This window comes from Triticum aestivum, chromosome 5B, assembly GCF_018294505.1.
Source record: "Triticum aestivum cultivar Chinese Spring chromosome 5B, IWGSC CS RefSeq v2.1, whole genome shotgun sequence".
NCBI lineage: Eukaryota > Viridiplantae > Streptophyta > Magnoliopsida > Poales > Poaceae > Triticum > Triticum aestivum.
Window position 1 is genome coordinate 658,452,825 of NC_057807.1, and position 144,179 is coordinate 658,597,003.

The 144,179-nt window shown below is 46.0% G+C and overlaps 1 protein-coding gene and 1 pseudogene across 1 annotated transcript; one reads left to right on the forward strand and one right to left on the reverse strand.

The window, feature by feature from the left end:
• Positions 1 to 11,178: 11,178 nt before the first annotated feature.
• Positions 11,179 to 86,346, forward strand: LOC123115197 (dihydroflavonol 4-reductase-like; annotated as a pseudogene).
• Positions 86,347 to 89,417: 3,071 nt separating this feature from the next.
• Positions 89,418 to 93,540, reverse strand: LOC123113963 (PHD finger protein ALFIN-LIKE 3). Its single transcript, XM_044535302.1, has 5 exons — positions 93,349 to 93,540; positions 93,163 to 93,195; positions 92,825 to 93,047; positions 90,099 to 90,222; positions 89,418 to 89,988 (listed from the first exon to the last, which is right to left on the reverse strand). Exons 1-5 carry the CDS (start codon positions 93,461 to 93,463, stop codon positions 89,728 to 89,730), a joined length of 756 nt encoding a protein of 251 aa, XP_044391237.1. The 5' UTR covers positions 93,464 to 93,540; the 3' UTR covers positions 89,418 to 89,727.
• Positions 93,541 to 144,179: the final 50,639 nt, after the last annotated feature.

A 144,179-nucleotide genomic window follows, 5' to 3' on the forward strand; every position in this document is an offset into this window, starting at 1 on the left:
AGCGAGCGGTGAATTCTGCTGAACCGGCCTTACCACATTACTTGCGCTGGTCGGAACAGCCTATCGTGTGGAGCAGAGAGGATCACCCACCCCGGGTTGATAATCCGTGCCAGCTAGCATTAGTGGTAGACCCTCAGGTGGGGGGTTATAAATTCACCAAGGTACTCATGGATGGAGGAAGCAGTATTAACATACTATACTATGAGACATTCCGTCGCATGGGTTTAACAAACAAAGATCTCAGACCGTCTAATACGGTGTTCCATGGTGTGGTGCCTGGCAAATCTGCATATCCTGTTGGTAAGATAGCCCTGGACGTGGCTTTTGGGGACGAGCACGACTCCCGGTCGGAAAAACTAACATTTGAGGTGGTGAAGATCCAGAGCCCATATCATGCCTTGTTTGGCCGGCCGGCTTACGCCAAGTTCATGGCGCGGCCTTGTTATATCTACTTGCAGCTCAAGATGCCGGGTTACAAGGGGACAATAACGGTTCATGGGAGCCGTAGGGTCGCTTTGGAATGTGAGGAAGGTGATGCGGCTTATGCAGAGTCGGTCTGTGCCACGGAGGAGTTGAAGTACTATAAGGACAATGTTGATCCAGCGGATATGACTCCTTTGAAGAAGCCAACTACAGAGCATGATTCGGATCTGAAGTTCAAATCGGCAGCTGAGACCAAGCTTGTTGACTTCGTGCCCGGCGATTCGTCCAAGCAGTTCACTGTCAGTGCCAATTTGGATCCCAAATAGGAAAGCGCGCTCATCGAGTTCATCCGTGAGAATCGGGACATCTTCGCATGGAAACCATCCGACATGCCAGGTGTACCGAGGGAACTCGCTGAGCACACTCTTAATGTGGATCCTAGGTATAAACCGGTGAAGCAATTCCTCCGCCGGTTTAACGAAGAAAGGCGAAAGGCCATTGGAGAGGAAGTGGCCAGGCTTTTGGCAGCTGGCTTTATCATTGAGGTGTTCCATCCAGAGTGGCTTGCTAATCCGGTGCTGGTTCTTAAGAAAAATGGCACTTGGCGTATGTGTGTGGATTACACAGATCTTAACAGGGCCTGTCCAGCGGATCCTTTTGCCCTCCCCCGCATTGACCAGATCATTGATGCCACGGCGGGTTGTGAGCGTTTGAGTTTTTTGGATGCATACTCTGGATATCATCAGATCAAAATGGCGGTTAAGGACCAGGAGAAAACAACGTTTATTACTCCCTTTGGAGCCTTCTGCTATGTATCTATGCCCTTCGGACTCAAGAGTGCCCAAGCCACCTATCAACGGTGTGTACAGAATTGCCTGCATAAACAGATCGGCCGCAATGTGCACGCCTATGTGGATGATATTGTAGTAAAATCAAGGCAGAAGGAGACGCTGGTGGATGACTTGAAGGAAACCTTTGACAACTTGCGGGTTTACAAGATGATGCTTAATCCGGCCAAGTGTGTCTTTGGTGTTCCGGCAGGCAAGTTACTAGGTTTCCTGGTGTCTAATAGAGGAATTGAGGCTAATCCGGAGAAGATTACAGCTATCACCTCCCTGGCTAAACCGAAGTGCATCAATGATGTTCAGCGCTTGGCGGGCCGAATCGCCGCACTAAGCCGGTTTATCAGCCGCCTCGGAGAAAAGGCCATTCCTTTGTACCAAATGCTGAGGAAGACAGACCATTTCATTTGGAGTCCGACTGCTGATGAAGCATTTGAGGACTTGAAGCGGCAGTTAGCCAATCCGCCTGTCCTTGCAGCTCCGGTCGACAAGGAGCCACTATTATTATACGTAGCAGCCAATGCTCGGGCAGTTAGCGTGGCTATTGTGGTGGAACGCAAGGAGGCAGGCAAGGAGTATCCGGTTCAGCGGCCGGTTTATTATATCAGCGAAGTGCTTATTGAATCCAAGCAAAGGTATCCGCATTGGCAAAAGCTGGTCTATGGTGTTTTCATGGCCAGTCGGAAGTTGAAGCAGTATTTTCAAGGGCACCCCATCACAGTGGTCAGTTCAGCTCCCTTGGGTGACATCATACAGAACCGGGAGGCGACTGGCCGGATTGCCAAGTGGGCTATAGAGCTTGGGCCACACGGACTGAAGTATGTACCTCGGACGGCGGTGAAGTCTCAAGCACTTGTCGATTTCATCAATGATTGGACGGAGTTACAAGCACCAGAGGAGAAGCCGGATCACACATATTGGACTATTCATTTTGATGGATCCAGGCAACTGGAAGGCTCGGGGGCTGGAGTCGTATTAACTTCCCCACGAGGTGATAAGTTTTGTTATGTTCTCCGCTTAATGTTCCCTTGTACTAATAATGCAGCTGAGTACGAAGCCTTGCTCCATGGTCTCCGGATGGCTAAAGAGATGAACTTAAGCCGGGTTAAGTGCTTCGGTGACTCGGACCTCGTGGCTCAACAGGTGTCTGGCACTTGGGATTCTAAGGACCCGCTCATGGCTGCATATCGTCGGGAGGTGGATAATGTTGCGGGTTGTTTCAAGGGTTATCAAGTGGATCATGTGGACCGTCGGAAGAATGAAGCGGCGGACGCTTTAAGCCGGTTGGGTTCTCAGCGCAAACCGGTCCCGCCTAATGTCTTTCTGGACGTGTTGCACAACCCGTCAGTCCAGCTCCCAGGTGAAGCGGATTTGGCTATTCCTGATCCAGAGGCTCAATTGGTGGCAGCACTGCATGCTATTCCGGATTGGACGGTTCCTTATCTTACGTACATGAACCGGGGGGAGTTACCAGAGGATGAGATTCTAGCCAGGCAGATAGTCCGGCGATCCAAGTCTATGACGATTGTTAATGGTGAATTGCATCATTGCAGTGTATCAGGGGCGTTTCAACGTTGTGTTTCTCCTGAGGAAGGCTGTGAAATATTAAGAGAAATCCATGAAGGGGATTGTGGACATCACGCCGGTTCAAAGTCTCTGGTAGCAAAGGCGTTTCGTCACGGGTTCTACTGGTTGACAGCGCATGCTGACGCGGAGGACTTGGTTAAACGGTGTGATGGATGTCAGAAATTTTCAAGGCGTGCTCATGTGCCGGCTCAAGAATTGAGGATGATCCCAATAACGTGGCCGTTTGCAACTTGGGGGCTGGATATGGTCGGACCTTTTAAAAGATCCAAGGATAAGAAAACCCACCTTTTGGTGGCAGTTGACAAATTTACCAAGTGGGTTGAAGCGGAGCCTGTCAGCAAGTGTGATGCAGCAACAGCGGTGCAGTTCATCAAAAAGGTGATTTTCCGGTTTGGTTTTCCACACAGTATCATTACTGACAATGGTACCAATTTATCCAAGGGCGCTATGAAGGAGTTCTGTGAACGTGAGCACATCCGACTTGACGTGTCGTCAGTGGCACACCCCCAGTCCAATGGACAGGCAGAACGAGCTAATCAGGAAATCTTGCGAGGCATCAAACCCCGGCTTATGGTCCCATTGCAAAGAACACCAGGATGTTGGGTTGAAGAGCTACCATCTGTGTTATGGAGTATCAATACTACGCCAAACCGGTCCACAGGATACACACCATTTTTCATGGTCTATGGAGCAGAGGCAGTTCTCCCTAGTGATATCCGGCACGATTCGCCTCGTGTGGCAGCTTATGTTGAAGCGGACAATGAGACAGCACGGCAAGACGCTTTGGACCTATTGGACGAGGAGCGTGATATAGCGGCTGCCCGTTCGGCGATTTACCAGCAAGATCTTCGTCGCTATCACAGTCGCCGGGTTAGAACCAGAACTTTTCAAGAAGGAGATTTGGTGCTTCGACTCATCCAAGATCAGACGGATATGCACAAGTTATCCCCACCTTGGGAGGGACCTTTCGTGGTCAGCAAGAATTTGCACAACGGGTCGTACTATCTGATTGATATTCGAGAGCATAAAGACTCACGTACATCAGAGGAGGAGACCAACAGGCCGTGGAATATAGCTCATCTTCGGCCTTACTACACTTGAGCCATCGGCTCTATCTATGTACATATCATGACAGTGTATATATTATCTTTGATATAATAAAACCGGAGCCTCAGCTAAAGCGGGGTCTCTGTCTTTCTTATCATGCGTGGTTACCTGGAGTGGTTCTGTTTTTAAAGCGGCCTCCGGTTTTCCCCTTGACATTTGCTTTTTATATATCACTTGGGGCCTTGGTCGTGTCCGAACCAACGCGACACCTTTTGATAGGCGACAGCCACCAGATCACTTGGGGACATGGTCACGTCTGAACCAGTCACGCCTCTTGATCGGCCTAAGGCCACAAAATCACTTGGGGGCTTGGTCGAACCCGAACCATTGCCACGCCTCTTGATCTGGCATATATGCCACGAATCATTTGGGGACCTGGCTGACTTGAATCATTGTCACTCCTATTGGGGGCTTGGTCCTGTCCGACCATGGTAACACCATCTGATCAGCTCGGTATAGCATATTTTTTTTTTGCAAATGGTTTTTATCATTGCCTTTGCTTCCATGTTATTTTCATGGTTTGTTTGTTCTTTGTTTTTGTTGGATTTCTTTTATGTCAGCAAACACCCTTTTTCCGGTTCAGCCGATGGATTTGATTCCCCTTTAATCCGGAGAAGTATGCCCGGTTTACCTTTTCTTTTACGGGAGCTGTTTTCTCCCCCCTTATTGACGGTAATGGTTTATAAAACCTCCGCTTCAAGCTTGGCTAAGCCAGCTTCATGCCCAGACATGGCAGGAAATATGAATTGAAGTTTTTCGAACAAAAGCTTCAGTACTTATGCGCGAAGGCATATTCAAGGCAGAAGTATTAACTATTCTATTACAAGGCAGCACGGTGCCCAAATAAGATCGTTGTTCTTTTGGAAAGATGCCAAAGACAGCTATCCCAAACCGGCTTCCGGTTCAAGCCTGCTCCTCATCATCCGCCACTTCAGCTTCCTCGTCTCTACCCATTGGCTGGAAATCAACAGTGGTCCAGTCGATTCCCATTAAAGCTTGGAAAACAGCCTCTTCATGGATTAGGGAAGACGGTTCAATATCAGGAGCGTAAGTGTGCTTACGGATTGGAGGGATCAGATTCTCCGCTTCAAGAGTTGGGGCAGGCACTCGCTTGTTCTGGTCATTGTATTGTGCTTGATAATGCGTCAAGTCTGCCTCTTCAGCTAGCTGACAAGCCAGAGGGCGCACTGCACGGTTTATTGCCCTTAAATCCTCTTCATTAAATTCAGAGCCATCTTCCTTCAGGCTGGGATAGCCTTGAGATGCTTCCACAGGGTCGAAATCTGGCACCCATGCCTTTGCCCGGATCAAAGCGTTAATAGCTCCGGTTCGAGCAGCAGATTTCTTCAGCTCCTCCATCCGGGCCGGAAGCATCGACAACCTGTTAAGAGTGTCCTGGATTAAAGAAGGTGCCGGGTTGTTATGAGAGGCTGTGGTGATGATCCGCTGGGCTCCGGTATATAATTGTTCCACTAAGGTGTAGGCAGCCTTCAGTTTCTTCCGCACATCATTTCCTAAGTGCCCAATGCGTGTGCCTACAACAATACAGGGACGGTCTCACACCGGATTTACATTACAGCAGGTTCAAATTATCACAGAAGTTAAAAGGAGCTTACCAAAGATTGCAGCGGTCATGGAGTGTATTTGCTGCTTTACGGCCGTAAGTTCATCCACCACCGGTTTAAGGGCAGCTTCAGCATTTTCCGCTCTTTTGGTTAAAGCGGCCTTCTCAGTGGCCCAATCAGCCCGCTCTTTCTTGAAGCCCTTCTTCAGCTGTTCAGCGGTGCTCAAGGCGCTGGTTAGTTCTTCCTTTGCCTTGTCTGTTTCAGCCTGTTGGGTTTTCAAGGCCTCCTGCAAATCGGCAATCCGGTCCTCCTTGATTCTCACCTCAGCCTGCATACAGACAGCATTTAGCTTTCAACAAACGGTCCAAAGAAATTGAAGTATCAACCACATAAACAAAGTTATACGCCTGATACTTGGGGGCTAATGCACCTTCAATTTTCATCAAGTTATTAGATTGCGAAGTCCCAAGCTCAATACAGGTATTCAACTTGGCACTTGGGGGCTAATGGCTATTTGATCAAATTATGTTCTAAGGATAGTTTTTCTGTCCGAGCCCCGGTCTAATTCTGCTAAGTTAAACCGGCCCTTGGGGGCTATATTAATGGATTTCAAAAGTGTTGAGGATCATATTCAAGTCCCGGTTTGACGAAAGCTACAAACCGACCCTTGGGGGCTAGGAGGATTGGTGCAAAGGCAGGCAGTAAAGAAGTAAGTTACCTCAAATTTATCCCTCATCATTTTTACCAGACCAGCTTCACAGTCACGGCTAGTATAAAGCCGGTTTAGATAGCCGGAATGAAGATCTTGGGCGCTCAGAGCAGCATATGTCTCCAGTTCAACATCCCATTTTTCTTTATTCAGAGCGGAAAAATCCTCTTTTATGGTATGCTTGGTTAAGGTGACAGGATTCCCGGGTTCAAAGCGGCCTACACCGGTAATCACAACATCATCATCTTTGGACTCGCCGGTTTGTGTTAGTGTGATCGGTTTGTCAACAGGACTGTGGGATTTCTCAATCCGGACGGAGCTGACAGGCGGGTCAGCAGAGACTGAAGTATTAATAGGCCTCTCTTCGGGAATAGCATCGTCTTGTAAAGGAGGATCATTGGGAATATCCTCAGGAGCAAATGCCTCAAGATCTGGCGTTTTGTCATGTTCTTGGGCTACATCCTCTTCGGCCGCTTTATCCAGGCGGGCTTTCTTGCTCGGTTTAGGTTTGGCCCTGAAAGAAAACCAAAGAGTCAAGGAAAAGCATAAGCCATTACACAGTGTACTGGAAGCATATGTTCAGCTTAGCTTACCCAAGAACCGTTTTTAACGGTGGCAGCTGAGTGGCCGACGATTCACCAGAAGATGAATGAGAAGTAACCTGATAATTGGAGTCGGATGGGTTAAGAGGTTGACGGAAGAAACCCGCTTTAGGATGTAAATCAACAAAAAGGTCAGAGACCTCGGAGCGGCGTTTTCGAACCGGACTGTTTGGTAAACCGGTGGAGGTAACTACCTGGCCACTGTGCCGGGTTGTGCGGCGAACTTCATGTTGCTGAATCTTCATATGAAATTTAGGATCCAAATAAGCAAGAGGATGAGAAAATTTAACTTTCCGGTTTGCCTGTCGAAGTTTTGGCAAAGGCAAGATTTCTGAATCGGAAGAGAGAATAGTTACCTCAACGAATTCCGCATTGCTGGCTTCAGCGTCATCCTGACAAGCATCATCATCAATAAGGCGTGTAAAAAATAAGCCAAGCGAGTCAAGTTCTACCTCAAGGTCCGGGTTACCCACATCATCATCAATAGCTGGATCAGATGAAGCGGTGGTTTTTCTCTTATGAGCTGGCTTCTTAATAACCTTGGTCTTGGGACGGATTGGCCGCCCTGCTTTCTCCGTTTTGTCTTGAGGAAGTTTCTTGCTCCAAAACGGATTATCGCCCTGGATCAGCAGTAATTAAATGTCAAACATATAAAGCAGTAACCGGTTCAACAATAGAGCAATTAAAATATTACCGCTGGCGGTTTGTTGGTGGTGCAGTAAGGAGGCAGACCGGTTTGAGCACAGAGGTGCTCCGGTTCATTCAGCATCTTTTTCACAGATTCTGTGACTTCGTCATCGGGGAGTTGGATTTTAGTGTGTCGGAGTGGGTCATCGACACTATCAGTATACTTGCACATCAAATTGGAGCGCCGGCTCAGAGGCAGTATGCTCCATGATATCCAACAGCGTGCAAGATCTATTCCCGTTAAGCCGTTGGCCATAAAAGCTCGGAGCTTGGACAGTTGCGGAGCGTATTTAATTCTTTCCTTGGCGCTTAGTCTTTGTGGAAAAGGGTGCGTGTTGCTGAGCCGTTCCGGACGGAAACCAGGCAAGGGATTTTCATTGTCAGGGGAGGTATCCTTGCAATAAAACCAAGTTGCATTCCACTCCTTGGGGTGAGTATGGAGTTTGACGTGGGGATAAGTGATTTCCTTCCTCTTCTGAATGGCCATACCGCCCAATTCAGTGTTGGGGCCATCGGTGAATTCAGTGCGACGGTTTAAATGAAAGAGGTCTCTAAACAATTCGACTGAAGGCTCCTCTTGAAAGTATACCTCAGAGAGCACTTGAAAGTGGCATAGATTGGTAACAGAGTTGGGGCCAATATCCTGTGGACGGAGCTGAAAATTGGCTAACACATCCCGGTAAAATTTAGAGCCGGGCGGTTTGAAGCCCCGGGCCAAGTGATCTGCGAAGACCACAACCTCTCCTTCCTGGGGGGTAGGTGGACATTCATTTCCAGGAACCCTCCAGTGGATCGTATCTTTACTGTCTAAAGCGCCGATCAAGACTAGATCGTCCAACTGTGATTCCGTGATGCGAGAAGGAACCCAATTGCACTCATACACTTGTTTGGCCATGGCGAGATCTACAAGAAATAGATGATCCGGTTAAAGAACACGCTGGGTAAAAGAAGGTGTTGATCTAAACTACGATAAACCGGTCTTCCACAATGCGGCATCATGTGGATTCTGGCGGTTCAACCAGGGGACTAATGGTATACACCGGTTTAGTAACTTTTTTCTATGATAAGTTAAACCGCCTGACCTAAGCATCGGAAGAAATTGAAGCTATGGACAACTAGGTATACAAAAACAGGTTTCACAAGATCTTATTACAGCCACGGATCTACAGCGAGCTCACAAAAACAGAAAATATTCCGAAGATTAAGGCGGAACGGAAGTGAACCATTGAGCGGGTATGTGCGTGAGATCTATGGGCTTAGATAAGAAATAACAGGCGGATGCTTAAAGATTACTACTGAACACAGTGGGAGTTTACAGATTCATCCAAGAGTCGGAATACAAGTATGAGCAAGTGACGAACACAGCACGAACATGGAACCCTAAGAACAGATCTAGGTCAAGAAGAGGAGAAAGTTTACTGGGAACGAAGAAGATGCGGAACGATACCGCAGTGCTCTGGTGTGCTCAGGTTGATGCAGCGGCCCAAGACGAAGCAGAGGTCGACGGTGGCGGCGGAGCTCCAAGGCTGGCGACGCGAGGAAGACGAAGAAGAAGAGATGAGGGGAAAAGAAAGGAGATAACCATTCGGTCTTATTTATAAGGCAACAGAGTTAGGTCAAGCGCGCGGATCCAGGAGCTGCCGTTAAAAGAGGGCGTTATAAATGACAAATTTCATGATGACGTCATGCCGGTTTACAACAACCAGAAATGATGACAACATGGCGGTTTACCAATTACCAAAAGATGTCCAAGACACAAGATTTTGTGAAGGATTGACATGAACCAGTTCAAATCAATCTGGGGCCTAATGTTGGGGATATTACCACTAGGCGTAAACCGGCCTACTTGGGCCGGGTTAACTTCATTAGTGGTATAAGCAGATGAAGGCCCAAGGCCTATAGTCGGTTTAGAATCTGTAGCCGTAAACCGACCTGATGTATAACTTGTATTGTAAGTTAGGAATAGAGAGATACCAACCGGGATACGAGTATGAACCGGTTGGGACTCTATGGACCGACGGGCGTCACCCGTGTATATAAGGGGGCGACCCGGCGGCGGTTCAAGAGAGACAACGACAACTCGAGCCTGGGCGAAGCTTGTTTGCTCCCTAGCCATCGAGACCATATCAATTCCATCACAACTAGATGTAGGCTTTACCTTCATCGAAGGGGCCGAACTAGTATAAAACCCTTGTGTCTTTGTGTCCGCTTTAACCCCTTCAAGTAAACCCGTGGCGATGGCTCCTCGACTAAGTCCTTTCACTAGGACATCTGCCGTGACAAATCCACGACAAAAAGTGATAAAGAAAAATTGTCGGTGTACAAAAGTAGGGGCCTAGCTTTTGACCCCTTTACTTGTGCACGGGCAGTCAGAGCCACCTGCCACGACCACGCATGAGCAAGGCAAGAGAGGGAAGCCGGAGAAAAGCCAAAGCCAGAGGGACAAGCAAAGAAAACGACAAAGGATCAAGACCACAAAGGTCGCACGGGCAATGCAGGTTGCCCCGTCAAGGACCCTTGCCGAGGGCGGCCTCAGCAACCCCGGCAAGATCCTTGCCGGGGCAGCTTGTCCCCACCCGCCGAGCGAGCCACCTTCGATCCCACCAATGTTGAGCAGTCACGTTGGGACAGGGTTCGGGAGGCACCTCCGTGGTGGCATGTAGATCTTTGTGAAGACAAAGAGCAATCAAGATAAAAAGAGGATAAGAAGGCAACCATCCTCACCGAAGGAACCCACAGGCCCCCCCGACAAGAATCTTGCTGGGGGAGCCAGCGCGCCGCGGCAAGACCCTTGCCGGGCCACCCGGCAAGACCATCGCCAAGCACCCCGGCAAGGCCACTGCCAGGCCCGCACCAGCCAGGTTCCTACCGCCGTCCGTGCGCAGCCGCCGACCCAACCAGCTGGGCAGGCACCTACGTGGCAGCATGCAGACCTTCGTGGAGGCTCCACCACCGCGCCACCTCAGCTGCCTGCCTGCCTACATGGCGCTGCATGCGTTGCTGGCCGGGGCGCGTGTCAAAGCCAGGAGGGGCGGCGACGGACGGGACGGGCCTCACCCCCATTCCCCAGTAAAGTGAAGGACACCTAAGCCCCACATTTAATGCGTCTTGTCCTGTAATACTAGCGATAACCTCGCAATGTTGTAGCACTTTCCACCTCCTGTGTGCCACTGTGGCAGCCCCTTTCGCCTATAAAAGGAGGCCCATGGCATTCTGAGGAGGGATTCGGCTCTTTTGAACCTCGCAGCACCCAGAGCTAGTTCGAGAGCTCAAGAACCCTAATACAACTACCAATGCAGGATCGTAGGGTTTTACGCATCTTTGCGGCCTGAACCTAGGTAAATCCCCTTTGTGCCATCCACTAGTCCCGCTCTTCTCACGATTCCGCGCCCCGCAACCGTAGAAGGGATTCTAGTGATCCCATAGGTGTCGTTTTCCACCGACATCTTTGGCGCGCCAGGTAGGGGGCGCAATTTGTGAGAATCTGGCCTAGGGGTAGGCCTAGCAGTTCATCATCGCCATGGATCCTAAGAAGAAGACGACCACGACGATTGGCTCGTCCGGAACCAGACTGCCATCACCGGTGCGGGCCAGTCATGGAGAGAACCCGCGGCACGGCCCGCGAACACCTACGTCACCCTGGCAGTCCGGGCCCGATGGGCGGCGCCGCCTTTGCGACGGGTGACGATCCGCGCGGCGCCGGCCCCAGAAACGACGTCGGACCCCCTGCGGGCGGCGCGGGGCCCTCCAGGGCGTCGTCGTGCCGCCTACCGATGGCTCGGCGACCTCCAAGACACCCACGCCAGCACCAATGGCGTGGTCCTCTCAAATCATACATGATGAGCAGCGCCGCCCCGCTGATGACCCAGGGCGCCGCCCTGGGAAAATCCCCATGCATCCTTCGCAGGGTGAGGGAGGCCAACGTGCAGGCCAAGGCGCTAATGAAGGTGGTGGGCGGTTGCGGAGCCGTGATGAGGCTCGTTCTAACGTGGTTAGGAGTCGAAGCGCATCGCAGTCCACCCAACTCTCACCGCCACCCACGCCAGCGGAAGCCCTGGCGCGCGCGCAGCTCCTCCTTTACTTTCCCCCCACGGCGGAAAAGCTTGATGAATGGAGGGCCACCGTCCGGAGCCTCGTCGGCATCGCCAACGACGACGAGCTGCGACCGGCGAAACCCGTGGTCGGTCGCTCCGTCGTGCCACCCCCTCCTCAGCACCGGCCGCCGCGGGCGATGACCCGTCGTGACGATGCTCGTGATGATGTCTCCATCGCGTCATCCGACCCGCGAATCAACCGTGATCAGCGCCAAGTCCTTCAGGAGCGGGCTCATGAGGACGCTCGAACTACCATCGAGCACCGACGTGACGCGCGCCACCAGTCGGACAGGCGGGCAGGGCCCACTACGGACCACCCTGCGCCGGGGGGCTACAGTGGCCTACCCTACAAGGTGGGCTGTCCGGCTTTCACCCGTGAGATGCGGTGGTTCTAGTGGCCCTCCCACCGCACTTTCAAGCCTGACGTTGGCGAGAAGTACAACGGCAAGACTCACCCATCGGAATTCCTCAGCATCTACACCATCGCGATGCAAGCTGCTAGGGCCCGCGACGATAAGGTGCTTGCCAATTACTTCCCGTTGGCACTCAAGCCTAATGTCATGTCATGGTTGATGCACTTGCCGATGGATTCCATCTCTTCTTGGGCGGATCTGTGCCATGAGTTTGTTGGCGCCTTTACCAGAGGTCACCTAGCTCATGGCCAGGCGAGTGATTTACACATCATCCCCCAGAAGGAAGGAGAAAACCTGCGCAAGTACATCCAGAGGTTCAGACGGGTACAGTACAAGATCCCCTATGTTCATCCTGCCGCCATGATCAGCGTGTTCCACCAAAACGTGCGCAATCGCAAGATGCGTGAAGAGCTGGCAATGAACAAGGTTAAGGATGTGGCCGAGCTCTATGTTCTGGCCGATCGATGCGCTCGCGCTGAAGAGGGAAGGAAATACCCCAGCGAAGATGCCGGCGCGGAAACCGATTCCACTGGCGATACCGCCACCCCAGCAAAGAAGGGTCGGCGCCGTAACAGGAAGCGCAAGGGCAAGGCCGTGCTGGCCATCGAGGGATCCGACGACACCGGCGCCACCAAGAAGACCAAGGCGAGCGACCCCGGCAAGGAGGTTGCCGGGTGTGTCGCCTGCCGGGCCTTGGCGGCCGCCGACAAGCCAGGAGGCTCCGACAAGCAGTATTGCAAGATCCACTGCACCAAGGGCCATGACCTCCAGCACTGCCGGCAAGTAGAGCTGCTTACTGAGAAGCAGAAGGCCGAGTATGAGCGGCGGGACAAGGAGAAGGGCCAAGATGGTGCCGAGCGGTCCGGCAAGAAACGGGGCGGCCAAGGAGGCCGCCGCGGCAAAGACAGTCAGCAGGAGAGGCCCGCCAGGGGCCGCGACAAGAAACAAGAAGATGATGATCATGACGGGGACGATGAGTCCGGCGATCATGGGTTCTAGAAGGCCACACAGGCCATGTGCGTCGATGGTGGCGCCTCGCTGCATACATCCCACCGCCAGCTCAAGCAGTGGGCGCGTGAGATCACAGCAGTGGAGCCATCGTTCGACGCGCGAAAGCCACTGAAATGGTCCAGCACGCCCGTCATCTTTGACACCGAGGACCCCCCCGACCGCACTACCGTGGTCGGGTGCTTGCCATTGTTGGTTTCCCCAACGATCCGCAACCTCAAGGTGACAAGGATGTTGGTTGACGGCGGGGCCGGGTTGAATTTGATCTCGCATGCCGTGGTCAAAAAGCTGTAGATCCCGATGGAGACCTCGAGGAAACAGGCACGTTCCAAGGGGTTAACCCGGGGAGGAGCCAGCCAAAGGGAAAGGTCATGCTGCCTGTGACCTTCAGAGGCGAGCTGAATCACAGGACGGAGAGGATTGTTTTCGGTGTAGCCGAAATCCCCTTGCCATACAATGGGATCCTCGGTCGCCCGACACTAGCCAAGTTCATGGCGGCTTCACATTACGCCTATAACATGTTGAAGATGCCCGGGCCGATGAACATCATCACCATCCCCTCCGACAAGAAAGATGCGTTGATTTGCACCGACCAACTCTACCGGGAAGCGGTTGCAGCAGCTGCCGCCAAGGCACCTGCTCCCGCCGACAGAGCCCCAGGAAGGAACAAGATCGGTGAGACCCCTCGCACCCACTCCGGCAAGCGCACCTCTTCAGGGTACTGCGGTGCCGTCGAGGACGTGCTAGAGAGCTCCGCCGACAGGTGCAAGAAGCCCAGAGCTGCACTGCCAAAGACCAAGAAGGTTCCCATCAAGGAGGACGACACGGGTGGGGCTTTCGTCATAAGCTCCACCCTCGACAGCAAATAGGAAAGCGAGCTCATCACTTTCTTGCGGGCGAATGTCGATGTGTTTGCATGGCAAGCCTCCTACATCCCCGACGTTCCCAGGTAAGTGATTGAGAACCACCTTGCTATCTGTCCTCATGCACGGCCCGTCAAGCAGAAGGTCAGGAAGCAAGCTCTGGAGAGGCAAGAGTTCATCACGGAAGAAATTAGGAAGCTAGAGGCGGCAGGCTTGGTAAGAGGAGTGCTCCATCCGACGTGGTTGGCCAATCTGGTAGTAGTGCGCAAGGCAAACGGGAAGTGGAGGCTGTGTATTGATTACACAGACATCAATAAAGCTTGTCCAAAGGATCCCTTCCCGTTACCGCGCATCGACCAGATTGTTGACTCCACGACAGGGTGTGACCTTTTATCATTCCTCGACGCCTACTCGGGATACCACCAGATCTTCATGACAAAAGAAGACGAAGAAAAGACAGCGTTCGTCACCCCATGTCATACGTACTGCTTTTTATGGATGCCTTTCGGGTTGAAGAGCGCTGGCTCAACGTTTGCAAGAGCGGTCCAGATTGGTTTTGAACGCCAGCTACATAGAAATATGGAAGCTTATATGATGACATAGTGGTCAAAACCAAGGACAAAGCAACGCTCGTACAAGACCTGGAGGAGACCTTTAGAAACCTGCGCAAGATTAACCTCAAATTGAACCCTGAGAAGTGTGTCTTCGGTGTCCCATCCGGCAAGCTTCTTGGGTTCTTTGTGTCACAGCACGGGATTGAGGCAACAACGGACAAGATTAAGGCTATCGAGCAGATTGAGGCACCCAAGTGGATCAAGGACGTGCGTCGGCTCACTGGCTGTGTTGCCACCATGAGCAGATTCATCTCCAAGTCCGCAGAGCGTGCCCTCCCCCTTTTCAAGATCCTAAAGAAGACGGGCCCAGTGGAATGGACCCCGGAGGCCGAGGCGGCGTTGCAAGATTTGAAGAAGTACCTTTCCTCTACCCCGGTGCTGGTTGCGCCTAAACCACAAGAGCGGTTGCTGCTATACCGAGCGGCAACAAATCAAGTGGTTAGCGTCGCATTGGTGGCACAGATAGAGGTTGACGGGAAGACGGCAGCGGCGGCAGAGGCAACGGCTGGCGGACCGGAACCCTCCCCAGCAGGGATCGGTCCCGGCAGGACTGAGTCCCCGACAGGGCCCGATCCCGGCAAGCCTGACGCCGGTGCGACAAGACCCGCATGGACAGGTGAAGTGGTGCAAAGAATGAAGATGGTGCAACACCCAGTTTACTTCGTCAGCTCCCTGTTACAGGGGGCTAGGTCAAGGCAATCGGGTGTACAAAAGTTGCTCTTCGTCCTCCTTATGGCCTCGAGGAAGCTGCGCCACTACTTCGAGGCGCACGAGATCACCGTGGTTACCCGCCTTCCATTACAACAGATACTGCATAAACCAGATGCGACAGGAAGTATCATGGAATGAGCCCTAGAGCTGTCGAGTTTCGGCTTGAAGTTCGAAAGCACCTCGATGATCCAGAGTAGAGTCTTGGCGGAGTTTGTTGCAGAATGGACCTCAACACCCGACGAAGAGGTACAAGAGACCACTCTCCCCGGCGAGGAAACAAGTGGCGACTGGATCATGTACTTTGATGGGGCTTTCTTGCTAGAAGGCGCCGGTGCTGGTGTGCTGCTTGTCGCACCCACCGGGGAGCACCTCAAGTACGTCATCCAAATGCACTTCCCCCGGGAGATGTCAACCAACAACACCGCCGAATACGAGGGTTTGCTCGCCGGTCTCAGGATCGCGGCGGACCTCGGAGTCAAAAAGCTCATTGTCAGGGGTGACCCGCAACTCCTCGTCAGGCAGGTCAACAAAGATTATCAAAGCCCTTTGATGTAAGCCTACGTGGATGAAGTGAGGAAACTGGAGGAGCGTTTTGACGGTATACAAGCGAAGCACGTCCCTCGAGCGGAGAACGACATCGCTGACTACCTGTCAAAGCGCGCTGCCCTCAAGCTACCTGTGGAACCAGGTACTTTTGTGCTTCAGTTAACCCAACCATCCGTTCAGCCGTCGACTGGGCAAAACAAGCGAAGGAAGCTAGGCCCCGGCAAGTACTTCCCCACCAAGCTCCCCGGAGCCACCGGCGGAGATGTTGCCGTGGATGCCAACCCTGCCGCAGGGCAACCAACTCCGGCAGGACCTCAGGTCATGGCCACGGAGGCGGCTGCCCCCACGGCAGAAGAGATGCCTTTGGTCTTTGCCGTCGAGCCACAAGCTCCAGCATGGGCACAACACATAGTTCGATTCCTTCAAAAAGGAGAGCTTCCTGAGGAGCAGGAAGAGGCATAACAAGTAGCCCGCCGGTCTACTCTGTACCAGTTCATTGATAACGTGCTATACAGAAGAAGACCGAATGGGGTGAAATTGATGTGCATCTCCCGGGAGGAAGGACTAAAGCTGTTGGCAGAGATACATGGTGGCATATGTGGCTCCCACATAGGGTCGAGGGACCTTGCCGTCAAGGTTTTCCGGCAGGGTTTCTTCTGGCCCACCGCCCTCCAGGATGCAACGACACTACTAACCAAGTGTGAAGCGTGCCAGTTTCATTCAAAAAAGCTTCATCAACCAGCCCAAGCCCTTCAAACCATCCCTCTCTCCTAGCCCTTCTCGGTCTAGGGGCTCAACATTTTGGGCCCCTTCCCCCGCGTCGTCGGGAGCTTTGAGTACTTGTACGTTGCCATCGACAAGTTCACAAAGTGGCCAGAGGTGGAGGCAGTGAGGACGGTGACGGAGCAGTCAGCCATCAAGTTCTTCAAGGGACTAGTTTGCCGTTTCGGGGTGCCCAACAGGATCATCACCGACAAAGACACGTAGTTCACAAGCCATGCCTTCATGAAGTACATTGAGGATCTCGACAGCAGGGTCTGTTTTGCCTCCGTGGTGCATCCATGGAGCAACGGCCAAGCGGACAGAGCAAACGCCGAAGTCCTGCGAGGCTTCAGGACGAAAACTTTTGATAGACTACGCAAGAGCGGGAGGCGCTGGGTTGAAGAATTGTCGGCGGTTCTTTGGTCGATCAGAACGACGCCAAATCAAGCCACCGGCCAGACACCCTTTGCCCTGGTTTACAGGGCAGAAGCAGTTCTTCCCACGAAACTCATACACGGTTCACCTCGAGTGCTCGCTTATGACGAGCTTGAGCAAGAGCAACTGTGGCAAGATGACGCAACGCTCCTCGAGGAAGATTATCTCCGGGCAGCTGTGAGAGCAACACACTACCAGCAAGCTTTGCGCTGCAAGCATAGCCGCAAGGTTCATGCCCGGAGCTTTGAGGAAGGCGACCTTGTTCTTAGGCACGTTTAGTCGGCCAAGAATTCCAACAAGTTGACGCCAAAGTGGGAAGGCCCTTATCGGGTGACATGAGTCACCAGGCCCGGCGCAGTCCGCCTGGAGACCGAAGATGCCATCCCAGTGAGCTATTCCTGGAACATCGAGCATCTTCGCAAGTTTTACCCGAAGTGCTGTCGCACTAAGTTATAGCATGCATGCTAGGTCGAGTCTCTTCCTTGGTTAGGGTTGATAGTGCTTGGCGGCAACTAACCCCTAGCTCAGAGGTCGAGTGTGTGTTTCTGTCCTTCCCTGTCTTCTTTGGTTCGCAAGGCACGTAAATATTCTTGCCGAGCTATTCTGGAAGGAAGGGAACGGACCGGCGCCCGGGCCATGGCAAGCCAGAATTGCCAGGAGTTGCAAGAACAAGGATCTCTCCACGGCAAGCCAAGGTCGCCGGGGGCCGCAGATCCAGATAAGTCTTTTATCCCCTGTCATGCGTTTCGTTGTGGATTGGGATGCATGAACCCCCGTTCCATCTCTGAGCTACCGTGCTCCCTCTTTTCGGCCCCCAAGGGTTATTTCCTGGGTCTAGATCTGGTCGTAGTCGCGGCAGCAGAGGAGGGGAGCGAGGGGCCTAAGCCCACCTCATCCTTGCCTCCGCCAAGAGCGTGGGAAAGGTCAAGCGAGGTGGGGAGACGGCAAGGCCTGTTGCCAGGGAAAAAATGTTTGTCTTGAAAGATGACAAGGATTCACCCCTTGCCGTGGGTTTTCTCCCACGAACGTAATCCCGGCGAACATCCCTTTTTAATTAAAAAACATCCCGTATAGGTACAGTTCATACGAAATGAAAAACATGAGCGAGGGGAATACAAGTTATAAAGCTAACGAAGGCCCGAAGGCTTACAGAACTAAAAAGATATAAGGTGCACGTAATCCCTTTCTTGTCCCTCTCCTCAGGAAATGGAACAAGAAGGCAGAAGGGCAAAAGGGGCACCTAGGCGAGCTACGAGTGGCAGAAGACACCAAGAGGATATCTCGGTGGCCGTCCGAGGGCTAGATGGTGATGCCGGCGCCGGAAGCAGAGCTCGAAGACGAGGCGGCAGGACGCCAACACGCGACGAAGGCGTCGGTGTCCGCGTACTCCGACTTGACGGCCTTGCCGCTCGTACTCTTCCTCTTCCGCAGCCTCCCTACGCCAGCCGCCCAAGGAGGCAACCCCGAGAAGTTCAAGGAGCCGGCGACACGGATGATGGGGCCGCCAGTGCCGCTCGGAGCGACGCCCGACGCCTAGTGGGACCCGTCATCCTACCGACTGATACGTCCATTTTGCATCATGCTTTTATGTCAATATTTATTGCATTATGGGCTGTTATTTCATGTTATGTCACAATACTTATGGCTATTCTCTCTTATTTTACAAGGTTTACATGAAGAGGGAGAATGCCGGTAGCTGGAATTCTGGGCTGGAAAAGGAGCAAATATTGAAGGACTATTCTGCGCAACTCCAAAAGTCCTGAAACTCCACGGCATACCTTAGAATAAATAAAGAAAAATCGTCACCAAAGATGAAGGCCAGGGGGCCCACACCCTGCTCACAAGGGTGGGGGCCCCCCTAGGCGTGCCCCCTACCTTGTGGGCCCCCTGGTGGCTCTCCGACGTCCATCTTCTCCCATATGAAGTCTTTCGATGAGAAAAAAATAGAAGAGAACCTTTCGGGACGAGACTCCGCCGCCACGAGGCGGAACCTTGGCGGAACCAATCTAGGGCTCCGGCAGAGCTGTTCTGCCGGGGACACTTCCCTCTGGGAGGGGGAAATCATCATCATCGTCATCACCAACGCTCCTCTCATCGGGAGAGGGCAATCTCCATCAACATCTACACCAGCACCATCTCATCTCCAAACCCTAGTTCATCTCTTGTATCCAATTCTTGTCTCCAAGTCAGGGATTGGTGCTAGTAGGTTGCTAGTAGTGTTGATTACTCCTTGTAGTTGATGCTAGTTGGTTTATTTGGTGGAAGATCATATGTTCAGATCCTTTATGCACAATATTACCCCTCTGATTATGAACATGAATATGCTTTGTGAATAGTTACGTGTGTTCTTGAGGACAAGGGAGAAGTCTTGCTATTAGTAGTCATGTGAATTTGGTATTCGTTCGATATTTTGATAAGATGTATGTTGTCTAACCTCTAGTGGTGTTATGTGAACGTCGACTACATAACACTTCACCATTATTTGGGCCTAGAGGAAGGCATTGGGAAGTAATAAGTAGATGATGGGTTGCTAGAGTGACAGAAGCTTAAACCCTAGTTTATGCGTTGCTTCGTAAGGGGCTGATTTGGATCCATATGTTTCATGCTATGGTTAGGTTTACCTTAATACTTTTGTTGTAGTTGCGGATGCTTTCAATAGAGGTTAATCATAAGTGGGATGCTTGTCCAAGTAAGGGCAGTATCCAAGCACCGGTCCACCCACATATCAAATTATCAAAGTACCGAACGCGAATCATATGAGCGTGATGAAAACTAGCTTGACGATATTCCCATGTGTCCTCGGGAGCGATTTTCCTATTATAAGAGTTTGTCCAGGCTTGTCCTTTGCTACAAAAAGGATTGGGCCACCTTGCTGCACTTCATTTACTTTTGTTACTTGTTGCTCGTTACAATTTATCCTATCACAAAACTATCGGTTACCACTTATTTCAGTACTTGCAGAGAATATCTTGCTGAAAATCGCTTATCATTTCCTTCTGCTCCTCGTTGGGTTCGACACTCTTACTTATCAAAAGGACTACGATAGATACCCTATACTTGTGGGTCATCAAGACTCTTTTCTGGCACCGTTGCCGGGGAGTGAAGCACCTTTGGTAGGTGGAATTTGGTAAGAAAAAATTTATTTAGTGTGCTGAAATTTTCTGTCACTTGTTACCATGGAAAGTAATTGCCTGAGGGGCTTGTTCGGGGTATCTTCACCCCGTCCAGTTGAGCCAAGAGTTGCTCCTCAACCTACTGAACCTACTGAATCTATTGAAAATGAAACTGCTTTTCAGATTCCTTCGGGTATGATGGAAAAACTTCTAGCTAACACTTTCGCAGGAGATGGAACAAAGCATCCTGACGAACATCTATGCTTTGTGGATGATATTTGTGGACTATTTAAGCTTGCAGGTATACCCGATGATGTCGTTAAGAGGAAGTCTTTCCCTTTATCTTTGGAGGGAGACACATTGACATGGTATAGGCTATGTGATGATACGAGATCATGGAACTATACAAGAGTGAAATTGGAATATCATCAAAAGTATTACCCTATGCATCTTGTTCATCATGATCGCAATTATATATATAATTTTTGGCCTCGCGAAGGATAAAGCATCGCTCAAGCTTGGGGGAGGCTTAAATCAATGTTATATTCATGCCCCAATCATGAGCTCTCAAAATTGACAATTCTCCAGAATTTTTATGCTCGGCTTTCGGATAATAATCGCACCATGCTCGATACTTCTTGTGCTGGCTCTTTTATGATGAAGTCTATTGAATTTGGATGGAATTTATTGGATAGAATTAAACGCAACTCTGAAGATTGGGACCTCGACGAAGGTAAGGAGTTAGGTATGACACCTAAGTTTGATTGTGTTAAATCTTTTATGGATACCGATGTTTTCCGTAAGTTTAGCACTAAATATGGACTTGACTCTGAGATAGTAGCTTCTTTCTGTGAATCTTTTGCTACTTATGTTGATCTCCCCAAGGAGAAGTGGTTTAAATATCATCCTCCCATAGAAGTAAAAGCAGCTTAACCTATTAAAGTTGAAGAAAAGATTGTCACTTATAATGATCCTATCGTTCCTACTTCTTATGTTGAGAAACCTCCTTTCCCTGTTAGAATGAAGGATCGTGCTAAAGCTTCAACCGTTGTTCGTAAAAGCAATACTAGGATTTATACACCCCCTGAGCAATTCAAAGTAGAACCCAATATTGCTATTGTTAAAGATCTCTTGTCCGATAATATTTATGGGCATGTTATTCAATTCACTTGTGAAACTGCTAGAATTGCTAAACCCTGTGATAGAGATAAACATAGACCTGTGGTAGGTGTGCCTGTTATTTCTGTTAAAATAGGAGATCATTGTTATCATGGCTTATGTGATATGGGTGCTAGTGCTAGTGTTATACCCATTGACTTATACAAAGAAATTATGCATGAGATTGCACCTGCTGTGTTAGAAGAAATTGATGTTACAATTAAACTTGCAAATAGAGATACTATATCTCCAATGGGAATTGTTAGAGATGTTGAAGTCTTGTTTGGGAAAACCAAATATCCCGCTGATTTTCTTGTTCTTAGTTCCCCACAAGATAGCTTTTGTCCCATTATATTTGGTAGACCCTTCTTGCGTACTGTTAATGCTACGATAGATTGCAAAAAGAATGTTGTTACTGTTGGCTTGGATGATATGGTTCATGAGTTTAATTTCTCTAAATTTAGTAAACAACATCGTGAGGAAGAATTGCCTAGTAAGGATGAAATTATTGGTGTTTCTTCTATTGCTGTACCTCCCAGTGATCCTTTAGAACACTATTTGCTAGACCATGAAAATGATATGTTCATGAATGAAAGAAGGGAAATAGATGAAGTATTCTTTAAACAGGAACCTATTCTGCAACACAATTTGCCTGTTGAAATCCTAGGGGATCCCCCTCCACCCAAGGGCGATCCCGTATTTGAGCTTAAACCGTTGCCTGATAATCTTAAATATGCTTATCTTGATGAAAAGAAAATGTATCCTGTTATTATTAGTGCTAACCTTTCAGAGCATGAAGAAGAAAGATTATTGAAAACTCTGAAGAAGCATCGTGCCGCTATTGGATATACTCTGGATGATCTTAAGGGCATCAGTCCCACTCTATGTCAACATAAAATAAATTTGGATGCTGATGCCAAACCAGTTTTTGATCCTCAACGACGTTTGAATCCTAAAATGAAAGAAGTGGTAAGAAAAGAAATACTCAAGCTTCTGGAGGCAGGTATAATTTATCCTGTTGCTGATAGTTAGTGGGCAAGTCATGTCCATTGTGTCCCTAAGAAGGGAGGTATTACTGTTGTCCCTAATGATAAAGATGAATTGATTCCGCAAAGAATTATCACATGTTATAGGATGGTAATTGATTTCCGCAAATTAATTAAGGATACTAAGAAAGATCATTACCCCTTACCTTTTATTGATCAAATGCTAGAAAGACTATGCAAACATACACATTATTGCTTTCTAGATGGTTACTCTGGTTTTTCTCAAATACCTGTGTCGGCTAAAGATCAATCAAATACTAGTTTTACATGCCCTTTTGGTACTTTTGCTTATAGACGTATGCCTTTTGGTTTATGTAATGCACCTGCTACCTTTCAAAGATGCATGGTGGCTATATTCTCTGACTTTTGTGAGAAAATTTGTGAGGTTTTCATGGATGACTTTTCCGTCTATGGTTCCTCTTTTGATGATTGCTTAAGCAATCTTGATCGAGTTTTGCAGAGATGTGAAGAAACTAATCTTGTCTTGAATTGGGAAAAGTGCCACTTTATGGTTAATGAAGGTATTGTCTTGGGGCACAAAGTTTCTGAAAGAGGTATTGAAGTTGATAAAGCCAAGGTTGATGCTATTGAAAAGATGCCATGTCCCAAGGACATCAAAGGTATAAAAAGTTTCCTTGGTCACGCCGAATTTTATAGGATGTTCATTAAGGATTTCTCAAAAATTTCTCGGCCTCTGACTAATTTATTACAAAAAGATGTACCATTTGTCTTTGATGATGATTGTGTAGAAGCATTTGAAATACTTAAGAAAGCATTAGTCTCTGCACCTGTTGTCCAGCCACCTGATTGGAATTTACACTTTGAAATTATGTGTGATGCTAGTGATTATGATGTAGGTGCTGTTCTAGGGCAAAGAGTTGATAAGAAATTGAATGTTATCCATTATGCTAGTAAGACTCTAGACAATGCTCAAAGAAATTATGCTACTACCGAAAAGGAACTTTTAGCAGTTGTATTTGCGTGTGATAAATATAGACCCTATATTGTTGATTCTAGAGTAACTATTCATACAGACCATGTTGCTATTAAATATGTTATGGAAAAGAAAGATGCAAAACCTAGACTCATTAGATGGGTTCTCTTGCTTCAAGAATTTGATTTACATATTGTTGATAGAAAGGGAGCTGAGAACCCCGTTGCAGACAACTTGTCTAGGCTAGAGAATGTTCTTGATGACCCACTACTGTTGATGGTAGCTTTCCTGATGAGCAATTAAATGTCATAAGTACTTCTCGTAGCACTCCATGGTATGCTGATTATGCTAATTATATTGTTGCTAAATTTATACCGCTGTCGGGGAAACTGATCCACGAGCACCTATGGGACCGGCGGACCGAGCCCCTTTCGGTTCGGCGGGGGGCGGAGGTCGCACGAAGAGCAGATCGAGGCGAAGCACACGAGCAGTTTACCCAGCTTCGGAGCTCTCCGGAGAGATAATACTCCTACTGCTGCTTGTTTGATTGTACTGTGTTCTTGCTCAAGAGAGCTAAGTGTTTTCCTAGCTTCGAATGGAACAAACTAGCCGAATTTGCGAACCAGTCGAGCCGAACCTCTTCTACGTTGCGCATGGGCCTCCTTTTATATGCGCAAGGGGTCACCGACAGGTGGCAACGCAGAGAAGGGTAAAAACGTAAAAAGAGAGGCAGTTGGCACAGTTGCCTGCACAGTGCACCCTACCTAACCCTGACGGCAGGGGACAAGGGCATTAAATGCCCGTCTGTGTCGCCCAAACAGTGCAGAAAAGGACCGTTAGGTGTGCCACCGTTCACCACGATGGCGATCTTGTCAGCGTCGCATGCCTCCGCGCACCGCTGGCTGCACAGCCCTCCGCCACGCGCGCCCGAAGAGGCCCCCATGGCGACACGTTGGTGGATGCGCTGGAGCGTGGGCACAGAGTGGCCGCTTGCCGCGGCAAGCGCCTTGCCGCGGTCGTGGTCTTGTCGCGCCCGGAAGCTTGTCGCTCGCCAGGCCTTGCCGGGATGCGTGGCGCGTCGCGGCAAGTTCCTTGAGATGCCTCGGTTGGCCTTCCAGGCAAGCTCCTCTTGCCGGGGCCTTGTCTTCTTGACTTGAATACTTTGTTCTTGAATGGCTCCAAAGGAGCCACGGAGTATCTTGGCGGTCACCCGGCAAGCCCTTGCCGCGGGGCACTGCAACTTCCCGTGCACAAGTTCGGGGTACTAGGGTACCCCTATTCTAGTACACCGACAGGAGCCCCCGGGCCTGGGCCACACACGGTGCCGAGCGCTGTTGGGCCAGGCCCAAAACAAGGCACGGGCACGCGCGGCCCGGGTAACGCCGAATCTTGCTTTGTACCCACCGCGCCCTCCCCCAACGGCACGCGCTGAATGCGGCATCGTTGGAGAGATCGTGGGTTGTTCTTTATTCGGAAGGGCGAAACGTCCGCCCTCTCCCTCTTTATAAGCAGGGGAAACAGGGGTAGTTTCCCCACTTCGCCGTTTGTTGCTCCAAGCCCAGAAATCTCCGCCGCTCCCCCCCCCTCCTTCTTGAAGCAGAAAGAGAGCAGCGCTCCGCCCCCCGTCGCCATCAGCACCACCAACGCCTTCGACCTCCTCCGCCACTTCCGCCATGGCTCCGAAAGCCGACAAGGGAAAGGGCGTGAAGTCGGCCGAGGCGCAGCGGCTCGCGGCGCTGCAGAAGGAGCGGGCCATCTTCCCCCCTCAGCTCAGCGCCAAGGAGCTGAGGGAGTACTACTACCTTTTCTGGTCGACGGAGACGCGTGCGCACCCGCGCATGAGGGTACTCCCAGCCACCGCTTCGGAGCTGGCTCCAACCGGGTACCCATTCTTCACGCTTTTCTTCTACTGCGGGCTCTGCCCGCCCTTCTCGGAGTTCTTCTGTGATATCATGAACACGTACGGGCTCCGCCTCCTAGATTTCACCCCAACGCTGTCCTGACCATGGCGGTTTTCGCACATCTGTGCGAAAACTTTGTCGGAGTCCACCCCAATGTAGCCCTTTTCCGCCACTTCTTCATGCCTCGGGTCGAGAGAGGAGAGCTGCTTGCCGGAGGGATCGCCTGGATCTCGAGAGTCGGCAAGAAGGAGGCGTACCTGGAGGGCGAGCTTCGCAGCAAATGGGAGGAGTGGAGAGCGGAGTGGTGTTGGATCGTTGAGGAGAACCCGCAGCCGTTCACTGCCGTGCGCCAAGCCCCAATAGTACGCGGCAATGATTGGAGCAACGTGGCCCCGGAAGACGACAGGCTGAAGATCGCAGTCACCAGAATCCTCGCCTTAGGCTTGCCGGGCTCACTGTAGGCGCTGTCGGCGCAGATTTCCTTCGCCGCCGCATCGCCCCCCTGCAGGAGAGAGGGAGGCCTGCCTGGGAGTTCAAGAACTCGGCGGACATCATGAGGCTGCGCCCGGGCCTAAACTTCAATTTCACCGTCCTGGAGCTGGATGCGATGCTCCTGGAGCTGTTCAAACGCGACCCCAGCACCCATTTCTGTTGCCGAGGAGCGTCGTCCCGCTGTGCAACAATTCTTCTCTTGACCGGATCCACGTGATGATGTCGTTGTGTGACTCTCACGCAATCGCCCCAACTTGGCAAGAGCCGGCAGATGACGTCGTGCGGGCGTTCTTTGATAGCTTGGAGGAAGTGCCGATCTGTGCCGACGAGCAGAGGAGCCTCACCCGCGACACTACCGACGCGGAGCTGCAGCGCATCGCCACTAGGGCGGAAGAGGCAGCGGCAGCAGCCGCCGCGGGCGAGTTCGGGTTCACCGGGGCGGAGGCAGAGGCAGCAGAGGCGGCAAGCCTTGCCGAGCGCGAGGAGTTCGCCGGCGAAGAAGATCTTGCCGGCCCCGAGGCTGAGCCGAGCGAGCCCGGCGAGGAGGAACCCGAGCCTTCGGACAACCTGCCGCAAGTGGAGCCCCCGGCAGCACCAAGAAGGCGCCTCCGCAGGGCCGGGGACGTAGCGGGGCAGCAGACGGGTCAACAGCCGCCGAGCCGCGCGACACGCTCTACCGCGGCAAGCACCGTTGCCGCGGGAGCGCCTCCTGCCGCTGCGGTAACTGGAGCGGGACCTTCCCGGTCCACCACCACCGCCCCCGCCAAGCGGGCAAGGGAGCCCACTTCTCCGCCTTGTCGCACCGGAGGGGAGCCGGACTTCGATCTCTCCGCGCTCAATTCCGATGATGATGAAGAAGAAGAGTAAGCTTTCTTGCTGTTCTCGTAGTTCTTCAATCTTGTCATCTTCATTCTGCATCTGACTTGATTCGATCTAAATCCATTCCCTTTCAGGACGCTGGCCCAGAGAGCGGCGAAGAGGGCCAAGGCCTCGGTGATCGTCATCGAAGATGATCCCACTGTGTTAGCAGGGGGCGTGCCTGAGCCCACTTTGACGGACCCGGCAACTACTCCCCAGAGCAGCCCCCAGTGCAGCCCCCAGCGTAAGTACATGATTTTTAATTCTTGCTGACAGGCGCTCATGGTGGCTCTTTTCTCTTACTGACATCTTGATTGTTGAATTTGTGTAGGAGCAGAGCAGCCTCACCGGGAGGGCCCGGAAGCCGCCCCTGAAGCGCCATCTGCTTCGACTACGCCGCCAAGGGTAGAGTCCCCTGCAAGGGAGCGTTCTCCGGCCAGGGAGAACTCTCCGGCAAGGGCCAATTCTCCGGCAAGGGAAGACGCCAGTGATCCTCCGGCAGCTGAGACCGCGACTGCAGACCCCGGCACAGGTAATCCACTTGCCTACAAACTTGCCCTTGGGTTTTTGTCCTTCTGACTTTGTTTTTGCATTTTTGCTTGACTCCTCTCCATTCTTCGTTCTTCAGATCCAACCGCCCCAGAGCCGATGGAGACCGAAGCCGCTGAAGGAGAGGCCGGCGCTGATGAATCCGCCGGCGAAGAGGCCGCCAAGGCTGCCGCCACAGAAGCCGGCAAGGGATCCGGTGGTCGTACTGACGGCCCTGAGGCCGCAGGAGCGCCAGGCGCTGCACCGACCGCCGATCCTCCCGCCGCTGCCGCAGAGCCAGACTCCGAGGAGCCCCAGCCCGGCGCCTACTTGAAGGCCGGCGATGGCGTCTTCATCAAGCTTTCCTGGGCGTCAAGCTCCAGGGCGCCGGTCGAAGGAGAAACTTTCGATGAAGAGGTGTTTGCCTCCGCCGGATTGTCGTTGGTTGACGCACCAAGCAGCAGCGACGAGCCTGAAGAGGAGCGGCTGTTGCGGAAGTTGACGCTCCTCTACCGCGCCCGACAAGCCAAGCTGGCTTCTCGAGAAGCGGGAGTTGATATCGAGAAGCATGCAGAGGAGCTCCAGGATCTCAGGCAGGAAACTCTCCGAAGCTTGGCGGAGGAGCGGGAGCAAGTTGCCGAGGAGAGGATGGCCTTCCTCCTCGCGAAAGCTGAGGTTGAAGAACAGCAGCGGCTTGCTACCGAGAGGTTATCTGCGTGGGAGGGAGAATTGGCGCAGTGCAAGGTGAACCTTGACAGCCACGAGGAAGAGCTCGCCGTGCGGGAGCAAGCAATTGGCGGCGCTCTCCAAGAAGAAAGGGATGCTGCCGCGGCTGCTGAGGCTGCCAAGAAAGAGTTGGAGGCGAAGGTGGCGCAGCTGGAGGCCAATCTCCGGACGAGCGGCGAGGAGCTCACCGCGCTCAAGCGCGAGCGCGAGAAGGATGCTGCCGCCCACAGTGAACTGCAAGGTCTTCTCGCAGAGAGGAACAAGGAGCTCAGCGCCGCCAAGGACTCCAACGCGGATCTTGAGCTGAAGCTGGCCACGCTGACGCAGACGCTGGACGCCGCCAAGGAGCGAGATACGACCTTGTCGGAGAAGGTCAAGGCCGACGAGGCGCTGCTGGCGAGCATTGCCGTCACCCAGAACTCGTTCAGGGAGACGGTGGAGAACTGGACCGAGGGCCTGGTGAACATCGCCGCGGTCATCGACGGGGAGCTGGCGCAGCTAGGGATGGAGGACTTCGGGTACTCTTTCGACGAGCATCTCCAGCCCAGCGCCAAGCTCAGCCTGTTCTTCAAGGGCGTGGCGACGGCCCTCCAGCGGCTTCGGGAGAAGATCCCAAAGCAGCTGGCCGACGAGTCGCGCAAGATTTGCGCGGGAGTTCTTCAGAAGGTGCTGGTGAAGGTGGCTTTCCGCAACCCGGGCCTCAACCTCACCAACGTCCTCAGATCCCTGCCGCCCGACGCCGATCTGGAAGCGCTCAAGGCCCTTGTCGCACCCATTGTGGACAAGGTGAGTCGGATCAAAAGGGTTGAGGGCGATCGCGTAGACTAGGCCGCCCGTTTTATCTTTTTCCTTGTCGCTGTAGTCATGTCATGGGAACAATGTGTTAGAGCTGCGACAAGTTATCTTGTAATATAACTTTATTTTGGATATGATTGCTATGTTATTTCCTTTACTAGATCCCTTGCTTTGTATGTTTTACCCTACGCTTTTAGGGAACTTGTCGGCGCAGGCACCCGAGCCGCGAGCGCTGAGTGCGGGACGTCAGCAGCCTGCTGGCGGTGCCGCTCCGACAAGAAACCTTGTCGCGACTAGTTGCAGCACACTTAAGTTGTTGAGCGGACTCGAAACAAAGTAAGGGCGCATCTAGCTACGAGTTGGTTCCTCCGCGCACAGGTTTTCCATACAAAGCACAGTCGTTCGAGGAAGATAACTTAAAAATTAAAACTAATTTCTCAAACTTTGGCAACTTAGCTTTTCTGTCGTTTGCTTCCCGGCAAGGCGAATCTTCCTTAAACGACGCCTGGTCCACACCATTATCTTCTCCTTCCCCCCGGAAAACTTGTGTGCGAGGGAACCTTCTTTTCCTTTGTTTGAGAAAAAGAAAGAAGAGAAAATAAAGATATGGGGCCTTTCGGCTCGTTATTGCTTACCGGGGGTAGGTGCTGCACAAAGTGTCAGATAAAGCATGCAAATGTAAAGTAAAAAGCATGAAACTGACAAGATGTGCGGAGCACATGAGCTTTACTTATGCACGGGATCTGCCCCCGGCTTTGTACAAAGGATTACATGCAACAGCGGCAAGACTTGTACAAAAGGTGGTTGCTGGAACAGGTTCCGGCAACCGCGCCCTACGGGTAAAACTTACGAAGATGCTCAATGTTCCAGGAGTTGCTCACCGGAATGCCATCTTCGGTCTCAAGGCGGACAGCGCCAGGCCTAGTGACTCGTTTCACCCGGTAAGGGCCTTCCCACTTCGGCGTCAACTTGTTGGAATTCTTGGCGGACTGAACTCGCCGAAGAACAAGGTCGCCTTCCTCGAAGCTTCTGGCATTAACTTTGCGGCTATGGTAGCGGCGCAAAGCTTGCTGGTATCGAGCAGCTCATACAGCAGCCTGAAGACGGTCCTCCTCAAGGAGCAGGGCGTCATCTTGTCGCAAGCGCTCTTGCTCAAGCTCATCATAAGCGAGCACTCGAGGTGACCTGTATACGAGTTCCGTGGGGAGAATTGCCTCCGCTCCATAGACTAGAGCGAAAGGCGTTTGGCCAGTGGCTCGATTTGGCGTCGTCCTGATCGACCAAAGAACCACCGACAGCTCCTCGATCCAGTTTCTTCCGCACCTGTGCAGCCTGTCGACAGTCCTGGTCTTGAGCCCGTGCAGCACTTCAGCATTTGCCCTCTCCGCTTGACCGTTGCTTCTCGGATGAGCAACAGAAGCGAAGCAGATCTTGGCACCAAGATCTTGGACGTACTGCATGAAGGTGCGGCTTGTGAATTGTGTGCTGTTGTTGGTGATGATCTGGTTAGGGATCCCGAAACGGCAAACAATCGACCTGAAGAACTTGACTGCTGACTGTGCTGTCACCTTCCTCACTGGTTCCACTTCCGGCCACTTTGTGAACTTGTCGATTGCAACGTACAAGTACTCAAAGCCCCCGACAGCTCGGGGGAAAGGGCCGAGGATATCGAGCCCCCAGACCGAAAATGGCCAGGATAAAGGGATCGTCTGGAGAGCTTGAGCTGGCTAGTGTATCTGGTTGGAATGGAACTGGCACGCTTCACACTTGGTTACTTGTGCAGTTGCATCCTGGAGGGCTGTCGGCCAAAAGAAACCTTGCCGGAAAGCTTTGCCGGCAAGTGCTCTTGCGCCAATGTGGTGACCACATATGCCTCCATGTATCTCTGCCAACAGCTTCTGTCCGTCTTCCCGGCAAATACACTTCAATTTCACACCGTTGAGTCTTCTTCTGTACAGTATGTTGTCGACAAACTGGTACATACTTGACTGCCGGGCTACTTTTTCCGCTTCTTCTTGCTCTTCGGGAAGTTCTCTTGTCTGAAGGAAATGGACAATCTGTTGTGCCCATGCTGGAGCTTGCGGCTCGACAACAAGGACTAAAGGCACCTCTGCTGCTGCGGGAACATCCGCTTCTACGGCGAGAACCTGCGGCTCAGCCGGAGCTTGATGTTCCCCGGCAAGCTTGCCGGAGCAAAACTTGTCGGGAGCGTCTGCTTCGACGGAACAAGCACTAAGACTTGCCGGAGCAAACTGCTCCTCAGCATCCTTTGGCGTTGATTTTGGGGACCTTCTTGGCGGCGGCTTCGGGAAGCTCTGCCGGAAAGTAGTCGCCGGAAATCAACTTTCTCTTCTTGCTCTGTCCAGTTGATGGTGTCACGGATGGTTGAGTCAGCTTGAGCACAAAGATCCCTGGTTCCACAGGTAACTTAAGTGCGGCGCACTTTGACAGGCCATCAGCAATGTCATTCTGAGCTCTTGGAACATGTTCCATTTGTAGGCCGTCAAAGTGCTCTTCTAGCTTTCTCACTTCATCAACATAAGCTTCCATCAATGGACTCTGATAATTCTTGTTCACTTGGCGGACGACAAGCTGTGAGTCTCCCCTGACAATGAGCTTTCTTAATCCCAAGGTCTGCCGCGATCCTGAGACCGGCAAGCAAGCCTTCATACTCTGCAGTATTGTTCGTTGCTTGCTCCTTGGGAAAGTGCATCTGGACTACGTACTTGAGGTGCTCTCCGGTGGGTGCGACAAGCAGCACGCCCGCACCGGCGCCTTGCAGCGAGAAGGCACCATCAAAGTACATCAGCCACTCTTTGCTTGCCTCCTTGACGGGGATGCTCGTCTCTGGAATTTCTTCATCTGGTGTTGGCGTCCACTCTGCTACGAACTCTGCCAATGCTCTGCTTTGGATAGTTGAAGTGCTTTCAAACTTGAGGCCAAAGCTTGACAGTTCCAGTGCCCACTCGACAATCCTGCCTGTTGCTTCTGCGTTTTGCAGTATCCTCTTCAACGGAAAGCGAGTGACAACTGTGATCTCATGTGCTTGGAAGTAATGGCGCAGCTTTCTCGAGGCCATGAGAAGGCCGAAAAGCAACTTCTGTACACCAGAGTACCTTGACCTAGCCCCCTGCAAAAGGGAACTGACAAAGTAAACTGGGCGCTGCACCATTCTCTTCTGCATCTCCTTATGCGTCTGCGCAGATCCATCTTTGTCGGGACCAGAGCTTGCCGGACCAGATCTTGCCGGTGAAGCCCCCTCCTTGTCGCTGGATGCATCTGCCATGGTTGCTGGCTCATCATCTGCCTCCCTCTCCGCCACTAACGCAGCAGTAACCACTTGATTGGTTGCCGCTATATACAGCAGCAACTTCTCTTCTGGCCTAGGTGCGCCAAGTGTTGGAGTGGAGGATAGGTATCTCTTCAAGTCCTGCAGCGCAGCCTCCGCTTCCGGAGTCCATTTCATTGGACCTGCCTTTTTCAATATTTTGAAAAACGGCAGGGCGCGCTCAGCAGATCTAGAGATAAACCTGCTGAGAGCAGCCACGCAACCGGCAAGTCTTCGTACATCCTTGACGCGCTTTGGTGCTTCAATCTGCTCAATGGCCTTGATCTTGTCGGGATTGGCTTCAATTCCCCGCTGAGACACAAAGAACCCGAGAAGCTTGCCGGAAGGGACTCCAAACACACACTTCTCGGGGTTCAGCTTGAGGTTGATCTTGCGCAGATTTGCAAATGTTTCATCTAAATCTTGGATCAGAGTCGCTTTGTCCTTGCTCTTGACCACTATGTCATCCATGTAGGCTTCCACATTTCTGTGCATTTGCGGCTCAAAAGCGTGATGGACTACCCTTGCAAATGTTGAACCAGCATTCTTCAAACCAAAGGGCATCCGTACAAAACAGTATGTGCCACATGGGGTAATGAACGCGGTTTTCTCCTCATCCTCTTCTGCCATGAAGATCTGATGGTATCCTGAGTATGCATCAAGAAATGAAAGCAAGTCACATCCGGCTGTGGAGTCAACAATCTGGTCGATGCGCGGCAAGGGAAATGGGTCTTTGGGACAAGCTTTATTGACATCGGTAAAATCGATACAAAGCCTCCATTTCCCGTTGGCTTTGCGTACGACAACAAGATTGGCCAACCACGTAGGATGGAGCACTCCTCTGACAAGGCCTGCTGCTTCCAACTTCTTGATTTCTTCTGCAATGAATTCTTGGCGCTCCACTGCTTGTTTCCTGACTCTCTGCTTGACGGGCCGCGCATGAGGACAGACGGCAAGGTGGTGCTCAATTACTTTCCTGGGAACACCGGGGATGTCAGACGGTTGCCATGCAAACACGTCGACATTCGCCCGCAGGAAAGCAACGAGCGCGCTTTCCTATTTAGGATCGAGCGTGGCACTGATGGTGAAGGTACCACCAGTGCCGTCCTCCTTGGCGGACACCTTCTTGGTCTCTGGTGGAGCTGCCATTGCCTTCTTACACTTGCCGGTGGAGCTCGATGGTGCGTCCTCGACGGTAGCGCAGCACTCCGAAGAGGTGCGCTTGCCGGAGTGGGCATCAGAACTCTTGCCGGACTTGGTCTTCTTCTTCCCCCCGGGAGCTTCAGCGGCAAGTGACGTGCGATCCGCTGCGGCTGCTGCTTCCCGGTAGATCTTGTCGGCGCAGATAAGAGCATCCTTCTTGTCGCCAGGGACAGAGATGACGCTTATCGGGCCTGGCATCTTCAGTACGTTGTATGCATAGTGAGAGGCTGCCATGAATTTGGCGAGTGCTGGACGGCCGAGTATCCCATTGTAAGGCAATGGGAAAGTCAGCAACGTCAAAAGTGACCCTCTCAGTCCTGAAGTTCAGCTCGCTGCCAAATGTTACCGGCAACGTGATCTTTCCCTTCGGCTTGCTCCTTCCCGGATTGATTCCTTGAAATGTGCCGGTCTCTTCGAGCTCGCTGTCAGGGATCTGGAGTTTCTGGAGCACCGCGGAGGAGATCAGGTTCAAGCCGGCCCCGCCGTCAACTAGCATCTTGTGACCTTGAGGTTGCGGATAGTTGGTGAAACCAACATCGGCAAGCACCCGACCGCAGTTATGCGATCAGGGTGGTCCTCAATATCAAAGATGATAGGCGTGCTGGACCATTTCAGAGGCCTGCGTGACTCGACGGGTGGTTCTGCCGCATTGACTTCCCGCACCCATTGTTTGAGCTGGCGGTGTGAAGTATGCAGAGAAGCACCGCCGTCAACGCACAGGACCTCTGTGGCTTTCTGGAACTCCTGCTCATCGGTCTCGTCATCATCCATGTCTTCGTCGTCGTCGTCATCTTCATCCTTGTCGCGGCCGCGGGGTGGTCTGTCTCCTTGCCGCTGCTTGGCCTTGCCGCGGCGTCCTCCTCGGCCGGGACGTTTCTTGCCGGATCCCCCAGCACCTTCCTGGGCCTTCTCCTTGTCGCGCCGCTCGTATTCAGCCTTTGCTGCTCGACAAGCTGCTCGACTTTCTTGCAGCTCTGGAGGTCATGGCCCTTGGTGCGGTGGATCTTGCAGTACTGCTTGTTGGTGCCGTCCTGCTTGTCGGCGGCCGCCACAGCCTCTGCGGCAATCTCCTTGCCGGAGCCACCAGCTTTGGCTTTCTGGGCGCCACCTCCGTTGCCGGACTGCTCGACAACTAGCACCTCTTTGCCTTTCTTCTTTCTGTTATTCCGCCGCCGGTTTTTCCTTGCCGGGGCGGTATCCTCACTGTCAGATCCTCCTGCTCCTGTGTTCTCTCCGGGGAGTCTCCTCCCTTCCTCAGCACGTGCACACTTGTCGGCCAGGGCATATAGCTCACTGACGTCTCTGATCTTGCACATCGCCATCTCCTCCCGCATCCTGCGGTTCCGCACGTTCTGATGGAACGCGCTGATCACTGCGGCAGGGTGGACATCTGGGATGTTATGCTGTACGCGGCTGAATCTCTGTATGTACTTGCGCAAGGGCTCTCCTTCCTTCTGGGCGAGCAGGTGAAGGTCACTCTCTTGGCCATGAGGCTTGTGGCCGCCTGTGAAGGCGCCGACAAACTGATGGCACAGGTCAGCCCAGGAAGATATGGAGTTGTCCGGCAAGTGCATGAGCCAGGATCTGACATTGGGCTTGAGCACCAACGGGAAGTAGTTGGCAAGGATCTTGTCGTCTCGCCCCCCAGCAGCTTGCACCGCAATGGTGTAGATGCTGAGGAACTCCGACGGGTGCGTCTTGCCGTCGTACTTCTCCGGTACATCTGGCTTGAAATTCTTCATGCTGGGCCACTGGACCTGCCGCAGCTCACGAGTGAACGCAGGGCAACCTACCGCGTACGGCAAGTTGCCTGGTTCACCGGGTGCGTGCATGTCAACAGAGGTCCCAGCGCGCTTGTCGGATTGACGTCGCGCTTCTCTTCGGCGCTTGATGCGAGTTCGAGCGTCTTCTTGCTGTCTATCGCGAAGAACTTGACGCTGATCACGACGAGCTCGTGGATCCGACGATGTGGTGGAGTCGCTGTCGAGGTGGATCCGGCGAGTCGGTGATCTTGGCCTTCGGGGTGGAGAGTGCATGGTGGTTGCACCCCCACCAGTTTCGTCGCCACCGGCTCGCGCCTGGCAGTCCTGCCGCGGCAGCGACGTGCTCGGCTGCCGTGGAGTGTCGCCGTTGGTGAAGCCGATGAGGCTCTGAATGGTGGCCCTCCATTGGTCGATCTTGTCTTCCGCAGGAGGATAGTCCAGGAGCAGTTGAGCTCGTGCCAGAGCTTCTGCTGGAGTGGTGGGCGGTAGTGGTGATCGGTGCAAGGAGCGGGATGTGCTCGGACTTCTAACTATGTTAGAAGGAGCAGTACCCCGTCCGGGCGACCGTGCCTCACTCGTGCCAGCATGTTGGTGTGCATGCTGGTCTTGAGCGCCCCGAGGCCCACCAACTTGATCTTGGTCCAACAAGCGTATGGTACTGCGAACACCATGACGCTGTCGGTCCTGCGTCTCCTGAGAGGGGCGCGGCGGATGTGAAGACACCAGGGTTTGTGCAGCCTTGTCCTTGGACCTCGCAGCACCGTGAGCTTCCTCATCAATGTCTGTTCTTCCACCAGCGTCAACCTCACCACCTGTTTGCTCCGGTGGCGGTGAGATCGACGCGGACGGAGCAGCTGCCTCCGAAGCCTTCTTCTTCGGTGGCATGTTGATGAAGAAAATGAAGATCTGGCTCATGTGAACGCCGGATCAGGTTCGCACAATCTCGACGCCCCCTACCTGGCGCGCCAAAGATGTCGGGGAAACTGATCCACGAGCACCTATGGGACCGGCGGACCGAGCCCCTTTCGGTTCGGCGGGGGGCGGAGGTCGCACGAAGAGCAGATCGAGGCGAATCACACGAGCAGTTTACCCAGCTTCGGAGCTCTCCGGAGAGATAATACTCCTACTGCTGCTTGTTTGATTGTATTGTGTTCTTGCTCAAGAGAGCTAAGTGTTTTCCTAGCTTCGAATGGAACGAACTAGCCGAATTTGCGAACCAGTCGAGCCGAACCTCTTCTACGTTGCGCATGGGCCTCCTTTTATATGCGCAAGGGGTCACCGACAGGTGGCAACGTAGAGAAGGGTAAAAACGTAAAAAAGAGAGGCAGTTGGCACAGTTGCCTGCACAGTGCACCCTACCTAACCCTGACGGCAGGGGACAAGGGCATTAAATGCCCGTCTGTGTCGCCCAAACAGTGCAGAAAAGGACCGTTAGGTGTGCCACCGTTCGCCACGATGGCGATCTTGTCAGCGTCGCATGCCTCCGTGCACCGCTGGCTGCACAGCCCTCCGCCACGCGCGCCCGGAGAGGCCCCCAGGGCGACACGTTGGTGGATGCGCTGGAGCATGGGCACAGAGTGGTCGCGGTCGTGGTCTTGTCGCGCCCGGAAGCTTGTGGCTCGCCAGGCCTTGCCGGGACGCGTGGCGCGTCGCGGCAAGTTCCTTGAGATGCCTCGGTTGGCCTTCCCGGCAAGCTCCTCTTGCCGGGGCCTTGTCTTCTTGACTTGAATACTTTGTTCTTGAATGGCTCCAAAGGAGCCACGGAGTATCTTGGCGGTCACCCGGCAAGCCCTTGCCGCGGGGCGCTGCAATTGCCCGTGCACAAGTTCGGGGTACTAGGGTACCCCTATTCTAGTACACCGACAACCGCCTAGCTTCACATACCAACAAAATAAAAAGTTTTTCTATGACTTGTGACATTACTTTTGGGATGACCCACATCTTTATAAAGAAGGAGTAGATGGTGTTATTAGACGTTGTGTACCTGAGCATGAATAGGAACAGATCCTACGCAAGTGTCACTCCGAAGCTTATGGAGGACATCACGCTGGAGATAGAACTGCACATAAGGTATTGCAATCCGGTTTTTATTGGCCTACTCTCTTCAAGGATGCTCGTAAGTTTGTTTTGTCTTGCGATGAATGTCAAAGAATTGGTAATATTAGTAAACGTCAAGAAATGCCTATGAATTATTCGCTTGTTATTGAGCCATTTGATGTTTGGGGCTTTGATTATATGGGACCTTTTCCTGCCTCTAATGGTTACACTCATATTTTAGTTGTTGTTGATTACGTTACTAAGTGGGTAGAAGCTATTCCAACTAGTAGTGCTGATCATAACACTTCTATTAAAATGCTTAAGGAAGTTATTTTTCCGAGGTTTGGAGTCCCTAGATACTTAATGACCGATGGTGGTTCACACTTTATTCATGGTGCTTTCCGTAAGATGCTTGCTAAATACGATGTTAATCATAGAATTGCATCTCCATATCACCCGCAGTCTAGTGGTCAGGTAGAATTGAGCAATAGAGAGCTCAAATTAATTTTGCAAAAGACTGTCAATAGGTCTAGAAAGAATTGGTCCAAGAAACTTGATGATGCATTATGGGCCTATAAAACTGCTTATAAAAATCCTATGGGTATGTCTCTGTACAAAATGGTCTATGGAAAAGCTTGTCCCTTACCTCTCGAACTAGAACTATGATTTCAAACTTGCCGGTGAGAAGAGGTTATTTGATATTAGCTCACTTGATGAATGGAGAGCCCAAGCTTATGAAAATGCCAAGTTGTTTGAAGAAAAAGTTAAAAGATGGCATGACAAAAGGATACAAAAGCGTGAGTTTAATGTAGGTGATTATGTATTGCTATACAACTCTCGTTTAAGATTTTTTGCAGGAAAACTTCTCTCTAAATGGGAAGGTCCCTACGTTATCGAGGAGGTCTATCGTTCCGGTGCCATAAAAATCAACAACTTCGCAGGCACAAATCCGAAGGTGGTAAACGGTCAAAGGATCAAGCACTATATCTCAGGTAATCCTATAAATGTTGAAACTAATGTTATTGAAACCATAACCCCGGAGGAATATATAAAGGACACTTTCCAGAACGTTCCAGACTCCGGAAAGGAATAGGTATGTGGTACGGTAAGTAAACCGACTCCAAAACAATTTTTAAGGCAATATTTCTCCGTTTTGGAATATTTAGAAAAATAGAAAAATAAGTAGCAGTCCGGGGAGGACACGAGGCCTCCATGAGGGTGGAGGGCGCGCCCTACCCCCCTGGGGGCGCCCCCCTACCTCGTGAGCACCTCGTGTGCCCTCCGGACTCTGTTTCCTTGCACGATACGTATTTTGGTCGGTAAAAATTCATTATATATACTCCCGAAGGTTTTGAATCTCGTATCATGCAAATCTCCTCTGTTTTTGTTTCGAGCTATTTTTCTGACAGGTCTAGAGCACCACGACTTATCCCTCCTCCAACAACGAAGACAAGGATGGTTGGCTATTGAAGATAGAGTTGAAAAGAGAGGAACCAGAAGAAATCATCAAGGATGAAAGGATCAAGAAGGCTATGAGGTTCAAGCTCCGGTGGTGAAAGAAGAAGATATCCCTCAACCTTTACCTCACCTTTTCACTCCAACAGAGATTCAAGCCTTCCAGATGATTAAGTTAGCTTGCATACAGAACAAGTATCTTACATGGGAGAATATTTTGTTGAAGGATCATATTGCCAGGCTCAAGAACATTATCCGCAAGTTGGAGGAACTTTTACGCTTGATGTGCGATTATCCACCGTCATCATCACCACCTCCATAACCTCCGAGGATATAATCACATGGGTATGGGCACTCCCCTTGGCAACTGCCAAGCTTGGGGGAGGTGCCCTGGTATCGTATCACCATGACAACTCCTATCTTTACAGTTTTTTCTTAGTTCGATCCTATTAGTAGTATCTTGATTTAGTAGAATAAAGTCATGGGATGATTTAGTTTTGAGTTTTGCTTTACGATCCTTCTTTGTAATCAAGTCCGTGAGCTTTATAATAAATATTAGTGTTGAGTCAAGGGCTTGAGTATTTTGCCATGATCTTGGGTGATTAGAAGAAAAAGAATAAAAAGAATCAAGAGTTCATATTGATCTTATTGAAAGTAATGACTTCACATAGAAAGAGTATGATGATTTAAAGTTGTTGGGAGTTGGCAAATATAGCTTTGGTCATCGTTGCAATTAATAGGAAGTAATAAGGAAAGAGAGGTTTCACATATAGATATATTATCATTGACATCTTTTATGATTGGGAGCATTCATTAAAATACGACATGCTAAAGAGTTGATGTTGGACAAGGAAGACAACATAATGAGTTATGTTCTCTTACATCTAAGATAAAGTATGTTGTCATGGTTCCTCTACCGTGTTGAGTTTTCCTTTCCCCCTCATGCTAGCCAATCTTCAGCACTAAGTAGAAATACTACTTGTGCTTCCAAATACCCTTAAACCAGTTTTGCCATGAGAGTCCACCATATCTACCTATGGATTGAGTAAGATCCTTCAAGTTGTCATCGGTGCAAGCAATAAAAATTGCTCTCTAAATATGCATGACTTATTAGTGCAGAGAAATAAGCTTTGTACGAACTTGTTGTGGACGCAATAAAAGCAATGGACTGCATAATAAAGGTTCACATGGAAGGGGCAATATAAAGTGAAGTTCTTTTGCATTAAGATTTTGTGCATCAACCCTAAACACGCATGAAAACCTCTGCTTCCCTCTGCGAAGGGCCTATCTTTTATTATTATCCTCTACCTTATGCAAGAGTCACGGTGATCTTCACCCTTCCTTTTTCATTTTATCCGTTGGCAAGCTCAGCATGTTGGAAAGAACATGTATATATATATATATATATATATATATATATATATATATATATATATATATCTAATTGGATGTGGGGGAGCATGAATTATTATTGTTGACATTACCCTTGACGTAAAAGGTTGTGGGGCAAAAAACTATAAGCCCCTATCTTTCTCTGTGTCCGATTAAAACTCTATAACCACAAGTATCGCGTGAGTGTTAGCAGTTATGAAGGACTAAGTGATAGTTGAGTATGTGGACTTGCTTTTAAGCTCTGACATAGACTCTTTCCGATGTTATGATAAATTGCAATTCCTTCAATGACTGAGATTATAATTGTTGGTGTCCAATAAAGTTTCTGATTCATATTTTGGCTTTGTGAAAAGATCATCACTAGAACATAAGTAATCCTATGACAAAATTTATATATGTTGCTATTATGAAGTAATCATGATGCCTTCATGTCCGTATTTTATTTTTATCGATGCCTCTACCTCTAAACATGAGGACATATTTATTGTTATCGGCTTTTCGCTTGAGGACAAGCGAGGTCTAAGCTTGGGGGAGTTGATACGTCCATTTTGCATCATGCTTTTATGTCAATATTTATTGCATTATGGGCTGTTATTTCACGTTATGTCACAATACTTATGGCTATTCTCTCTTATTTTACAAGGTTTACATGAAGAGGGAGAATGCCGGCAGCTGGAATTCTGGGCTGGAAAAGGAGCAAATATTGAAGGACTATTCTACGCAACTCCAAAAGTCCTGAAACTCCACGGAATACCTTAGAATAAATAAAGAAAAATCATCGCCAAAGATGAAGGCCAGGGGGCCCACACCCTGCTCACGAGGGTGGGGGCGCCCCCCCTGGGCGCGCCCCCTACCTCGTGGGCCCCCTGGTGGCTCTCCGACGTCCATATTCTCCCATATGAAGTCTTTCGATGAGAAAAAAAATAGAAGAGAACCTTTCGGGACGAGACTCCGCCGCCATGAAGCGGAACCTTGGCAGAACCAATCTAGGGCTCCGGCAGAGCTGTTCCACCGGGGACACTTCCCTTCGGAAGGGGGAAATCATCATCATCGTCATCACCAACGCTCCTCTCATCGGGAGAGGGCAATCTCCATCAACATCTTCACCAGCACCATCTCATCTCCAAACCCTAGTTCATCTCTTGTATCCAATTCTTGTCTCCAAGTCCGGGATTGGTGCTAGTAGGTTGCTAGTAGTGTTGATTACTCCTTGTAGTTGATGCTAGTTGGTTTATTTGGTGGAAGATCATATGTTCAGATCCTTTATGCACAATATTACCCCTCTGATTATGAACATGAATATGCTTTGTGAGTAGTTACGTTTGTTCCTGAGGACAAGGGAGAAGTCTTGCTATTAGTAGTCATGTGAATTTGGTATTCGTTCGATATTTTGATAAGATGTATGTTGTCTAACCTCTAGTGGTGTTATGTGAACGTCGACTACATAACACTTCACCATTATTTGGGCCTAGAGGAAGGCATTGGGAAGTAATAAGTAGATGATGGGTTGCTAGAGTGACAGAAGCTTAAACCCTAGTTTATGCGTTGCTTCATAAGGGGCTGATTTGGATCCATATGTTTCATGCTATGGTTAGGTTTACCTTAATACTTTTGTTGTAGTTGCGGATGCTTGCAATAGAGGTTAATCATAAGTGGGATGCTTGTCCAAGTAAGGGCAATACCCAAGCTCCGGTCCACCCACATATCAAATTATCAAAGTACCGAACACGAATCATATGAGCGTGATGAAAACTAGCTTGACGATATTCCCATGTGTCCTCGGGAGCGCTTTTCCTATTATAAGAGTTTGTCCAGGCTTGTCCTTTGCTACAAAAAGGATTGGGCCACCTTGCTGCACTTCATTTACTTTTGTTACTTGTTGCTCGTTACAGTTTGTCCTATCACAAAACTATCTGTTACCACTTATTTCAGTACTTGCAGAGAATATCTTGCCGAAAACCGCTTATCATTTCCTTCTGCTCCTCGTTGGGTTCGACACTCTTACTTATCAAAAGGACTATGATAGATCCCCTATACTTGTGGATCATCACCGCCCGCTGCCCTCGTCGTCGCTGTCGTTGTCTTCCTTGGAACTCTCGCTTGAGGAGGACTCTTCATCGTCGGAGGAGCTCTGTATGCAGCACCTCACGCGGGTCCCAAAGTGCCCGAAGATCTTGACGGAGAGGAGGCCGCCCTCCATTAGTTTGAAATGGAGAGCGAGCCCGTCCGTCAAGCTGTGGAGGCGAGCAAAGGTCTTCCACCCTCGATGAAGATACATGACGTGGGGGCGGGGAACTCGACGTCGACCCACGTGCCGTTGTTCCCGCAACCCCTCATGTGTAGCCGCAGCGCCTACGGCGGATCCAGCTCCATCTCCCGCGCAAATGGGGTCGGAAGGCGAAGGCGACGGCGTGGTGGATGGAGCAACCTGACGAAGAATTCGCAGGGATTATCCCCGACATGGCCCTCCATCAGAGGAAGGGCTGCTGGAGGGGGCGAGGTGGATCTGCCGCCCCGTCCTCCTCTCCCCCGGGCTCCACTGTGGCCTCGGCCTCGCCCCCTCCCCCTCCCTCTAGCGGCCAGCTCCGCCGCTACGAGTTCCAGGGGAGGAGTGATGTGTTGTCCGGCCGAAACCCTCGCCGCCACTGATGAAGCATCGCCACGCCCCCTCGCCATGACAGAAGAAGAAAGGAAGCAGGATGGAGAGAGGCAGGTGGCGAAGGACTGAGAGGCACCGTCCCTCTTGCTCCCCTCTTTATAAAGAGGCGAAGGCGGGGCTCGGCCGCCCCCTCCCAGCCACTCTGGCCTCTTGGAGTGACAGCGAGAGGGGCCGTCGACCGCCCTCCCCGCTCCACTGAAGGCGCAAGGGAATCAACCCGCACGCGCGCAACTACCCACGACCCCTGCGCCTGTCATTCGCTCTGCATGTGGCGAACGTGGCTCAAGGGGCAGACGCAATGGGACGTGTGGAGCGACGGTTCCCGAGCGAGGGCAGTAAATGGGGGTCAGCCCTGCGGTCTCAAAGAGACATGCAAGCCGCCTCTTTACTGTCCACCACAAGGTTACGCTAGCATCACCACGTCATGCGCGCACGCTACCCCCACGTCGCGCATGCAACGCGGGTCATGGGGAAGCGCAGCGGGCAGAACAGTGGCCGCGGTAAAATCCGCCTCGACTGCCCGTGCACCGTTCTGGGCCTGGCCCAACAACATGCTGCGCCTATGTGTGACCCAGGCCCGGGGGCTCCTATCGATGTACAAAAGTAGGGGCCTAGCTTTTGACCCCTTTACTTGTGCACGGGCAGTCAGAACCACCTACCACGACCACACATGAGCAAGGCAAGAGAGGGAAGCCAGAGAAAAGCCAAAGCCACATGGACAAGCAAAGCAAACGACGAAGGACCAAGACCACAAAGGTCGCACGGGCAATGCAGGTTGCCCCGGCAAGGACCCTTGCCGAGGGCGGCCTCAGCAGCCCCGGCAAGATCCTTGCCGGGGCAGCTCGTCCCCACCCGCCGAGCGAGCCACCTTCGAGCCCACCAATGCTGAGCAGTCGCGTTGGGACAGGGTTCGGGAGGTACCTCCGTGGTGGCATGCAGATCCTTGTGAAGACAAAGTACAATCAAGATCAAAAGAGGATAGGAAGGCAACCATCCTCACCGAAGGAACCCACAGGCCCCCCCGGCAAGATCCTTGCCGGGGGAGCCAGCGCCCCGCGGCAAGACCCTTGCCGGGCCACCCGGCAAGACCATCGCCAAGCACCCCGGCAAGGCCATTGACAGGCCCGCACCAGCCAGGTTCCTACCGCCGTCCGTGCGCAGCCGCCGACCCAACCAGCTGGGCAGGCACCTGCGTGGCAGCATGCAGACCTTCATGGAGGCTCCACCACCGCGCCACCTCAGCTGCCTGCCTGCCTACATGGCGCTGCATGCGTTGCTGGTCGGGGCGTGTGTCGAAGCCAGGAGGGGCGGTGACGGACGGGACGGGCCTCACCCTCGTTCCCCAATAAAGTGACGGACACCTAAGCCCCGCATTTAATGTGTCTTGTCCTATAATACTAACGATAACCTCGCAACGCTGTAGCACTTTCCACCTCCTGTGTGCCACTATGGCAGCCCCTTTCGCCTATAAAAGGAGGCCCATGGCATACTGAGGAGGGATTCGGCTCTTTTGAACCTCGCAGCACCCGGGGCTAGCTCGAGAGCTCAAGAACCCTAATACAACCACCAAAGTAGGATCGTAGGGTTTTACGCATCTTCGCGGCCCAAACCTGGGTAAATCCCCTTTGTGCCATCCACTAGTCGCACTCTTCTCACGACTCCGCGCCCCGCAACCGTAGAAGGGATTCCAGTGATCCCATAGGTGTCGTTTTCCACCGACAAAAACTTTTACAAACTCTGTTTGCTCTTGTTGTTGTAAATATGTAAAGCTAGCATTCACGTTTTCAGCAAAGTTTGTGACTAACCACATTCACAATAACACTTACGTCTCATGTTTACTCATATCAATGGCATAATCAACTAGCGAGCAATAATAATAAAACTCGGATGACAACACTTTCTCAAAACAATCATAATATGATATAACAAGATGGTATCTCGCTAGCCCTTTCTGAGACCACAAAACATAAATGCAGAGCACCTTTAAAGATCAAGGACTGACTAAACATTGTAATTCATGGCAAAAGAGATCCAATCATAGTCATACCCAATATAAACTAATAGTAATGCATGCAAATGACAGCGGTGCTCTCCAGTAGGTGCTTTTTAATAAGAGGGTGATGACTCAACATAAAAGTAAATAGATAAGACCTTCGCAGAGGGAAGCAGGGATTTGTAGAGGTGCCAGAGCTTGATTTTAGAACAGAGATAATAGCATTTTGAGCGGTATACTTTCACTGTCAAGATAACAACTATGAGATCTCGATATCTTCCATGATACACACATTATAGGAGGTTCTCAAACAGAATGGTAAAGTTTTATACTCCCCCTCCACCAACAATCATCAATCCATGGCTTGCTCGAAACAACGGGTGCCTCCAACTAACGACAATCTTGGGGGAGTTTTGTTTAATTATTTTGATTTGATTTGAGCATGGGACTGGGCATCCCGGTGACCAGCCATTTTCTCGTGAATGAGGAGCGGAGTCCACTCCTCTTGAGAATAATCTGCCTAGCATGGAAGATACAGACAACCCTAGTTGACACATGAGTTGTTCGAGCATACAAAACAGAATTTCATTTGAAGGTTTGGAGTTTGGCACATACAAATTTACTTGGAACGACAAGTACATACCACATATAGGAAGGTATGCTGGACTCATATGGAAATAACTTTGGGGTTTATGGAGTTTGGATGCACAAGCAGTATTCCCGCTTAGTACAAGTGAAGGCTAGAAAAAGACTGGGAAGCGACCAACTGAGAGAGCGACAACAGTCATGAACATGCATTAAAATTAATAGACACTAAGTGCAAGCATGAGTAGGATATAATCCACCATCAACATAAATATCATGAAGGGTATGTTGATTCTGTTTCAACTACATGCGTGAACATGTGCCAAGTCGAATCACTCAATTCATTCAAAGGAGTATACCACCCTATCATACCACATCACAACCATTTTAATAGCATGTTGGCACGCAAGGTAAACCATTATAAACTCATAGCTAAAGCGTGGCATAAGCAACTACAATCTCTAATTGTCATTGCAAACATGTTTATTCATAATAGGATGAATCAGGAATGATTAGCTAATCATATTTACAAAAACAAGAGAGTTCGGGTTCATACCAACTCCTCTTATCCCAATCATTTCATCATATATCATCATCATTGCCTTTCACTTGCACGACCGAACGGTGTGGATAATAATAATAGTGCACGTGCATTGGACTAAGCTGGAATTTGCAAGCATTCATTTCAAGAGAGAAGACAAAGTAATATGGGCTCTTGGTTAAAGTAAATCAATTATGCGTATGAGAGAAGAAATAAAACTATGGTCTTCTCCTCTCGACCCCCAAAGGAAAGAAAAGAAATAAAACTATTTACACAGGAAAGCTCCCAACAAGAAAAAAGAAGAACGAGGAATCTTTTTGAGTTTTTCTTTTAATTAACACTACTACAGGCATGGAAATTAAACTAACTAATTTTTTGGTTTTTCTTAAGGTTTATCTAACACATAAGAAGAAAGCAGGAAAATAAAATAAACTTAGCATGGATAGTACAATGAAAGAGTATGAGCACCGACACTAGAATGAGTGTGTGAACATGAATGTAAAGTCGGTGAGGAATACGTACTCCCCCAAGCTTAGGCTTTTGGCCTCAGTTGGTCTATGCCCATGGGTCAGAGCTACTCCCTCCGGTATACTGAGGGGTATCATCTGGGTACCACTGGCTGGCAAACTCCTCCGGATCCCACTGACAAAAGGATGGTCGATAAGGGTCAAGTTGTGGTTCTGACTCAGGCTCTGGGGCTGATGTCTGGCCTCGGTAAGCACGAGTGGCCTCCGATAAGATGAGAAACGTACTTGAAGATAAATCAAACAAAGAGGGTGCAGGCAGGATGATAGTTTCACTGTGTTTCTTATGACATATCAAATTATATTTAAGCATATTCTCATCATTTGTGACAATAAACTCGTGTGCTATCATGCTCTTGTAATCTAGAAAAGTAGGGGGCATCAATTTTTCTTCTTTCTCAAAGTGCCTAATAGGTATCCTGAAATGTTTAGCGAGGCGTGAAGCATATATACCTCCAAAAATGGGGCCCTTAGTATGGTTCATGCTTAATCGTCTAGCAATAATAGCGCCCATATTAAAAGAGTTATCACAAAATAAATCATGGAACAAAATGATAATATCAGGAACACTAAGGTTTCCACAGTTTCTGCGACCAATCAAGCATCGACTAGCAAATATTGCAAAGTAGTGTAAAACAGGAGAATGTATGCTAGTTATTCGTGCATCGGAAACTTTCCTCGTTTCCCCTACAGTAATAGTGTCAATAAATCCTTCCACATCTTTATGATGTGATTCCTCTAAGCTTCCCCTAAAGGGTTTCTTGCAAACTATGCAAAATTCATATAATGACATCTCCCTATCAAAATCATATAATTTAAACTCTACTGAAGGAGGTGATTTCGTAGGATAAAAGTAGAAATTTTGTATGAAAGTATTGGTGAGTTAGAGATACTGTTCAAGTTGGTTGTGGAGGAAGTCGGTGAGGCCCGCATTATCAACCAACGAATAGAAATCATCATATATCCCGGCTGCTCTCAAGAAATCATCACAAGGTCATTCACACAGACGTACTTCCACCACATGAGGAAGATTATACTTGGGCTTTTCATTCTCCTTAGCTTGTTTATCCTTAGAACCTTGGCTAGAAGAGCCCCTCAAGAAGAATCTCTTCATCCTTTTCTAAAATTTCTGAAATTTCTAGTGACTCAAAATAAAAGTGAAACAGACTAAATAAAATTGATAGCAACTACTCCCACAAGTGCCTAGAGCCTCTATCATGCATTAGAATTACTTGGGACCTCATAAATTTAACATGCAAGCTCAAGAACAGGGTCACCTAAGCAGCAAGAATTTGTAATGAATAAAGCACTAGAACAAAAACTAATTGGATCATTGGAGGAGTCACATACCAAAGAACAATCCCCCAAAGCAGTTTTCTAAATGGAGCTTTGTGCAAGGAGATCAAAAATGGCAGCAAAACGAGCTAGAACTCGTGCTTGAGCTAGATAGTGATTTTTTTGGGAGGAAGAAGAAGTGTGTGGGTGCAGGAATAAGTGGAGGGAAGCCACCGTGGGCCCATGAGGCAGGGGGCGCACCCTGTAGGGGTGGGCGCGCCCTGGACCCTCGTGGCCAGGTTCTTGCTCCCCCTGTTGTGTTCTCAGTGCCAGATATTCTCAAATATTTCAGAAAAAGCATATTAAATTGGCATGGCATTTGGAGAACTTTTATTTTCGTGATATTTTTTATTGCATAGATAGTTCAGAAAACAGGCAAAATATACTATTTCTACTTTATTAATTCTAATTAACAGGAAGTAAAGAGAGGGTATAGAAGGTTGTGCCTTCTAACTTCATCCATCTCATGCTCATCAAAAGGAATCCACTAACAAGGTTGATTAAGTCTTGTTAACAAACTCATTCGAATCACATGAAACCAGAGAAATTTTGAAAGTGATACTAGGTTACCTCAACGGGGATATGAACATCTCCAATAATAAGAATATCATACCTTTTCTTTGCAATAGGAAGAGGAAATTTAAAACCTCCAATAATTATTGATGGAATTTTCCCAATAGAATTTATGATGTGAACTTGAGGTTGTTTCCTCGGAAAGTGTACCGTATGCTCATTACCATTAACATGAAAGGTGACATTGCCTTTGTTGCAATCAATAACAGCACCTGCAGTATTTAAAAAGGGTCTACCAAGGATAATCGACATACCGTCGTCCTCAGAAATATCAAGAATGACAAAGTCTGTTAAGATAGTAACATTTGCAACAACAATAGGCACGTCCTCACAAATACCAACAGGTATAGCAGTTGATTTATTAGCCATTTGCAAAGATATCTCAGTAGGTGTCAACTTACTTAATTCAAGTCTACAGTATAAGGAAAGAGGCATAACACTAACACCGGCTCCTAAATCACATAAAGCAGTTTTAACATAATTTCTTTTGATGGAGCATGGTATAGTGGGTACTCCGGGATCACCAAGTTTCTTAGGTATTCCACCCTTAAAGGTATAGTTGGCAAGCATGGTGGAGATTTCAGCTTCAGGTATTTTTCTTTTATTTGTAATGATATCTTTCATGTATTTAGCATAAGGGTTTGTTTTAAGCATATCGGTTAAGCACATACGTAAGAAGATAGGTCTAATCATTTCAGGAAAGCGCTCAAAGTCCTCATCATCCTTTTTCTTGGATGGTTTAGGAGGAAAAGGCATGGGTTTCTGAACCCATGGTTCTCTTTCCCTACCATGCTTCCTAGCAACAAAGTCTCTCTTATCATAACGTTGATTTCTTGATTGTGGGTTATCAAGATCAACAGCAGGTTCAATTTCTATATCGTTGTTATTGCTAGGTTGAGCATCTACATGAACATCATTATTAGCATTATCATTAGGTTCATGTTCATCTCCAGATTGTGTTTCAGCATCAGAGATAGAAATATCATTAGGATTCTCAGGTGTTTCTACAATAGGTTCACTAGAAGCATGCAAAGTCCTATCATTTTTCTTTTTCTTCTTTTTAGAAGGACTAGGAGCATCTAAATTATTTTTCTGAGAATCTTGTTCAATTCTCTTAGGGTGGCCTTCAGGATACAAAGGTTCCTGAGTCATTTTACCAGTTCTAGTAGCCACTATAACAGCAAAATCATGTTTATTATTTAGTTCAAGCAATTCATTCCGAGCCTTAAGTACTTGTTTTGCTTGAGTGGTGAACACAGAAACATGTTTACTAGTGAGTTTAAATTCACCCTTAACTCTAGACATATAATCACTCAAGCGCCCAATCATATAAGCATTATTTTCAATTGTCTACTAACATAATCATTGAAATTTGCTTGTTTATCCATAAAATCATCAAATTCATCTAAACATTGGCTAGCAAACTAAGAAGAAGGGATTTCAACTTTATCATATATATAAAGAGAGTTTACTTTCACTACCTATGTCGTGTTATCAAGACCTTGTATTTCTTTAGGTGGTATATTGAGGCCATGAATTTCTTCAACAAGAGGTAAATTTTTAACATCTTCAGCTTTAATACCTTTCTCTTTCATAGATTTCTTTGCCTCTTGCATATCTTCAGGACTGAGAAATAGAACACCTCTTTTCTTCGGAGTTGGCTTAGGTGTTGGTTCAGGAGGTGCCCAATTATTTTCATTGGCCAACATATTATTTAATAGCAATTCAGCTTGGTCGACTGTCCTTTCCCTGAAAACACAACCAACACAACTATCCAGGTGGTCCTTGGAAGCATCGGTTAGTCCATCATAGAAGATATCAGGTATTTCATTTTTGTTAAGAGGATGTTCACGCAAAGCATTAAGTAATCGGAGAAGCCTCCCCCAAGCTTGTGGGAGACTCTCTTCTTCGATTTGCACAAAATTATAGATTTCCCTTAAGGCAGCTTGTTTCTTATGAGCAGGGAAATATTTAGCAGAGAAGTAGTAAATCATATCCTAGGGACTATGCACACAACCAGGATCAAGAGAATTAAACCATGTCTTAGCATCACCCTTTAATGAGAAAGGAAATATTTTAATGATATAATAATAGAGAGATTTCTCATCATTAGTAAAAAGGGTGGCTATATCATTTAACTTAGTAACATGTGCCACTACAGTTTCAGATTCAGTGCCATAGAAATGATCAGATTCAACTAAAGTAATAATCTCAGGATCAACAGAGAATTCATAATCCTTATCAGTAACAAAGATAGGTGAAGTAGCAAAAGCAGGGTCATGTTTCATTCTAGCATTCAAAGACTTTTGTTTCAGTTTGGCTAATAATTTCTTAAGATCTGATCTATCATTGCAAGCAAGAAAATCTCTAGCAGTTTCTTCATCCATAACATAACCCTTAGGAACAACAAGCAATTCATATCTAGGGGGAGAACCTTCATCATCACTATCATCAATATTATCAGTTTCAATATTTTCATTCTCCCTAGCCCTAGCAAGTTGTTCATCAAGAAATTCACCCAGTGGCACAGTAGTATCAAGCATAAAAGTAGTTTCATCAAAAGTATCATGCATAGCAGAAGTGGCGTCATCAATAACATGCGACATATCAGAATTAATATCAGAAGCAGGTTTAGGTGTCGCAAGTTTACTCATAAAGGAAGGAGAATCAAGCGCAGAGCTAGATGGCAGTTCCTTACCTCCCCTCATAGTTGAGGGATAAATCTTAGTTCTTGGATCTTTCAAGTTCTTCATAGTGATCAGCAGATATAAATCCCAAGTGACTCAAAGAATAGAGCTACGCTCCCCGGCAACGGCGCCAGAAAATAGTCTTGATAACCCGCAAGTATAGGGGATCACAATAGTTTTCGAGGGTAGAGTATTCAACCCAAATTTATTGATTCGACACAAGGGGAGCCAAAGAATATTCTCAAGTATTAGCAGTTGAGTTGTCAATTCAACCACGCCTGAATAACTTAGTATCTGCAGCAAAGTATTTAGTAGCAAAGTAGTATGGAAGTAACGATAACAATAGCAGAAGTAACAGTAGCAGTTTTGTAGTAATGGTAACAGTGGAAATGGCAAAGTAACTAAGCAAAGAACTATATGTGAAAAGCTCATAGGCATTGGATCGGTGATGGATAATTATGTAGGATGCGATTCATCATGTAATAGTTATAACATAGGGTGACACAGAACTAGCTCCAGTTTACCAATGTAATGTAGGCATGTATTCCGAATATAGTCATACATGCTTATGGAATAGAACTTGCATGACATCTTTTGTCCTACCCTCCCGTGGCAGCGGGGTCCTAATGGAAACTAAGGGATATTAAGGCCTCCTTTTAATAGAGAACCGGACCAAAGCATTAACACTTAGTGAATACATGAACTCCTCAAACTACGGTCATCACCGGTATGTACCCCGATTATTGTCACTTCGAGGTTAACAGATCATAACACATAATAAGTGACTATAGACTTGGAAGATAGGATCAAGAACTCATGTATATTCATGAAAACATAATAGGTTCAGATCTGAAATCATGGCACTCGAGCCCTAGTGACAAGCATTAAGCATAGCAAAGTCATAGCAACATCAATCTCATAACATAGTGGATACTAGGGATCAAACCCTAACAAAACTAACTCGATTACATGGTAAATCTCATCCAACCCATCACCGTCCAGCAAGCCTACAATGGAATTACTCACGCACGGCGATGAGCATCATGAAATTGGTGATGGAGGATGGTTGATGATGACGACGGCGATGGATTCCCCTCTCAGGAGCCCCGAATGGACTCCAGATCAGCCCTCCCGAGAGGTTTTAGGGCTTGGCGGCGGCTCCGTATCGTAAAACGCGATGAACCCTTCTTCTCTTATTTTTTTCTCTGTGAAAGCAAATATATGGAGTTGGAGTTAAGGTCGGTGGACGTCCAGGGGGCGCACAAGGCAGGGGGCGCGCCCTAGGGGAGAGGGCGTGCCCCACCCTCGTGACCAGGGTGTGGGCCCCTGACGCTAATTCTTTTGCCAGTATTTTTTATTAATTCTGAAAAGTTGCTCCGTGGATTTGCAGGTCATTCCGAGAACTTTTATTTCTTCACAAAAATAACACCATAGCAGTTCTGCTAAAAATAGCGTCAGTCCGGGTTAGTTCCATTCAAATCATTCAAATTAGAGTCCAAAACAAGGGCAAAAGTGTTTGTAAAAGTAGATACGATGGAGATGTATCAGCGCGCACATAGCATGTACACGTACGTACAGTGGCCAGGGTGCAAGAAAGTAAATACGACCACGTATGTACATATGGACGGGGTCTCGAACGCCTACTCGCGCATACATACAGCCATGGCTCATGTACATGGCTGGGTCGGAACGGAGAAACTGCATCATCGTCGTGTTCATGGGGAGCCAACTGGCTAGGTCGGAATGCAATGCGTCGTCGTGTTCATCGGGAGGGATTGGACGGAACAACCGATGGAAATGAGGCCTGGCGTACCGCACAACGGAGGAAATAGCCTTGTGTTCGACCGGCCACGGTCGAAACGGGATCCTGTTCATCGAGAGGGGTCTGGCATATCGCAAAACGGAGGAAACAGACTTTTGTTGGACCTCCTACGGTCGAAACGGGGTCCTGTTGATCAGGAGGGGTGTGGCGTACCGCAAAACGGAGGAAATGGATTTGTGTTGGAGTGCTATAGTCGAAACGGGGGTCCTGTTCATCGGGAGGGGTGTGGCATACCACAAAACAGGACTCCACGAGATACTATTCATCTCCACTTTCGACCTCCTCCAACCTCCACGGGCTACTGTTCATCCACCGTCGACCTCCTCCAGCCTCCACCTGCGACTGTTCATCCACGGGCTCCTGTTCATCCAACCTCCACCACGCGCTACTCCACCAGCTACTGTTCAACCGGCCCTCTCCACGGGTTACTATTCAACCACCCCTCCATGGGCTATTGTTCATCCAGCCCTCCACCGTCTACTGTTCATCCATCCCTCCACGGGGTCGTCCTGTTCATCCATCCCTCCACGGGATCCTGTTCATCTAGCCCCAACCAGCTCGATCAATCGGGGTCCTGTTCATCCAGAGGCAACCACGGGGTCTTGTTCATCCACCCCCACCGGGAACTGTTCATCCAAACCCCTTAGCAACACTCACTGTTCTTCCAAACCCCCAGCAACACTTACTATTCATCTAGAGGCAGCATCGATCGGCTTCAGTTAGCAGCAGTAGCGAAGGAATCACTCGGGTTCAGTAACGTAGCTAGTGCAATCGCTCGCATTCAGTTAGAGCCAACGCCTCGCTCGGGTTTAGTTAGAGCCCAACGCCTCGCACACACGCACGTACATGTACGAGAGAAACACGCATCGCTTGGCCCCCGACCACCCACCGTAACCGGGAACACCCCGAAATTTTCCTCGCCCTCGCTTCTACCATGATTTTTTTCCATCATGGACGGTCCAAAGAATGTCATACAGCTGCGTCTCTGGCCCGCCCAGAACGAAAAGCCCATTTTCTGTCATGATTTTTTGTCATAGAAGTAGGAGCCCACCTCATCTATGATGATACCAGGTTTTGTCATAATTATCGTCATAGAAGTGTCATAAGTATGACAGAAAAAATTTCGTTCAACCCAAAATGTGTGTATTTTTTTGTAGTGCATGTTGATGAGTAATTGTGCTTTAGTAAGAATATTGATGTTAAGGTTTGTGATTCCCTAGGCAAGCACAAAAGTCAATAGTTATGCAGTGAAATTTATATCCTACTTACAGTGCATTATTCTGTGTTAGTTATGCTTAATGTTTGGGCACGAGATTTTCGCTTTTTGGTTGGTAGCTTCTCAATCTTTTTGCTAGCCTTCATTTTGCACTAAGTATGATCACTACTTGTGCATCCAAAACCCTTTAAACCAGTTTTACCTTATGAGTCCACTATACCTACCTATATGCGGTATTTCTATGCTGTTCTAAGCAAATTTGCATGTGCCATCTCTAATGTTCAAAATAAATTTCTCTTTTGTGTGCTCTACTACTCGCGAGGCGGTAAAGGGTAGCCAATATTTTCCATGCTAGATGTGTTATTCTCACGATGAGTGTTTATTCACTTGTCATTGCACGAGAATATGACAAAGGTATTAGGGATGCCCAGTCTCGAAATGAAAAATGAATTTACTTTATGTTGCCAAATAATAAATTCCTTGGAAAGTGTTGGTATGGAAGGCACCCGTGGATACGGCTAGCCATGGAAAGTGAAAGTTATGGTGGAAAAAGGAATAAACTTTATTTTATGTTTGGGAGCCGCCTATGATGTATCTAGCATGGAAAGTGTTGGGATGCTCCAAGTCGTTTTCGTTGGTAGGAAAAGTATGCCTCTCAAAAAAAATTATCTCTCAATTTTAGCTTTGGGCTCTGGCACCTCTACAAATCACTACTTCCCTCCGTGAAGGGACTTTCTTTTACTTATGCAATTTTTATTTTGAATTTGAGTCTCCCTGTTCTCTTATAAAGCACCAACTAAGGGGAACTATGATCGTATTTGAGCATTGGGTGTAGCTAATATTCGAGTGTGTTTCATGAATGGATCAATGATTGAGCATGATGGGCTAGGGATAACTTGCTTTTGTGTTGATATTTTGAAAGACATGGTTGCTTGTTGGTATGCTTGAGTATTAAAGTCTTCATGTCAAAACTGGACTATTGCTTTGAATCATATAAAAGTCCATATGCCCATGCTATAAAGAAAAGAATATGATGAACATGTTACGCAGCATTCCACATCAACAATTTTGTTTTTATCATTTACCTACTCAAGGACGAGCAGGAATTAAGCTTGGGGATGCTGATACGTCTCCAACGTATCTATAATTTTTGATTGTTCCATGTTGTTATATTATCATTCTTGGATGTTTCACAATCATTTTATAGTCATTTTATATCATTTTTCGTACTAACCTATTAACATAGTGCCAAGTGCCAGTTGTTTTTTTCTACATGTTTTTTTACATCACAGGAAATCAATATCAGACGGAGTCCAAATGCCACACCACTTCACGATGATTTTCTATGGACCAAAAGGAAAACATTGGGCCCTGGTTGCACCTGGGTGAGTCCCGAGGAGGGGACAACCCACCAGGCGCGCCAGAAGGCCCAGGCACGCCCTGGTGGGTTGTGCCCACCTCGGGTGCCCCCTAGACCGCCTCTTTGCTCTATAAATACCCCAATATTCCAGAAACCCTAGGGGAGTCATGAAATATTCATCCAGCCGCCGCAAAGTCCAGAAGCACCAGACCCAATCAAGACACCATCACGGAGGGGTTCACCACTTCCATTGGTGCCTCTCCGATGATGCGTGAGTAGTTCTTTGTAGACCTACATGTTCGTAGTTAGTAGCTAGATGGCTCTCTCTCTCTCTCTCTCTCTCTCTCTCTCTCTATTATCAATACAATGGTCTCTTGGAGATCCATATGATGTAAGTCTTTTGGCGGTGTGTTTGTCGGGATCCTATGAACTTTGAGTTTATGATCAGATCTATGTTTTTATCAATAAAAGTTATCTGAGTCTTCTTTGATCTCTTATATGCATGATTGCTTATAGCCTCTTATTTCTTCTCCAATATTTGGTTTTTTTTTGGACAAGTTGATCTATTTATCTTGCAATGGGAGGAGGTGCTTTGTAGTGGGTTCGATCTTACGGTGCTTGATCCCAGTGACAGAAGGGGAACCGACACGTATGTATCATTGCTACTAAGGATAACAGGATGAGATCTATATCTGCCGCAACAGATAAACTGATCTCGTCTATATCATGTCATCGTTCTTATTGCATTATTCCATTTTCTCATGAACTTAATACACTGGATGCATGCTGGATAGCGGTCGATGTGTGGAGTAATAGTAGTAGATGCAGGTAGGAGTCGGTCTACTAATCTTGGACGTGATGCCTATATAATGATCATTGCCTGGATATCGTCATGATTATTTGAAGTTCTATCAATCGCCCAATAGTAATTGTTTTCCCCCCGTTTGCTATATTTCTCGAGATAAGCCACTGGTGAAACCTACGGCTCCCGGGACTCTTTTCTTCATATTTGCCTTTGCGATCTATTTTCTCTTGCGTTTATTTTCACATCTATTAAACCAAAAATACAAAAATACCTTGCTGCAATTTATTCGTATTTATTTTATTTGGCGTTTGATCTATCAATCTTCTACAAATTTACCTCGCGTCCTTTGCCTATGTTGAGGCGCCGTACCCCGAAAGGGATTGACAACCCCTTTAACACGTCGGGTTGCGAGGTGTTGTTCTTTGTGTGCAGGGGTTGTTTACATTGTCTTGCTTGGTTCTCGTACTGGTTCAATAACCTTGGTTCCATATCTGAGGGAAATACCTACCGCCGTTGTGCTGCATCATCCCTTCCTCTTTGGGAAATACCGACGTAGCTTCAAGCGACATCAAAAGGAATTTCTGGCACTGTTGCCGGGGAGGATCTTCAACATCAACCAGGTTCCTAATCACAAATCTTATCTCCTTGCAATTTACACTATTCGCCATTTGCCTCTCATTTTCCTCTCCCCCACTTCACAAAAATTTACGTTTTATTCGCCTCTCTTTTTCCGTTCGCCATTTTCTTGACGGGTCTGTTTTTGAGTGCAATCGTGTTGTGTGGTCATCATGACTCAAGAGAACACCAAACTATGTGACTTCTCAAATACCAACAACAATGATTTTATTGGCACTCCACTTGCTCCTCCCGCCACTAGTGCAGAGACTTGTGATATTAATACTGCTTTGCTGAATCTTGTTATGAAAGACCAATTTTCCGGTACTCCGAATGAGGATGTCGCGTCCCATCTTAAAACCTTCATGGAATTATGCAATATGCAAAAGAAAAAAGATGTGGACAATCATGTGGTCAAGATGATTTTTTTTTCATTTTCTTTGCGTGATTCTGCAAAAAATTGGTTCTCTTCTTTGCCTCGTAATAGTATCGATTCTTGGAATAAGTGCAAAGATGCTTTTATCACAAAGTATTTTATTCTTGCAAAAGTTATTTCCCTTAGAAACCAGATCATGAATTTCAAGCAACTTGAGCATGAGCATGTTGCACAATCTTGGGAAAGGATGAAAATGAAGCTGAGGAATTGCCCAACTCATGGGTTAAATATTTGGATGATCATACAACATTTTTATGCGGGGTTGAATTTTTTTTCTCGTAATCTTTTAGATTCCGCCGCGGGTGGTACTTTTATGGAAATTACCTTGGGTGAAGCTACCAAATTTCTTGATAATATTATGGCAAATTATTCACAATGGCATACCGAAAGGGCTCCTACTAGTAAAAAAAATTAATTCGATTGAAGAAATTTCTTCTTTGAGTGAAAAAGTTGATGCTCTTATGAAATTGGTTGCTAGTAAAAGTGCTCCTATTGATTTTAATGATATGCCTTTGTCTACTTTGATTGAGCAAAATAGTGAGGCCATAGATGTGAATTTTATTTCCCGCAATAATGTCAACAACAATGCCTATAGAGGTAATTTTAATCCTAGGCCTTTTCCTAGTAATCCCTCTAATAATTATGGTAATTCCTTGGAAATCAATCTTACAATAATAATAGAAAAACCTCTGATCTTGCGAATAATATAAAAAAATTAACAACACACAAAAGGTTTTCAACACTTCCATAGAAGAAAAGTTGAGTAAAATTGATGATTTGTCTAGAAGTGTTGATAGAATTGCTCATGATGTGGAAAATCTCAAGATGAAAATTTTGTGCCTAAATTATATGAATCAATTAAATCTCTTTATGTTTCTATGGATGAAAGTAAGAAAAGAACAGCTATGCTTAGAGCTAAAAGAGAATTTTTAGAAAAAGCGTTTTCTAGTGATTTCTTTCGTAAAAGTGATGAAGATCTTAAAATGATTGGGGTTTCTTATATTGTTTTTTTGTTTAGTAAATTTAACATTGATGAAAAAGGGATTGGAGAAGAGTCAACTTTAGTTAGAAGGCGTCCCTATGATTCGGAGGGTGAAAATCTTGTTAAAAATTGATAAAAGTGGTTTTGAAGAGGTCAAGACTTTAACTAGTGATGTGCCCACTATTTTGGATTACAAAGACTTTAATTATGATAGTTTCTCTTCGATTGATTGTATTTCTTTGTTGCAATTCATGATAAATTCACCCCATGCCTATGAACAAAATAAAGCTTTTACTAAACATATTGTTGATGCCATGATGAAAGCTTTTGAAGAAAAATTGGAATTAGAAGTTCAATTCCTAGAAAATTGCATGATAATTGGGAACCTACTATCAAAGTTAAGATAAAAAATTATGAGTGTTTTGCTTTATGTGACTTGGGTGCTAGTGTTTCTACAATTCCGAAATCTTTATGTGATGTGCTTTGTCTTACCGATATTGAAGAATGCTCTTTAAATTTGCACATAGCGGATTCTACTATTAAAAATCCTATGGGAAGAATTAATGATGTTCTTATTCTACAAATAGGAATTATGTGCCCATATATTTTGTTGTTCTTGATATTGATTGCAATCTGTCTTCTCCAACTATTCTTGGTAGACCATTTTTGCGTACTATTGGTGCCATGATTGATATGAAAGAAGGCAATATTAAATTTCAGTTTCCACTCAGGATGGGAATGGAACACTTCCCTAGAACAAGAATTAGGCCACCATATGAATCAACCATGAGGGCATCTTATGGATCTAGAACCAAAGATGACAAAATTTAGATCCTACGCGTTATGCCTAGTTAGGGGCGTAAAACGATAGCGCTTGTTGGGAGGCAACCCAATGAATAAAATTTATATTTTTCTTTTTGCTTTTTGTTCTTGAGTGTTAGAACAATTATGCTACTGTTATGATTGTATTTTTATGTTTTAATTAGTGTTTGTGCCAAGTAAGACCTTTGGGAAGACTTGGGTGAAAGTTTATTTGATCTTGCTGAAAAACAGAAACTTTTGCACTCACGAGATTCATTGTCATTTTTTACAGATGAGTGATTTTTTTAATATTTTTTGGAGTTACAGAAGTGTTCGAAATTTTCATATTTCTACAGACTTTTCTGTTTTTGACAGATTCTGTTTTCTTTGTGTTGTGTGCTTGTTTTGATGATTCTATGGTTTTATTTAATGATTTTTTGCCATATAAAAGTTGGAATACAGTAAATATAATGCAAAAACAAAATAATAATAGGTTTTGTACAATACTTATAGTAGTGGTTTGGTTTCTTATACTAACGGATCTCACAAAGGTTTTGTTTGAGTTTTGTGTGATTGAAGTTTTCAAGTTTTGGGTTATCTTACGATGGATGAAGGAATAAGGATATGCAAAAGGCTAAGCTTGGGGATGCCCGAGGCACCCCAAGATAACATTAAAAGAATTAGCAAGCAACTAAGGTTGGGGATGCCCCCGAGTCGTATCCCCGTTTTCTTCTAACGACCATCGGTATTTTACTTGAAACTATATTTTTATTCGTCACATGATATGAGTTTTTCTTGGAGCGTCTTGTATGATATGAGTCTTTGCTTGTTTTGCTTTGTGTTTTAAGTGTCGAATCCTTGCTAGACACACCCTTTTTAGGCAGCCAAAAATTATGCTATGCTTGCTCCTATGTTTCACTTAAATTTTTAGAACCATGGACTTGCTGAAGGAAATATGCCCTAGAGGCAATAATAGAGTTATTATTTATTTCCTTGCATCATGATAAATGTTTATTATTCATGCTAGAATTGTATTAACCGGAAACATGATACATGTGTGAATACATAGACAAACTGAGTGTCACTAGTATGCCTCTACTTGACTAGCTCGTTTATCAAAGATGGTTATGTTTCCTAGCCATGGACAAAAGAGTTGTCATTTCATTAATGGGATCACATCATTGAGAGAATGATGTGATTGACTTGACCCATTCCGTTAGCTTAGCACTTGATCGTTTAGTATGTTGCTACTGCTTTCTTCATGACTTATACATGTTCCTGTGACTATGAGATATGCAACTCCCGTTTACCGGAGGAACACTTTGTGTGCCACCAAACGTCACAACGTAACTGGGTGATTATAAAGGTGCTCTACAGGAGTCTCCGAAGGTACTTGTTGGGTTGGCGTATTTCGAGATTAGGATTTGTCACTCCGATTGTCGGAGAGGTGTCTCTGGGCCCTCTCGGTAATACACATCACTATAAGCCTTGCAAGCAATGTGACTAATGAGTTAGTTGTGAGATGATGTATTACATAACGAGTAAAAGAGACTTGCCAGTAACAAGATTGAACTAGGTATTGAGATACCGAAGATCGAATCTCGGGCAAGTAACATACCGATGACAAAGGGAACAATGTATGTTGTTATGCGGTTTGACCAATAAAGCTCTCCGTAGAATATGTGGGAGCCAATATGACCATCCAGGTTTTGCTATTGGTTATTGACCGGAAACGTGTTTCGGTCATGTCTACATTGTTCTCGAACCCGTAGGGTCCGCACGCTTAAAGTTAGATGACAGTTATATTATGAGTTTATATGTTTTGATGTACCGAAGGTAGTTCGGAGTCCTGGATGTGATCATGGACATAACGAGGAGTCTCGAAATGGTCGATACATGAAGATTGGTATATAGGACGACTATATTCGGACACCGTAATAAGTTTCGGGGGTTATCGGATATATATCAGAGTACCGGGGGGGGTACCGGAACCCCCCGGGGGTTAATGGGCTACTTGGGCCCAAAGTGGAGAAGAGGAGGGGCGGCCAGGGTAGGCCGCGCGCCACCTCCCCCTCTAGTCTGAATCGGACAAGGAGGGGGGTGGCACCCCCCCCTTTTCCTTACTGCCCTCTCTCCCTTCCTTCCCCCTCTCCTACTTGGACAAGGAATGGATGGAGTCCTACTCCCGGTGGGAGTAGGACTCCCCTTGGCGCGCCCTCCTCCTGGCCGGCCGCCCCCTCCCCCTTGAACCTTTATATACGGGGGCAGGGGGCACCTCTAGGCACAACAATTGATCATTGATCTCTTAGCCGTGTGCGGTGCCCCCCTCCACCATAATCCACCTTGATAATATCGTAGTGGTGCTTAGGCGAAGCCCTGCGTTGGTAGAACATCATCATCTTCACCACGCCGTCGTGCTGACGGAACTCTCCCTCGACACTCGGCTGGATCGGAGTTCGAGGGACGTCATCGAGCTGAACGTGTGCAAGAACTCGGAGGTGCCGTGCGTTCGTTGCTTGATCGCTTGGGCCATGAAGACGTACGACTACATCAACCGCGTTGTGCTAACGCTTCCGCTTTCGGTCTACGAGGGTACGTGGACACACTCTCTCCTCTCGTTGCTATGCATCACCATGATCTTGCGTGTGCGTAGGAATTTTTTTGAAATTACTACATTCCCCAACAGTGGTATCAGAGCCTAGGTTTTATGCGTTGATGGTATATGCATGAGTAGAACACAAGTAAGTTGTGGGCGATACAAGTCATACTGCTTACCAGCATGTCATACTTTGGTTCGGCGGTATTGTTGGATGAAGCGGCCCGGACCGACATTATGTGTATGCTTACGCGAGACTAGTTCTACCGACGTGCTTTGCACATAGGTGGCTGGCGGGTGACAGTTTCTCTAACTTTAGTTGAACCGAGTGTGGCTACGCCCGGTCCTTCAGAAGGTTAAAACAACACTAACTTGACGAACTATCGTTGTGGTTTTTATGCGTAGGTAAGAACGGTTCTTGCTCAGCCCGTAGCAGCCACGTAAAACTTGCAACAACAAAGTAGAGGACGTCTAACTTGTTTTTGCAGGGCATGTTGTGATGTGATATGGTCAAGATGTGATGCTATATTTTATTGTATGAGATGATCATGTTTTGTAACCGAGTTATCGGCAACTGGCAGGAGCCATATGGTTGTCGCTTTATTGTATGCAATGCAATCGCCCTGTAATTGCTTTACTTTATCACTAAGCAGTAGCGATAGTCGTAGAAGCAATAGGTGGTGAAACGACAACGATGCTACGATGGAGATCAAGGTGTCGCACCGGTGACAATGGTGATCATGATGGTGCTTCGAAGATGGAGATCACAAGCACAAGATGATGATGGCCATATCATATCACTTATATTGATTGCATGTGATGTTTATCCTTTATGCATCTTATCTTGCTTTGATTGATGGTAGCATTATAAGATGATCTCTCACTAAATTTCAAGATAAAAGTGTTCTCCCTGAGTATGCACCGTTGCCAAAGTTCGTCGTGCCCAGACACCACGTGATGATCGGGTGTGATAAGCTCTACGTCCATCTACAACGGGTGCAAGCCAGTTTTGCACACGCAGAATACTCAGGTTAAACTTGACGAGCCTAGCATATGCAGATATGGCCTCGGAACACTCAGACCGAAAGGTCGAGCGTGAATCATATAGTAGATATGATCAACATAATGATGTTCACCATTGAAAACTACTCCATTTCACATGATGATCGGTTATGGTTTAGTTGATTTGGATCACGTGATCACTTAGATGATTAGAGGGATGTCTATCTAAGTGGGAGTTCTTAAGTAATATGAGTAACTAAACTTAAATTTATCATGAACTTAGTACCTGATAGTATTTTGCATGTCTATGTTGATTGTAGATAGATGGCTCATGTTGTTGTTCCGTTGAATTTTAAGGCGTTCATTGAGAAAGTGAAGTTGAAAGATGATGGTAGCAATTACACGGACTGGGTCCGTAACTCGAGGATTATCCTCATTGCTGCACAAAAGAATTACGTCCTGGAAGCACTGCTGGGTGCCAGGCCTGCTGCAGATGCAACTGCAGACATTGTGAACGTTTGGCAGAGCAAAGCTAATGACTACTCGATAGTTTAGTGTGCCATGCTTTACGGCTTAGAACCGGGACTTCAACGATGTTTTGAACGTCATGGAGCATATGAGATGTTCCAGGAGTTGAAGTTAATATTTCAAGCAAATGCTCGGATTGAGAGATATGAAGTCTCCAATAAGTTCTATAGCTGCAAGATGGAAGAGAATAGTTCTGTCAGTGAACATATACTCAAAATGTCTATGTATAATAATCACTTGATTCAACTGGGAGTTAATCTTCCTGATGATAGTGTCATTGACAGAATTCTTCAATCACTGCCACCAAGCTACAAGAGCTTTGTGCTGAACTATGATATGCAAGCGATGAACAAGACTATTCCCGAGCTCTTCACAATGCTAAAGGCTGCGGAGGTAGAAATCAAGAAGGAGCATCAAGTGTTGATGGCCAACAAGACCACCTGTTTCAAGAAAAAGGGTAAAGGGAATAAGAAGGGGAACTTCAAAAAGAACGGCAAACAAGTTGTTGCTCAAGAGAAGAAACCCAAGTCTGGACCTAAGCCTGAGACTGAGTGCTTCTACTGCAAACAGACTGGTCAGTGGAAGCGGAACTGCCCCAAGTATTTGGCGGATAAGAAGGATGGCAAGGTGAACAAAGGTATATGTGATATACATGTTATAGATGTGTACCTTACGAGAGCTCGCAGTAGCACCTGGGTATTTGATACTGGTTGTGTTGCTAATATTTGCAACTCAAAACAGGGAGTACGGATTAAGCGGACACTGGCTAAGGACGAGGTGACGATGCGCGTGGGAAATGGTTCCAAAGTTGATGTGATCGTCGTCGGCATGCTACCTCTACATCTACCATCGGGATTAGTTTTAGACCTAAATAATTGTTATTTGGTGCCAGCATTGAGCATGAACATTATATCTGGATCTTGTTTGATGCGAGACGGTTATTCATTTAAATCTGAGAATAATGGTTGTTCTATTTATATGAGTAATATCTTTTATGGTCATGCACCCTTAAAGAGTGGTCTATTTTTGATGAATCTCGATAGCAGTGAAACACATATTCATAATGTTGAAACCAAAAAAATGCAGAGTTGATAATGATAGTGCAACTTATTTGTGGCATTGCCGTTTAGGTCATATTGGTGTAAAGCGCATGAAGAAACTCCATACTGATGAACTTTTGGAATCACTTGATTATGAATCACTTGGTACTTGCGAACCATGCCTCATGGGCAAGATGACTAAAAAGTCATTCTCCGGAACTATGGAGCGAGCAACTGATTTGCTGGAAATCATACATACTGATGTATGTGGTCCAATGAATATTGAAGCTCGCGGCGGGTATCGTTATTTTCTCACCTTCACAGATGATTTAAGCAGATATGGGTATATCTACTTAATGGTATATCTACTTAATGAAACATAAGTCTGAAACATTTGAAAAGTTCAAAGAATTTCAGAGTGAAGTTGAAAATCATCGTAACAAGAAAATAAAGTTTCTACAATCTGATAGTGGAGGAGAGTATTTGAGTTACGAGTTTGGTTTACATTTGAAACAATGCGGAATAGTTTCGCAACTCACGCCACCTAGAACACCACAACGTAATGGTGTGTCCGAACGTCGTAATCGCACTTTACTAGATATGGTGTGATCTATGATGTCTCTTACTGATTTACCGCTATCGTTTTGGGGTTATGCTTTAGAGACGGCCACATTCACGTTAAATAGGGCACCATCAAAATCCATTGAGACGACGCCTTATGAACTATGGTTTGGCAAGAAACCAAAGTTGTCGTTTCTTAAAGTTTGGGGCTGCGATGCTTATGTGAAGAAACTTCAACCTGATAAGCTCGAACCCAAATCAGAGAAATGTGTCTTCATAGGATACCCAAAGGAGACTATTGGGTACACCTTCTATCACAGATCCGAAGGCAAGACATTTGTTGCTAAGAATGGATCCTTTCTAGAGAAGGAGTTTCTCTCGAAAGAAGTGAGTGGGAGGAAAGTAGAACTTGATGAGGTAACTGTACCTACTCCCTTATTGGAAAATAGTTCATCACAGAAACCAGTTCCTGTAATGATTACACCAATTAGTGAGGAAGCTAATGATATTGATCATGAAACTTCAGATCAAGTTACTACCGAACCTCGTAGGTCAACCAGAATAAGATCCGCACCGGAGTGGTACGGCAATCCTATTCTGGAGGTCATGTTACTTGACCATGACGAACCTACGAACTATGAGGAAGCGATGATGAGCCCAGATTCTGCAAAATGGCTTGAGGCCATGAAATCTGAGATGGGATCCATGTATGAGAACAAAGTGTGGACTTTGGTTGACTTGCCCGATGATCGGCAGGCCATTGAGAATAAATGGATCTTCAAGAAGAAGACTGACGCTGATGGTAATGTTACCGTCTACAAAGCTCGACTTGTTGCGAAAGGTTTTTGACGAGTTCAAGGGGTTGACTATGATGAGACTTTCTCACCCGTAGCGATACTTAAGTCTGTCCGAATCATGTTAGCAATTGCCGCATTTTATGATTATGAAATTTGGCAAATGGATGTCAAAACTGCATTCCTGAATGGATTTCTGGAAGAAGAGTTGTATATGATGCAACCAGAAGGTTTTGTCGATCCAAAGGATGCTAACAAAGTGTGCAAGCTCCAGCGATCCATTTATGGAGTGGTGCAAGCCTCTCGGAGTTGGAAGAAACGCTTTGGTAGTGTAATCAAAGCATATGGTTTTATACAGACTTTTGGAGAAGCCTGTATTTGCAACAAAGTGAGTGGGAGCTCTGTAGCATTTCTAATATTATATGTAGACGACATATTATTGATTGGAAATGATATAGAATTTCTGGATAGCATAAAAGGATACTTGAATAAAAGTTTTTCAATGAAAGACCTCGGTGAAGCTGCTTACATATTGGGCATCAAGATCTATAGAGATAGATCAAGACACTTGATTGGACTTTCACAGAGTACATACCATGATAAAGTTTTGAAAAAGTTCAAAATGGATCAAGCAAAGAAAGGGTTCTTGCCTATAATACAAGGTGTGAAGTTGAGTCAGACTCAATGCCCGACCACATCAGAATATAGAGAGAAAATGAAAGATGTTCCCTATGCTTCAGCCATAGGCTCTATCATGTATGCAATGCTGTGTACCAGACCTGATGTATGCTTAGCAATAAGTTTAGCAGGGAGGTACCAAAGTAATCCAGGAGTGGATCACTGGACAGCGGTCAAGAATATCCTGAAATGCCTGAAAAGGACTACGGATATGTTTCTCGTTAATGGAGGTGACAAAGAGCTAGTCGCAAATGGCTACGTTGATGCAAGTTTTGACACTGATCCAGACGATTCTAAATCGCAAACAGGATACATGTTTATATTGGACGATGGAGCTGTCAGTTGGTGCAGTTCTAAACAAAGCATCGTGGCGGGATCTACATGTGAAGCGGAGTACATAGCTGCTTCGGAAGCAGCAAATGAAGGAGTCTGGATGAAGGAGTTCATATCCGATCTAGGTGTCATACCTAGTGCATCGGGTCCAATGAAAATCTTCTATGACAATACTGGTGCAATTGCCTTGGCAAAGGAATCTAGATATCACAAGAAGACCAAGCACATCAAGAGACGCTTCAATTCCATCCGGGACCAAGTCTAGGTGGGAGACATAGAGATTTGCAAGATACATACGGATCTAAATGTTGCAGACCCGTTGACTAAGCCTCTTCCACGAGCAAAACATGATCAGCACCAAGGCTCCATGGGTGTTAGAATCATTACTGTGTAATCTAGATTATTGACTCTAGTGCAAGTGGGAGACTGAAGGAAATATGCCCTAGAGGCAATAATAGAGTTATTATTTATTTCCTTACATCATGATAAATGTTTATTATTCATGCTAGAATTGTATTAACCGGAAACATGATACATATGTGAATACATAGACAAACTGAGTGTCACTAGTATGCCTCTACTTGACTAGCTTGTTTATCAAAGATGGTTATGTTTCCTAGCCATGGACAAAAGACTTGTCATTTGATTAATGGGATCACATCATTGAGAGAATGATGTGATTGACTTGACCCATTACGTTAGCTTAGCACTTGATCGTTTAGTATGTTGCTACTGCTTTCTTCATGACTTATACATGTTCCTGTGACTATGAGATATGCAACTCCCGTTTACCGGAGGAACACTTTGTGTGCCACCAAACATCACAACGTAACTGGGTGATTATAAAGGTGCTCTACAGGTGTCTCTGAAGGTACTTGTTGGGTTGGTGTATTTCGAGATTAGGATTTGTCACTCCGATTGTCGGAGAGGTATCTCTGGGCCCTCTCGGTAATACACATCACTATAAGCCTTGCAAGCAATGTGACTAATGAGTTAGTTGCGAGATGATGTATTACATAACGAGTAAAACAGACTTGCCAGTAACGAGATTGAACTAGGTATTGAGATATCGACGATCGAATCTCGGGCAAGTAACATACCAATGACAAAGGGGAACAACGTATGTTGTTATGCAGTTTGACCGATAAAGATCTTCTTAGAATATGTGGGAGCCAATATGAGCATCCAGGTTCCACTATTGGTTATTGACTGGAAATGTGTTTCGGTCATGTCTACATTGTTCTCGAACCCGTAGGGTCCGCACGCTTAAAGTTAGATGACAGTTATATTATGAGTTTATATGTTTTGATGTACCGAAGGTAGTTCGGAGTCCCGGATGTGATCACGGACAGAACGAGGAGTCTCGAAATGGTCGAGACATGAAGATTGGTATACAGGACGACTATATTCGGACACCGGAATAAGTTTCGGGGGTTATCTGATATATACCGGAGTACCGGGGGGTTACCGGAACCCCCCAGGGGGTTAATGGGCCACTTGGGCCCAAAGTGGAGAAGAGGAGGGGCGGCCAGGGCAGGCTGTGCGCCCCCTCCCCCTCTAGTCTGAATTGGACAAGGAGGGGGCGGCGCCCCCCCCCCTTTTCCTTCCTCCCCTCTCTCCCTTCCTTCCCCCTCTCCTACTTGGACAAGGAAAGGAGGGAGTTCTACTCCCGGTGGGAGTAGGACTCCCCTTGGCGCGCCCTCCTCCTGGTCGGCCACCCCCTCCCCCTTGAACCTTTATATACGGGGGCAGGGGGCACCTCTAGGCACAACAATTGATCACTGATCTCTTAGCCGTGTGCGGTGCCCCCCTCCACCATAATCCACCTCGATAATATCATAGCGGTGCTTAGGCAAAGCCCTGCGTCGGTAGAACATCATCATCATCACCACGCCGTTGTGCTGACGGAACTCTCCCTCGACACTCGGCTGGATCGGAGTTCGAGGGACGTCATCGAGCTGAACGTGTGCAAGAACTCAGAGGTGTCGTGCGTTCGGTGCTTGATCGGTCGGGCCGTGAAGACGTACGACTACATCAACTGTGTTGTGCTAACGCTTCCGCTTTCGGTCTACGAGGCTACGTGGACACACTCTCCCCTCTCGTTACTATGCATCACCATGATCTTGCATGTGCGTATGAATTTTTTTGAAATTACTACGTTCCCCAACACTTGCTCTAGTACTTCACTTATATCTTTTTGAGCACGGTCTGCTTTGTTAATTTTGAAGAAATTCTCTCATGCTTCACTTAGATTTATTTGGGAGTTAGTAAATTTTGAAGACATTCTCTCTTGCTTCACTTAGATAATTTGAGAGAAAGAAAACAATTATGCTCATGATCTTCACTTATATTTGTTTGAGCTTATCAAAAGCAACATATGAAAATAGTCCCAAAGTGATAGATATCCAAGGAAGATATAATAAAAACTTTCATGAAGATCATTGGACACAATAAATTTGATTCTTAGTAGTGGTCTTGAGATATGATGATATGATATGTGAGTCATGTTGATGAGTAATTGTGCTTTAAGAAGAATATTGATGTTAAAGTTTGTGATTCCCTATGCAACCACGAAAGTCAATAGTTATGCAATGAAATTTATATCATACTTATGGTGCATTATTCAGTGTTACTTATGCTTAATGCTTGGGTACAAGGTTTTTTGCTTTTTGGTTGGTCGCTTATCAATCTTTTTGCTAGCCTTCATTTTGCACTAAGTATGATCACTACTTGTGCATCCAAAACCCTTTAAACCAGCTTTACCTTATGAGTCCACTACACCTACCTATATGCGGTATTTCTATGCCGTTCTAAGCAAATTTTCATGTGCCATCTCTAATGTTCAAAATAAATTTCTCTTTTGTGTGCTCTACTACTCACGAGGCGGTAAAGGGTAGCCAATATTTTCCATTCTAGATGTGTTATTCTCATGATGAGTGTTTATTCACTTGTCATTGCATGAGAGTACGTCAAAGGTATTAGGGATGCCCAGTCCCGAAATGAAAAATGAATTTACTTTATGTTGTCAAATAATAAATTCCTTGGAAAGTGTTGGCATGGACGGCACCCGTGGATACGGCCAGCCATGGAAAGTGAAAGTTATGGAGGAGAAAGGAATAAACTTTATTTTCTGTTTGGGAACCACCTATGATGTATCTAGCATGGAAAGTTTTGGGACGCTCCAAGTCGTTTTCATTGGTAGGAAAAATATGCCTCTCAAAAATAATTTTATCTCTCAATTTAAGCTTTGGGCTCTGGCACCTCTACAAATCACTACTTCCCTCCGCGGAGGGCCTTTCTTTTACTTATACAATTTTTATTTTCAAGTTGAGTCTCCATCTTCTCTTATAAAGCACCAACTAAGGGGCACTATGATCATATTTGAGCATTGGGTATAGCTAATATTCGAGTGTGTTTCATGAATGGATGAATGATTGAGCATGATGGGCTAGGGATAACTTGCTTTAGTGTTGATATTTTGAAAGACATGGTTGCTTGTTGGTATGCTTGAGTATTAAAGTCTTCATGTCAAAATTGGGCTATTGCTTTGAATCATATAAAAGTCCATATGCCCATGCTATAAAGAAAAGAATATGATGAACATGTTAGGCAACATTCCACATCAAAAATTCTGTTTTTATCATTTACCTACTCGAGGACGAGCAAGAATTAAGCTTGGGGATGCTGATATGTCTCCAACGTATCTATAATTTTTGATTTTTCCATGCTGTTATATTATCATTCGTGGATGTTTTACAATCATTTTATAGTCATTTTATATCATTTTTGGTACTAACCTATTGACATAGTGCCAAGTGCCAGTTGCTGTTTTCTGCATGTTTTTTTTACATCACAGGAAATCAAAATATCAGATGGAGTCCAAATGCCACACCACTTCATGACGATTTTCTATGGACCAAAAGGAAGAAGTTGGGCCTGGTTGCACCTCAGGGGAGTCTGAAGGAGGGGACAACCCACCAGGGCGCGCCAGGAGGCCCAAGCGCGCCCTGGTGGGTTGTGCCCACCTCGGGTGCCCCTGGACCGCCTCTTTGCTCTATAAATACCCCAATATTCCAGAAACCCTAGGGGAGTCGATGAAATATTCATCCAGCCGCCGCAGAGTCCAGAACCACCAGATCCAATCTAGACACCATCACAAAGGGGTTCATCACTTCCATTGGTGCCTCTCCGATGATGCGTGAGTAGTTCTTTGAAGACCTACGGGTCCGTAGTTAGTAGCTAGATGGCTTCCTATCTCTCTCTTGATTATCAATACAATGGTCTCCTGGAGATCCATATGGTGTAAGTCTTTTGGCGGTGTGTTTGTTGGGATTCGATGAACTTTGAGTTTATGATCAGATCTATGTTTTTATCCATGAAAGTTATCTTAGTCTTCTTTGATCTCTTATATGCATGATTGCTTATAGCCTCGTATTTCTTATCCGATATTTGGGTTTTGTTTGCCCAACTTGATCTATTTATCTTGCAATGGGAAGAGGTGCTTTGTAGTGGGTTCGATCTTATGGTGCTTGATCCCAGTGACAGAAGGGGAACCGACACGTATGTATTGTTGCTACTAAGGATAACAAGATGACATCTATATCTACCGCAATAGATAAACGGATCTCGTCACATGTCATCGTTCTTATTGCATTACTCCGTTTTCTCATGAACTTAATACACTAGATGCATGCTGGATAGCGGTCGACGTGTGGAGTAATAGTAGTAGATGCAGGCAGGAGTCGGTCTACTAATCTTGGACGTGATGCCTATATAATGATCATTGCCTAGATATCGTCATGATTATTTGAAGTTCTATCAATTGCCCAACGGTAATTGTTTTCCCTCCGTTTGCTATTTTTCTCGAGAGAAGCCACTAGTGAAACCTATGCCCCCCGGGTCTCTTTTCATCATATTTTCCTTTGCGATCTATTTTCTCTTGCATTTATTTTCATATCTATTAAACCAAAAATACAAAATTACCTTGCTGCAATTTATTCTTATTTATTTTATTTGGCATTTGATCTATCAATCTTCCACAAATTTACCTCACATCCTTTGCATATCTTGAGGCGCCGTACCCCGAAAGGGATTGACAACCCCTTTAACACATCGGGTTGTGAGGTGTTGTTCTTTGTGTGTAGGGTCTGTTTACGTTGTGTTGCATGGTTCTCCTACTGGTTCGATAACCTTGGTTTCATATCTGAGGGAAATACCTACCGCCGTTGTGCTGCATCATCCCTTCCTCTTTGGGGAAATACCGACGTAGCTTCAAGCGAAATCAATATATTGGAAGGTGGTATTCAGAAACCGGAAGGGTTCCGGAGTGTATCTGGTACAAACCGGAGTACTGGAAGGGTTACCTGAACCCCGCGGTGGAACATATGGGCCATATGGGCCATGGGAGGGAGGCTAACCAGCCCACAAGGGGCTGGTGCGCCCCCCACAAGGGAGGAGGCCGAATTGGACTAGGGAAAGGGGGCGCCACCCCCTTTCCTTCTGATACGTCTCCAACATATCTACTTTTCCTAATGCTTTTCCTCTTGTTTTGGACTCTAATTTGCATGATTTGAATGAAACTAACCCTGGACTGATGTTGTTTTCAGCAGAACTACCATGGTGTTGTTTTTGTGCAGAAATAAAAGTTCTCGGAATGGAACGAAACTTTGCGAGGATTTTTTATACAATAAAAGAGAATTTGTGGAGCCAGGATGGACCTGAGGGGGGCACATGGGTGGGCACAACCCACCAGGGCGCACCAGCCCCCCACCCCCAGGCGCGCCGAGGTGGGTGCTGCCCACCTGGTGGCCCCGCTAACCTCCAAACCAACGCTATAAAATCCCATATTTCCAGAGAAAATCAGGAAGAAAGAATTATTGCGTTTCACGAGATGGAGCCACCGCCAAGCCATGTTCTTCCTCAAGAGGGTAGATCTAGAGTCCGTTTGGGGCTCCGGAGAGGAGGATCTTCGATCTTCGTCGTCACCAACACATCTCCATCGCCAATTCCATGATGCTCCCCACCGGGAGTGAGTAATTCCTTCGTAGGCTCGCTGGTCGCTGAGGAGTTGGATGAGATTCATCATGTAATCGAGTTAGTTTTGTTAGGGCTTGATACCTAGTATCCAATATGTTCTGAGATTGATGTTGCTATGACTTTTCCATGCTTAATGCTTGTCACATTGGGCTCCGGTGCTACGATTTCAGATCTGAACCATTTATGTTATCACCATTATATCCATGTTCTAGATCCGATCTTGCAAGTTATAGTCACCTACTACGTGTTATGATCCGGCAACCCCGGAGTGACAGAAATCGGGACCACTCCCGGTGATGACCATAGTTTGAGGAGTTCATGTATTCACCATGTGTTAATGCTTTGTTTCGGTTCTCTATTAAAAGAAGGCCTTAATATCCCTTAGTTTCCAATAGGACCCCGCTGCCACCGGAGGGTAGGACAAAAGATGTCATGCAAGTTCTTTCCATAAGCACGTATGACTATTTACGGAATACATGCCTACATTATCTTTATGAACTGGAGCTAGTGCCGTATCGCCCTAGGTTATAACTATCTCATGATGAATATCATCCAACGAGTCACCGATCCAATGCCTATGAATTTATCATATATTGTTCTTGCTAAGTTACTACTGTTGCTACTGCTATCGCTACTGCTACAATATCACTGCTATCACTGTTACTGTTACTGTTACTACTGCTGCTATCATCAAAACTATCATAGTACTATGCTACTAATCACTTTGTTGTAGATAATTAATCTCTAGGTGTGGTTTAATTGACAACTTAGCTGTTAATACCTTCAAATATTCTTTGGCTCCCCTTGTGTCAAATCTATAAATTTGGGTTGAATACTCTACCCACGAAAACTGTTGTGATCCCCTATACTTGTGGTTTATCAAGACCTTTTTCTAGTGTCATGCCAGGGAGCAAAGCTATATTTGTTGAGTCACTTGGGATTATTATCATATTATCACTATGAAGAATCTGAAGGATGCTAAGACTAAGATTTTTTTCCTCAAAGACAAGGGGAGGTAAGGAACTGTCATCCAGTTTTGCTTTAGATTCACCTTCTGTTATAAGTAAACTTGCAACTCCAGAACATGCTAATAATTTTGATATGTCGCAAGTTATTGATGATGCTACTTCTACTATGAATGCTACTCATGATGTTGCTAGTACCTTGCTTGATGATGTGCCACTAGGTGAATTTCTTGATGAACAAATTGCTAGAGTAAAACAACATGATATTGTTGAATCATATGATGAACTTGAAACTGAAACTACTGAGACACCTCCTAGAACTAGTCCTCCTACGTATGAATTGCCAAAGGTACCGGAAGGTTATACTATGAGTGAGGAGGCAACTAGAGATATTCTTGCTTGTAAGGATAGACATGATCTAGAGAAATTATTATGCAAGTATAAAGAAAGATCTCTGAATGATGAAATGAAATGTGATCACGAGTTTGCTACTTCACCTATTGTTATTGCTGATAAGGATTATGAATTCTCTGTCGACCCAGAGTTAATCACTTTGGTTGAATCTGATCCTTTCCGTGGTCATGAAACTGAAACTGTTGTGGCACATCTTACTAAGTTGAATGACATAGCCACCCTTTTTGCTCATGATGAGAAAAATCGCTATTACTATATTCTCAATTTATTTCCGTTCTCATTAAAGGGCGATGCTAAATCTTGGTACAATACTCTTGCTCCTGGTTGTGTGCGTAGTCCCCAGGATATGATCTATTACTTCTTTGAGAAATATTTCCCTGCTCATCAGAAACAAGCTGCCTTGCAGGAAATATTTAACTTTGTTCAAATTAAAGAAGAGAGTCTCCCACAAGCTTGGAGGAGGCTTCTCCAATTGCTTAATGCTTTGCCTGATCATCCTCTTAAGAAAAATGAAATACTTGATATCTTCTATAATGGACTAACCGATGCTTCTAGGGACTTCCTAGATAGTTGTGCTGGTTGTGTTTTCAGGGAACGAACTATTGAACAAGCTGAAGACTTCTTGAACAACATATTGAAAAATTATGATGATTGGACTCCTCCTACAGCACCTATTAAACCCACTCCGAATAAGAGGGGTATCTTATATCTCAGTCCTGAAGATATGCAAGAGGCAAAGAAATCTATGAAGGAGAAAGGTATAAAGGTCGAGGATGCTAAAAATTTACCACCTATCGAAGAAATACATGGGCTTGAAGCATCACCACCACCCAAGGTGGTAGAGGTAATTTTTTTAATGAAATTCAATGATAGTGATGATCCTCATAATAAACATCCCAGTCAATGCCTTTATGAGTTTGATAATTACATTAGAAAGCAAGATCACTTTAATGCAAATGTTATGAAACAACTAAAATACAAATCTGGTATGATAGCTCGCTTAAGTGACTTGTTATTTAGAATCTCAAATGATGTTAGAGGTGTAGGAAAACATGCCTCTATGGTTCAAACTCAATTAGAACAAGTTGCTAAATCTCAAAGAAAGTTACTTGATGAAATGAACAATAATATAAGTGACTTTGTTGTTAGAGTAGCAACTAGAGGAGGTAAAATGACTCAAGAACCACTTTATCCCGATGGTCATCCAAAGAGAATTAAACAAGATTCTCAAAGGAACAACACCACTACACCTAGTTCTTTTAAAAAGAAAAAGAAGAAGAAAAATGATAAGACTTTGCCTACTTCTAGTGAACCTGAAATAGAAAAACTTCCTGATAATGATAACGAAGTTTCTATCTCTGATGCTAAAACTCAATCTGGTAATGAACACTCACCTTCTGATAATGATGAGGTTCATGAAGACACTCAACCTAATGATAAAGAACCAGATAATGATGTTGAGATAGAACCAGTTGTTGATCTTGATAACCCACAACCTAAGAATAAAAGATATGACAAAAGAGATTTTGTTGCTAGAAAACATGGTAAGGAAAGAGAATCATGGGTTCAAAAGCCAATGCCCTTTCCACCTAAGTCAACTAAAAAGAAAGATGATGAAGAATTTGAACGCTTTGCTGAAGTGATTAGGCCAGTCTTTTTGCGCACTCGCTTGACTGATATCTTGAAAATGCCTCCTTATGCAAAGTACATGAAAGACATCATCACTAATAAGAGAAAAATACCAGAAGCTGAAATCTCCACTATGCTTGCTAATTACACTTTCAAAGATGGAGTACCTAAAAAACTTGGAGATCCGGGGATACCAACTATACCTTGCTCCATTAAAAGAAACTGTGTGAAAACTGCATTATGTGATCTAGGAGCTGGTGTTAGTGTTATGACTTTATCTTTATATAAAAGACTTGATTTGAATAAACTCACACCTACTGAAATATCATTGCAAATGGCTGATAAATCAACTGCCATACCTATCGGTATTTGTGAGGATGTGCCCGTTGTTGTTGCTAATGTTACTGTTTTGACTGATTTTGTTATACTTGAGATGCCCGAGGACGAAAACATGTCTATTATCCTTGGTAGACCCTTCTTGAATACCGCAGTGGCTGTTATTCATTGCAATAAAAGCAAGGTCACTTTTCATATCAATGGTAATGAGCATACGGTGCACTTTCCAAAGAAACAATTCCAAGTGAATGGTATCAATGTTATTGAAAAATCTCCGACAATCACTATTGGATGTTTTCAACTACCTCTACCTACTGTCAAAAAGAAATATTAAATGCTTATTGTTGGGGACATTCATATCCCCATTGAGGTAACTTAGTGATTTATGAAAGTCCTTCGGTTTCATGCTAATCAAAAGTGGTTGTTAATAAGACCTGATCAACCTTATTAATTCACAGGGTCGTCTCCAGAAATTTGATTCCCCGGGCGAAAACCAAAATGTGGCCCAAAATTTTAAATAGTTAACACAATAGAAGAATCATTATGCGTAAAGCATACTTTCATTTTATTATATAATTGCAAGTCTGTTTTATTTATACCTTGTTTAGACATATATCAACAGTAATGCTAAAAAGGTAAAAGGGATTGCACAGCAATTAACGGATCTCATGTTCTACCAAAAAGGAGCATCCGTCTAGTATTTCTTGAAATAAAATCTTCAATCTTATCTTTGTTGGAAAAAGAACCTTCACTGGCAATATTACCTTAATCAATTTCTACATCATGAGCCTCAACCTCTGTTGCATTATCATCATGACCATCATCAACATTAGCATCTGTAGTTTAATTTTTAGAATTATGTTGGGGGTCTTTCAACATTAACATCAAGGGAAACTGTTAGAGATTGAGCCTCAACTTTGAGTTTTGTTTCTTCTTAAGCTTTGCAGTACCAGATTCGCACTTCCTAATTCTAGTAGACATGATGAAGATGCAGAAACAATACCTAAGAAATTGTAAGTGATCATTGATCATATAGATCTAGTTATTAGTTTCTAATAGTAACAATCACTAGATGAATAGATCATTCATATACAAAGAAAATGAACTGAAAATACAACCTTGCACTGGAGATTAAAACACGGTCCATAGGGCCTACATGTTCCTCCATCCCGATTGAAGCGACGAACGGAACCATGGTCTACGGCTATTGCGACTTCACACAGCAAGACAATCAGCAATAGGAATAGATCGAAGGTAACTGCGCTGGCGTTGGCACGACTGCTAGGGCCTTCGTCAATCTCCGATTGCCGCTCGCCGGACCTAGAAGGCAGTTCATTGCCTATTCGTCTACAATCGCTGGAATTGAGCGATCTGTACCCACTCTTCCGATCATGCTATTGGGCCTCTAACCTTCTTTTATGCAAGTATGTTATCTAGGCCTCTAGCACTAGCAGCCCAGACCCGTATGCATCAAAGACACCACATAGTCCTGTAAGTTAGTTTTCTTATAGCTAAAAAACGTACGTTAGTTTTCTTTCCTAGTTTATATAGTGATCTTTCAGCGGAAAGGAGGCATCCTACGAAGGGTTTTTCTCTCGATGGGGGGCCCATGATTTCGGGGACCCTGTGCGGTCGCTCACCTCGCTCCCCCTCGTCGACAGGCCTGTTAATTGATCATTTTTTAGAGGTATGAAGTTGATGAATTTAGTAAGCACTACATTCTGTCCCTACCCTTTGTTTTCTGTTTTTATTAGTCAAATATAATAAAATGCCATGCCTTGTCTGTTTTCTGCTTTTTCTATGCAATAAAAAAATGACCCAAAAATAAAAGTTCTCAGAATGCTCTGAAAACCAGACATGAATTTTTTTTGAATATTTATGAATTTCTGGTGCAAATAATACCTGAGGAAGTGCACCAGGTGGGCACAACCCACCTGGGCGCGCCAGCACCCCCAGGCACGCCCTGGTGGGTGCTACCCACCTGGTGGGCCCCCTCACTTACTTCTTCCTCCCACACCACTCCATTCACCCAGAAAAAAATCACCAACACACTCTCTCTCATGTTCTTGCTCCTGAGACCGCGGATTTCGATCTCTTTGCTCGAAGCTCCGTTTTCGAAACTGTTTTGGGGATTTGTTGCTTGGTATGTGACTCCTCCATGTGTCCAATTAGTTTTTGTTTTAGTGGTTTATACTTAGAATAATTAGCTACTCTTGGTGCTTCTGTAGATGAGCTTGCATGTTGAATTCTTAGAGTTCTAAGTAGTTTGAATGCTTGATATGGCCTCTATACATCGCTATGAGTAGTTGCTATCAATCTTGTGAAGTTTCCTTAATAAACTTTTTAAGACCAAAAATTAACAGAAAATTGTACGCGAACATTATGAACCTCCTTGGAAGGAGTTCTTCGAGGAGGAGATCCTCGGAGGCATCCTCTAGTAGCAGCTCCGTTCGCCGGTCCTATGCTGAACCAAGCAAAAAATCTATTCGAAGTGCCACAACCAAAACATGCTTATGCCATGTGATGATTACATGGTGAGAGTTTGTATTAAGGAAGAATTTGAGCAACTGGTTCACAATGCCGAACTTGGTCCCTACATTTCAGATAAATGCGACCAACGCCTCCTCCTCACTGAATCATTCGTCGAAGAATTTAAATTCTACCCCCGAGAGTCTAGGGTGTCTTTTAAACTTTATGATAATCCATTTACCATTTCTCTAGAAAGGTTTTCTCACCTATGCAAAATCCCATTCTGGGGTTTACTCGATGAGCCACCTAGGTCTGAGTTTGAGTCTTTCTTAACTAGTCTTTGCTTTGGTGAAACTAGGGGGTGGCACAAGGTAGAATAACGAGCATACATTTTCCTGCAATTCAGTACTTTGCATTATTCAATGGAAAATGCATAGTAGGCAAGCAAGACTGCAGTACACTTTGTGCTCCAGACTTGAGCGTCATACGTGCCGCTCTCATCGGTGAAAAGGTTTACAACCTTGCAGCGATTGTTGCACGCAGACTGCAGCACAACTCTAGCAGTGGCTATTTTTATGGTGGAATTTATGCCACGCGTTTAGCACGAGAGCTGGGTGTTTCACCTTTGCCCTTTGACCCTATCCTACCCACGCAGTATTTAGATTTTGAGGCTCTAAAAGTCCATAAGATCCTCAAAGGAAAAATTCATGACTTCACTTATAATTTGTTGTTTAACCAAACCTCTGTTGTGCACACATATTTGCCTGCACCTGCTCTTTTTAATTATCACAGCAAGGGAAGATATTATGGTCTAGAGAGCGAGGCTCGAGCTCATAACGCAGCAGTGGAGGCAGAATGGCGTGCTGAGGCATTGGTGCCAAGGGCCTCCGTGAGCTACCATGCCAACTACCATCCAGGCTACTGACTGATTAATGAGCTAGGCCAAAAGTCTAAGCTTGGGAGAGTACGTATTCCCACCGGCATTACATTCATGTTCACACATTTCATGCCAGTTGTTGGTGTCCACACTTTTTCATTGTATCATCCATGTTTAATTTATTTTCTTGCTTTCTTCTTGTGTGTTTGAAAAAACTTTGAGAAAATCCAAAAATTTGTTTCTTGCTTCTTTTTTATTTTTCTTCCTAGTTTAAATTGTTGTAGCACTAAAATGAAAACCCAAAAAGATTTATTTGTTCTTCTTTTTCTTGTTGGGAGTTTTCCCGTGTAAATAATTTTTCTCGTTTTTGCTTTTCTATTGTTCGTTTGCTTTCTTTCGAAAACCAAAAACTCCAAAAATATTTCAGTGTGTTTCCCTGAATTTATTTTTCTTTTATCGAGTCATACCGAGGAGAAGACCACGATGAAAATGTTGAGTGGCTCTCATTTGCATTATGTTGATCTAATAAAGAGCCCATATCACCTTGTCTTCTCCTCTTGAATAAAATGTTTGCAGATTCCAGCTTAGTCCATGGCTCTCTTGTACTATTATTATTTCAAATCGTTCGGTCGTGCAAGTGAAAGGCAATAATGACGACATTAGATGAACTGGTCATGGCAGAGAGAAACAGGTATGAACTCGACTTGTTCTGTTTTTGTAAATATGTTTACCTAGTATCCATGCTTCAGCCTATTATGATCAAACATATTTGCAATGACAATTAGAGATTATAGCTTCTCATGCCATGCATAAGTAGCTAGGAGTGAATAATGACTTATCTTGGATATCAACATTGCATTAAATGGATTGTGATGTAGTATGATGATATGGTATCCTCCTCTGAATGTTTGAGTGGCTTGACTTGGCACATGTTCATGCATGTAGTTGAATCAAAACCAACATAACCTCTATGATATTTATGTTCATGGTGTTCATATCCTACTCATGCTAGTATCCAATGTTACTTATGCATAATGCATGTTCATGACCGTTGTTGCTCTCTAGCTGGGCGCTTCTCGACCTAATTGCTAGCCTTCGCCTGTACTAAGTGGGAACTCTGCTTGTACATCAAAAACCTGAAACCCAAGTTACTCCAGATGAGTCCACCATACCTATCTATATGCGGTATTACCCTGCCGTCCTAAGTAAATTTGCATGTGCCACCTCTAAAAACTTCAAATAAATATCCTTTTTGTGTGCCTAGATCGTTCATAAAACGACAGGAGGTAGTCGGTATCTTCCATGTTTAAGCGGGTTATTCTCAGGTCAAGTGTTTATTCACTCGCCATCGCACGAGAAAAAAAGGTGGTAATAGGGATGCCCAGTCCCAAACTGCAAAAGAAAAGAGCATACAAATAATCAAACAAAAACTCCCAATGGAGTCATAACCTTTACCTTTCCTCTTGGGAACCGCCACGAGCATGCTTAGCATGGAAAATATTGATAACTGATGGTCGTGAAGTGAATGAGAAGGGTGCATGTACCAAAATATCATTTATCTATTTTAAAAATATGAGCTCTGGCACCTCTGCAAATCACTACTTCCCTCTGCGAAGGGACTATCCATTTACTATTATGTTGTGTCATCACCTTCTCAAATAAGCGCCAGAACCTGAGAGCACTGCTGTCATGCTGATGCATTGTGTATAGCTAATGTTGGATGCATCATGACTTGATATTTTCTACCGTGAATAACAATGTTTAGTCGCTGCTTGAACTTTGGGGGTGCTCTGCATTTATGTTTTGTGGTCCCAGAAAGGGCTAGCGAGATACCACTATTGTCATATTATATCATGGTTGTTTTGACAACATGTTGTTATTTGATACATCTTATTATTGCTCTCTAGTTGTTTATGTCATTGATATGAGTTAATATAATTTTTAAGAGTTATTGTCGACATGGTTAGTTATAATCTTTGCTGAAAGCATGGATGTTGTTTAAGCTTATTTATGAAACAAGAGCAAAAGAGTTCGTAAAAGTTTTTCTTTTTCACTTTCAGTTTATCAACTGAATTGCTTGAGGACAAGCAAAGGTTTAAGCTTGGGGGAGTTGATACGTCTCCAACGTATCTAGTTTTCCTAACGCTTTTCCTCTTGTTTTGGACTCTAATTTGCATGATTTGAATGAAACTAACCCCGGACTTATGCTGTTTTCAGCAGAACTACCATGTGTTGTTTTTGTGCAGAAATAAAGTTCTCGGAATGGAACAAAACTTTGCGAGGATTTTTATACAATAAAAGAGAATTTCTGGAGCCAGGATGGACCTGAGGGGGGCACCTGGGTGGGCACAACCCATTAGGGCGCGTCAGCCCCCCCCCCCCCCCCACCAGGCGTGCTGCCCACCTAGTGGCCCCGCTGACCTCCAAACCGACGCTATAAAATCCCATATTTCCAGGAAAAAATAGGGAGAAAGAATTATCGCGTTTCACGAGATGGAGCCGCCGCCAAGCCCTGTTCTTCCTCGGGAGGGCAGATCTGGAGTCCGTTTGGGGCTCCGGAGAGGGGGGTCTTCGTCATCACCAACATATCTCCATCGCCAATTCCATGATGCTCCCCACCGGGAGTGATTAATTCCTTCGTAGGCTCGCTGGTCGGTGAGGAGTTGGATGAGATCCATCATGTAATCGAGTTAGTTTTATTAGGGCTTGATCCCTAGTATCCACTATGTTCTGAGATTGATGTTGCTATGACTTTGCCATGCTTAATGCTTGTCACTTTGGGCCCGGGTGCCATGATTTCAGATCTCAATTGGTTATGTTATCACCATTATATCCATGTTCTGGATCTGATCTTGCAAGTTATAGTCACCTACTACGTGTTTGAGGAGGCGGAGCACCGGCGCCACCACGAGGAGCTTGACGACCTCGTGTTCCAGCAGGCGGTCGCGGCGAACCTTGCCGCCAAGGAGAAGGACAACAAGTGGTGGTGCATCTACGAGGAGCAGAAGGTGAAGTACATCGACCTCGGCAGCTCCGACGAGGAGGATTGAGCTCCTCCACCGCGTCGTCCGTGGACGTGAGCTCGCCGCCGTTAGATCCTCACCCCCTCTAGTACTAGTAGTGAATGTAGTATGTAGTATGAACTAGTGTTTGTAATGAATTAGTGTTCGATCATGTAGTATATGTAGTATGTGATGAACTACTATGGTTGCAATTTCTCCCGCGAAACTTTTTTTTTAAATTATGCAGTTTCATATACGGTTTCTATTCAGCTGCGCACGTTTTCGACCCGCAAACGAGATCCGCGTTGAACTGCAAACGCGTTTTGCGGGTCGGGATTTGCGGGGCCTGCTAGAGTTTCTCTGACCATGCCAAAAACAACCAGCAGTTACTAGCAGGGCATGGAAAGGCTATCTGCAACCTGTAGTGCAATACAGTTTGTTACTGCAGAAGTGCATAGTTTGTTTGATGAGATAAAAATATGAAATCACATATGGCTCTCTAGATGCAGCAGCTACTTACCTCAGCAAATGACACAATGATCTAACTCCCCCCCCCCAAACCTGATTTGATTCTATTTTGATCAATGGACAGAAAATTGCACATAAAAGGACATGTTGTAAAATTGTTGCTGAATTGTTAAGATGCAACCATTTTTCTGCCGGGCTTCACTTGTATCTCAGTTTCTATCTTTTCTTGGATAGGTTTGGTACCCTGCTTCAAACACACTGGCTGAGAAGTGAGAAGGCAGCATGGAAGTTTGCAGAGGAGAATGGACTGGATGTGGTTGTGGTCAATCCAGGGACTGTTTTGGGCCCGATGATCCCGCCGAGGATCAATGCTAGCATGGCCATGTTTCTTCCCTTGCTTGATGGTATTTTGTTCATGTAGTCTTGACAATGCTCTAGTCATAGTTTTAGATCTACAGAGTATTTCATAATTTGTCAGATGAAGAAATTTATATAGTACTCTTTAATCATTTCTTAGTCCCTCTAGAATGTTTGCTGATAGGCTAGCAAGAATGTTATGAGTAGTAGACTGAAGCAGGGGCAATTCAGAAGAATTTTCTTGTCCGGTTCAGTGTGTGATTTGTTACTACTGTTAAGCAACACATTGTGTGCCCGATCGTGACAGGTTGGTAACGTAGACTCCAAGGGGATCCGGCTAGGTTAGTCCAGGTTGTTAGCATGTTTATCTTTGTAACAACTCTATCTCTATCCTCTTATCCCTTGTATCCCAAGTTGTAATCTCAACCATGTACGCGATCTGGGAGTTGTGCCCCAGCATATAAACACGCAGCCGTCGGTCAGACGAAGACACGACGTTAACCTAAAGAGTTTCACATGGTATCAGCCTAACTCTTCCACATTGCATCTCCTATCCCCATCCACCACCGCTGCCTCCACCATGGACGCCTCCTCCAGCGCCGCACCAACCAACCTCTCTGGTCAGGTCACCGAGAAGCTGACACGCACCAACTACATCCTCTGGCGGACTCAAGTCACGCCGCAGCTTCGTGGTGCTGGCTTCTACGGGTATGTCGACGGCTCCATGCCGGAGCCGGCCCGACTCGTCGTCACCAAGGACAAAGAAGGGAAGGAGGAGACTTCCCTGAACCCCCTTCATCTGATCTGGATGCGCGAAGAGCAGCAGGTACTTGGCTACCTTCTGAATAATCTCTCCAGGCGCCACGCGGGCGGCAGCGACTCGTCAACCCGACGCCACCGAGCCGCACCAATCCGAGGCGGCCACGTGTTCCCCTGGGAGGCGCTGGCCAGCAGACGGGCCCCGCTGCTATGCACGTCGCCAGCCGACAGCGGGCGCGCCCACCTACGCAGATCTGACGGGCTCTGCGGGCGCGGGATCCGGTGCTGATCCTCTGCAATCACTGCCTAATGATGGGGCAGTAGCACACACGGGATTCTCTGTGCCGCCCGTGGCTAGCTCCTCACGCGCTGAAGCCGCAGAAGATCCCGACGCGGGAGCAGCCACTGGAACAGCACCAGGTGCATCCTCCTCGGGATCAGATGCAGGATCTCCTGCGCCACGGGCTGGTGCGGTCTCGCCTGTGCAACCACGCACTCGTCTCCAAAAAGGGGTAATTCAACATGTTAATTATAAAACAAAGTTTGGCTTGGCTTGTTCCTCCACAGGTGAACCTAGTACGGTTGAAGAGGCACTGAATGACCCACGTTGGAGGAAGGCAATGGAAGAAGAATATTCGGCATTGAAGAAAAATAAAACGTTGCATCTAGTACCTCCACGACGAGGTAAAAATCTCATTGACTGCAAATGGGTGTTTCGCATTAAAAGAAAATCTGACGGATCTATAGATCGTTACAAAGCAAGACTTGTTGCCAAGGGCTTCAAACAACGGTACGGCATAGACTATGAGGACGCATTTAGTCCCGTTGTTAAAGCTGCCACCATTCGTCTTGTGTTGTTTGTTGCTGTTTCCAGGGGATGGAGTCTCAGACAATTAGATGTGCAGAATGCGTTCCTTCATGGCATTCTGGAAGAGGAAGTATATATGAAGCAACCTCCTGGGTTTGTGAACAAAAACTCACCACTGCATGTGTGCAAACTTGATAAAGCTTTATATGGCTTGAAGCAAGCTCCCAGGGCGTGGTACTCACGTCTAAATCAGAAACTGCAAGCACTTGGATTTATCCCTTCAAAGTCTGACACATCACTGTTTATTTACAATAGATCAAATACCTCCTTATTTGTTCTTATTTATGTTGATGATATAATTGTCACAAGTTCCTCTGATGAAGCAATAACATGCCTCTTGAAGGATCTAAGTGCTGAGTTTGCTCTGAAGGATCTAGGAGACTTACATTTCTTCCTAGGGATTGAGGTAAAGAAACATGAAGATGGCCTTCATCTCTCTCAGGAAAAATATGCTACTGATCTGGTAAGAAGAGTTAGTCTTCAAGGATGCAAACCTTCACCAACACCCTTGTCTAGTTCAGAGAAACTCTCACTTACAGAAGGAGAACCCTTGAATCAAGAGGACAGTACAAACTACAGAAGTCTGGTAGGAGCACTTCAGTACTTGACTCTGACAAGACATGATATTTCATTTGCTGTTAACAAAGTATGCCAATTTCTTCATGCACCCACTACAGTTCATTGGACTGCTGCTAAACGTATAGTAAGATATGTGAAAAATACTATGAATCTTGGTCTTACTTTCAGAAAATCTTCATCTACCCTAGTCAGTGCTTTCTCAGATTCTGATTGGGCAGGATGCATAGATGACAGACGCTCTACTGGTGGGTTTGCAGTATTTTTTGGACCAAACCTAATATCATGGTGTGCAAAGAAACAGGCTATTGTATCAAGGTCAAGCACAGAAACTGAGTACAAGGCACTTGCAAATGCCACAGCAGAAATTATTTGGGTACAGTCTATGTTAAAGGAACTTGGTATAAAGAGTACCAAAGCTCCGTGTTTATGGTGTGATAATCTTGGTGCCACCTACCTATCTGCAAATCCAGTGTTTCATGCAAGAACGAAGCATATTGAAATTGATTTCCACTTTGTCAGAGAAAGAGTTGCAAATCAGCAGTTAGACATTCGGTTTGTGCATTCTAGAGATCAAGTTGCAGATGGTTTCACAAAACCGTTGCCTACAAGAAGTTTTGAAGAATTCAAGCGTAATCTCAACTTGACAAAGTTGTGATTAAGGGAGGATGTTAAGCAACGCATTGTGTGCCCGATCGTGACAGGTTGGTAACGTAGACTCCAAGGGGATCCGGCTAGGTTAGTCCAGGTTGTTAGCATGTTTATCTTTGTAACAACTCTATCTCTATCCTCTTATCCCTTGTATCCCAAGTTGTAATCTCAACCATGTACGCGATCTGGGAGTTGCGCCCCAGCATATAAACACGCAGCCGTCGGTCAGACGAAGACACGACGTTAACCTAAAGAGTTTCACAACTACAAGTATGAAACACATCCTCAACACATCTCTATGCACACGCAGGCTGCACAGAGGAGTACAAGAATTTCTTCATCGGGCCAGTCCACGTGGAAGACGTCGCGTTGGCCCATATCGCCCTGTTCGAGAACCCTTCGGCGTCCGGGAGGCACCTCTGCGTGGAGCACTGGAGCCCATCTGTCACTGGAGCGATTTCGCGTTGAAAGTGGCCGAGCTCTACCCCGACTACAAAGTCCCCAAGTAAGCAACACACACTGAACACATACATGATATGTTTGGAGCACAATAATTCCATAGCAAACAACGACATTAACGGACCGTTGTCGCGGTGGTAACCATTTCGCTTGATGTGGGTTTCGTCGGTAGGTTCCCCGAGGACACGCAGCCTGGGCTGGTGAGAGCGGAGGTGGTGCCGAAGAAGCTGATGGCGTTGGACCTACAGTTCACTCCGGTGGAGAAGATCATCAGGGACGCCGTCGAGAGCCTCCGGAGCAGAGGATGCATCGCCTGATGGCTGGATTATTAGCTATACTGTATTCCTTCCCTTCTGTTGTAGGGTCATGATCAAACCTTGCTTCTGAGATGTGTTGTGCCCAGCCCAGTGCTAGACCTTATAGTTGCCTGCTGTATGATTGTGCAATAACGGCTGGTTGATATGCTGGTACACTGTAATGGTTCTCTTGCTAGATTGTTCCGACAAATCTTTGCGTGTTGCGAGGAAGATCACCGGTGAATAATTGTCCAGGATAAGAGAAGAAAACAGTACTCTCAAAATCGAGCCAATAATGAAACCAAAAATGCCCACAAAATCGGGTTTCTTTGCGCAAATTCAGTTTCATGGCTTTAGGTCTTTTCATGGCTTGTGCTGTACTTTTTAGCACGTGTAACATGTGCGTTTTTCCCCATAAAAAATCGAAGTGAATTGTACAAAACTGCCACATTCGAGTTCAATTTCAGGTTCGCTACCACATTCCTTGGGCGCTACAAAAATCTACCGGTTATCTTACTAATTTTCTCAACAAACACTTATGACGATCTGAGGCGACTTAGTCTACAAAAAATCTCATGTTAGTACACTAACATAGCCGTTCTTAACCCGAGGACAGGCAGTTCATAACTTAAGCATGCTATGTATAGTCATTACAGCCAACATGAGAGCAGCCCTTAACTCATAACTTTAACATATCACATCACCAAAATAAACACCCAACAACATTAGGTTACAAGGCCATCTATATATAGGCCTAATATATACTTGACCACCAAGATAGCTAGCACTCCATTCCTCCAGGATAACATTGATCTTCCGAAGCTTCTCCTTGTTCCCATGGCCAGCTTTCAGAAATGGCACACTCGAGCTTTTTCTCTCTTCTTTAAGCAGATCCCCGTCCTCCTTGATCTCCTTCACCCGCTTCCTGGTGTTCCTCATGATATCTGCTTGAGATGAAAGGATGCACCATTGCTCCTTGGACAACTTCAATTTCTCCGTCTGCACCTCGACGCCGAGTAAATTGGAGGAAACTTGTGACAGTCCGCAAGTCAAAAGGAAAACTTGCGTCCATCGTCGCTGCCCCTTCTTCTCTTCTTCCTCCAGCGTCAGCCATGGTGTCGTGGGATGATCTCCCTAGCTCTTCTGAAGACGACTCGGTTACCAGCAAGGTTGGTTATCTCCTCCTCATCTCCTACTACGGTTACCAACAACTAGGGTTTCTTTCTTCATTTTGAATCCAATCTAAATTTGTTTTAGGCTCCTACCACAATCTTCTGTGAGGAATGGAGATGCCTGGCGACAGGATCTGCCTAGCTTTACATGTCAGCATGGAACTGACATTTAAATCAGTTGATACTGACAGGAGGTTCCTAACATGTGCCCACAAGGTCAGTACAAATTCAGTGACACTGTCAAAAGTTTAAAAAGCTCAGTTAAAGCTAAAGGTCCAGTTAAGTTCAAATTTTAGTTATTTCTTCAGTAGTGAATTTGTATGCCATTGATGTGCTATGTGTAGTTAACTGAATTTTTTGAGTAGTTAACTGAATTTCTTGATTAGTTAACTAAATTTATGTTTGTTTTAAATTCATAGGAAGTGCCTAGCTGCAACTATGTGGAGTGGGTTGACCCTGAGTGGCCTGATGCTATGAATGAGCCTAGCTAGCATATGGAGCATGTATCAAGAGGAGACAAAATAGAATCTCAGACAAAATGTTCTGAATGCTGAGGAAAAGTTGAAGATTATGGAAGAGAAGAAGAAGTTGGAAAAAGAGCTTAGCAATTTCAAACTTGATTTTGCTACTATGGTGGCTGAGAAGGAGCAGGCAATTAGCCAATTAGGCAGCACACAAATTGCTACGACTGATCTTAGGGAAGAGCTTGAGAAGAGGAAGATGAATGACAAAACAGTAACAAGCATTCATCAGGTATTCAGGGCTAAGGCAGAAAAAAAAAGAGACCAAGTCATGCAGGAGAGGGACCAAGTCATTGGAGAGGGGGATAATTTAAAGCAAGAGAAGAGAAAGCTTGAATACATGATTGGTGACTTGTCGGCCACGCCGGCGAGCTCGAGGTCGCACCTCGGCAGCGGCGACGAACAGGGAAACGGAGCGGAGCAGAGCAGGGGAGGGGAGCGACTCGGTCTGGTCCGACCAGGTGGGCTACTGTTTATTCCCTGGCGATTTTGCAAAAAAAAAACGCATTCCCCCGAATCGATCGGCCCGGAACATGTGGAGATGAGCTGGCGGTCAAAACCCGCGTGGACATGCCAGTCAATCGCCAAATCAGCACGTATGTAGAAGAAAACGTATATTGGATCGTAGATGACCACCTGAGACAAGTTCAGTGACGTATTTTCGGGTATTTGTAACTACAGGGACTAATGTGGCCAACGCGACGAGTATGAGGACCTGGAGTGATTTTTTTTCTCTTTCTTTTTATGATCATCATAGAAAAATAGGAATAGGGAAGCTGCTAGAGCGCGTTTTTTGTGCCAACTTCACTATACCAAATTTTTTTGGGGAGTAGGGAGCTGTTGGAGGAGAAATTAGATCTTAACCCACATTATTCTTTTCACGGGTGAGGGCAGGGCGGGTTACATGCCAAAGTTTAGGATGTTAAAATGTTTTTATTTAACTGTCAAGCAGTGCGGTTAACTATTGATGTGTGCTTGAGTGCAGGTTCCTCAAACATTAGCGAGTGCAGCGACATTTCGGTGGGGATTGCTTTATGGCGGAGCAGAACTTGGGAGTAGGGAGCAACCGTGGCTTCTTCCATGGGAGAGTTGTGCAAAGGGATATTTGTCAGACCTAGGTGTTCAATTCGTAGGAATTGAAGAAACAAGAGACTCTTAATAAAATGTTCAGATCAAAGACAAACCACCAAATAGACCTTGGTACTTGGTACAAAGAGCTCCATGGATTGTAGAAATCCTTCACTTTGGTTCATTTCTCTGAAGCTCAAACAGATGAACAGTGTCAAAGTCATAGTCCTGTGTTTAATCTACCTGATAGATTCTTTGGCCCCTGTACTTCCGCTAGGGGCCCTCAGACAGATCAAAGAAAGGCACTTCATTTTGCAAAAACACAAGCCAATCAGCAAATCGCCTACCAAGGCACAATTCAATCATCATCAGCAAACGTTGCGACGACATTGTCCACACCTGGGAATGAACACATCAAATGACAACCAAGTAAACATCTATAATGCTACCAGAGTATGAGCTAGTATGTATCAGTCTTTCACAGCACCTACGGCTAGGAGACTACCACATGGGAGAGGGAGCACAGTTTCTAGAGGAATCCACATCCGCTAGCCGCGACCTTGGGCAGAAAAGAAACATGGTGGTGTAGTTTGATCAGATGGGTCAGAGACGGCGGCTCAAGCAGACTTGCAGGCCACGGCCTACTGCCTCATTTTCTTGGAGCTGCTGCATTCAGGGCACTTGTAGTGCTTTATGTGATCCGCTTTGGCCGGGGTTATCCGCACGCATTTCCCGTGGAACCACCGCTCGCAAATGTCGCACCCGATCCAGAACTCGCTTGCGTTGTATATGCCAGTGCAGCTTCCGCAAAAGGTTTCGCTGTGTTCTTCTTCATCCTCGTCCTCGTCTTCCTCTCGAGCAACTGCCCTGGAGTTCTTTGGGCGGACATCATCAGTTCGTTGCTGCACAGAACAAATTGCAATTCAGTTCCGAGTTACGTTCGGAGATGCGCTTCGAGTTTTGGAATTTCCAACAAACATAAACTACTGCAGTGGGGGGTCAGTCAGCGTACCTTTGGCTTTGATGAGTGCCTGGATTTGCCACTGCTATCAACACCAGACCTGTCCCTGTGCTTCCTGCCAACCATACTTTCATACACATTTGGAAGATCGTTGATCATGCTGAACAAGCGCTTCCTGGCAGACACAAGGCACAGAAACGTTGGATTGGCAACAAGGTGCAGCTGAAGCTTACGCACCAACTTGATACACATACTATAAGAGCTATTCCTCCATTAAAGGGGAGAAAAATTTCTTAGGACAAAAAGCAGCCAAGAGAAAAAGAGAACACTAATAACAGAACAGCAAGAAGGAATTTGCGGAAGTACTCAAAATGGCCTTTTGAAAAGAAAAAAACATGGAACCAGTTTTCTTGTGCAATCAGTAAATAGCTACAGCTTGGCGTAAACTTGACAGCTACATGTGGCAAGAACTAAATAACAGAACACTTGACAAAGAAAACATCAAGAACAGTATAGCAAGTGCATGGAACCGGTGGATCTTCTTAGTTAGATTTCCCCCCACAATATAGGCTTCACACCACTTTCAATATAGATGAGCAGCGTGGGCCTTTATCTTTAGTGCTAACACAAGAGAACAGAGTCACGGATGGTAAATAGATTACTAGCATAGCAGGCCACCAAAATTACTGTACTAGGTATGTATACAAGGAAAAAAAACCTGTGAAGCCTTCTGAAATAATTTGTTCCAAAATAAAGCCCTCAAGTGAGCAAAAGTATGAATTTCACTATGATAGCCAAGACAAGGGTACATGAACATTCAAGTGAAAACGAAACCCTATTATAGGTAAATTGTATAACAAACAATAAAATGGGATAACTAAAGAATATCATGGTCCAATAGTGGGGATTCTCGTGGTCCAATTGTTAATTTCTAGAGATGGCGATGATGAGTGACACACTGACAAGATGTAACAGGTCCACGAAGGAGTATGGTACTAAAGTGAAGATTTTTTTTAAGTGTTTTCTTTTATCCCAGCTAGCTAAATTTTGAAGGTCAAAATTATGCACATTACAAACAACCTGAAGTTGCACAAGGTATATGAAGTACTAAGGCAGCAAACTCTCACTATAGTGTGGAGAAAAAAGGTGTAAGGTGCACAAACTAAAGACACAAGTTAGTGTAAGAAAGATTCCGGAATTATGGCTTTACCAGCATGCTTGAACAAGACATAAATTAAACAATGGGCATTGGTTGCTATTAACTCCATTTTGAGATTAAAAAAACAAATAACCTGGTTTTCATCTTTCCCGCGGGAAAAAAACTGGTTGTCATTCAGTGTATAGACTATAGAGAAACAGAATGAACTCATAATATGCTGCCCGAGAAAGGGTCCACAAAAGAGAGCAAGATGGCAAAAATAAATAGCTCTGCAATTAACATGACAGAACTTCAGGAAGGAATGGTCCCGCCACCAATATAAGAGCCTTCTTTCTTATTTTGTGAGAAGAAGAATCTTGGAATATAAGAGCCTTCTTTATTCTTTGTGAGAAGAATCTTGGAACCTTTTAGAGTTTTACTCATAAATAGATGGCACTTTGATCTTCGGTTCTACATAGCTAAGCTTAGAGCAAGTTGTGGAAATGTGACACAGTTCATCACCACAAACATAAAAATAGGCTGGACATTAAAATTCTTTAGAGCAGCCGAAGCTGGGAACTACACAGAAGCACACTGTCCTTTATTTGTGTATATATGATTTCTGAAATAAAATGAAAAAGGAATAGTTGCTTCTTACTATGCCAAACTCCACCTTTATATTTACTCAAAGCCTTTGGCAAGACGCTTTGGTCATTCAGCATGATAATACTGTAAAAGCCCTAAAACTGCAGTGTATAGCATTTGATGATGGGGTAGGTCATGATATAATTGTATGTTTCCTGTTTGCTTCGTATACACATTACATCACCGAGTAAATGCACAACTTCTTCAACTACTAGAATCCCATCGATGGAAATCAATAACTCTGCAATTAACATGGCAGGAACTTAGAAAGGAATGGCCCTGGCCCGCCATCAATATAAGACCCTTCTCCTTCTTTCTGAGGAGAATATTGGAATCTTTTGAGTTTTTACTCATAGATAGATGGCATTTTAATCTTAGTTTCTAAATAGCTAAGCTTAGAGCAAGTTGTGACAATGTGGCATAGTTAGTCACCGCAAACACAAAAATGTTCTTTATAGCAGCGGAAACTGCAAGGATGGAACTACATAGAAGCACGCAATCCTTTATTTGTGTATGTTTATGATTTCTAAAATAAAGTGAAAGGGGGCAGTTGCTTTTCATATGGCCTAACAGCTGGAAACCTATGGATTATATCGCCATCAAGCCCAGAGGGTCACAGAAAGAAAGAAACAAGTAACCGCAAGCCCAATAAAGCAAACTGAAACAAAAAGCATGACCCTCCGATACACTCAAAGCAATGAAAAGAAACAAAGAGAGGAGCACAAGATACATGTGCACATGCACACACATGCACCAACCACCAAGTGAAACAAAATAAATGGGCCATCAAATCGGTCACGCGTATCCCAACTCCCCAAGTCACCTAGCAGTCAAGCTAAAGTACTCTATCAAAAAAGGCCACATTTGATCTTGCCTAAACTGTCAATCAGGAATAGATAATTTACAATTCAAAAGCTAAAGCAAATATTTTCTCAAGCCAGGAGAAATCGAACTCGGTAAAGGAGGAGGAGGAACGGCAGCAGTCCAAAATTACCGTTCGTTTGCGGTGAGCGGCGCCCCGAAGAAGAAGGCGACGGAGAGGAGCCACGAGTCGGAGTGGACGGCGACGAGGGAGAGCCAGTCGCGGCGGTTCATGCCGTTGCGGGCGAAATTGATGCCGAGGGCCGGCTCGGGCAGCTCGGGGGGCACCTCCTCCGCCGGCAGCGACACCTCCCAGGTCCCGTCGGGGTGGCCGTAGAGGCAGAGGTTCTCCTTATCTGCGGGCAGAGAGAGACAAAACCCAGGCCGATCCAGTCAATCCCCGTCCGGATCCCACCGCCCGGCGGCAGCGGAGCCGCCCAATCCATCCATCCAATCTGGGGGGCAACTCACCTGGGTCGCAGCTGTCGAAGAAGTCGTCGACATCTGCACGGCGGCACGAGGCGCAGGAGAGAAGCGCGGTGTTAGATCTGCGGCGCGCGCGGGTGGCCCGTCAGCGCGGCGCTACGAGAGGGGCAAAGGAGATGAGGGGGGGAGGAGAAGAAAGGAAGGGGCGCGGCCGGTCGGTCGGGTACTCACCGGAGGTGAGCGCGCGGACGAGGCCGGCGCGGCGCGCGTTGAAGTCCCTGAAGATGGCCTCCACGGTGCGCGGCCTGGACGTCGCGGGGGCGGCGGGGGCCCGGGCCGTCTCCATCTCGCCGAGGCGGGGCGGCCGCCGGCGGCGGCGGCGGCGGCGAGCTCGAGGGAGGGGGGGTGGGGTGGGGGGGGGCAGCGGTTGGGCTGCGGCGTGCGTGCGGGCGTCGTCGAGTCTGACCCAAGGAAGGATTTGGATTCGGTTTTATTACACTGTGCCCGGCCGAAAGGATTGTCCTGGCGACGCGGGCGATCCCGGGGATCCGTGGTAGGTCTCTGACGCGGTGGGCCCGCGGGGGATGGTCCCACCTGGGCGTGGGAAGGCGGGTGTGCAGCGGGGTGGTCGGGAGTGTGGCGAAGACACGGGCCCGGCCGCGGTGGGCCCGTGTGGGCTGATGACCTGGCTCCGACTGGGACGGGCCGACCTGGTCCTGAGCCCGACTATCTCAGATCGCGCTTTCCAACCAACTGGCCGCGCCGACCCACAGGAGTTCGGAATCGCGACGTGACATTGCGCGCCGCTCCACGCGTCGCCTGCCGTTGGATATCGCCATCGACGGCCCTGATGAGGGCTATGGACCATATCACTTGACCACTTTCCGGAGACGAGGCTAAAACACTACTACGTACTACTCCCTCCATTCCAAAATAGATAACTCAACTTTGTACTAAGTTTAATACAAAGTTGGGTCATCTATTTTGGAACGGAGGGAGTACCAGCGAACTGTTTTCGAACAGAGTGTGCTTTCCATGCTACAGTAGATAGGGATAAGGAAGACGGTGCCACCGGCGACGCCGTCATTCCCCTCCGCCTCCGACCTTCGGCCAGGCGTCGTGAGGCGGCAGGGACGTGGTTGTCCGCCCGGTATGTATACATCTACGTAGTTTATCTAGGCTTAGTGTCCTCGCTGACGGCGTTTTGATGGAGTGAAGGACGCCGGCGGTGGGAATATGTGTCTCACGGGGCGGTCTTGACTCCTACTCGTCGGTGGTTTACCCTGCGTCGACGAGGGGCTCATAGATTTTGGGCTTTTGGAGTGGCATGGGATCGTTTCTTCAACGGGGCGTTGTGGTGACGATGAGTAGCTCGTGTTGGCCGGTAATGGCGACTGTCGTGCGCTTGTGTAAGAATGAAGGGGTCCGGCCGAGCTCTGGTTGGTGGAGTGGCTTAGTCCATGGATTCCGTGCGAGAGGTGATTATTCTACGAACATGCCCTTGGACACTAGTAATCTTTTTACAATCGTTCTCTTGTGTTAGAGCATGTCCAACTGCTCTCGTTCACTAAAATAATTGGCATTTACAGAAAGTTGGGGCAAGAATCTCTCCAACAGTTGTTGTAAAGTGGCCATTACGATCCCGTAAAAAAGGCATCCCCTCCCACGGGTTTATGGAAAGTTTCGCAAAGTTATTGCCACTTTACTGGAATGATCGGAGAGGCTTTCTCCCCCCCGCCAACTTTCCATCAATGATGCCGCCGCCGGTACGACGCCTCGCACCGCCCGTCGTCACGTATGTCATTGACTAGTGGGTTCTAGGCAATTATCTATTTTTGTTTAACAAAAATAAAATAAAATTGGATTTAGGGGGGAAAGAAGTTTAGGAGAACTGACAAAAATCACTAGACAACTTCCCCTAACTTTCGCGTGAAGGCAAAAACAAAAAATTGTTTTATAGGGAAATTTATAAGGGGGTTGTTGGAGTTGCTCTTAACACTAAAGATAAAGGCTGACTCTGGGCATCTATATATGGTATGGTAAGCATTGTCAATTACGCTTTGTGTACTAACCCATGATCTTCGTGAGAATTCTTTGTGGGGTTAGGTTGTGGTGTGCAAGTTCAAGTGAAGCATCACGAAGATATCAAATGCTTGCAGCTTGTCGTCCATTGTGGTGACAATGGACTTGTGAAGATGTGCGGAAGAGAGGCTCACCCATAGTGGAGTATGGGGGAGCAATCAACTAGTCTTCATCGAGCCAACGCAATCAAGAAAGGTGGTCCAACTTGAGGGAGTCAAGATCGTCATCATCTAGCTCAAGTGGACCATGTGCAAGGCAAAGGTTTGCCCTTGATAGGTTTTCTATTTTACCGATCTCATGGTAGTTGTGGGAGACCGGGTTATAGGATCGATTAACGTACTATCAAGGGGGGCTCTCGATGAGTAGCTTGATCGTATCGTTCGTAGAGAGCTCAAACCATTGCATCCTTGCATCATCTTTATTGGTTCTTGTTTGGTTCTTCTCCTTGTGAGATTTGGAGCTTATGGTCATTTTTATGACAAGCTCGAGTTCATCGAAAACGGAGTTCACATGCATCTTCTATGATGTTTTTGATGTTGGAGGTTATGTCGGTTCTTCTCTGTTGGAGTGTTCACTCCTCTATTTCTTAGGCATACCTCCCCTGCCTCTTCTTACAGCGGTTTTGATGCTACTCGTTGTCATGTATCCAACAAGCTTGAGTTTGCTCAATTCGGAGCTCATTCGCAGAAGTTATGGCAGTTCTGGTTTTCCTTGGAGTATACTTGTTTTCATGGAAGTGGCATAAGGATGGCGCCAGCGGTAGTACCGCTGGGCCAGAGCGGCAGTACCGCTTATCGCCACAAGCGGTAGTACCGTTGTCCCACAGTGGTAGTACCGCCCATGGCCATAAGCGGTAGTACGGCTCCGGTTCCGCGCTGGTACTGCCTCGACCCGAGACGTGGTTTTCTCATGTCGGGTTCAGCGACAGTAGTAGTGGCTGTAGGAGCGGTAGTACCGCCCGTGAGCGGTAGTACCGCCCGTGAGCGGTAGTACCTTTGGGGGGAGCGGTAGTACCGCTTATATGCGGTACTACCGCCCCAAGGTTCATGTTTTGTTACTCGTTTTCCTTGCTTCTTCCGCCCTAGCGGTAGTACCGCTCGTGTGCGGGCTGAGCACAGAACGGTTGGATTTTTCCCCTTCTATATAAGGGGGTCTTCTTCCCCAATGAACCTTATCCTTTGAGCTCGTGTTCTTCCCCCATTGTTGACCTTCTTCGAGCTTGCTAACTCTCAATCCCTCCATGGATTCTTGCTAGTTTTGGGGGGAAAAGAGAGAGGAGATCTAGATCCACATTTCCACCAATCACTTTCTCCTCTATGTGAGGGGAACCCTTTGGATCTAGATCTTGGAGTTCTTTGTGTTCTCTTCTTCGTTCTTCCTCTCATTTTCCTCCCTAGCATTAGTTGCTTTAGTGGGATTTGGGAGAGAAGGACTTGGGCACTTCGTGTGCCCTTGCCATTGCATTTGGTGCATCGGTTTGAGTTCTCCACGGTGATACGTGGAAGTGAAGTTTGAGAAGCTTATTACTCTTGGGTGTTTGGGCACCCTAGAGCTTGTTCCTCTTGGGTGCCTTGGCGCCCTAGACGGTTGGTGGTGTTCGGAGCTCAATCATTGTGGTGTAAAGCTCCGGGCAAGCGTCGGGGTCTCCAATTAGGTTGTGGAGATCGCCCCGAGCAATTTGACGGGTACCGGTGACCGCCCCCAAGGGTTGCCAAAGTGTATGGGTTCGGTGACCGCCCCCAAGGGTTGCCATTTGTACAGGTTCGGTGACCGCTGAGGGAGTCCTGGACTAGGGGGTGTCCGGATAGCCGAACTATCATCATCGGCCAGACTCCAAGACTATGAAGATACAAGATTGAAGACTTCGTCCCATGTCCGGATGGGACTTTCCTTGGCGAGGAAGGCAAGCTTGGCGATACAGATATGTAGATCTCCTACCATTGTAACCGACTCTGTGTAACCCTAGCCCTCTCCGGTGTCTATATAAACCGGATGGTTTTAGTCCGTAGGACAACGACAATAACAACAATCATACCATAGGCTAGCTTCTAGGGTTTAGCCTCCTTGATCTCGTGGTAGATCTACTCTTGTAATACCCACATCATCAATATCAATCAAGCAGGACGTAGGGTTTTACCTCCATCAAGAGGGCCCGAACCTGGGTAAAACATCGTGTCCCTTGTCTCCTGTTACCATCCGCCTAGACGCACAGTTCGGGACCCCCTACCCGAGATCCGCCGGTTTTGACACCGACATTGGTGCTTTCATTGAGAGTTCCTCTGTGTCATCACCAATAGGCTCGATGGCTCCTTCGATCATCAACAATGACGCGGTCCAGGGTGAGACTTTTCTCCCCGGACAGATCTTCGTATTCGGCGGCTTTGCACTGCGGGCCAATTCGTTTGGCCATCTAGAGCATATTGAAAGCTACGCCCCTGGCCGTCAGGTCAGATTTGGAAGTCTGAACTTCACGGTTGACATCCGCGGAGACTTGATCTTCAACGGATTCGAGCCACAACCGAGCGCGCCGCACTGTCATGATGGGCATGATTTAGCTCTGCTGCCGGACAGTGCTCTGGAGGCCGCACACGAGTCCGCTCCGACCCTCGATTCAGAGCCGGCTGTGCAGATCGAGGACGAGTGGTTAGACACCGCCTCGAGGGCTGCAACCTCTACGGCGATAGAGCCGAATACTGACTTTGTCCCTTTTGAAGCTCGTGACTCCCAGGTGCCGGACCCCTTGCCGGACTCCGAACCTCCCGCGCCCCCTCTAATCGAATCCGATTGGGCGTCGATCATGGAGTTCACTGCTGCGGACATCTTTCAACACTCACCTTTTGGAGACATCCTGAGTTCGCTAAAACATCTCTCGTTATCAGGAGAGCCCTGGCCGGACTACGGTCAGGACGGTTGGGATGCGGACGATGAAATTCAAGGCCCACCCACCACCCACTTAGTAGCCACTGTCGACGAATTAACCGACATGCTAGACTTCGACTCCGAAGACATCGACGACGATGCCGGAGACGATCAAGAACCAGCGCCTGTTGGGCACTGGAAAACCACCTCAACTCACGACGTATACATGGTGGATACACCAAAAGGAAGCGATAACGAGGAACAACGGGACGCGGCGAAGGATAATTCCCCCAAAAACAACAAAAACGGCGACGCAAGCGCCGCCCGAAGTCCCGCCTCGATAACAACGGCACCCACACTGACCCAGCCGTAGAGCAGGGCGAACCAGTGGACGAGCAACCCATTCCCGGCGAAAACAATAGTCCAGACGATCTCACGCCGGACACATCACCGGAGCATAAGAACCTTCACAGAAGGCTCGTCGCCACTCCAAGGAGTTTGAAGAAGCAAAAGCGGAAGCTCAAAACGGCGAAAGACGTACTCAGAATGAGATGGAGCAAAGTACTCAAGACCGTAGATAAATACGACGATAGTCACCACGCAAAGAGCTACCCGAAGCGCAAACTGTTGCCCGAATTTGACGAGGAGGCCGTAGAGCCCCCACAGTCAAAAAAAAAGAGGCCGCCTGGCCGGATAGACGACCAGATAACAGGCTAAGAGCGGCAAGCGGCGCCGCACATAATCTGGCACACTTACCAAATAAGGATCCTAGCAAAAAGGATGGCCCAGTCAAGTCCATCTATGGGCCAAAAAAGAAGGCTCCAGGGGGCAACACAACCCGCTGAGTGTTCGAAGATAACGGCACACCTAAATACAGGGGCGCCGCACACCCACTATGCTTCACCGACGAGGTACTGGATCATGAATTTCCAGCAGGATTCAAGCCCGTAAACATAGAGGCATATGACGGAACAACAGACCCCGGAGTCTGGATTGAGGATTATATCCTACACATACATATGGCTAGAGGAGACGATCTCCACGCCATAAAATACCTACCCCTCAAGCTCAAAGGGCCAGCTCGGCATTGGCTCAAAAGCCTCCCAGAAAATACCATTGGAAGTTGGGAAGAGCTTGAGGATGCGTTTCGAGCAAATTTTCAGGGAACTTATGTCCGCCCTCCGGACGCAGACGATTTAAGTCACATAACTCAACAGCCCAGGGAGTCAGCACGCAAATTCTGGAACAGGTTCCTCACCAAAAAGAACCAAATAGTCGACTGTCCGGACGCCGAAGCCTTAGCAGCCTTTAAACATAACGTCCGAGACGAATGGCTCGCCAGACACCTCGGCCAGGAAAAACCTAGAACAATGGCCGCACTAACAAGCCTCATGACCCGCTTTTGCGCGGGGGAAGATAGCTGGCTAGCAAGATGCAGCACCAGCGACCCGAGTACATCCGAGGTCAGGGATGGAAATGGGAAATCACGACGCAGAAAAGATCAGCGCAGGAATAAGGAAAGCGGCCCAAACAGCACGACGGTCAACGCCGGATTCAAAAGCTCTCGGCCGAACAACAAAACAATGCCCCTTAAGGACAACAGTGACGAGCTATCCAACCTAAACAAAATCATGGATAGGATATGTCAAATCCACAGTACCCCCGGGAAGCCTGCAAACCATACCCACAGAGATTGTTGGGTCTTCAAGCAGTCCGGCCGACTTAACGCCGAACACAAGGGGCTCGACACACCAAGTGAAGACGATGACGAATCCCACAAGCAACAGACCGGAGCACAGAAGACTTTCCCACTAGAGGTCAAAACAGTGAACTCACTTCATGTGATAAATTGTGCGGAAGCGATATAAACATGCTATACCAGGACACCATCCGCAAAATGGGGATAGACCCTACCAAAATTCGCCATAGCAACACTTCCTTCAAAGGAGTGGCACCAGGCCCTTATGCCAAGTGTACAGGCTCTGTACTACTAAAAGTTGTGTTTGGTTCACCCGACAAATTCCGTCGCGAAAAGCTAATCTTCCATATCGCCCCATTCAAAAGTGGCCATCAAGCACTACTGGGACGCGAAGCTTTCGCCCGCTTTAACGCAATACCGCATTTACGCGTCTCTTACACTCAAAATGCCCGGTCCACGCGGCATCATCCCATTAAAGGGAAACTCCGAGTGTTCCTCGACCACGGAAAACGTGAGACTGCCTTGACAGCCGCACATTAATCCAACCTTGTTGATCAAAGCCCCTAAAAACAGGTCATTTAGACCTCGGACATGGTTAGGCGAGTCCGACATAAATAAACAAGGGGCTTCCCAGCCGCATACCTCTTTACAAGGGGCTGCACGTATAAACAATGAGAGCCAATAAAGCTCAATCTTTCCAAATCATACTCTGTTTTAAATACATCTTTCGCACGATATTTTTTCCAAACTAAGTTCTTCTCTTTTATAGATGAATCACGTGCTACACCCGTCCAGGATACAGCACAACGGAGACACAGGCGCAGACGTGCAGCAGGGACCCGTTACAAGGATTCTTTTCAGATTAAGACCCTGCGTAAACCTTTCTTACTGTCTCTTTTGTTACTCATCCCCCGGTTTCCTACCATAACCGAGGAGGAGGCTGGCGTTTTGGCATCGACCGCGTCAGAAGTTTTCGCCTGTGCCTGGACATTAGGGGCTTAGGGCACTATTCTGCCCGTTATCATAAAGTCCGAATACCTTAGGGAGTGTTCGGCGTCTCGAGTTAGGCCTTATATGCATCAGCTCCGAATCATGTCTTTGGTCAAATGTTGGGTTTGCCCGGCTCCTGTGTTTTGCTGCCTTACATTCTGCTCCATCGGCTAACGCGGCACCAGGAGAACTACTGCGATTGTGCCCCGGTTCGGCCGGGCGAGCACCTCAGTAGAGAAAGCCGAAAACTGACTGTCATGATACAGCGAGAGACTGGTTAACCACTCGATCGACTATTGGAATGTTTAGAATTCCTCCGCTTTGACGAAGGACCGCTTCCCGGTCAGGCACACACGCGCCCCGAGTTCGGAGAGCGCGGTGCCTCTAGGGGCTATATCGTAGCCCCACCATCGAGCTCCTATGGCTAAGTGAAAGTGATAAAGCATTATAGTCCGGTTGCCTAGTTTGCTATGCTATCACCTCCTTCAAAGGACCAAGACGTTGGATTAAGTGTGAAAATGCACTTTTTTTTGCAAACACCCCCGCACTATGTGCGTGGGGGCTGAAGCCAAAGACTGCCATCTTTCAGGTTATAAATACATATACATTAACGGCCGCACAAGAGATATTTCAATACTTGAACGCACAAGTATAAAAAGTCGTTATATTATAAATATGATCTCACAAATCATACACGTCATTTGAACATGACATTTTTCGAGCACTGCGACTCTATTAAACGAGCGCCCTGCAGGACTTCCTCAAAATAGTGCTCGGTGGGTAATCGGCTCTCGTCCGAACCCCGGGACGCAACATCGATGGAATTCATCTCCACCCAGTATGTCTTAACACGGGCAAGAGCCATCCGTGCACCCTCTATGCAGGCCGACTGCTTCATGTCGCCTTGATATGCGGCACCGCCCCAAGGAATTGCTGCAATAAACCAAAATAACTCTTCGGCTTGGGCCTTTCCAGCCACAGATGAGCCACCACATCCGTCATGGCTAGTCCGGACAATCTATTTAGCTCAGCCCACTCAGCTAACTGATCGGTCAACGGCAGTGGACACTCCGGACTATGGAATTGAGACCAAACCAGCTCTTCCATTTCATGATCCTTCTGACTTCGGAGGTGCCGAACTGCGTCCGCCGCACTCGCCGCCAAATCCAGATAAGAATCCTCCGCACTCCACAACTGGCCCAACTGAGCATACTTCGGATCCGTGAATTTCCTATGCAACAGAAAGGGCTTTCCAGCCACAATGTCTCCGGCCTGACGCAGTTCCTCCTTTATAGCCCGCATTGCAGAACGAGCATCCTTGGCTTCGGCGGTGGCCTTCTTCAGGCCCTCTTGCTCCGCTTGGCTAACATCATAGCGGTCGGTAGTATCTTTTAATTTCACGGCCATTACGGCCATTTCCTCCCTGCTTCGGCAGTGAGCAGCCTTCTCGGCTTTTAGCTCCTCCGCTGCCTTCAAGGCAGCCGCATCACTTTTTCTGGCTTGGTCCTTGGCTCGAGCAAGCTCCGCCCGAAGGTCTTCCACAGCAGCGGCACCATCTGCATCAAGCATACATGTTGTAAGGAGTGGGTGTCAGCTCCCTTACCAGGTGACCGCGGAAACACCACTTACCTTGCGACTCGTCAAGTCGTTTATTGACCAGCGTGATGTCCGCATCCGCAACGTCGAGTTGCCGCTTCAGTTCGGCAACTCTATCAATCCGGCTGGCCACCGAATGCTCCGCCACCTGCATAGGAAAGGCGACATTTCATAACTGAGGTTATGATCCTCGGCACGCTGTCGCTTTCGACAACATACCGAGTCTCAGGGGCTACTATCTATACAGGGCGCACCCTATGTGCAACATTGTCAAAAGGTATGTCATTTTTTTGCGTACCTCAAACCCCGTCAGTAAACTTCCGACGGCCTCATGTAACCCGCTTTCGGCAGATGAGATCCTTTCAATCACCGCACTCATTAATGCGCGGTGATCTTTTGAGAGAGACGCCCTCTCGAGCAAACCCTGCAGCTCCACCGGCCGCACTCCAGTGGATGCCGAACTCCCAGGCCCCGCCGGACTCGGGGAGACCCTCCGTGACGACACCTCAGGGTCGTCCGCCCCGCCTGATGGGACGGCAAATGGAGGCGTTTCGCTCTCCATCATCTCCGGACGAAGGTCCCCCGAGGATGAGCTCTGCTGGGAAGGGCTGAGATCCAAACTACAAGGTAAAAACTTCGGTTATCCTTAGAAATAAAATAGGGATGCCCTTTATTATAAAAAATTCCCTTTTTTCTACTTACAGCTCGTTGGAGGGCTAATTCCTTTGGGGTGACTGTACGGCCAGGACTCCTCCTGGCACAGGACCTTCCGGTGCAGATTTCTTTCCCCGCTTCGAGGCTTTGGCCTCCGGGTTTTCGGAAGCGGTCCTCTTCTCCCCCTGGAGGGAGGGATTCTTGATTCCCCCCTTACTGAGAGCCTCCTTAACAGAGGTGGTAGTTTCCCTGTTCCCCCCTTCGCCTTCCTCCGAAGGCGCAACCTCCAACATTTTGATTAACACGGGATCCGGCGTGGTCTCAGGGAGGGGGGCCGGACACCGTATCCGTTTTTCTTGCGCTATCCACTCCTGTTCAAGGGATAGCTGGTTAAAAGGCCAATCCATGATAAATAAATGGATGATATGTCCAGTCACAGGGCTACTTACTTGAGTATCCGGGCGATTGCAGCTTAGGCCAGCGTCCTCGGTCAAGTCCGGACACACTTCTTGTGATCCGAAGAATAGTTTGTACATCTCCACGGGTTTTGTACCCATAAAGTGTTGGAGAGCTCGTGGTCCCTCCGGATTGAATTCCCACAGACGGAGGGGGTGACGTTTGCAGGGCAGAAGACGCCGAATCAGCATAACCTGCATCACTATGACCAGATTGATCTCCCTCTCTTGGAGATCTCGAATCCGGCCCTGTAATAGGGGTACGTCCTTGGACGGCCCCCCAGTCGAACCCTTTGTTGACCCACGATGTCAGCCGTGGTGGAGGGCCTGGGCGAAAGGCGGGCAGCGGCCTCTGCCTGCTGCCCCTGGGAGCGGTGATATAGAACCACTCCTGTTGCCACAAACCGAGCTCCTCCTGAAAAGAGCCCTCGGGCCATGGAGCATCGGCCCTCTTGCTTATAATCGCCCCGCCGCACTCTGCCTGACGCCCCTCAATCATCTTCGGCTCCACATTGAAGGTTTTGAGCCACAAACCAAAGTGAGGGGTAGTGCGGAGGAAGGCTTCGTAGACAACAATAAATGATGAGATATGGAGGATAGACTCTGGAGCCAGGTCGTGGAATTCCAGCCCATAGTAAAACAGGAGCCCCCTCACGAAGGGATCCATCGGGAAGCCTAAACCCCGACGGAGGTGAGGCACGAACACAACACTCTCGCCAGGCTCAGGGGTAGGAATGACTTGCCCTTGGGCAGGCAACCTATGCGAAATCTCGTAGGTTAAGTACCTGGCGTCCCTAAGCTTTAGCACGTCCTCTTCCGTGACGGAGGAGGGCATCCACCGGCCCTGAAGGTCAGAGCCGGACATTGTCGAAGGTCCGAAGTACCCGAATCTGGAGCCCTGGGTGTTGGAACTCGGGGCGAGGGGCGGATTCGATTGAGGATTGAAGAAAAGGAACGTGCCTTGGTCTCATTATAAAGGGGGAGAATACCAAGAGCCGTCTCCGTGACCGTTTAGAACTCGCCTTCGATGGAGGGGGCGTGGCAACGGGCGCGGTTGGGTTACCCACGCCCGTATTGATGAGAATCCCGGAATAAGGGGAACACGATCTCTGCTTCGACAAGACGTGCCAAGGAAACCGCTTCGCTAAACGCGCTGAGGCGGTATAATAAAAACGCTTCGAGTAAAGGCTTGGTTGTAGTGTGACGTCATGCCACGAAATACGTCAGTAGATTGAACTTGTGTAAGTATTATTCTCTCTACGGTGGAATGTGGAATTAATTTTGCAGAGCCGAACACTATCCTGGTGTTCACAATCTTCTACAAATTATTCGGAGAAGGAACCCGCCTTGCAATGCCGAAGACAATATGCGCGCCGGACTCGTCGTCATTGAAGCCTGGTTCAGGGGCTACTGAGGGAGTCCAGGACTAGGGGGTGTCCGGATAGCCGAACTATCATCATCGGCCGGACTCCAAGACTATGAAGATACAAGATTGAAGACTTTGTCCCATGTCCGGATGGGACTTTCCTTGGCGTGGAAGGCAAGCTTGGCGATATGGATATGTAGATCTCCTACCATTGTAACCGACTCTGTGTAACCCTAACCCTCTCTGGTGTCTATATAAACCGGATGGTTTTAGTCCGTAGGACAACGACAATAACAACAATCATACCATAGGCTAGCTTCTAGGGTCTAGCCTCCTTGATCTCGTGGTAGATCTACTCTTGTAATACCCACATCATCAATATCAATCAAGCAGGATGTAGGGTTTTACCTCCATCAAGAGGGCCCGAACCTGGGTAAAACATCGTGTCCCTTGTCTCCTGTTACCATCCGCCTAGACGCACAGTTTGGGACCCCCTACCCGAGATCCGCCGGTTTTGACACCGACAACCGCCCTCAAGGGTCCCTTAGTGGAATCACGGCATCTTGCTTTGTGCGAGGGTGTGAGGAGATTACGGTGGCCCTAGTGGCTTCTTGGGGAGCATTGTGCCTCCACACCGCTCCAAACAGAGATTAGCATCCGCAAGGGTGTGAACTTCGGGATACATCGTCGTCTCCGCGTGCCTCGGTTATCTCTTACCCGAGCCCTTTACTTATGCACTTTACTTTGTGATAGCCATATTGTTTCTTGTCATATATCTTGCTATCACTTAGTTGTTTATCTTGCTTAGCATAAGTTGTTGGTGCACATAGGTGAGCCTAGTTGTTGTAGGTTTTGTGCTTGACAAATTAAACGTTAGGTTTATTCCGCATTTGTTCAAGCCTCAACTGTAATTATTTTAAAGCGCCTATTCACCCCCCTCTAGGCGACATCCTCGATCTTTCATCTGCAGCACCAAAACAGGTTCAGTCTTGATGTTGCCCGTTGGGTCAACTAGTGGGAGATCCTCACAAGGAACTGCTGAAGGGCCAATATGCTTTTTGAGCTGACTAATGTGAAAGACTGGATGAATGTTGGCAGAAGCAGGTAGTTGCAGGTGATAAGCAACATTACCCACTCGATGTAGCATTCAAAATGGGTCGTAGAATTTGCTCTGCAGCTTGATGTGTGAGCGAATTCCAAAGGCATTCAAGCGGTAAGGTTGCATCTTCAATTATACCATATCACCCACTTCCAAGACACGTTCTGAGCGCTTGCGATCTGCATATTTCTTAATCCTTGCTTGAGCTTTCTGTAGGTTTTGCTTGACTTCTTCCAGAAAATGTTATCTGTCATTCAAGAACTGGTGAGCTTCAGACCCAGGCGGAGCAGACAAGGACAGTTCACTGATCTGTGGAGATTTGTACCCATAGAGGACCTCAAACGGAGTTTTCTGGAGAGATGCATGAAAGGATGTGTTGTACCAGTATTCGGCCATCGATAAGTGCTGCATCCAATTCTTGGGGTGAGTAGAAGTCATGCATCTGAGGTAGTTCTCGATGCACTGGTTCACTCGTTCCGTTTGGCCATCAGATTGGGGATGGTATGCTGAGCTTTAACGGAGCTTGATTTTCATGCTCCGGAAGATGTCACACTAGGTGTGTCTGGTGAATATTCGGTCTCTGTCAGATATAATTGCTAACGGAGGACCATGGAGTTTGATGGTATTGTCGATGAAGGCCTGGGCTACAGTTTTCACATTGAAGGGGTGAGCCAGAGGAATGAAGTGAGCAAATTTAGATAGTCTGTCCACTACCACCACAATCACTTCCTTTCCTTGTGATTAAGGAAGGCCTTCGACGAAATCCATACTGGTATGGGTCCACACCATATCAGGTATGTGCAGTGGGTCTAACAGTCCAGGGTAAGCACAAGTTTCACCTTTGTTTTTCTGGCAAACAGGGCATTCAACCACAAATTTGTCAACTTCAGATTTTAACCCTCGCCAATAAAAGATCTGCTTGATTCTGTGATAAGTTGCTTTCATGCCTGAGTGACCTCCTAAGGCAGACGAATGTAAGGCGACTAGCAGTTTTTGTTTGATTTCAGGCACATTACCCACAAGAACTCTACCCTTGTGCCTAATAATGCCAGCATGGTAACTGTCATGGTCAATTGCATTATTGGGGACCAGGAGAAGTTTTTCCAATAATTCCTTGCTCTTGGCATCCTTGAGGTAGGACTGTTCCACTTCTTTGGTCCACTTGGGGGTGACAGATGTGATAGCATTGAGTTGAAACATTCTGGATAGTGCATCTGCAACAATATTGTCCTTTCCCTTTTTATACTCCAAGGTATAGTCAAATTCCAAGAGTTTTAGCAGTAACTTGTGTTGCATGGCAGTATTCATCTTTTGGTCTCTCATGAACTTAAGACTTTGGTGGTCAGTCCTTATGATGAGCTTGTTACCCAGGAAGTAGTGCCTCCATTTTTTTAAAGCTTGAACAATTGCCAAGGCTTCTTTTTCATATGTGGATAGGGCATCATTCTTGGGATAGAGGGCAGTGTTGTAGAAAGCAATAACTCTGTTGTTCTACATTAAGGCTGCTCCTAAACTAGAGCCAGATGCATCAGTTTCCAAAGTAAAAGGGAGTGAAAAGTTTGGGAGGGCCAAAACTGGGGTTGTGGACATGGCTGTTTTCAGATCAGCAAAAGCCTTGTCTTTTTGGGCAGTCCAAAGGAAATTATCCTTTTTAAGGAGATCATGCAGAGGCCTGGCAATGAGTCCAAAGTGTTGGATGAACCTCCTGTAGTATCCACACAGGCCCAGAAAACCCCTCAATTGAGTTACTGTCGTTGGTGTAGGCCAGTTAACTACAACAGCAATTTTTGCAGGATCTGTGGCTACTCCCTTTTCTGTGATGATATGCCCCAGGTACTCCACCTGTTGGATAACAAAGACACATTTGGACAACTTGACAACTAGCTAATGTTGTTGGAGGAGTTGTAGAGCCAGTCTCACATGCTTGATGTGATCTTTCAGGGTTTTGCTAAAGATGAGAATATCATCAAAGAAGACCAATATGAACTTGCGAAGGTAAGGACCAAATACATGGTTCATTAAGGCCTGGAAAGTTCCTAGAGCATTAGCTAGCCCAAATGGCATAACTAAAAATTCATAGTGCCCACAATAGGTAGTGAATGCTATTTTGTGGATGTCATTTTCCTTCATTCTGACCTGATGGTACCCTGATTTGAGATCTAATTTGGTGAAGTACTTGGCTCCATGCAGTTCATCAAGCAAATCCTCAATAATGGGTATTGGGAATTTGTTCTTGACTGTGTGGTCATTGAGATGTCTATAATCTAGACATAGTCTCCATGTGGCATTCTTTTTTCTCACTAGTATGGCAGGAGCAGCAAAGGCACTCTGACTGGCTCTAATAAACCTTGCTTTAAGCAGTTTTTGTATTTGAGCTTCCATTTCATCTTTTTCCTTGTGTGGCACTCCGTATGGTTTCCTGCTAGGAGGAACAGTGTTGGGTTTCAGAGGGATTTCATGGTCACAATCTCTGGAAGGGGGCAGTTCAGTTGGTTCTACAAATACTGTTGGAAATTCCTCCACTAATTACTGCATTTCTTCAGGCATGGATTGTGGGGGAAGTGGTTCAGGTTTCTTGATATCTCTGATCAAGTGCAGAACATAGCCAGTTGCTCCTTTTTTAAGTAACTTCATGAGCTCAGCAGAGTCAATTTCTGTAGTTTCATCTAGTTTGTCACAGACTGGTAAGGTAACAGCAGTGGTTACCTTGTGAATAGTGATTCTCCTGTTGATGTGGTCCAAAGTTGTGGGATTATGTGCAGCCAGCCAATCACAACCTAGTACAATATCATGCCCTGGAATGTCCAGAATTCTGAAAGAATGAGTAAAAGGTTGTGTTGCAATAGTGAATTCAGTTGGAGGTATATAAGCTCCTGACCACAATCTGCCTCCTCCTGCAACTGCTACTGGTCTGGACTTGTCTTTTAGAATTGTGTAAGATGTTTGCAATGCAAAGTGTATGTTCATGAAGGTTGAGTTGCTGCAAGTGTCAACCAAAGCTACAACTATTTTTCCACCAATTTTAACTAGGACAGACATTGTTTTAGCTCCATCTGGATTTAAAGCTTGTTGGGATATTTGCATGCATTTGTCATCCTCTTTAGCAGCTTCTTCTCGTTCTTCTTCAGATACTGAATCTGGATCATCAGTGTTTTCTGTGGGTTCTTCTCCTATTAGCACATTTATGACAGGAGCTTGCTTACATTTATGCCCATGAAACCAATTATCTCCACATCTCCAACACTTTCCTGGTTCTCTAGCTCTTTGTGTATGCCCTGTTTGTTTTTCCACCACCTTGCTTTCAGTATGGTTTGACTTGTAAGCATTGTAAGGAGATTTGGTAGTGGTTTGGGCATTCTGGTAGTGTGATTTCCTTGGTGGAGCAGATTGTTCCATGTCAATTGCCAACCAGTATGCTTCTGTCAAAGTGGGAGGTCTCAGGGGTCTCAACTAAAACTTGATTGCAGATCTCATACCATTGACATAGCATTTGACAAACCACTCTCCAGATAGAGCAGGGTTGTCCTATTGCATTTCTGCCATGAGGTCTTCAAAGAGATCTGTGTACTCATTGATGCTTAAGTTTTCTTGTTTCAGTGAGTTAAATCTCTCTGTGAGATCATAGGAACTGGTGGGAGAAAATCTGTGTAATACTTGTACACAGAGTTGAGGCCAAGTGATTTGCTTTTTTAGGATTCCTAACCTTCTCAGCCAATTATCAGCTCTGCCCACCATATACATTTGTGCCAGAGGTACTTTGTAATCATTTGGAGCTCCAGCCATTTGAAAGTACTTATCAGCTTGTCTGATCCATCCACTGGGATTTTCACCACCAAACCTGGGAAAATTCATTTTGGTCCCTTGGTAATAGATTTCAGGAATTGGGTTCTCATCTCTTTCTCGTAGGATTTGTTTTATTCTGCCCACGCATGCGTAGCATCTTGTTGTGGCACAGGAGGGAACAAAGAAGTCCTGGCTGTTTTCATTTGTCCAGTGGGACTTGGACCTTCAGATAACATCTCTTGCACACTTGGTCTAGTGAAACCTGGAGGAGCAGATCTCTGTCCAGTGTTTATAGGAGGCAGTCGTTGACCAACCATCATCGTGATTTGTCTTGTTTTCTCTTGTTCTTCTAGCAGTCTTCTACGCGACTCTTCTATAGCTGGCCTTGAACTCAATTCACCTTGATCTTTGCCCAGATCTGCTGGCTATTTGGAAGTACTTGGTGCAATCTCGATTGTTGGTTCAGGACTTGTGTTGTTTGTGCATACCACTGGAGGAATTGATGTTGAGGGTTCGTTGGTGCTCATGGTTTTGAGGATATCAGTGATTGCAGACAACTGTTGACTAAAGGCTGTGACTGCTGTTTGCATACTGCCGATAACCTTGTTCATGCTGTCTTGCTTGGAGTTGATAGTCAACACATCTTGCCTGAGCAGCTCCATATCTTCCTTTTATTCTGTTGTTTCTTCATGATTCGCAGCTAAATCCGCTTTCATGGCTAATAGATCTGCTAGCTCTGCTTCGTCCACGCTTGCCTTCGATCGCCCCATCGTAGCTCAAGAACTCAGAGAGGAATTTTACTTCCAGTGACTTGGTAACCCGATCTGAGGCTTCAAGTCTGCCGTCGCCGAATCTGCCGCCGCCGATGTAACACCACCCGTGAATCACCCAAGAATTTTACTGCTCGACGCAAGGTGCTCGAGTAACCCGGTGATGCTCGTGAGTTGTCGCCGAATTTAGTCTACCGCCATCATCGCCGCTGCCAACGCCATCGGAATCGGGAGGGAGGGAAGGGAAAAAAATTCTGGTGGATCTCAGCCCTCGAATTGCCAAGGAAGGACTGTGCTCTAGATACCAATTGTCATGCCCAAGGTGGGGATTCAGGGCAGATTTGGGGCAGACGGAATTCGATCTAGGGTTCGTGGCGATTTAGGAACAGGATATGCTATGAATATTCCCCTTTCGGATATATGATTGTATTAGGTATAATGTTCTAAGATAAGTCTCGAGAGAATGGAATGGTTTATAGACGCAGCGTGTCGGCTCTTATATAGCCCGGCAACACGTGAAACGGTACAGTAAAGGAAACACACAAAACTCTACAGAACGACGAGTAACACGAGCCGTTAGATCTTCACGAAGCGGTACGCTGAGCGCTGTTGGATAACTGAAGAATTAGATGTTGTCTTGCAGTCTGACACCTGGTCAGTTCCCATTGTTGCTCTCCCTTTCCCCCGTGAGTTTTGCTTCGATTTTGATCGCGTAGGTTTCAGATCTAGAGTTCTAGCAGTCGTTTTGTTGTTGTTGGGTGTGGATCCTGTTGGTTTTTGATGATTATTAGCGGTTGGTCGGTGAGGTTGGTTGTTAGCCAATGCTCATCTATGGAGTTCACGCCGGATCCCCTCTGTTGAGGTCATTTTGCTCGTGAAATCCCCTCTGTTGGTGTCAGTTTGCTGCAGAATCCCCCCTTACGAGTCCCATGCGCTCGCTTCAGTTCGCCGCGGATCCCTTGTGTTGGGTGTTAGTTTTTAGGTTTTTAGGGTTTGATCTTCTCGTTGTTGATGTTTAGCGTTAGCTGTGTTAGTCATCTGGCTACTCCATGTATTGGTATTGTAATACCACCCATTTTTTACAACACTCAAACCCATGAATTTACACTGTAACCCCCAGTTTTTTTGCCATGCTTTTGTATTGTTGTATTTTCATCTCTAGTTTGTCTCTGATTGTCATTGTATCACCATCTTAGTCTGTATTTCCCCTTAGTTTCAGAGTTGTACTTTATGCATGATGAATTCAGTAATGTATATCTAAAGTTCACTGTAGTCTGTTTGACTTGCATTTTTGTGTGGTTGAATGACTATAACTGTGCTAATGGTGTTGGACTGTAAGTCACCAGAGTTTTACAATGTTTTTTTGATTGGGGACTGTAATTATGACTGTAATCACCAGAGTTTTTGCATGACCTACAATGTAATTATCCAGAGTTTTACTCTTTGAAAGACTGTAATTAAGTTTTTATGTTTGAGGACTGTAATTTTCATAATTTTACCAGAGTTTTACACTGTAATTCCATAGAGTTTTACACTGTAAGTTGTGTGTTTGAGTTATATATTTGCACTGTAATTATACTGTATTTTGTATGTTTGAGATCTGTAATTTTAGTTTGTTGTAGATCATCCGGCTTTTAGACTATATTTTTGTAGAGGATTACACTGTATTTTGTATGTTTGAGGACTGTAATATGTTGTAGGGATTATAGTGTATTTTCTGGAGTTTTACAGTGTAATTATCCGGCTTAGAGTGCAAATTGGCAGAGTTATTACACTGTAGGACTGTAATTTTTGGTAGGGATTACAGTGTATTTTCATGCAGCTTTACAATGTAATTAACCATAGGGTTACAGTGTAGATCAGCAGAGTTTTGCACTGTAATTCTGTGTGGGTGAGGACTGTAATTCATGGTAGGGATGACAATGTTTTTTCATGGAGCTTTACAGTGTAATTAACCATAGGGTTACAGTGTAGATTGGCAGAGTTTTACACTGTAATTTGTGTGGGCGAGGACTGTAATTCTTGTTTGGGATTACATTGTATTTTCCTATACTTTTACTGTGTAATTAGTCATAGGGTTTACACTGTAAATCAGCAGAGTTTTACACTGCAATTTTGTGTGGGTGAGGACTGTAATTTTTGGTATGGATTATAGTGTATTTTCCTATACCTTTACCGTGTAATTAGTCATAGGGTTTACACTGTAAATCAGCAGAGTTTTACACTGTAATTTTGTGTGGGTGAGGACTGTTATTTTTGGTATGGATTACATCATGGAGCTTTACAGTGTAATTAACCACAGGGTTACAGTGTAAATCGGCAAAGTTTTACACTGTAAATTGTGTGGGTGAGGAATGTAATCCGCGGTAGGGATTTCAGTGTATTTTGTGTGGGTTAGGACTGTAATTGTTGCGTAAATCCCATAGAGTAGTTTTCACTTTAACTTGTGTGGTTGAGGTCTGTAATATATCGGCTAGTGCTTGCTTCTGTTTCATTTGTCTAATGATTTTTGCCTTTTGTATTTTTAGGTCTGGTTCGATGGGGAGGCTGCGGAAAGTATCTCACAAGGATGTACCCCCTAGTCTCTTCTCTTGAGAGTGATGGTTCTCTAAATGATCCTTTTGTTCCTAATGATTTTGTAGCTGATGGTTCTCATCCTATGTCCTTGGTATTTATTTCTTTTGCTTCCCTAGTTTTAATTATTATTATTTTTCTTTTCAAATTTCATTTAATTTATGTGTATATTGCCTTTGACAGGAAATATCTAGTGATGATGGAGGGCTTGACAAAGCTCTCTTTGACTTCTATATGGATCATGTATGTGTATTTTATTTGTGTTGTTTTTGAGTTTATGTGTTGTTATTTCTGATGGCTTATAATTTTCTTGCTGATTATTGGTTGTCTTTCTATTTTTTTCAGAAAGTGAAATGTTTGAAGAGGAAGTTATCAAGTGCTGGAAGAAGAAATGTGGTTAGTATTCTTTTTGAAGCACTTTATCTTATCTTTCTCTATTGGTTGCTAAATTTTCTGCAATGAAGTCCATTTTTTGTAATGCACTTGTCCTTTTGTTTTTGTAGAGGATGAAGCGGTCTTCTAATTTCCCCATTTGTTCTACTTTCACTAGATATTCTGGGAAGTTTTTCTCTGGTGTTGTCGATGGTTTGCGCCCAAAGTATAAAAATGTCATTGAGGATTATGGTATGGATTGTCTTCTTAGTTTTGTGAGGACCGAGGTCCCTCTTAGGCTTGTGAAGTGACTCGCATCCAAATTTGATGTCCCTTCCTCCGAATTTCAGTTAAAAAGAAAATTTATCCCTCCGACCAAGTATGACATACATGGTATACTTGACCTCCTAGTAGATGGCGAGGCCCTAGTTTGTGATCCGGAGTCTGGCCATGATTTTATCCTCTCTCATTTCAATCTTACTAGTATTCCTCTAGTGTCCTTTTTCGCAAACAAGCTTAAGTCTCTTGAAATTGAATTGCCTGATGAGGATGTCTTCATTTGTTTCATGATTGTTTCTTTGTCCTCATTTCTTTCTCCAAACTCTAGCCTTAGTCCTAGCCCAAAGTATCTCCATATATTCAGGGATTGTCGGTTGGTCTGTAGCTATGATCTATCTTAGTTTGTTTATGAGTGGCTTTTGAGTAGCATCAAAAAATTTAAGGACTCCTCTAAAGTTGCTTCCAAGAGATCAGTGACGTTTGGTGGTTGTCACTATGCTTTTGCTGTAAGTTTGCTTTCTTTTTGACCTTATATTTTCTTGCTTTTATATATTTTCTTTTTGCTAATCTTCTATTGTTTATCTTTATTTCTAGGTTTCCTACCTAGACCACCTTAATTTTGGTCTTCACTCAATTTCTGATGTGAAACCTTGAATTCTTGCATGGAGAGATAACAAAGTGAAAAACCACCGCGCGCTCCCGACCTCCACACAAAGGATGACAATAAAAAAATAAATCATGCTCCGACTTCATCACATAACGGTTCAGCATAAGTGCATGCTACGGGAATTACAAACTTTAATACAAGTATTTCTACCAATCCACAATTACTCACTAGCATGACTCTAATATCACCATCTTTATATCTCAAAACAAATGCAAGGAATCAAACTTCTCATATTATTCAATGCTCTTTATATGCAAGTTTTTATTATATCCCTCTTGGATGCCCATCATAATAGGACTAAATTCATAACCTAAGCAAATTACCATGTTGTTTAAGACTCTCAAAATAATATAAGTGAAGCAAGAGAGTTCAACAGTTTTAATAAAATAAAACCACCGACATTCTCTAAAAAGATATAAGTGAAGCATTAGAGCAAACTGCCTAGCTCAAAAGATATAAGTGAAGCACACAGAGTATTCTAATAAATTCACGATTAAAGTGTGTCCCTCTCAAAAGGTGTGTACATCAAGTATGATTGTGGCAAACTAAAAAGAAAAGACTCATATCATACAAGACGCTCCAAGCAAAACACATATCTTGTGGTGAATAAAAATATAGCCTCAAGTAAATTTTACCGATGGACTGAAGATGAAAGAGGGGATGCCATCCGGGACATCCCCAAGCTTAGATGCTTGGTTCTCCTTGAATATTATCTTACGGTGCCTTGGGAATCCCCAAGCTTAGGCTCTTGACACTCCTTATTCCATAGTCCATCAAATCTTTACCCAAAACTTGAAAACTTCACAACACAAAACTCAACAGAAAACTCATAAGCTCCATTAGTATAATAAAGCAAATCACCACTTTTAGGAACTGTTGTGAACTCATTCTAAATTTATAATGGTGTTATATCTACCATATTCCAACTTATCCATGGTTCATACCCCCCGATACTACCCATAGATTCATCAAAATAAGCAAAGAACACAATAAAAAAGAATTTATCTAAAACAAAACAGTCTGTAGAAATCTGAAACTTCATATACTTATGTTACTCCAAAAATTCTCAAAAATTAGAAAAATCTAGGCAATTTTTATATCAATTTTGTGTAAAAAAATTCAGAACCAGATCACGCTCCTGTGAACTATCAAGATTCTTCTACTGGACGCAGAAGTTTTTATTTTTTAGCAAATCAAATCAACTATCACCATAGACCATCCTGTAGGATCGAAAGTATGTCTAGAGGGGGGTGGGGTGATTAGACTACTTGACCAAGTAAAAATCTAGCCTTTTCCCAATTTTAGTTCTTGGCAGATTTTAGCAACTTAGCACAAGTCAAGCAATCAACCTACAAATGCAATTCTAAGAGTATAGCAGCGGAATGTAAAACAATTGCATTTGAAGGTAAAGGGAGGAGTTTGAGGAAGCAAACACAATGTTGACACAGAGATTTTTTATCCGTGGTTCAGATAGGTGGTGCCATCGTACATCCACGTTGATGGAGACTTCAACCCACGAAGGGTAATGGTTGCGCGAGTCCACGGAGGGCTCCACCCACGAAGGGTCCACAAAGAAGCAACCTTGTCTATCCCACCATGGCCGTCGCCCATGAAGGACTTGCCTCACTCGGGTAGATCTTCACGAAGTAGGCGATCTCCTTGCCCTTACAAACTCCTTGGTTCAACTCCACAATCTTGACGGAGGCTCCCAAGTGATACCTAACCAATCTAGGAGACACCACTCTCCAAGAGATAACAAATGGTGTGTTGATGATGACTCCTTGCTCTTGTGCTTCAAATGATAGTCTCCCTAGCACTCAACTCTCTCTCATAGGATTGGATTTGGTGGAAAGATGATTTGAATGGAAAGCAACTTGGGGAAGGCTAGAGATCAAGATTTATGTGGTTGGAATGGAATATCTTGACCTCAACACAAGTGTAGGTGGTTCTCTCTAAGAAAATGTATGTTGGAAGTGTAGGCATGTTCTGATGGCTCTCTCCACGAATGAAGAGTAGGTGGAGGGGTATATATAGCCTCCACACAAAATCTAACCGTTACACACAATTTACCAAACTCGGTGGGACCGAATCATGAAACTCGGTTAGACCGATTTAGTTCATAATGTGACCATTAGGCATTTCGGTGGGACCGACATGTCAACTCGGTGGGACCGATATCGTTAGGGTTAGGGCATAACATAATCTCGGTGAGACCGATTACACAAACTCAGTGAGACCAATTTTGGTAATAGACAAACAGAGAGTTGGTCAGGCAAACTCGGTGGGACCGATTCGCTCATCTCGGTTGGACCGAAACGTTACGAAAGGGAAACAGAGAGTTTGCATTGCAATCTCGGTGGGACCGATCGCTCATCTCGGTTTGACTGAAACGTTACGAAGGGAAACAGAGAGATTACAATCCCATCTCGGTGAGACCGAGATCCCTATCGATGAGACCGAAAAGACTAGGGTTTCTGGCAGTGGCTATGTCAACTGAACTCGGTGGCGCCGGATAGAAAGTTTCGGTGGGGCCAAGTTTGACTTTTTGGTTTGGGACATATGTGGATGTGAGAAAGTAGTTGAGGGTTTTTGGAGCATATCACTAAGCACTTTGAGCAAGAAACTCATTAAGCAACACCTCACCCCCTCTTGATAGTATTGGCTTTTCCTATGGACTCAATGTGATCTTGGATCACTAAAATGAAAAATGTAGAGTCTTGTGCTTTGAGCTTGAGCCAATCCTTTTGTCCTTAGCATTTTGAGGGGTCCATGTTTCTCATCCATGCCATGCCAAACATTGAGCTTTCCTAAAATATTTATCTTGAAATAGCATTAGCTCAATGAGCTATATGTTGTTAGGAATTACCAAAACCACCCATGGATAGTTGCACTTTCACATCCCAAAGGTCTTACTTGGCTCAAACACTAACTAAAACACTAAAGCACATTTAATACAGAAGTAATAATGTGTATTTATTTAAGAACAGTAGCAAAGACAAAAACACAAAATAAAAATTGGGTTGCCTCCCAACAAGCGCTATTGTTTAACGCCCCTAGCTAGGCATAAAACATAGATCTAGATATTCTCATCTTTGGTATGCAATTATTCAATTACACACCCATGCTCCCTATAAATTTTATTAGGTTTGCCAAAGGTCATGCCCCTAGGTAAAAAATCAAGAAATTTGTTTGTAGCAACCGGTTCATTTGTAATATTGATAAAGGAAGGGCAAATACTTATCATCAGATCTTCTTCTTCTTTAATAGATGATTCACCCTTATTTTTAGGAACATAAATAAACTTAGTAACTTTAGTAGGAGAAAATTTTGGAGTAGCTTTAATAGCAGCAAAGGCGGAACCCAAATTGGTAATAATATCCTCTATCTTATCAATTCTAGTAGATCCTTGCTCAATTTTCTCATTAGCTATGGGTTCTTTTCCTTAAAGTTCTTCAAAGTGATCCCTACTTTTGATCCAAGTTGGGTAATGTGATTATGGTTCTTTTAATCCAAATTATCAACAAGCTCTATGGTAGAAATTTTATTTTTAATAATATCAAGCCTTTGCATCACTTGTTCCAAAGTTAAAATTGTTTCATTAACCATAAGTGGTGGCGATCCTACTAAATTTATCATAGCATTGTGAGCATCCATTGGGTGACTACCCAAGAAATTACCCCCAGTAATATGGTGTGAAAGGATCGATATAGTTGACTAGAGGGGGGGGGGGTGAATAGGCAACTAACAATTTTTAGCTTCTCTTTACCAAATTAAACTTTGCATCAAAGTAGGTTGTCTAGATATGCAACTAGGTGAGCAACCTATATGATGCAACAACAACAAGCACACAAGCAAGCAAGGGATAGAACACAATATAAGCTTGCACAAGTAAAGGTGAGAGATAACTAAAAGTGAAGTCGATGGAGACGAGGAAGTGTTACCGAAGTTCCTTCCCTTCAAGGGGAAGTACGTCTCCGTTGGAGCGGTGTGGAGGCACAATGCTCCCCAAGAAGCCACTAAGGCCACCGTATTCTCCTCACGCCCTCACACAATGCGAGATGCTGTGGTTCCACTATTGGTGCCCTTGGAGGTGACGACCAAACCTTTAAAAACAAGGTTGATGCAATCTCCACAACTTAATTGGAGGCTCCCAACGACACCACGAAGCTTCACCGCAATGGACTATGGCTCCGCGGTGACCTCAACCGTCTAGGGTGCTCAAACACCCAAGAGTAACAAGATCCGCAAGGGATTAGTGGGGGGAATCAAATTTCTCTTGGTGGAAGTGTAGATCGAGGCCTTCTCAACCAATCCCTAGAGAATCAACAAGTTTGATTGGCTAGGGAGAGAGATCGAGCAAAAATGGAGCTTAGAGCAACAATGGAGCTTAGGGATGGAAGAGGTAGTCAACTCGGAGAAGAAGACCCCCCTTATATAGTGATAGGAAAAATCCAACCGTTACCCACTTATCCAGCCCGCGACATGCAGTACTACCGCACCAGACATGCGGTACTACCACAAGGGTCTGCGGTACTACCGCTTGCACGGCAGGAACCAGACCAGCCCTATTGCGTTGAAGCAAAGAGCGGTAGAACCACCGGAGCGATGCCACTGCTCGCCCTTGCGGTTCTACCACAAGGCAAGGTTTGTCTGGGCTGGGAAGGCACAGATGAATAAAATTACATCCGTGGCTACTTCCGCTGAGTTTCGGTTTGTGCAAAAATCCGACACGGTACTACGGCATACAGGGAGCAGTACTACCGCGTAGGGCGCAGATGTAAAAACTTACATCTGCGCCTACTTCCACTTGTGTTGCTATGCTGGGATCGAGGCCATGGTACTACCATGCCCGGGGAGTGGTACTACCGCGTCCCCAGCCAGTACTACCATGGGCCTCTGCGGTACTACTGCTCCCTTGAGCAGTACTACCGCATGCCACAGCTCAATAACACTAGGAGTCCTTCATTTTGCAAAGACACGGATAAACGGTCAGTGCTCCAAAGATGCAAAGGAAAGGTTGTGCAAAGGAACAAACGTGTACGTGTTGATTCCATCCTAACCTTTCCAAAGCGGACCCCTCTTATTAGTATGGCTTTCCTATGACTCAACTCCAATGAAAAGAAACGTGGATAAATGCCATCTTCACTAGGCTCCGAGGGGCATCGAATCGTCTTGTGCCTAAACATGAGATATCTGAAATGCTCAAAGCACACGATTAGTCCGCAAATGCATTGTCATCAATCACCAAAACCACATAGGTTGAAATATGCCCTTACAATATCCCCCTTTTTGGTGGATTGATGACAATACGAGATTTGCACATAAGAGTACACAAATGAACACAAGCAAACCCAACATCTACAAAATATAGACAGGCTCCCCCTAGATGTGTGCACTCTATATAAATGCTTTGGACTGCACGACACACATACTAGGATCAACACTCCCCCTATATTTTATAGACGAGGCATTCCTTGCAACAATATAAATGACACTAAGCATGGAGACAAGGCAATGAATATGAGCATAAAGTAAAGGGCACAAGATAGCATAGGCTCACAAACTACTAAGCAGAATAGATAAAAAGATAAGCTAGAGTGCATATGTCTTACACCATATGATAGTCTCCGGGGCACACAAACACAAGCGCAAACCAACAAACCAAATCAACACAAACGAAAGTCCAATGAAACGAAGGCACAGAGACACGATCACGAAAGCAAATCCTACACTCTCTCCCCCTTTGGCATCGAGACACCAAAAGGCAGAGAGGACACCTACGACACATGTGGTAGCTGAAGGAAATATGCCCTAAAGGCAATAATAAAGTTATTATTTATTTCCTTATTTCATGATAAATGTTTATTATTCATGCTAGAATTGTATTAACCGAAAACTTAGTACATGTGTGAATACATAGACAAACATAATGTCACTAGTATGCCTCTAGTTGACTAGCTCGTTGAATCAAAGATGGTTAAGTTTCCTAGCCATAGACATGAGTTGTCATTTGATTAACGGGATCACATCATTAGAGAATGATGTGATTGACTTGACCCATTCCGTTAGCTTAGCACTTGATCGTTTAGTATGTTGCTATTGCTTTCTTCATGACTTATACATGTTCCTATGACTTTGAGATTATGCAACTCCCGTTTACCGGAGGAACACTTTGTGTGCTACCAAACGTCACAACGTAACTGGGTGATTATAAATGAGCTCTACAGGTGTCTCCAAAGGTACTTGTTGAGTTGGCGTATTTCAAGATTAGGATTTGTCACTCCGATTGTCGAAGAGGTATCTCTGGGCCCTCTCGGTAATGCACATCACTATAAGCATTGCAAATAATGTGATTAATGCGTTAGTTGCGAGATCATGCATTACATAACGAGTAAAGAGACTTGCCGGTAACGAGATTGAACAAGGTATTGAGATACCGATGATCGAATCTCGGGCAAGTAACATACCGATGACAAAGGGAACAATGTATGTAGTTATGCGGTTTGACTGATAAAGACGATCTTCGTAGAATATGTGGGAACCAATATGAGCATCCAGGTTCCACTATTGGTTATTGACCAGAAACGAGTCTCGGTCATGTCTACATAGTTCTCGAACCCGTAGGGTCCGCACGCTTAAAGTTTGGTGACGCTCGATATTATGAGTTTTTTTGTTTTGATGTACCGAAGGTAGTTCAGAGTCCCGGATATGATCATGGACATGACGAGGAGTCTTGAAATGTCGAGACATAAAGATCGATATATTGGATGACTATGTTCAGACACTGGAATGGTTTCGGAAGGTTTCAGACATGTACCGGAGTACTGGGGGGGGGGGTTACCGGAACCCCCGGGGGGTTTATTGGGCCTCATGGGCCCTTGTGGAGAAGAGGAGGGGCGGCCAGGCCAGGCCGCGCACCCCCTCCCCCTCTAGTCTGAATTGGACAAGGAGGGGGGCGGCGCCCCCCTTTCCTTCCTGTCTCTCTCTCTCCCTCTCTCTCCCTTTCCCCCTTCTCCTACTACTACCAGGAAAGGAGGAGTCCTACTCTCGGTGGGAGTAGAACTACCCCCTTGGCGCGCCCTCCTCCTAGGCCGGCCGCCTCCCCTCTTGCTCCTTTATATATGGGGGCATGGGGGCACCTCTAGACACAACAATTGATCATTGATCTCTTAGCCGTGTGCGGTGCCTCCCTCCACCATATTCCACCTCGGTAATATGGTAGCGGTGCTTATGCAAAGGCCTGCATCGGTAGCATCATCAACACCGTCATCACACCATCATGTTGATGTAACTCTCCCGCAAAGCTCTGCTGGATCGGAGTTCATGGGACGTCATCGAGATGAACGTGTGCTAAACTCGGAGGTGCCGTACGTTCGATACTTGATCGGTCGGATCGTGAAGGCGTACGACTACATCAACCACGTTGTGCTAATGCTTCCGCTTTTGGTCTACGAGGGTACATGGACAACACTCTCCCCTCTCGTTGCTATGCATCACCATGATCTTGCGTGTGCGTAGGAATTTTTTGAAATTACTACGTTCCCCAACAGTGGTTCCAGAGCCTGGTTTTATGCATAGATGTTATATGCACGAGTAGAACACAAGTGAGTTGTGGGCGATACAAGTCATACTGCCTACCAGCATGTCATACTTTGGTTCGGCTGTATTGTTGGATGAAGCGGCCCGGACCGACATTACATGTATGCTTACACAAGACTAGTTCTACCGACGTGCTTTGCACATAGGTGACTGGCGGGTGTCAGTTTCTCCAACTTTAGTTGAACCGAGTGTGGCTACGCTCGGTCCTTGAGAAGGTTAAAACAACATTAACTTGACGAAATATCATTGTGATTTTTATGCGTAGGTAAGAACTGTTCTTGCTAAGCCCGTAGCAGCCACGTAAAACTTGCAACAACAAAGTAGAGGACGTCTAACTTGTTTTTGCAGGGCATGTTGTGATGTGATATGGTCAAGACGTGATGAGATATAAGTTGTTGTATGAGATTGTCATGTTTTGTTGAAGTTATCGGCAACTGGCAGAAGCCTTATGGTTGTCTCTTTATTGCATAAGATGCAAGCACCATATAATTGCTTTATTTATCGCTATGCGATAGCAATAGTTGCAAGAGCAATAGTTGGCGAGACGACCATGTGATGACACATTGATATAGATCAATATTATGAGATCATGGTGTCATGCCGATGACGATGGAGATCATGACGATGCTTTGGAGATGGAGATCAAAGGCACAAAATGATGATGGTCATATCATGTCACATATTTTGATTGCATGTGATGTTTATCTTTTATACATCTTATTCTGCTTTGATTGACGTAGCATTATAAGATGATCTCTCACTAAATTTCAAGGTATAAGTGTTCTCCCTGAGTATGCACCGTTGCGAAAGTTCTTCGTGCCGAGACACCACGTGATGATCGGGTGTGATAAGCTCTACGTTCAAATACAACGGGTGTAAGATAGTTTTGCATACGCAGAATACTCGGGTTAAACTTGACGAGCCTAGCATATGCAGATATGGCCTTGGAACACTGGAGACCGAAAGGTCGAGCGTGAATTATATAGTAGATATGATCAACATAATGTGTTCACCATTGAAAACTACTCCATCTCACGTGATGATCGAACATGGTTTAGTTGATTTGGATCACGTGATCGCTTAGATGATTAGAGGGATGTCTATCTAAGTGGGAGTTCTTAAGTAATATGATTAATTGAACTTTAGTTTATCATGAACTTAGTCCTGATAGTATTTTGCAAATAATGTTGTAGATCAATAGCTCATGTTGTTGCTTCCCTATGTTTTCTATGTGTTCCTAGAGAAAACTAAGTTGAAAAATGACAGTAGCAATGATGCGGACTGGGTCCATGATCTGAGGTCTATCCTCATTCCTGCACAGAAGAATTATGTCCTTGATGCACTGCTAGGTGACTGACCTATTGCAGGAGCAAGATGCAGACATTATGAACGTTTGGCTAAGCTCAATATGATGACTACTTGATAGTTTAGTGCACCATGCTTAACGGCTTAGAATTGGGACTTCAAAGACGTTTTGAATGTAATGGACCATATGAGATGTTCCAGGAGTTGAAGTTAATATTTCAAGCAAATACCCGAGTTGAGAGATATAAAGTCTCCAATAAGTTTGATAGCTAAAAGATGGAGGAGAATAGCTCAAGCAGTGAGCATGTGCTCAGATTGTCTGGGTACTACAATCACTTGAATCAAGTGGGAGTTAATCTTCCAGATAAGATAGTGACTGACAGAGTTCTCTAGTCACCATCACCAAGTTACTGGAACTTTGTGATGAACTATAGTATGCAAGGGATGACGAAAACGATTCCCGAGCTCTTTGTGATGCTGAAATCGACGAAGGTAGAAATCAAGAAAGAGCATCAAAGTGTTGATGATTGACAAGACCACTAGTTTCAAGAAAAGGGCAAAGGGAAAGAAAGGGAACTTCAAGTAGAATGGCAACCAAGTTGTCACTCCCGCGAACAAGCCCAAAGCTGGACCAAAGCCTGAAACTGAGTGCTTCTACTGCAAAGGAAATGGTCACTGGAAGCGGAAATGCCCTGAATATTTGGTGGATAAGAAGGATGGCAAAGTGAACAAGGGTATATTTGATATACAGGTTATTGATGTGTACCTTACTAGTGTTTATAGTAGCCCCTGAGTATTTGATACTTGTTCGGTTGCTAAAAATTAGTAACTCGAAACAGGAGTTACAGAATAAACAGAGACTAGTTGAGGATGAAGTGACGATATGTGTTGGAAGTAGTTCCAAGATTGATATGATCATCATCGCTCACTCCCTATACTTTCAGGATTAGTGTTAAACCTAAATAAATGTTATTTGGCGTTTGCGTTGAGCATGAATATGATTTGATCATGTTTATTGCAATACGGTTATTCATTTAAAGTCAGAGAATAATTGTTGTTCTTTTTACATGAATAAAACCTTCGATGGTCATACACCCAATGAAAATAGTTTGTTGGATCTCGATCATAGTGATACACATATTCATAATATTGATGCCAAAAGATGCAAAGTTGATAATGATAGTGTAACTTATTTGTGGCACTGCCGTTTGGGTCATATCGGTGTAAAGCGCATGAAGAAACTCCATAAAGATGGATTCTTGGAATCACTTGGTTATGAATCATTTGATGCTTGCGAACCGTGCCAATTGTGCAAGAGGACTAAAACTCCGTTCTCCAGAACAATGGAACGAGCTACTGACTTGTTGGAAATAATGCATACCGATGTATGCGGTCCAATGAGTGTTGATGCTCGTGGCGGGTGTCGTTATTTTCTGACCTTCACATATGATTTGAGCAGATATGGGTATATCTACTTAATGAAACACAAGTCTGAAACATTTAAAAAGGTCAAAGAATTTCAGAGTGAAGTGGAGAATCACCGTAAACAGAAAATAAAAGTTTCTACAATCTGATCGTGGAGGAGAATATTTGAGGTACGAGTTTGGCCTTCATTTAAAGAAAATGTGGAACAGTTTCACAGATCACGCCACATGGAACACCACAGCATAATGGTGTGTTCGAACATCGTAGCCGCACTTTATTGGATATGGTGCGATCTATGATGTATCTTACCGATTTACCACTATCATTTTGGGGTTATGCATAAGAGACAGCTACATTCACTTTAAATAGGGCACCATCATAATCCGTTGAGACGACACCTTATGAACTGTGGTTTGGCAAGAAACTAAATTTGTCGTTTCTTAAAGTTTGGGGTTGTGATGCTTATGTGAAAAAGTTCAACTTGATAAGCTCAAACCCAAATCGGAGAAGTGCATGTTCATAGAATACCCAAAGGAAACTGTTGGGTACACCTTCTATCACAGATTCGAAGGCAAGATATTCATTGCTAAGATGGATCCTTTCTAGAGAAGGAGTTTCTCTCGAAAGAAGTGAGTGCGAGGAAAGTAGAACTTGATGAGGTAACTATACCTGCTCCCTTATTGGAAAATAGTTCATCACAGAAACCGGTTCCTGTGACGCCTACACCAATTAGTGAGGAAGCTAATGATATTGATCATGAAACTTCAGATCAAGTTACTACCAAACCTTGTAGGTCAACCAGAGTAAGATACAAACCAAAGTGGTACAGTAATCATATTCTGGAGGTCATGTTACTTGACCATGGCGAACCTACGAACTATGAGGAAGCGATGATGAGCCCAGATTCCGTGAAGTGGCTTGAGGCCATGAAATCTGCGATGGGATCCATGTATGAGAACAAAGTGTGGACTTTGGTTGACTTGCCCGATGATCAGCAAACCATAGAATATAAATGGATCTTCAAGAGGAAGACAGACGCTGATAGTAGTGTTACTATCTACAAAGCTCGACTTGTCGTAAAAGGTTTTTCGACAAGTTCAAGGTGTTGAATACGATGAGATTTTCTCACTCGTATCGATGCTTAAATCTATCGGAATCATGTTAGCAATTGCCACATTTTATGAAATCTGGCAAATGGATATCAAAACTGGATTCCTTAATGGATTTATTAAAGAAGAGTTGTATATGATGCAACCAGAAGGTTTTGTCAATCCTAAAGGTGCTAACAAAATGTGCAAGCTCCAGCGATCTATCTATGGACTGTGTAACACACCGGATGTAACTTTCCATATTTGTAACTCCAACTCTAGCCATTTCCGGCTATGTGTTGTGATATTTCCTTCGTGGTTGGGTTTTTGTCTTTTGTTTTGCATTTTGTTCATGCATCTCATCTCATTGCATCTTTTACATTGGATCATGTCATCATGCAATCCTTTTAAAAAACTCAGCTAAATAAATTGCATGGATCTTCGATCCATTTAAATCGAGGGAAATGCACATGGTGATTTCTCTTTACAACACATAAAAGTCTCTCAATATTGTTAGGGAGCTATATTAAATATTCCACTATTTCGGAATCACCCATAAACACACTTGCAAAATAATTTTGTTCCTTTTCTGCTTCAAGTTTGGTCTCCAACTTTGCCCTAAATACTTTCTTCACTTTCTGGAGCTCCATAAAAAATCTCAACATTTTAGCCTCTCCTAAACCTTGTCCTAGTTCAAACCATTTGAATTAAATACAAATGAGTTTGAATTTAAATCTTGCTTTTGCACCAACTTCTATTTTCTTGGATCAAGCTCATTTTTGTGAGTCCGGGAAAATTATCTGCGTGTCCAACTTCTTCCCCTAACCTCTCTTTCTTTTCTTTCTTATCTTTGTTTATTTCTTCTTTAGAGTGAGATAGAGAGAAGAGAGCCCAGCAGCCAGGCCTGCTTGCTTCCCCGCATGCCATTTAGCCTAAGGCCCAGCCGCACCTATAACCCTAGACCCTCACCACGCTCTCCCCTTGATCCCTCACCTCGTTCCCCCTCCACCGCCACTCACATGCTCGCACACAGCTAGCGCCAGGAGGAGCGCCCGCGCTCGATCCCCATGGCGCGCCTCCCCTGTCAGTGACATCGCACTCCTTCCTCATCTGCACCGGCACCGTCCATCCTCGTCACCCTGCTGCATCGCCTGCTTCCTCATTGTGTGACTCCTCGCCAAATCCTCGTCACTCGAGCACCCGAGGAGGGGAGCTCCTCGAGCATCTGCGCCCGCAGCCGTCGTCCCCCACTCCCAGCAGAAGCCCCGCGTCGCTCGCCTCTCATCACCGACCTGCCCGTCCTCGCATCTCCGGCCTCGTCCCTGACCCCAGCTGCCGGATCCGGCCGGATCAAGCCGGCCCGTATCCACCACCACCACCACCTTGCTCCGCCGCCCACCTCCCCTGTGACCTCGCGTCATCCCGCTGCCCGTCCTCGCCGGCACACCGACCTCTTCACCCCGTTGCTTCCCCGCTCCTCCTCCTCATGCCTCGTTCTGGTGTCGTCCGCGGCATCCGATGACCACATGCGCCAACCTCCACCATCTCCCTGGTCAAGTTGATGCCAGGGCCAACCCCAAGCTCTCCTCTGCGTCGTCATCAGCCGCAGTTGCAGGTCCGGCAGACCCGTGCCCGCCATGGCCCTCCTCGCGCCCCTACTTCCTCTCCAACGACCTTCCGTGGCTACAACCACCTTTGCGGCCAAGACCCTCAAACCACCACCATCGCCTCCTTGCTGTTGTTTTGACACCGAGTCCAACGACCACCGAGCAGGGAGTAGCGCCAAGTACCATGACGTCTTTGGGAGACCCGTTTCGTCAAGTTCAACTACACGAATCCGCCAAGTATCTCTACGCACGAAGATGCAAGACCATCCCGGATATCGCCAAGTACCATGACACCCATGTTCTGTCAAAGTACTATGAAACGTGAACGACTACTTCCACCACGACCCGCGAGTACCACTACTTCCTTCGACGCTTCGAAGGTATAACCCCGAGACAACGCCCGCTAAGGAATGCATGTGTGTTGTATGAGATGCCCGTGCTTGCACCGTGTCCAAGTTGATCCTTGCACGTTCCTCCTCGTTTGCCATGCCGTCGACCCATGGGAACCCGGCATCCGGGAGCACCCGTTAATAAAGTTATTATTATTATCCTCTAGTGCAAGTGGGAGACTGAAGGAAGTATGCCCTAGAGGCAATAATAAAGTTATTATTTATTTACTTATTTCATGATAAATGTTTATTATTCATGCTAGAATTGTATTAACCGGAAACTTAGTACATGTGTGAATACATAGACAAAGATAATGTCACTAGTATGCCTCTACTTGACTAGCTCATTGAATCAAAGATGGTTAAGTTTCCTAGCCATAGACATGAGTTGTCATTTGATTAATGGGATACATCATTAGAGAATGATGTGATTGACTTGACCCATTCTGTTAGCTTAGCACTTGATTGTTTAGTATGTTGCTATTGCTTTCTTCATGACTTATACATGTTCCTATGACTATGAGATTATGCAACTCCCGTTTACCGGAGGAACACTTTGTGTGCTACCAAACATCACAATGTAACTGGGTGATTATAAAGGAGATCTATAGGTGTATCCAAAGGTGCTTGTTGAGTTGGCGTATTTCAAGATTAGGATTTGTCACTCCGATTGTCAAAGAGGTATCTCCGGGCCCTCTCGGTAATGCACATCACTATAAGGCTTGCAAGCAATGTGACTAATGAGTTAGTTGCAGGATGATGCATTATATAACGAGTAAAGAAACTAGCCGGTAACAAGATTGAACTAGGTATTGAGATACCGATGATCGAATCTCGGGCAAGTAACATACCGATGACAAAGGGAACAACGTATGTAGTTATGCGGTTTGACCGATAAAGACGATCTTCGTAGAATATGTGGGAACCAATATGAGCATCCAGGTTCCGTTATTGGTTATTTACCAGAAACGAGTCTCGGTCATGTCTACATAGTTCTCGAACCCGTAGGGTCCGCACGCTTAAAGTTTGGAGGCGATCGATATTATGAGTTTGTGTGTTTTTCTGTACCGAAGGTAGTTCGGAGTCCGGATATGATCACGGACATGACGAGAAGTTTCTAAATGGTCGAGACATAAAGATTGATATATTGGATGACTATGTTTAGACATCGGAATGGTTTCATAAGGTTTCGGACATGTACAGGAGTACCGGGGGGGGGGGGGGGGTTACCGGTACCCCCGGGGGGTTTATTGGGCCTCATGGGCCCTAGTGGAGAAGAGGAGGGGCGGCCAGGGCAGGCCGCGCGCCCCCTCCCCTCTAGTCCGAATTGGACAAGGAGGGGAGGGGGGGGGGCGGCGCCCCCCTTTCCTTCCTCTCTCTCTCTCTCTCCCTTTCCCCCTTCTCCTACTACTACAAGGAAAGGAGGAGTCCTACTCCCGGTGGGAGTAGGACTCCCCCCTTGGAGCACCCTCCTCCTAGGCCGGCCGCCTCCCCCCTTGCTCCTTTATATACGGGGGCAGGGGGCACCTCTAGACACAACAATTGATCATTGATCTCTTAGCCGTGTGCGGTGCCTCCCTCCACCATATTCTACCTCGTTAATATTGCAGTGGTGCTTAGGCGAAGCCCTGCGTCGGTAGCATCATCAACACCGTCATCATGCCATCGTGCTGACGGAACTCTCCCGCAAAGCTCTGCTGGATCGGAGTTCGTGGGACGTCATCAAGCTGAACATGTGCTGAACTCGGAGGTGCCGTACGTTTGGTACTTGATCGGTCGGATCGTTAAGACGTACTACTACATAAACCACGTTGTGGTAATGCTTCCGCTTTTCGTTCTACGAGGGTATGTGGACAACACTCTCCCCTCTCGTTGCCATGCATCACCATGATCTTGAGTGTGTGTAGGAATTTTTTTGAAATTACTACGTTCCCCAATAGTAGCATCCTCTGCAAAGATAACCCATCAACGTCCTCATCGGACTCGGCAGCGGGAATGGGCTCCTCCTCTGACTCGGTCCACTGATATCCCTGCTTGGTCATCCAGTCAGCCTCCAAGGTGATGTTCTTCTCTAACCCGCTGTCCACGATCTCGCCGAAAGTCCTCAAGATCCTCTTGTCGCGCTGGCTACTCTCCTTGGAAGTAACATGGGTCATGTACTGCCCTTTGGCCTGCATGCAGAACCGGGTCTTCATCTTGGCCTTCAGCTTCTTGGCCCAAGAGGGCTCAGTAGATGGAGGAGCATACCCAGCAGAACTGTCCTCTACCTCCTCCTCATCAATCTCGTCCTCATCCGCATTCGTCCTAGTAGCCTCAGCCTCAGCCCTGGTAGTGGTATTGTCCCACTTGTTCTTCTGACGCAGCTTGATAGGCTCGTGGCGAATCCAGTTTGGAGCAGAAAAGTCTTCCTTCGGAAACATCTTGTCCCAGGTCTTTGAGATCAGGAGGTGCAGGTATGGACCATAGATGGGAACTTTGCGATTGTAGACCACAAACCGGAGCTCATTCCACATGATATGAGAGATGTCCAGAGGCTGGGCAGCATGATGACGCGCCTCCTCACATAGAAGCATCATATCCACGAGATAAACATGCACCTTATCCTTGTCACCGACGCGTGGAAAGAGAGTGTTGCGGAAGATCCGGTGCATGACATCGAGGAAAGGGTTGATCACCCAAGACTGAGTGCCATTACATTGGGTAGCTTCTTCTCCACAAGAAAGGACATAAGCTTGTCCTTGTTGGCGGACTCTGGGTTGCCGTGAGGACGGGCACCAACGGGCACATCAAGCCCCTCATCACGGACATGCAATAGCGTCATAAATTCCTTCCAAGTAGCAAACAGCTTCTTCCCATTGGTCATCCAAGTCATAGTCTGCTCCCCATCCGTGTGGAAGTGGACGGAGGCAAAGAACTGTGCCACGAGCTCCAGGTCAAAGTCCATATGGAACGTGATGAAGTCTTCAATGCCAAACTGCTCCACCAAGTCCAATGCCTCACCAAAGTAGTTCTGGTCCTTCCTCAGATGATTCATATCAATCCACTGCATTGGAACATAGAGGTTGTGCTTGGACTTGATCACATTGATGTAGATGAGATTTTGCTGCTTGGTCCAGAACAACTCATTCCCTCTGACATTCTCACGAGGGTTCACATAGGGATTGGTCCTCCTTCAAATGATGAACTCGGATAGAGGCATCTCAGCCATGCCAAGAACTTGCTCCTTGTACCTGTTGGCGGTCTTCTTGACATTGTGTGGTTGGGCATTGGAGCCCTCCGGTGCTTCTTGATTGCGAAGCCGCTTAGAGCTCATGTCGCGGCTTGGATTCGAGCGATGGACATTGGAGCCACCACCTATGACACAAAACACAAAAAAACACGAGAGAAACGAGAAGGATCAATGCAAATACCAAAGCCAAAGCACAGAAAACGCGTAGAAATAAGATTGGGTAGTCGCACCAAGGTAGTTTAGATGTCAACGGTTGTACCTCACCACTAAGCGGACATAAAAGTTTACATCTGCTCTAGCCGCGGTAGTACTGCACCGGGATGGCACGGTAGTACCGCACCTAGAGCGGAAGTAAAATTTTACTTCCGCGCCACGAGCGGTAGTACCACACGAGGCGGATGCGGCCAGAGCGGTAGTACTGCATCGGAGACGTGGTAGTACCGCTCAGATTCAAATCTGGCACGAAACGGATCTAGGCACATCTACAACTTTGGATCAGTACTACGGTTGATCAAAATTACCATGTGGCAACATACCAAATAGCATTTCTACTGCACTACTACTCTCCTACATCCTCCTCTTGCAAAGACTTGGCCAAAAATCTCAAGAACAACATGCATCTCCCCAAAACCTAGAAGCAAAACTACGACACAAAGAGAGAGGGATTTGGGGAGAAACCTTGTTCCATGGCAAGAGGGCGAGGTGGGGATCGATCCCACCGGTTGGAATGTGAGGAGAGCGGCCGGAGAAGGAGATCCGGTGAGGTCCTCCGGCTCCGTTCTTGGTAGGAGAGAGAGAGAGACGAGGTGGGGAAAATGAGTTGAATGGGTATGGAGGAGTTGGAACTCCCCCTGCCCCCTCTTGACCCCCACCCGATCGTGATGGTGCGGTAGTACCGCCGGGGCGGAAGTACTGCACGCAGGGTGGTAGTACCACTCTTCCAGTGGCAGTAAAAAATTACTGCCGTGATGGAAGCGGTAGTACCGTGCCGCAAATGCACCTGTGCAAGCAAGGCAACCCATCTCCTACGGTAGTACCATGGCTTGCCACGGTAGTACCGTAACCCCAAGAATGTGCATGTTTCAGAAAAACAGAGAAACACAACTTTGCAAGGCAACCTTCAAGCAACCGGACATGCAAACGAGCACAAACACGAGGCGACTCAGACACAAACCTAGCACAACAAGAAGGCAAAAGACAACAAGGAACAAACACTAACCAAAACCTCTCTAGAGGAGAGGGCGGTGGCCGAAGCCACCTATGTTTGAGTCAATTGGTATGGCACCGCGAAGAATTATCCTTGGGCCCATGACCAAAACTCATCTTTGAGGCACAAGTACCATCAAGAATGGCTAATGTGGAAGAGTTGATCAATTTATGCATAATGGGGGAGGGAGTATTCATTGAGAGAACAACACTCCCCCTATGTCCATGCCTACACCTAAACAAGATATCAAGATGAGTATGGTGGGGTATGCACGGGTTCAAGCTACATTGCTCGAATCAATGATATTTATCTCATGCCTTAACTCGTGAAATCTTGCTTCATCCAAGGGCTTCGTGAAAATATCTGCAAGGTTATCATGAGTGTTGACATATTTGAGCTTGATCCCCCCTCGCCTAATGTGATCGCGGATGAAGTGATACCGAATCTCAATATGCTTCGTCTTGAAGTGTTGCACCGGGTTGCGAGAGATCTTGATGGCACTTTCATTGTCACACCAAAGAGGAACTTCGTCACAAATGACACCATAATCCTTTAAAGTTTGCCTCATCCATAGAAGTTGAGCACAACAACTACCGGCGGCCACATACTCCGCTTCAGTGGACGGGAGAGACATGCAACTTTGCTTCTTAGAAGACCAACTCACCAAAGAGCAACCAAGAAATTGGCACCCTCCAGAGGTTGACTTCCTATCCACTTTGTTTCCCGGCCAATCTGAGTCTGAATAGTCCAAAAGGTTGAAGTTGGCTCCTCTTGGGTACCATAAGCCAAAGTTTGGGGTATGAGCCAAATATCGAAAGATTCACTTGACCGCCACATAGTGGCTTTCCTTAGGTGCGGCTTGAAACCATGCACAAATTCCCACACTCAACATGATATCCGGTCTAGATGCACAAAGGTAAAGCAAGGAGCCAATCGTGGAACGATATACCTTTTGATCCACCACTTTACCAATGGGATCTATGCCAAGTTGGCATTTGACGGGCATTGGAGTGGAGGCTGGCTTGACATCACTTAGCTTGAATCTCTTGAGCATGTCTTGAGTGTATTTGGCATGGTTGATGAAGGTTCCTTCTCTTCTTTGCTTGAATTCGAACCCGAGAAAGAACTTCAACTCTCCCATCATGGAAATCTTGAACTTCGAGGTCATGAGAGCTGCAAATTCCTCATTGAAAGCTTTGTTAGGGGAACCAAAGATAATATCATCAACATATAGTTGGCATACAAACAACTCCCCTTTGACCTTCTTAGTAAAAAGAGTGGGGTCAATTTTCCCAATTTCAAACCCACGATCTTGCAACAACTCAGTAAGGTGCTTGATAACCCACAAGTATAGGGGATCGCAAAAGTTTTCGAGCGTAGAGTATTCAACCCAAATTTATAGATTCGACACAAGGGGAGCCAAATAATATTTGAAGGTATTAGCAGCTGAGTTGTCAATTCAACCACACCTGGAGATTAATTATCTGCAGCAAAATGATTAGTAGCACATTAGTATGATAGTTTTGATGATAGCAGTAGTAGTAACAGTAATAGTAATAGTGATAGCAGTGATATTGTAGCGGTAACGATAGTAGTAGCAACATTAGTAACTTAGCAAGAATAGTATAAGACAAATTCGTAGGCATTGGATCGGTCACTCATTGGATGATATTCATCATGAGACACTTATAACCTAGGGTGATACGACACTAGCTCCAGTTCATAAATATAATATAGGCATGTATTCCGCAAATAGTCATACGTGCTTATGAAAAGAACTTGCATGACATATTTTGTCCTACCCTCCCGTGGGAGCGGGGTCCTATTGGAAACTAAGGGATATTAAGGCCTCCTTTTAATAGAGAACCAGGACAAAGCATTAACACATGATGAATAAATGAACTCCTCAAACTACGGTCATCACCGGGAGTGGTTCCGATTTCTGTCACTCTGGGGTTGTCGGATCATAACACGTAGTAGGTGATTATAACTTGCAAGATCGGATCTAGAACATGGATATAATGGTGATAACATAAACGTTTCAGATCTGAAATCATGGCACCTGACCCCAAAGTGACAAGCATTAAGCATGGTAAAGTCATAGCAACTCAATCTCAAAACATAGTGGATACTAGAGATCAAGTTCTAACAAAACTAACTCTATTACATGATGAATCTCATCCAACTCCTCACTGACCAGTGAGCCTACGAAGGAATTACTCACTCCCGGTGGGGAGCATCATGGAATTGGCGATGGAGATGTGCCGGTGATGATCAAGATCAAAGATCCTCCTCTCCGGAGCCCCAAACGGACTCCAGATCTACCCTCCTGAGGAGGAACAGGGCTTGGCGGCAGCTTCATCTCGTGAAACGCGACAATTCTTTCTCCCTGTTTTTTCTAGAAATATGGGATTTTATAGCATCGGTTTGGAGGTCAGCGGGGCCACCAGGTGGGCAGCACCCACCTGGGCGCGCCTGGTGGGGCTGGCGTGCCCTGGTGGGTTGTGCCCACCCAGGTGCCCCCCTCAGGTCCATCCTGGTTCCAGAAATTCTCTTTTCTTGTATAAAAAATCCTCGCAAAGTTTCGTTCCATTCCGAGAACTTTTATTTCTGCACAAAAAAAGAACACCATGGTAGTTATGCTGAAAACAGCGTTAGTCCGGGGTTAGTTTCATTCAAATCATGCAAATTAGAGTCCAAAACAAGAGGAAAAGTGTTTGTAAAAGTGGATACGCTGGAGACGTATCAACTCCCCCAAACTTAAACCTTTGCTTGTCCTCAAGCAATTCAGTTGATAAACTGAAAGTGAAAAAGAAAAACTTTTACGAACTTTTTTGCTCTTGTTTCATAAATAAGCTTAAATAGCACCCAAGTTTTCAGCAAAGATTATAACTAATCATGTCAACAATAACTCTTAAAAAATATATTAACTCATATCAATGACATAAACAACTACAGAGCAATAATAAGATATCTCAAATAGCAACACGTTGTCAAAACAACCATGATATAATATGACAATAGTGGTATCTCGCTAGCCCTTTCTAAGACCACAAAACATAAATGCAGAGCACCCCCAAAGTTCAAGCAGCGACTAAACATTGTAATTCATGATAGAAAAGATCTAGTCATGATGCATCCAACATTAGCTATACACATTGCATCAGCATGACAACAGTGCTCTCAGGTTCTCGTGCTTATTTGAGAAGGTGATGACACAACATAAAAGTAAATGGATAGTCCCTTCGCAGAGGGAAGCAGTGATTTGCAGAGGTGCCAAAGCTCATATTTTTAAAACAGAGGTAAATGATATTTTGAGACATGCACCCTTCTCATTCACTTCACAACCATCTGTTATCAATATCTTCCATGCTAAGCGTGCTAGTGGCGGTTCCCAAGCGGAAAGGTAAAGGTTATGACTCCATTGGGAGTTTTTGTTTGATTATTGGTAAGCTCTTTTCTTTTTGAAGTTTGGGACTGGGCATCCTATTACCGCCCTTTTTCTCGTGCGAACATGAGAATAACCCGCTTAGCATGGAAGATACCGACTACCTCCTGTCGTTCCATGAACGATCCAGGCACACAAAAAGGATATTTATTTGAAGTTTTTAAAGGTGGCACATGCAAATTTACTTAGGATGGGAGGGTAATACCGTATATAGGTAGGTATGGTGGACTCATCTGGAATAACTTGGGTTTCAGGTTTTTGATGTACAAGCAGAGTTCCCACTTAGTATAGGGGAAGGCTAGCAATTAGGTTGAGAAGCGGCCAGCTAGAGAGCAACAACAGCCATGAACATGCATTATGCATAAGTAACATTGGGTACTAGCATGAGTAGTATATGAACACCATGAACATAAATATCATAGAGGCTATGTTGGTTTTGATTCAACTACATGCATGAACATGTGCCAAGTCAAGCCACTCGAACATTTAGAGGAGGATACCATATCATCATACTACATCACAATGATTTTATCGCAATGTTGATATCCAAGATAAGTCATTATTCACTCCTAACTACTTATGCATGGCATGAGAAACTATAATCTCTAACTGTCATTGCAAACATGTTTGATCATAATAGGCTGAAGCGTGGATACTAGGTTAAACATATTTACAAAAACAGAACAAGTCGAGTTCATACCCGTTTTTCTCTACCACGGCCAGTTCATCTAATATCGTCATTATTGACTTTCACTTGCACAACCGAATGATTTGAAATAATAATAGTGCAAGAGTGCCATGGACTAAGCTGGAATCTGCAAACATTTTATTCAAGAGGAGAAGACAAGGTAATATGGGCTCTTTGCTAGATCAACATAATGCAAATGAGAGCCACTCAACATTTTCATGGTGGACTTCTCCTCGGTATGAATCGATAAAGTAAAAAGAAATTCGGAGAAACACACTGAAATATTTTTGGAGTTTTTGGTTTTTTCCGAAAGCAAGCAAACATAAAAGGGAAAAGCAAAGACAAGAAAAACTATTTACATGGGAAAGCTCCCAACAAGTAAAAGAAGAACAAAGAAATCTTGTTGGGTTTTCTTTTAGTGCCACAAAAATTTAAACTAGAAAGAAAAATCAAAAAGGAGCAAAAAACATATTTTTGGATTTTCTCAAAAAAATTCAAACACAGAAGAAGAAAGCAAGAAAATAAATTAAACATGGATAATACAATGAAAAAGGGTGGACACCGACAACTGGAATGAAATGCGTGAATATGAATGTAATGTCGGTGGGAATACGTACTCCCCCAAGCTTAGGGTTTTGGCCTAGCTCGGTAATCACCAGTCGTAGAAGCCGTGAGGTCCAATGTTGAAGTGTTGGGGAGCGGGCACCATAGGGTCCCACTGCTGGGGCTCCTCATGTGCTGCCGCCAGGTTGTTCCGGTAAGCGAAAATGTCCTCAGGCATAACTCTGTATCCCTTCCTGGCAACATAATCAAACAAAGCAGGTGCAGGCAAGGGGATAACATCCCGAGTGTTTTCACTAAAAACTAAATTATCACTACAAAAAAATACACTTCTGTGATGATACATGTTTGTCACAGTAGGTCATGTTTTCTGTCATGCATGCACATCCATGATGATTTTATGACAGAATCAAGATAGTCATACCTGTGCTGTCATAGTAGAGTTCCATGACATTACCAAAATTATCATCACGGAAGTGTCCACTTCCATGACGATAAATCGCGCGTCGCAGAAGTGCTTTCGTCAAGGGTGACCGACACATGGCATCCACCGTAACGGAACGCCGTTAAGGTATCGGGTCCGGTTTTGGATTCGATAACCCGTTAACAGCCCGGACCAATGGGGATTTTCCACGTGTAAAATCATCATTGGTTGGAGGAAACACATGTCGACTCACTGTTTCGACTGATGTATCCACTCATTGGACCGAAGGTGCCTATGATACGTCGATACGTGGCACGGCCCAACAGAGGCCCATTCCTGTGAAACGGCCGGCTCGTTTGACTTGGTCAAAAGGTGGCGGGCCGGCCCATGGAAAGCCTGTTAACGACCTGTTCGCATATAGCCCATTTACAGGCCGCTAACCCAGGGCCCGTTACGACCCACCCGAATTAGGCCCAGTAGCGTCATCTGGGCCTTCCAATATGATTCCAGCCTGTTTTAACTTCTGGCCCATGTATGGCCCATGACGTCTTTCGACCCATATGAGGCCCTTTGTAAATCTTGGCCCATTAACGACCCATGGTGAAACTGGCCCGTAATGAACAGTGTATCACTTTATACCCATTAACGGCCCATTATTCCATTGGGCCATTTCCAGCCCATGTTATCTTTTGGCCTTCTCAAGGCCCATTTATTCTTGGGCTCATTTCCTGCATTTGGTTACTTACGACCCGTTACTGTCATTTTCTGCTTGTGGGCCCAATTCAGCTCGTTGTTATAGTCGGCCCGTTTGTGGCCCATTAATATGTTGGGCCGTTTTCATAGTGTCATTAAATACAGCCTATTAACGTCGGCCCGATATGGTCGGCCCATGAATGGACGATTCCAACTCTAGCCTGTTTACGTCCATAATGCGGTCTGTTATTGGCCCATGTTTGGCCAATCGATCATATGGCCCATATAAGGCCCATTGATGATACGACCCCTAGAAGGCCCATTGTGCCTACGGCCCAAGAAATCCCATTGTTTCTACGACCCGTAGAAGGCCCATTGTTTATACCGCCCGTAGGAGGCCTAGTGTCACTACAGTAAATATGTAGCCCATGGTTATTGTGACCTAGTTTTAAAAAATAGGTTATTGCGGCCACTAGCAAACCGCGGAAAAAGAACTGCACTGACTACAAGCAAACAAATAAGCAAGACAATAATGAAATAAATAAGCAAGCAACTTACACTAGGCTATCACGGCTATTACACATATTACATCCACTGGGCATCAAAGTTCGCCACCAGTGCAAATATAGGGAACAAAGCAGCATATAAACGCCATAGCAAAACAAGTCCAAAACTGAAACCACTTCAGAAGAGCTCAACAAACAATATCCTGGGTACCCATAATGCTGGCAAGATTCTTAGCAAGCTTATTAACTTTCTCTTGTTTGGCGCTTAAATCCTCCAGCGCTTGGTGTTGCACAAGAAAGTATGCATCTGAATTCTACAGGGACTTCCTCAGTCCTTCAGCTTCTTGCCGTAGCACAGCTGACTGATGCCTTTCAGCTAGTAGCTGAGACTGAAGAAGCCGAAGTGATTCAGGCAGCGAGTTCGAAGAGCTTGTGCTAGTGGTACTAGCCAGTAACTCAAACACTACATCAACGCAGGACTGTGGGGTTTTCTCACTGTCTACAAGATCATTTTTATCACCTTTCTTGGAGACCAACAGGGTTGTCTCACTATCTTGAACCTTATCTGCATTACTTTCTCTACCATTGCATAGTGGGGTGCTCGTATCCAATATTTTGTTTGCATACTACAAGAGAAACAAGCAGTCACATCACAGGTTTAACATGTAGTATACGAAACTCATTTTGGTAAACCGGTTCAGTAGTAAGGTGGACAAGATAACAACATGAAACAAACATATATCTATGTACTATGGTCACTGTATTGTCCATATCATTCTAGTTTATGTTGCCTAATCAAGATAGAGACATAGTTCAACTCATATATTTTTAAGACACAGCAGCATAGACAGAATATAAGTGTGAGAAACTACACAGCATTGGCAACACTTGTAATGTGCATCACATGAGAACATAACTGTTTATACAATTGAAACTGAAATCAACATAGAGCAAGAAGTTAGAACAACAGTCCAGTTAAAGAAATAGGTTTAAAACATACCTGTTGCTCCATTGGTGTTTCAATTGGATCCTTCAAATTTGAAAGTAGTTGCTATGAGTAAATACAATGATGCAACAACAAAGGAGTATGGACCATAGCTATGGAATCTGACCTGAGAACAGTTGCTCTTCTGCTTTAAACGTGGAGTTTGGGTTAGTTTTGGTGGTCTTCATGCTTTGGGCACTGCAGTTGCTTTACAAACTGCTCGTGTGGGGGTACTTTGTGGTGGACATGGTGTTTTGTCAACTAGAAGTGGGTTACTATCCGCTGGGGTTGCGGTTAGATGGGTTGTAGCTGGTTCTCTGCCCAACGGTGTAAGTGTGCAATCTGGAAGAGTCTCGATTATGTGTGGTGGGGCTAGTTTGTGGGCCAGTACAACCATGGTTCTATCTGCATCGACGGGTAACACTGTCTTTTGTGAAGAATGAGTTTTTGCTCCCTTAGATACTGCCATCACCCCCTCCAATTCAAATGGCTGATAAACAAGAAAAGGAATTGAACGTACAGACATTTTATGATAGACAGATGTGGTAGTCCACATATATGTTGTCTAACGAAACAGGACAGCATGACACAATTTCACATATATGATGCCTAACTAAACAGGATAGCATGACACAGTTTCAGATATATGATGGATAACTTAACAGGATATAATGGCATAATTCAACATATGATGAGTATCTAAACAGGATGACATGACAAAACTATATGATGTCTTTCTAAAATAGGTTGGGATGAAATAATTCACATACATGTTGTCTAAGTATATAGGATGGCATGATATAATTGACATAATTGATTCATATACTAAGCAGCTGGCACTCACATGTATGATCTCTAAACTAAGCAGATGGAATTCAATATTGTGCATATGATGTCTAAACTAAGCAATGCAAGACACCATATGCATGATATGAGAAATATAAACATTGCAACTTAGAGCATACACCTCAGGTGGGATATAGGACTGGTCATCTATCTCTGAATCCTCCTCTGAGGAGCTCCCTGTAACCATCGAGATAGATGCTTTAACAGGTACCATTGCCTGCTCTGAAGACCTTGTTTTCACTCCAGATTTTCCATAACCGGCTCAAATGGCTGATACACATGAAGAGTAGTTCAACATACACAGATTGTCGACAAATGGAATACGTAATGAAAAAAAGATGGCATGAGATAATTCACATATATTATGTCTGGCTACATGGCGGTGCATAATTCACATATATGATAACTGGCTGAAAAACATGACATTGCATAATTCACATATCTGGTATAGAAAGCAAATAGGAGGCATTCGCACAAAGCATGTCTAATCTAAGCAGATGGCATGGCAATGCAGGACACCATATGCATGATATGAGCAATATAACCCTGCCAAGTTAGAGCATGCACCTCAGGGGGGGGGATACGACTGGTCATCTGTCTCTGAATCCTCCTCTGAGGAGCTATTTGTAACCAGGAAGAAATCTGCATTGACAGGTAGCACTGACTGCTCAGAAGACCTTGTTTTCACTCCAGATTTTCCCATGACTGACTCAAATGGCTGATTCACAGGAAGAGTAGATGAATGTATAAACATTGTTGACAAATGAAATACATTATGAAAAAATATATGGCACGATACAATTCATATATACGATGACTGGCTAACCAGAATGGCATTGCATGATTCACGTATATGATGCCTGGCTAAAGAAGATGGCATTGCATAATTCCCATATTCTCCCTCGGTTCCTAAATATTTGTCTTTTTAGAGATTTCAAATGGACTACCACATACGGATGTATATAGACATATTTTAGAGTGTAGATTCACTCATTTTGCTCCGTATGTAGTCACTTGTTGAGATATCTAAAAAAACAAATATTTAGGAACGGTGGGAGTATGATATAGAAACCAAATAGGCAGCATTCACACAAAGCAAATCTAAACTAAGCTGATGACATATAAGATGTATAATGTAAGCAACGCGAGGCACCATATGCATGATATGGCCAACATCAGCATGCCAGGTTAGAGAAAACACCTCAGGAGGTAAGCAGGAGTGGTCGGCTCCCTCTGAATCCCCATCTGCACAGTTATCTTCCTCTGGAATATAATCTAGAATGGCGGAAGGGGGCCCCCACTTTTCCCACCGTGGAGCAACGGCTGCATGACATTATATTCCCACGCAATAGTCTTCTCTTTTTCTCTACATGTTCAGTATGATTGTGTACAATATCTGACATGCATAATAAAAAAATAGTTAGATTTTGTAATGCCGAAGGGGTGCATGCAAAAATCAAAACTGATGGTAGCAAACGAGTGGATGGATCCAAAACTAATGATAGCAGGTAGATTATAGCTTCAGTTTAAAAAGATAGACAATGGATCATCTATTGTTTGTTGCCCACCCTTCATGAACCACATAGAAGACCCCAGATGAACCAGATAGTAGACAGATACTATTCGTTGCTGCCTCGATATGAGACCCACGGGCATTTTAAAACTCAAGTTTGAACGATAAAGTAACAGGTAATAATAACCGATGTATAACGTAAGCAAACACGAAAGACTACGACCTCTCTTCCGGAACTGTGTAGTCCTCAGGTTCATCTGCTCAGTCGATGATGGTAATGAAGTTGGCATGGCTGCCGGCAACGGGGAAGATGATCTGAGGCAGCGAAAGAAAGTCTGCAGGGGGGTCTCTGCGATAGTGAACGCTTTTGTCGATGGTGCACCTCAGGTGGGGTGGATGACGGCACGGCAGGAGCAGGACATAACACACAGAGTTTTCTTCGACACCTATCTGAAAATGAAGTAAATCTATAAGGGCTCCTTAGAATTGGAGGATTCCATAAATGCAGGGACAGGAAAAACACAAGAATAGGGTAGGAATGCATGTGCAAAACAGAGCATTTGGAAACATAGGATTTCAGTCAACCTGGGTGTTTGGTTCACATGAATTGGAAGAACACAGAAATGGAGAAACATGGTCAAATTACAGTCAAACCACGTGAAAATGAAAAAAAATAAGAATCTTATTATGCCAGTAATGCAATTAGTTCTGTTCTTCATGCATATTAATTTGAAAAGGACGTCCAAGTGAATATTAAAATTCCTACATTTTTTCTTTGAAAGAGACACCAAAGGAAAAAAATCCTCCAGTTTTGCTTTGCTCCACTCCTTCTAACCAAATGCACGAATAGTAGTACCATAGTAGTTCCATAGCAAAGGATCCGTGAGGGATCGACATGAATGCAGAGTAACAAAGTGATGCAATGAGCTAGTGTAAAACCTCTTTGGCATAGCCTTGTGGACCTCAACATCATTGGGTTGGACGTGGAGGATGGTGATGCTGGTGTGACTGTCGGAGGCGGGGAAGAAGATCTGAGGCCTCTAGAAACGGCGCTAAAGGTACTGCTCCACTGTGATGGACGGTTCCGTCGTTGGAGCAGCTCCGGTGAGGTGTACGACGGCGAGGCTAAAGCAGGACAAGACAGACGACGTTAATCTGAAGTGGGACTCTAATATCATCTGCAATAGATGATGTAAAATACATCACCAAAAAGTGCTAGATTTAAAACGCATCTGCCGTGCCACGACCGCTCCGGCAAATGTTGTAAGTACTGTTCACTCTGAACTTAACTGAAGAAACTGAACTTTATAGTTGAAACTGAATTTTACTGTCGAAACTAATTGAACTAGTAGCAGAGCATTGCAATAGATGTTTAGGGCATTCGATCATTAGTAGTAGAGAAGCAGTGATCTAAATCAACAGACGCTCGAGCAGGGAACTAATACGTCTCTGTCGTATCTATAATTTTTGATTGTTCCATGCCAATATTATTCAACTTTTATATACTTTTGGCAAGTTTTTATACTATTTTTGGGACTAACATATTGATCCAGTGCCCAGTGCCAGTTTTTGTTTGTTGCATGTTTTATGTTTCGCAGAAACCCAATATCAAACGGAGTCCAAACAGGATAAAAACGGACGGAGAATTATTTTGGAATATTTGTGATTTTTGGGAGGAAGAATCAACGCGAGACGGTGCCCGAGGGGGGCAGGAGACAGGGGGCGCGCCCCAGGGGGGCAGGCGCGCCCTGGACTCTCGTGGGCAACCCGTAAGGTGGTTGACGCTCTTCTTTTGCTACAAAAAAGCTAATTTTATGAGAAAAATCTGGGCGAAAGATTCACCCCAATCGAAGTTACGGATCTCCGGATATAAAAGAAACAATGAAGGGGAAGGATATGGGAACGCAGAAACAGAGAGAGACAGAGAGATAGATCCGATCTCGGAGGGGCTCTCGCCCCTCCCACACCATGGGAGCCAAGGACCAGAGGGGAAACCCTTCTCCCATCTAGGGAGAAGGTCAAGGAAGAAGAAGAAGAAGGGGGGCTCTCTCCCCCTTGCTTCTGGTGGCGCCAGAACGCCGCCGGGGGCCATCATCATCACCGTGATCTTCACCAACACCTCTATCATCTTCACCAACATCTCCACCTTCCCCCATCTATATTCAGCGGTCCACTCTCCCGCAACCCGCTGTACCCTCTACTTGAACATGGTGCTTTATGCTTCATATTATTATCCAATGATGTGTTGCCATCCTATGATGTCTGAGTTGATTTTCGTTGTCCTAATGATTGATGAATTGCTAT

Excerpts from the sequence above, each read along its gene's own strand:
- LOC123113963 (XM_044535302.1), bottom strand. The coding sequence starts at position 93,463 with ATGGAGACGGCCCGGGCCCCCGCCGCCCCCGCGACGTCCAGGCCGCGC. Across the intron at positions 93,048-93,162 it reads CTTCGACAGCTGCGACCCAG|ATAAGGAGAACCTCTGCCTC; the intron begins GTGAGTTGCCCC and ends CTCTGCCCGCAG. Across the intron at positions 90,223-92,824 it reads CCGCTCACCGCAAACGAACG|GAAGCGCTTGTTCAGCATGA; the intron begins GTAATTTTGGAC and ends TGTGTCTGCCAG.